Source organism: Coregonus clupeaformis, chromosome 29 (assembly GCF_020615455.1).
Source record: "Coregonus clupeaformis isolate EN_2021a chromosome 29, ASM2061545v1, whole genome shotgun sequence".
NCBI lineage: Eukaryota > Metazoa > Chordata > Actinopteri > Salmoniformes > Salmonidae > Coregonus > Coregonus clupeaformis.
In genome coordinates, this window is record NC_059220.1 from 20,794,313 (window position 1) to 20,908,814 (window position 114,502).

The window sequence follows — 114,502 nt, forward strand, 5'->3', positions numbered from 1 at the left end:
ACTCTGAATGATCTAAAATGATAAATCCCATATTGGTCTTTCACAGTCAGGCCGCCCAAGCTGTACTGTGCAGTAGGCTAATAGTAGGCCTACTATTGAAACAAATAAAATGAGTCAGAAATACACAGGTTTCAGATTTTCCTCAAATGTTTTCAGGTTTTTGGTCTCAAAGTCACACTTTTTCTACAGAAAAACAACAACATTGTATGTTCTAAGTCCATAACAATGCTTAAACCACACCAGGAGACCACTTTTGAGCTCTTGGAAAAATCTAAGAAATTTAGATTTTTTAGAGTAGTTACCCTTTAATTCAAGTGTGCAGGCACCTAGCACTATTGTTTGATTAGCAGATGATGTGCAAATAGAGATACTGGGGTGCATATGAGCAAAAATAAATAACTAATATGGGGATGAGGTAGTTGGGTGGGCTAATTACAGATGGGTGATGTGTACAGATGCAGTGATCGGTAAGCTGCTCTGACAACTGATGCTTAAAGTTAGTGAGGGAGATAAGAGTCTCCAGTTTCAGAGATTTTTGCAGTTCATTCCAGTCATTGGCAGCAGAGAACTGGAAGGAATGGCGCCAAAAGGAGGTGTTGGCTTTGGGGATGACCAGTGAGATATACCTGCGGGAGTGCATACTACGGGTGGGTGTTGCTATGGTGACCAATGAGCTAAGATAAGGCGGGGATTTGCCTAGCAGTGATTTATAGATGACCTGGAGCCAGTGGGTTTGACGACGAATATGTAGTGAGGGCCAAGATGTAAACATCTTATGTAAACGTTGTCATTAATAGGTTGCACACAGTGTTCACCTGTAGCAGCAGTGATCCATGTTGTGAGGCACCGAAACGCTTGCCGTGTTTTCACGTTAGTGCAACATAATTATGCAATCCTCATAGCGACACCAAGCTTAAACACCCCCCCACACACACACACACTCTCTCTCAGGACGTTGACAGGGTCATTGAGTGTCTGCGGGGCCTGTTATCTGGTGCACTCTAGTGGTCATATGTAGGAACAGTTGTGCCTTATGGGCACAGCTCACTGTAATTAGTGGAAATATATAAAATACTTTGCACACTACCTATGAAATAACCCAATGTTGAAGCTGGCAGGAACTCTTAACAGGCTCGCCTTGCCAACAAATAGTCTACACTGTACTGTACTGTACTGCAGGTGATGGAGCTTGAGCTCATGCTGAGAGAGACCCTGTCATGTGAAGGGTAATGACCTTGATCAGCTGTTCTGGTGGTCAGTGCTCTGGGACAGATGGACAGCGTCCAGGGGTTTACGTTTGGAAGTGTTCCGTGGCCAGTCTCCCTGTTCCTCTCAGAGTTCCGCTTTCTGAGTCAATGCTCTGAAAAGCCTCTATTTTATGGACTTTTAATATAGACCTCTGGGGGCTTTTCTGAAATCCATCAGCCAGCCTCTGTGTGTGTGTGTGTCTTGATGAAGTGTCGGGCTGGGGGGAATCTCGGACTATGGTTGCTTGGATACTCTGGGTTTATGTAGAGGTCAAGGCTATCTGAGGCAACAGGCACTTTAGAGCCACAGAGCTCATACCACTCAACAGTCTACACTTCAACTCTAAGCTTCTCTACCCTTAGTTCCTATCTCAGTTCTTATGGAAAGCTATGCTATACGCTGATGGAATGTGACCATACCAGTGCATACATACAGTACTTGGGTAATTATTTGATGGCCTTTCAAATCAGATAAAAAGTACATTGGCAGTACAAATCTAGCTGGAAATACAGTGCCTTCAGAAAGTATTCAAAACCCTTGACTTTTCCCACATTTTGTTGTGCTACAAAGTGGATTAAAATGGATTTAATTGTCGTTTTTTGTCGACAATCTACACAAAATACATTTGTTAAAAATGTATGAAGAATATAACACTAATATACACTATACATACAAAAGTATGTGGACATCCCTTAAAAATAGTGGATTCGGCTATTTCACCCACACCCGTTGCTGACAGGTGTATAAAATTGAGCACACAGCCATGCAAGAATGGCCTTACTGAAGAGCTCAGTGACTTTCAATGTGGCACCGTCATAGGATGCCACCTTTCCAACAAGTCAGTTTGTCAAATTTCTGCCTTGCTAGTGCTGCCCTGATCTACTGTAAGTGCTGGTATTGTGAAGTGGAAATGTCTAGGAGCAACAACGGCTCAGCCGTGAAGTAGTAGGCCACACAAGCTCAAAGAACGGGACCAACCAAGTGCTGAAGCGCACTGCGCGTAAAAATCGTCTGTGCTCTGTTGCAACACTCACTACCAAGTTCCAAACTGCCTCTAGAAGCAACGTCAGCACAATAACTGTTCGTCGGGAGCTTCATGAAATGGGTTTCCATGGCCGAGCAGCCGCACACAAGCCTAAGATCACCATGCGCAATGCCAAGCGTCGGCTGGAGTGGTGTAAAGCTTGCCGCCATTGGACTCTGGAGCAGTGGAATCACGCTTCACCATCTGGCAGTCCGACGGACGAATCTGGGTTTGGTGGATGCCAGGAGAATGCTACCTGCCCCAAAGCATAGTGCCAATTGTAAAGTTTGGTGGAGGAGGAATAATGGTCTGGGGCTGTTTTTCATGGTTCGGGCTAGGCCCCTTAGTTCCATTGAAGGGAAGTCGTAATGCTACAGCATACAATTACATTCTAGATGATTCTGTGCTTCAGACTTTGTGGCAACAGTTTGGGGAAGGCCCTTTCCTATTTCAGCATGACAATGCCCTCGTGCACAAAGCGAGGTCCATACAGAAATGGTTTGTCGAGATCGGTGTGGAAGAACTTGACTGGCCTGCACAGAGCCCTGACCTCAACCCCATTGAACACCTTTGGGATGAATTGGAACGCAGACTGCGAGCCAGGCCTAATCGCCCAACATCAGTGCCCGACATCACTAATGCTCTTGTGGCTGTCCCCGCAGCAATGTTCCAACATCTAGTCGAAAGTCTTCCCAGAAGAGTGGAGGCTGTTTGTTATAGCAGCAAAGGGGGGGGGGACCAACTCCATACTAATGCCCATGATTTTGGAATGAGATGTTTGACGAGCAGGTGTCCACATACTTTTAGTCATGTAGTGGATATATATCTATCATAGGCTACAGTAGGCTACTAAGTATAATTTACAGTGGCACACTGACTCACCTAACGATGAAGATGAAGCCATAGGCTACTCACCATGATGGCTGATGCGCTCATCGTGGCAATAGCCTATCTCAAGATAAGCTACTTTGAAAAACAGTGCTGCTCTTAGCTACACATTTTTTTCCAATTGGTTCTACAGACAGATTAGTCTTCTCTTTTCAGCAGTAGGCATTTGCTTTCCAAACTGTGCGTTTTTCCCACGATTGTATTTTGAAATCTGCAAAAGGTAAACCGACAGCCACAACCAACAATAGAAATCAGTGGAGGCTGCTGAGGGGAGGACGGCTTATAATACTGTCTGGAACGGCGCAGATGGAATGGCATTAAACTATGTGTTTGATACCATTCCACTAATTCTGCTCCAGCCATTTTCACGAGCCCATAGATGGCAGTTCCCATTCAAGTCAGAACTGGCATCCATTGCTAGTGTACCCATGAGTTTAACAGTTAAATTGCCAGAGTAAGAGGTTACGAAACCCTTTTATATATTATATGTCTATGACCGCAACGCAACAAGCTGTAGCCTATATTTGGCACACATACTGCCCAAACTGCAGCCTTCCCGACTGTAGGCAAACCGGTAACTGCCAAAATAAAGGAAACACTTGAGTAAACAAAGGGATACAACGTATATGTTATGGTGTGGGGTGCATTTATGTGCTGTTTTATCTCCACATATACCTGATTTATCACCTCCTCAATCTTGGCAGAGGAAGATAACCAACATCTTCACCTGGTGACATCGTGCTCTGGTAAATACTTTATTTGATGGAATTGCCTTAATTTCTCAGAACAAGAATAGATTGACGAGTTTCAGAAGAAAGTTATTTGTTTCTGGCCATTTTGAGCCTGTAATCGAACCGACAATTAGTGTCGCCATATTTTCATCCCGAAGCTCGGAGAGTTTTTCCATCGCAACTTTTTTCCCTCATTCAACTTTTTCACTCCGGACGCTTTATCTGGACATGGTTCGTCAACATCTTCAACAGCCGAAGCTAAGTAGTAACATTAACATGATGTCTTCTAATTGCAGTCGCTGTACTCATAATATACAGGAGAACGATCGCCTTACGGCGAGAATAGCTGTGCTACAAGCCCAGCTTCAGACGCAATCGTTAGGCAAGGGTAATTTCAGTGTAGGAAAGGAAGAAACAGCGTCTGTGCCACCAGTAAGTACAGATAGTAACGTTAGTATAAATCCCCCCGCACAGTCCCCGCAGCCGGACAACTTTCTCATGGCTTCTGGAGGGAAATACTGTTGGAATGCTCAACCGGTGTCGCTCATTCAGCCGACAGAAACTTTCAACCGGTTTTCCCCATTATGTAGCGAGTCGGAGTCTGAGTCTGAGTCTTCTCTTGTCTCTACTCCTCCCGTTACGGGGTCTGAGACGCCGAAGGCTCCCACCATTAGCTCTGACAAATTGAAAACCCTAGTCATTGGCGACTCCATTACCCGCAGTATTAGACTTAAAACGAATCACCCAGCGATCATACACTGTTTACCAGGGGGCAGGGCTACCGACGTTAAGGCTAATCTAAAGATGGTGCTGGCTAAAGCTAAAACTGGCGAGTGTAGAGAGTATAGAGATATTGTTATCCACGTCGGCACCAACGATGTTAGGATGAAACAGTCAGAGGTCACCAAGTGCAACATAGCTTCAGCGTGTAAATCAGCTAGAAAGATGTGTCGGCATCGAGTAATTGTCTCTGGCCCCCTCCCAGTTAGGGGGAGTGACGAGCTCTACAGCAGAGTCTCAGCACTCAATCGCTGGTTGAAAACTGTTTTCTGCCCCTCCCAAAAGATAGAATTTGTAGATAATTGGCCCTCTTTCTGGGACTCACCCACAAACAGGACCAAGCCTGACCTGCTGAGGAGTGACGGACTCCATCCTAGCTGGAGGGGTGCTCTCATCTTATCTACCAACATAGATAGGGCTCTAACTCCTCTAGCCCCACAGTGAAATAGGGTGCAGGCCAGGCAGCAGGCTGTTAGCCAACCTGCCAGTTTAGTGGAGTCTGCCAATAGCACAGTCAGTGTAGTCAGCTCAGCCATACCCATTGAGACTGTGTCTGTGCCTCGACCTAGGTTGGGCAAAACTAAACATGGCGGTGTTCGCCTTAGCAATCTTATTAGGATAAAGACCTCCTCCATTCCTGCCATTATTGAAAGAGATCGTGATACCTCACATCTCAAAATAGGGTTACTTAATGTTAGATCCCTCACTTCAAAGGCAGTCATAGTCAATGAACTAATCACTGATCATAATCTTGATGTGATTGGCCTGACTGAAACATGGCTTAAGCCTGATGAATTTACTGTGTTAAATGAGGCCTCACCTCCTGGTTACACTAGTGACCATATTCCCCGTGCATCCCGCAAAGGCGGAGGTGTTGCTAACATTTACGATAGCAAATTTCAATTTACAAAAAACAAAAATTGCGTTTTCGTCTTTTGAGCTTCTAGTCATGAAATCTATGCAGCCTACTCAATCACTTTTTATAGCTACTGTTTACAGGCCTCCTGGGCCATATACAGCGTTCCTCTCTGAGTTTCCTGAATTCCTATCAGACCTTGTAGTCATAGCAGATCATATTCTAATTTTTGGTGATTTTAATATTCACATGGAGAAGTCCACAGACCCACTCCAAAAGTCTTTCGGAGCCATCATCGACTCAGTGGGTTTTGTCCAACATGTCTCTGGACCTACTCACTGCCACAGTCATACTCTGGACCTAGTTTTGTCCCATGGAATAAATGTTGTAGATCTTAATGTTTTTCCACAAAATCCTGGACTATCGGACCACCATTTTATTACGTTTGCAATCGCAACAAATAATCTGCTCAGACCCCAACCAAGGAGCATCAAAAGTCGTGCTATAAATTCTCAGACAACACAAAAATTCCTTGATGCCCTTCCAGACTCCTTCTGCCTACCCAAGGACGTCAGAGGACAAAAATCAGTTAACCACTTAACTGAGGAACTCAATTTAACCTTGCGCAATACCCTAGATGCAGTTGCACCCCTAAAAACGAAAAACATTTGTCATAAGAAACTAGCTCCCTGGTATACAGAAAATACCCGAGCTTTGAAGCAAGCTTCCAGGAAATTGGAACGAAATGGCGCCACACCAAACTGGAAGTCTTCCGACTAGCTTGGAAAGACAGTACCGTGCAGTACCGAAGAGCCCTCACTGCTGCTCGATCATCCTACTTTTCCAACTTAATCGAGGAAAATAAGAACAATCCAAAATTTCTTTTTGATACTGTTGCAAAGCTAACTAAAAAGCAGCATTCCCCAAGAGAGGATGGCTTTCACTTCAGCAGTAATAAATTCATGAACTTCTTTGAGGAAAAGATCATGACCATTAGAAAGCAAATTACGGACTCCTCTTTGAATCTGCGTATTCCTCCAGGGCTTAGCTGTCCTGGATCTGCACAGCTCTGCGAGGGCCTGGGATCGGGAGAGACACTTAAGTGTTTTAGTACTATATCTCTTGACACAATGATGAAAATAATCATGGCCTCTAAACCTTCAAGCTGCATACTGGATCCTATTCCTACTAAACTGCTGAAGGAGCTGCTTCCTGTGCTTGGCCCTCCTATGTTGAACATAATAAACAGCTCTCTATCCACCGGATGTGTACCAAACTCACTAAAAGTGGCAGTGATAAAGCCTCTCTTGAAAAAGCCAAACCTTGACCCGGAAAATATAAAAAACTATCGGCCTATATCGAACCTTCCATTCCTCTCAAAAATTTTTGAAAAAGCTGTTGCGCAGCAACTCACTGCCTTTCTGAAGACAAACAATGTATACGAAATGCTTCAGTCTGGTTTTAGACCCCATCATAGCACTGAGACTGCACTTGTGAAGGTGGTAAATTACCTTTTAATGGCGTCAGACCGAGGCTCTGCATCTGTCCTCGTGCTACTAGACCTTAGTGCTGCCTTTGACACCATCGATCACCACATTCTTTTGGAGAGACTGGAAACCCAAATTGGTCTACACGGACAAGTTCTGGCCTGGTTTAGATCTTACCTGTCGGAAAGATATCAGTTTGTCTCTGTGAATGGTCTGTCCTCCGACAAATCAACTGTACATTTCGGTGTTCCTCAAGGTTCCGTTTTAGGACCACTATTGTTTTCACTATATATTTTACCTCTTGGGGATGTTATTCGAAAACATAATGTTAACTTTCACTGCTATGCGGATGACACACAGCTGTACATTTCAATGAAACATGGTGAAGCCCCAAAATTGCCCTCGCTAGAAGCCTGTGTTTCAGACATAAGGAAGTGGATGGCTGAAAACTTTCTACTTTTAAACTCGGACAAAACAGAGATGCTTGTTCTAGGTCCCAAGAAACAAAGAGATCTTCTGTTAAATCTGACAATTCATCTTGATGGTTGTAAAGTCGTCTCAAATAAAACTGTGAAGGACCTCGGCGTTACTCTTGACCCTGATCTCTCTTTTGACGAACATATCAAGACTGTTTCAAGGACAGCTTTTTTCCATCTACGTAACATTGCAAAAATCAGAAATTTTCTGTCCAAAAATGATGCAGAAAAATTAATCCATGCATTTGTTACTTCTAGGTTAGACTACTGCAATGCTCTATTTTCCGGCTACCGGATAAAGCACTAAATAAACTTCAGTTAGTGCTAAATACGGCTGCTAGAATCCTGACTAGAACCAAGAAATTTGATCATATTACTCCAGTGCTAGCTTCCCTACACTGGCTTCCTGTTAAGGCAAGGGCTGATTTCAAGGTTTTACTGTTAACCTATAAAGCGTTACATGGGCTTGCTCCTACCTATCTTTCCGAGTTGGTCCTGCCGTACATACCAATACGTACGCTACGGTCACAAGACGCAGGCCTCCTAATTGTCCCTAGAATTTCTAAGCAAACAGCGGGAGGCAGGGCTTTCTCCTATAGATCTCCATTTTTATGGAACAGTCTGCCTACCCATGTGAGAGACGCAGACTCGGTCTCAACCTTTAAGTCTTTACTGAAGACTTATCTCTTCAGTAGGTCATATGATTGAGTGTAGTCTGGCCCAGGAGTGTGAAGGTGAACGGAAAGGCTCTGGAGCAACGAACAGCCCTTGCTGTCTCTGCCAGGCCGGTTCCCCTCTCTCCACTGGGGTTCTCTGCCTCTAACCCTGTTACAGGGGCTGAGTCACTGGCTTGCTGGTGCTCTTTCATGCCGTCCCTAGGAGGGGTGCGTCACTTGAGTGGGTTGAGTTACTGACGTGATCTTCCTGTCTGGGTTGGCGCCCCCCCTGGTTTGTGCTGTGGTGGAGACCTCTGTGGGCTATACTCGGCCTTGTCTCAGGATTGTAAGTTGGTGGTTGAGGATATCCCTCTAGTGGTGCGGGGGCTGTGCTTTGGCAGAGTGGGTGGGGTTATATCCTTCCTGTTTGGCCCTGTCCGGGGGTTTCTTCGGATGGGGCCACAGTGTCTCCGGACCGCTCCTGTCTCAGCCTCCAGTATTTATGCTGCAGTAGTTTATGTGTCGGGGGCTGGGGTTAGTTGGTTATACCTGGAGTACTTCTCCTGTCTTATCCAGTGTCCTGTGTGAATTTAAGTATGCTCTCTCTAATTCTCTCGTTCTCTCTTTCTCTCTGAGAACCTGAGCCCTAGGACCATACGTCAGGACTACCGGGCATGCTGACACCTTGCTGTCCCCAGTCCGCCTGGCCTTGCTGCTATTCCAGTTTCAACTGTTCTGCCTGCGGTTACTGAAACCCCTACCTGTCCCAGACCTGCTGTTTTCAACTCTTAATGATCGGCTATGAAAAGCCAACTGAGAGACCTGAGCCCTAGGACCATACGTCGGGACTACCGGCCGTGGTGACTCCTTGCTGTCCCCAGTCCGCCTGGCCTTGCTGCTATTCCAGTTTCAACTGTTCTGCCTGCGGTTATGGAACCCCTACCTGTCCCAGACCTGCTGTTTTCAACTCTTAATGATCGGCTATGAAAAGCCAACTGAGATTTATTCCTGATTATTATTTGACCATGCTTGTCACTTATGAACATTTTTGAACATCTTGGCATGGTTCTGTTATAATCTCCACCCGGCACAGCCAGAAGAGGACTGGCCACCCCTCATAGCCTGGTTCCTCTCTAGGTTTCTTCCTAGGTTTTGGCCTTTCTAGGGAGTTTTTCCTAGCCACCGTGCTTCTACACCTGCATTACTAGCTGTTTGGGGTTTTAGGCTGGGTTTCTGTACAGCACTTCGAGATATTAGCTGATGTACGAAGGGCTATATAAAATAAAATTGATTGATTGATTTTCCTGGCATGGTTTAGTTCCACTTGTAGAATCTATGCCAAGGCGCATTGAAGCTGTTCTCGCAGCTCATGGTGGCGCAACACCCTTTTAAGACACTATGTTGGTGTTTCCTTAATTTTGGCAAATACCTTTATATGCTTGTTATAAAACTTAATCCAGTTATTTTTTTTTACAAACTATTGATCCTCTGTAGCTAAATTACGCTATTTGGTGTATTTTGAACATTGAGAGCGGGCTCCTATGGTTGGATAAAAAAGATACCTATAAATAACGTAATTATTATATATTTTTTTGCCTCTTGGGCCCCGCCCCTGACTCACACAATTGACCAGTCACATTTATTTATTATGCAGTTTTTATTTTTATGAATCAGTTCCCCAATCAAGGCAGAGCCCCCCAGTTACCCAAGTGGGCCACCTACCTCCTTTCCCCATCTGATGATTAGCAGAGTGGCAACAGGTAGCAGCAGGCTGTCTACACTCATTGAGAGCAGGCTCCTGAGTCTTCCTGTGGTTGGCGGTTGCAGTGAAAAAATATAAAATATATACTACATATATAATATTACACTCACCGGCCAGTTATTAGGTAGACCACCCCATTCACGAAAATGGATCGCTCCTACAGACAGTGAGTCACGTGGCCGTGGCTTGCTATATAATGCAGGCAGACAGGCATCGAGGCGTTCAGTTACTGTTTGATTGAACATTAGAATGGGCAAAACGAGTGACCTAAGCGACTTTGAGCGTGGTATGATTGTCGGTGCCAGGCGCGCCGGATCCAGTATCTCAGAAACGGCCGCCCTCCTGGGCTTTTCACGCATGAGAGTGTCTAGGGTTTACTGAGAACGGTGCGACAAACAAAAAACATCCAGTCAGCGGCAATCCTGTGGGCGAAAACAGCTCATTGATGAGCAGTCAAAGGAGAATGGCAAGAATCGTGCAAGCTAAGAGGCGGGCCATAAACAGACAAATAACAGCGCAGTACAACAGTGGTGTGCAGAACGACATCTCGGAACGCACAACTCGTCGATCCTTGTCACGGATGGGTTATTGCAGCAGACGACCACACCGGGATCCACTCCTATCAGCTAAAAACAAGAAGCGGCTCCAGTGGACACGCGATCACCAACACTGAACAATTGAGGAGTGGAAAAACGTTGCCTGGAACATGACAGCGAGTTCAGTTAACTTCAGTGGCCTGTGCAGTCCCCAGACCTCAACCCAATAGAGCATCTTTGGGATGAGATGGAATGGGCTGTTCACAGCATGAATGTACTGCCGTCCAATCTGCAGCAACTACTTTTATTTTTTGCTGCCTCTTGGGCCTCCCATGGGCCTGGGTCCAGGGGCTTCAGCCCCGGTAAGCCCGTGCATTAAACAAAGCGAGGTCCATACAGAAATAGTTTGTTGAGATCGGTGTGGAAGAACTTGACTGGCCTGCACAGAGCCCTGACCTCCAACATCTAGTGGAAAGCCTTCCTAGAAGAGTGGAGGCTGTTATAGCAGCAAAAGGGGACCAACTCCATATTAATGCCCATGATTCTGGAACGAGATGTTTGAAGAGCAGGTGTCCACATACTTTTGGCCATGTAGTGTACCTTAAAAAAAAGGTAGGGGCATGGTTCAGAAAACCAGTCAGTATCTGGTGTGACTACCATTTGAAAATGCTGGTGTTCCTAGCTCCAACAGTGCAGTAGTATCTAACAATTCACAACAATACACGCAAATCTCAAAGTAAAAGAATGGAATTAAATATAAGGATGAGCAATGTCGGAGTGGCATTGACTAGTATACAGTAGAATACACTATATACATATGAAATAAGTAAAACAGTATGTAAACATTATTAAAGTGAACAGTGATTCCATTTCTATGTACATAGCACAGCAGCCTCTAAGGTGCAGGGTTGAGTAATCGGGTGGTAGCCCGCTAGTGACAGTAACTAAGTTCAGGCAGAGTATTGATGGCTATTTAACAGTCTGATGGCATTGAGATAGAAACTGTTTTTCAGTCTCTCGGTCCCAGCTTTGATGCACCTGTACTGACTTCGCCTTCTGGATGATAGTGGGGTGAACAGGCCGTGGCTCGGGTGGTTGATATCCTTGATGACCTTTTTGGCCTTCTTGTGACATCGGGTGCTGTAGGTGTCCTGGAGGGCAGGCAGTGTGCCCCCGGTGATGCATTGGGCTGACCGCACCACCCTCTGGAGAGCCCTGCTTTTCGGGCAGTGCAGTTGCCGTACCAGGTGGTGATACTGCCTGACAGGATGCTCTCAATGGTGCATCTGTTCAAGTTTGTGAGGGTTTTAGGAGCCAAATTTATTCAGCCTCCTGAGTTTGAAGAGGTGCTGTTGTGACTTCTTCACCACACTGTCTGTGTGGGTGGACCATTTCAGACTGTCAGTGATGTGTACGCAGAGGAACTTGAAGCTTTTCACCTTCTCCACTGCGGTCTCAATGGGGGCGTGCTCCCTCTGCTCTCTCCTGAAGTCCACGATCAGCTCCTTCGTTTTGTTGACGGTGAGGGAGAGGTTATTTTCCTGGCACCACTCCGCCAGGGCCCTCACCTCCTCCCTGTAGGCTGTCTCGTCATTGTTGGTAATCAGGTCTACTACTGTTGTGTCTTGGAGGGTACTGGGGTTTTGAAGGCTGAGCTGTAGTCAATGAACAGCATTCTTACATAGGTATTCCTCTTGTCCAGATGGGACAGAGCAGTGTGCAGCGCGATGGCGATTGCATCATCTGTTGATCTATTGGGGAGGTATGCAAATGTAAGTGGTTCTTGGCTGTCAGGTAAGGTGGAGGTGATATGATCCTTAACTAGCCTCTCAAAGCACTTCAATATGACACAAGTGATCAGCTTCTTGATATGCCACACCTTTAATCAGCTTCTTGATAAGCCACACCTTTCAGGTGCATGATGGATTGTCTTGACAAAGGATAAATTATCACTAACAGGGATGTACAACATTTGAGAGAAATAAGCTTTTTTGTGCGTATGGAAAATGTTGGGGATCTTTTATTTCTGCTCATGAACCATGGGACCAACACTTTACATGTTGCGTTTACATTGGTATAAATACGGTCCAAATAGCAGATACAGACATCGGATCATTGGTCATAGGGACGTTCCAAACAAAATATAAAAGAGGGAACTGCTTGGTCACTCATCTCACAAGGCAATTAGTAAGTGTCATTAAACCATCTTACTACTACTTACTTACCGTGAGTGCCTGTCTAATCTACAGATCATTAGCCACATTATTTATAAATGTGAAGTATGATTGATTTATTAATTCCTATCTTAAATGTCTCACTCAATTGCATATTTTAAACTAAATCAGAGGTGATTTGTGAGTGGTCTCTCTGGTTGAGGACGTCAAACACGTGGTCACGTGATTAGATAAGCCTGACTCCAACAGTGCTGCAGTGTTCTTCCTGCTGATTGGTTCTCCCAACAGGCAAACGTGTGGCCTCCGTACATCCATATTTTGTATGCAAGGTTTTAGGAATTTTTGTTCTGAAAGAGATAGATTTTCAAGCCCTCTGTAAATTAGAATTGATTGGTTTTGTGATGAAAAGCCAATGACTGTTTGCCCCTGCCCAAAGGCTAGGGCACACACTTCACACAGGCTGTGATGAGATGATTCTTAACCATTCACCAAGGATGATAGCCAAACAGGTACAGTAGAAACTATTGCTGTATCTGTGTTGTAAAAACATCCGCTGTCAGCCAACCTTGTTGCCATTTCTCTTTCAATCCCCATTATCTTTGTTTTTCTCTTACCAGTAAGTGTACACAAAGTGTATTCCTACCCCTTTCCCAGACTGAAGTTCCATCCATGTTGAGTTATGGCTGCCTGCATAAGAGCTGTAATAGAAAATAGATTTTTGCAGCTACAACGAGTGTCCCGCACCGATTCCCTAACACATTATCAGTTCAATAACATCATTATACAGCCATTGTAAAACAACTCAGCTCCTCCACTTAGAACACAGCTGCACACACAGCAGGACATCAGGGTCAGGTGCTGCTGGTGACCTGCTGATATAACGAAAGCGAGAGAGATGCCATGGTATGATCTCATGCAACTGAACGCTGATAGTCCTCTCAGATCTTATGGGCCCTCTTCCAGCTGAGGGCTCTGAGGCCTCCAGGACACAGGTCCAAGCAGGGCAGTGATAATACACTGGGTTAATATGCAGGGCTGCATTATATTAGCTCAGTGATCAGGGAGGGGCACCTGCTGGGCTGAAATGTGATAAGATCGTGGCTCTGCAGCAGGGGGGACAGGGGTGGTGGTGTGATCTGTGACTCCTGGCCTGGTTGATCCCTGTGATCTAGTGACAGTGAAAGTTACCTGGTGACAAAGCTGAAGGGGAGGAGTGGCAAGGTGGTGGTCCTGATTCTGCAGAGAACTGCAGTTAGATTTCACTACATTCTTATTGCTCTATAATGATGGGGAGCTCACACATGCACACACATATTTGAGAGGGGAAATGGCGACTGGGTTGTCTGTGTGTATTATCAGTAGTCACTTCTCAAGGGTTGTCCGTTTTTCTCGGGGTCAGAGTCGATGCTTTGTTCTCTCCGGCACAGAAGTCATGGCTAGCCTGTCAGCTGAGCAGGATGGTGCTGAGTCTGTTTTCTACTTTAGAAATGTCACTTTATTCTCCACAACTGAACGTTACCCAACTGTGCCCAGTGTAATATACAGTATATGTTTACTGCGGATCAAGAATAGCACCAAACGTTTTATTTTTATTCAAACGATCCCTATGTTACTGTAACAACTGAAAACAACTGAACTGACCATCATGGTCCACCATTTTACTTTTGTTTCCAGGAGCACTCCACAAAACGTCCACATGCTGCCTGTTCCTCACCACAAGAATAGAAAGCCATATGACTTATTAGCCATGGGTCGTACGGAACATTTGTCCGCAACCATTTTGGAAATAATGTGACAGATTTGAAGTATAAACAAGACACAGAGGAGCTCTTCTACAGAGGACTTGTGGGCAGTCATAATCTCAATGAGTGCTAATGAAAATAGCTAATTGAGTAGGCCTATAAAAGATTATGGTGCCCTGTGTTGGACAGCCATATCTCAAATTGTATTTGTCACATACACAGTTTACAGTAGGTATAAAAGGTGCAGCAAAATGCTTATGTGCCTATAAAAGATGATGGTGCCCTGTGTTGGACAACCATATCTGTTGCTATATGTACTCTGGCTGCCTGGACGTACAGGCTACCCTGTCATACAGTTTGGAAAGATAAGATATTACCAGTGTATTTTTCCTTTGGTTCCTAGGTCAGTGTTTTACATGACAGATTTGACTATCACACATAAACAGAAAAAATTTGTTGTTATAAAGGCCTCTTTTTTTTTGTAACTTAAAAAAAACAAAAAAACATATTAACAACAAATCAATACAAAAAGTACATGGGGGAACACAAGTATATATAAATGTCACGTCTCCTCCCGTTGCTCCCCTCCGGCGCTCTGATTCACCGATCTACTGAGCCACTGGTCTGAGCGCACCACCTCGGCAACACCGGAATGGAAACCCAACGCACCCTAATCACCTCCAGCGCACCTGCACCTCATAATCTCATCACCACCCCTTTTTAGCCCTGGACTGTTCTGTATGGTGTTGTGTGTGATTGTTGAGCATCGTGTCGTTTACTCTCTCTTTGTTATTCTCTTTCTCATTATTAAGTAAACCTTGACCTTGTTAATTCCTGCGTCTGCGTCCTGCCTCTTCGTATATCAGCACTCGTCACAATATACAAAGGACAGTTGGGCTAGGGGGTACAATATCACATTACACAAGGACCTTAAGGGACATACACACATGTATTCTAACAGCTTGTTTGTTGGTAGAGTATTTAATTGTCTTAAAATATAGTTCAATAAAACATTTTAAGGTAAGAAAATGTGGTGTTTTGTTTGTAAATTTACATTTCTGAATATGAAATTTGGCCAAAAGAATAATGAAATTCATTACATAAAATTGTTTCAACTTATTTATATTGTAGGTTAAGAATCCAAGCTGTACATCTCTCCATAATAGTGTGAAATCTTCATAAATCCCCGGGACCACCCATACGTAAAAATGTATGCACACATGTAAGTCGCTTTGGATAAAAGCGTCTGCTAAATGGCATATTATATTATTATTATATAAATGTATTCAATTCTAAATCTACTGATGTCTTGCCACAGATTCCTTACATGAATACAATGCCCCAAAAAATGCAACACCATTTCTGGTACGTTATAAAGGCCTCATGCCAGGCAAATAGCTTGCCAATTATGTCATAGGAATTATGGTTGGACGTTATACTCTTCAGGAGGAAAAGTCATGAAGCTCATATCAAACATGAGCCTTGTGTCACACACACCTGCTCACTATCAGCTTAATCAACAGGTTTTAAAAGCTTTGTTTGAATGTGACCAACCTCGTGAGCACTACTGTGGCGCCACTGGTCCTTATAAAAGGGCATTTGCGTTTGCCCTCATAACTTCTGATGGGTTTAGCGCTTTAGTTTTACGAAAAGAAGGGACTCATTGCATGTAAGGTGTATGATTATTCATATGCAAGGACGTTGGTACTGCATCCCTACAGCTAGCCTGTGGCTGTGGAAGCCCATTCCTTTCTGATGGATGTTGTGCACTCTGTTTACTGTGTGCCTGTTTCAGTGCTGGACAGAGTCTCATACTCTCTCAAACATCTGTGTCCAACCCCTGAGGAAAATACATATACTTACATTGGGGAATAAGGTTTCGTGAGGTGATATGGATATTAGTGGATTACAAAGTAGCATTTTTGCCCAGGGACCTGTTTGTCGTCCTCAAGGCCGGCCCTAGCCTTTTGGGGGCCCTAAGCTAGATTTGGTTGGGGGAGCAGTTTAAAGCAAGCTTTCTGCAATTCTCCACATTTTCCCATGGGGCGGAGAGAAGTTGAGCAATTGTATAACACATTTCATGTAATTCTATTCATTTTGCCATGGGGCAGAGAGAAAAGATTTGCAGTTTTACAGCTAATTTCCTCAAATTCTACCGATTTTGACATTGGCTGTAGAGAATTATTTTGCAGTTTTAAAGCTCATTTCCTGCAATTCTACACATTTCGCCAAGATTTATGGCATGTTAATGATATCTGAGTGAGAGTGACTAACAAAATCAATGGGGGCCCCCTGAAGGTCAGGGCCCCTGGGTACATGCCCTGCATGCCCGGTCGGTATTTGGCCATGATTACCACAAGTTTAGATAGCTGGCTAGACTAACTTACCAATCTAAAAATGTTTAGCTGACATGGCTAATTGAGTGACTTTCAGTGACAAAAACTGCTGATGCACAACCAAATCTAAAAATTGCACCTTGTGTATTCTACTATTATACCTCTCAACAGTAAGTTGAGACTTTACTGAGTCCCCACAAACCCCCCCAAAATAAATAAATATATTCAGTATATAATTGGTTGGGGGCCCCCTAACGGCCAGGGGCCCTAAGCGACCGCTTATGTCGCTTATGCCTGGAGCCGGCCCGGGTCGTCCTCCATACAATGATCCTTGTCCCCACCTACCTACAACTCCAGGCTGTCACAAGATCTGTTGATATGATAAGGCAGTGGTTGGTGGACTTTAACCTGCTGTTTTAATATAGCATTCGCTCCAGGCAGCTCCTCCCTTGCTACTGCATTTATGAGAAAGTCTACCAAGGTGAAGTCTGAAGGGCATCAGCAAACTACACGTAACTGTTCTAAAAACTGCTTTATACAATAAGTCAGGTAATCAGTGTGGTCCATCCAGCCTTACATATCTCATCTGAGACAGCTATGTAGGAATAAATGTGTAAGTCACTGAGTCAAGGGGAACTTAGAGCACCAGCCACTTTTCTGTTCTCAGAAAAGGGAAACACAGAGACAAACTCAGACAGATTCCATACTGGACAGCTAACCCCCTGCTAAGAATAGAACCACCATTTGTCTAGCATGAGGGTTGGGCTGTAGGATTCTATTTTCTACTCCATTTTGGCATTTCTCCATTTGAACAGAGAGCAAGGTGTGTCACATTCCTCTTAGTATTCCTAGACAGACAGTAGGCTATGACAGTGTCCAGCAGAATGTGCTGGAGGGCAGGCGAACACAGTAGAGAAAGGGAAGAGGATCTGAAACCTGGCCAGATCTTTTGAGACGAATGAGAACATTTCAGGTTGGGGGAACAATGGCCCCTGACATACAGTAGCTAACACATCAAGACACTGTTGCTTTCTCCATTCCAAAGCACTCTCTGTCCAAGGTGAAAGGGTTGCCCTGGCCTGGCAGTCACAGGGATGCCACGATGATTGACTGCCACCTAGAGCATGAATGAAGATAAGACACTGCCCAAATGCCAGTTAGTGTAAATAGGTGTCACATGTCTTGTATGTGCTCTCAGCCTTGAGCATGTCTTTTAAAGGACTTGGTTTTAGGCTTGCTGCTAAAACCAGGGGAAGGTCTATTTACAAATGTTTCAAACATAGATTGATGCTCACCAGAGTGTAAACACAGCAAACCATGCAGTAGAAACAAAGACAGGCTGTGTAGAGCCACTGAAGATAAGTGTTTAGTCCATTCACTACCCTATTACCTTAGAAGACAGTTATGCTGTAGTAGATAATGCCAAGCTCTTTTGTCAAATGGAATGCATAGTTCATGCTTGCTCTGTTTTGAAGGGGGATTTAATGATGTTTGTAATGATGTGTTTAATTTGATTCCCTGAAGTGGGGGTGATCGAGGGATGGGCAGCAGTACATTTGTGGGAGTGGAAGAACAGAACCACATCCACAGTGCAAACAAGGTCCAGCTTCCATGGAGGAGTGAGTAATTCTCGTTGCTGTGGCAACCAGCCAACTGCTGCACTCCCATCATTTAAGGGACTTGCAGTTCTGTCCGGAGATTACTCCGATCAGTGAATTGAACCGGGATACAACAGAAATCAGCTGTCCCAGTTGCTCCAGATAGTGTCTGGCTGCCCTGCTGCTGGATGGGTTATGTACATTTCATTTTAAATCAGAGCAGAATTTCTTCCCTTTGACTGGCTGACTCTCCTCCCACTGTCTCCCTCCAGCTCCCCCACTCTCCTCCAGTCTGTTCGCTGTGACCTCACCGCAGGTGGTGTAATCATCTCTGGAAACCCACAGGATTTCTCACAGGGACCATGTGGGGGGTGAATGAATTTCACAGCTGTCGTCCTTGAGTTACAGTGGGGAAAAAAAGTATTTAGTCAGCCACCAATTGTGCAAGTTCTCCCACTTAAAAAGATGAGAGAGGCCTGTAATTTTCATCATAGGTACACGTCAACTATGACAGACAAAATGAGAAGAAAAAAATCCAGAAAATCACATTGTAGGATTTTTTATGAATTTATTTGCAAATTATGGTGGAAAATAAGTATTTGGTCAATAACAAAAGTTTCTCAATACTTTGTTATATACCCTTTGTTGGCAATGACACAGGTCAAACGTTTTCTGTAAGTCTTCACAAGGTTTTCACACACTGTTGCTGGTATTTTGGCCCATTCCTCCATGCAGATCTCCTCTAGAGCAGTGATGTTTTGGGGCTGTTGCTGGGCAACACAGACTTTCAACTCCCTCCAAAGATTTTCTATGGGGTTGAGATCTGGAGGCTGGCTAGGCCACTCCAGGACCTTGAAATGCTTCTCACGAAGCCACTCCTTCGTTGCCCGGGCGGTGTGTTTGGGATCATTGTCATGCTGAAAGACCCAGCCACATTTCATCTTCAATGCCCTTGCTGATGGAAGGAGGTTTTCACTCAAAATCTCACGATACATGGCCCCATTCATTCTTTCCTTTACACGGATCAGTCGTCCTGGTCCCTTTGCAGAAAAACAGCCCCAAAGCATGATGTTTCCACCCCCATGCTTCACAGTAGGTATGGTGTTCTTTGGATGCAACTCAGCATTCTTTGTCCTCCAAACACGACGAGTTGAGTTTTTACCAAAAAGTTATATTTTGGTTTCATCTGACCATATGACATTCTCCCAATGCTCTTCTGGATCATCCAAATGCACTCTAGCAAACTTCAGACGGGCCTGGACATGTACTGGCTTAAGCAGGGGGGACACATCTTGCACTGCAGGATTTGAGTCCCTGGCGGCGTAGTGTGTTACTGATGGTAGGCTTTGTTACTTTGGTCCCAGCTCTCTGCAGGTCATTCACTAGGTCCCCCCGTGTGGTTCTGGGATTTTGCTCACCGTTCTTGTGATCATTTTGACCCCACGGGGTGAGATCTTGCGTGGAGCCCCAGATCGAGGGAGATTATCAGTGGTCTTGTATGTCTTCCATTTCCTAATACATTGCTCCCACAGTTGATTTCTTCAAACCAAGCTGCTTACCTATTGCAGATTCAGTCTTCCCAGCCTTGTGCAGGTCTACAATTTTGTTTCTGGTGTCCTTTGACAGCTCTTTGGTCTTGGCCATAGTGGAGTTTGGAGTGTGACTGTTTGAGGTTGTGGACAGGTGTCTTTTATACTGATAACAAGTTCAAACAGGTGTCATTAATACAGGTAACGAGTGGAGGACAGAGGAGCCTCGTAAAGAAGAAGTTACAGGTCTGTGAGAGCCAGAAATCTTGCTTGTTTGTAGGTGACCAAATACTTATTTTCCACCATAATTTGCAAATAAATTCATAAAAAATCCTACAATGTGATTTTCAGGATTTTTTTTTCCCTCAATTTGTCTGTCATAGTTGACGTGTACCTATGATGAAAATCACAGGCCTCTCTCATCTTTTTAAGTGGGAGAACTTGCACAATTGGTGGCTGACTAAATACTTTTTTCCCCACTGTATGTGTTTATTTGGCGAGGTTAGGATGCCAACTCAACTCGCCATTACCTACTTACAGACAGATGCGGCTTGGACCCGGGCCAATGAAGAGAATCCACTGGACGATCATGGAACCTTGTTACCCTGGGACCTCCCCGGCTCTCTGTATCTATAATACATTGTATCTATATAGCTAGCCAATAGCCTTTCTCTATCTGTTTATAAACACAGAGAGCAAGTAAACATAGAGCACCCACACACTACACTATCCATCCAAGTTGAATAGAAAAAGATGGAGAGAAGAAGAGCTGAGACAAACAGTGATGAAGGGGGAAGGACAATCTGTTTATGTGTGGATGGTTATGTCATCCAGCAGGGTCTCTATGTAAGCAGGAGTAATGGTGCAGAAGGGAAGAATTGTATGTAACCTGGCCTTCCTACAAAGAGCCCACCACTAGGAGAGCACTGACCCTGGGGGAGGGTTGGAGGGATGGGGCAGAGGGAGGGAGACAGGGATTGATTAGACTAAGCAGATAGCTGCCCTGGGCGCTGAGGCTAGGACATAGGTTAAATCAGACAGTCAACCCATGTGTCCTGGACTGTGGAGTCAGTAGCCTCATCACTGGCCACGTTTACATGCACACCAATATCATGTTATTAATCGGGATACTCAAGTATTCTGTTTTTGAGTTGACCCATATAAACATCATATCCCGTTTACAATAACCCGAAAAGCTTGTATCCCGGTTATGAGAAACCCGGATAAGATGCCTGGGATATGATGATCTGAGACGGGATACTGTGGCATGTAAACATCTTATCCCATTTACTGTTGTTTTTGCGGTCTACGCAGGCTCAGTTTCCATATTTCAGTTACTATTCCATTTAACCCATATGAACTTAAATGTGGAATATTATGTTTATTCATGGTACAGGCAGTGGTGTAGTGGTGCCTGGAGAAATGTTTTCCAAACGGCCCGCCCAGCAAAGGAAAGGTGCCCTGTGTGAATTGTTTTATGAGAAACAGTGACATACACTCTGAATGATCTAAAATGATAAATCCCATATTGGTCTTTCACAGTCAGGCCGCCCCAAGCTGTACTGTGCAGTAGGCTAATAGTAGGCCTACTATTGAAACAAATAAAATGAGTCAGAAATACACAGGTTTCAGATTTTCCTCAAATGTTTTCAGGTTTTTGGTCTCAAAGTCACACTTTTTTCTACAGAAAAACAACAACATTGTATGTTCTAAGTCCATAACAATGCTTAAACCACACCAGGAGACCACTTTTGAGCTCTTGGAAAAATCTAAGAAATTTAGATTTTTTAGAGTAGTTACCCTTTAATTCAAGTGTGCAGGCACCTAGCACTATTGTTTGATTAGCAGATGATGTGCAAATAGAGATACTGGGGTGCATATGAGCAAAAATAAATAACTAATATGGGGATGAGGTAGTTGGGTGGGCTAATTACAGATGGGTGATGTGTACAGATGCAGTGATCGGTAAGCTGCTCTGACAACTGATGCTTAAAGTTAGTGAGGGAGATAAGAGTCTCCAGTTTCAGAGATTTTTGCAGTTCATTCCAGTCATTGGCAGCAGAGAACTGGAAGGAATGGCGCCAAAAGGAGGTGTTGGCTTTGGGGATGACCAGTGAGATATACCTGCGGGAGTGCATACTACGGGTGGGTGTTGCTATGGTGACCAATGAGCTAAGATAAGGCGGGGATTTGCCTAGCAGTGATTTATAGATGACCTGGAGCCAGTGGGTTTGACGACGAATATGTAGTGAGGGCCAAGATGTAAACATCTTATGTAAACGTTGTCATTAATAGGTTGCACACAGTGTTCACCTGTAGCAGCAGTGATCCATGTTGTGAGGCACCGAAACGCTTGCCGTGTTTTCACGTTAGTGCAACATAATTATGCAATCCTCATAGCGACACCAAGCTTAAACACCCCCCCCACACACACACACACTCTCTCTCAGGACGTTGACAGGGTCATTGAGTGTCTGCGGGGCCTGTTATCTGGTGCACTCTAGTGGTCATATGTAGGAACAGTTGTGCCTTATGGGCACAGCTCACTGTAATTAGTGGAAATATATAAAATACTTTGCACACTACCTATGAAATAACCCAATGTTGAAGCTGGCAGGAACTCTTAACAGGCTCGCCTTGCCAACAAATAGTCTACACTGTACTGTACTGTACTGCAGGTGATGGAGCTTGAGCTCATGCTGAGAGAGACCCTGTCATGTGAAGGGTAATGACCTTGATCAGCTGTTCTGGTGGTCAGTGCTCTGGGACAGATGGACAGCGTCCAGGGGTTTACGTTTGGAAGTGTTCCGTGGCCAGTCTCCCTGTTCCTCTCAGAGTTCCGCTTTCTGAGTCAATGCTCTGAAAAGCCTCTATTTTATGGACTTTTAATATAGACCTCTGGGGGGCTTTTCTGAAATCCATCAGCCAGCCTCTGTGTGTGTGTGTGTGCACTCTTGATGAAGTGTCGGGCTGGGGGGAATCTCGGACTATGGTTGCTTGGATACTCTGGGTTTATGTAGAGGTCAAGGCTATCTGAGGCAACAGGCACTTTAGAGCCACAGAGCTCATACCACTCAACAGTCTACACTTCAACTCTAAGCTTCTCTACCCTTAGTTCCTATCTCAGTCCTTATGGAAAGCTATGCTATACGCTGATGGAATGTGACCATACCAGTGCATACATACAGTACTTGGGTAATTATTTGATGGCCTTTCAAATCAGATAAAAGTACATTGGCAGTACAAATCTAGCTGGAAATACAGTGCCTTCAGAAAGTATTCAAAACCCTTGACTTTTCCCACATTTTGTTGTGCTACAAAGTGGATTAAAATGGATTTAATTGTCGTTTTTTGTCGACAATCTACACAAAAATACATTTGTTAAAAATATATGAAGAATATAACACTAATATACACTATACATACAAAAGTATGTGGACATCCCTTAAAAATAGTGGATTCGGCTATTTCACCCACACCCGTTGCTGACAGGTGTATAAAATTGAGCACACAGCCATGCAAGAATGGCCTTACTGAAGAGCTCAGTGACTTTCAATGTGGCACCGTCATAGGATGCCACCTTTCCAACAAGTCAGTTTGTCAAATTTCTGCCTTGCTAGTGCTGCCCTGATCTACTGTAAGTGCTGGTATTGTGAAGTGGAAACGTCTAGGAGCAACAACGGCTCAGCCGTGAAGTAGTAGGCCACACAAGCTCAAAGAACGGGACCAACCAAGTGCTGAAGCGCACTGCGCGTAAAAATCGTCTGTGCTCTGTTGCAACACTCACTACCAAGTTCCAAACTGCCTCTAGAAGCAACGTCAGCACAATAACTGTTCGTCGGGAGCTTCATGAAATGGGTTTCCATGGCCGAGCAGCCGCACACAAGCCTAAGATCACCATGCGCAATGCCAAGCGTCGGCTGGAGTGGTGTAAAGCTTGCCGCCATTGGACTCTGGAGCAGTGGAATCACGCTTCACCATCTGGCAGTCCGACGGACGAATCTGGGTTTGGTGGATGCCAGGAGAATGCTACCTGCCCCAAAGCATAGTGCCAATTGTAAAGTTTGGTGGAGGAGGAATAATGGTCTGGGGCTGTTTTTCATGGTTCGGGCTAGGCCCCTTAGTTCCATTGAAGGGAAATCGTAATGCTACAGCATACAATTACATTCTAGATGATTCTGTGCTTCAGACTTTGTGGCAACAGTTTGGGGAAGGCCCTTTCCTATTTCAGCATGACAATGCCCTCGTGCACAAAGCGAGGTCCATACAGAAATGGTTTGTCGAGATCGGTGTGGAAGAACTTGACTGGCCTGCACAGAGCCCTGACCTCAACCCCATTGAACACCTTTGGGATGAATTGGAACGCAGACTGCGAGCCAGGCCTAATCGCCCAACATCAGTGCCCGACATCACTAATGCTCTTGTGGCTGTCCCCGCAGCAATGTTCCAACATCTAGTCGAAAGTCTTCCCAGAAGAGTGGAGGCTGTTTGTTATAGCAGCAAAGGGGGGACCAACTCCATACTAATGCCCATGATTTTGGAATGAGATGTTTGACGAGCAGGTGTCCACATACTTTTAGTCATGTAGTGGATATATATCTATCATAGGCTACAGTAGGCTACTAAGTATAATTTACAGTGGCACACTGACTCACCTAACGATGAAGATGAAGCCATAGGCTACTCACCATGATGGCTGATGCGCTCATCGTGGCAATAGCCTATCTCAAGATAAGCTACTTTGAAAAACAGTGCTGCTCTTAGCTACACATTTTTTTCCAATTGGTTCTACAGACCGATTAGTCTTCTCTTTTCAGCAGTAGGCATTTGCTTTCCAAACTGTGCGTTTTTCCCACGATTGTATTTTGAAATCTGCAAAAGGTAAACCGACAGCCACAACCAACAATAGAAATCAGTGGAGGCTGCTGAGGGGAGGACGGCTTATAATACTGTCTGGAACGGCGCAGATGGAATGGCATTAAACTATGTGTTTGATACCATTCCACTAATTCTGCTCCAGCCATTTTCACGAGCCCATAGATGGCAGTTCCCATTCAAGTCAGAACTGGCATCCATTGCTAGTGTACCCATGAGTTTAACAGTTAAATTGCCAGAGTAAGAGGTTACGAAACCCTTTTATGGATTATATGTCTATGACCGCAACGCAACAAGCTGTAGCCTATATTTGGCACACATACTGCCCAAACTGCAGCCTTCCCGACTGTAGGCAAACCGGTAACTGCCAAAATAAAGGAAACACTTGAGTAAACAAAGGGATACAACGTATATGTTATGGTGTGGGGTGCATTTTCCTGGCATGGTTTAGTTCCACTTGTAGAATCTATGCCAAGGCGCATTGAAGCTGTTCTCGCAGCTCATGGTGGCGCAACACCCTTTTAAGACACTATGTTGGTGTTTCCTTAATTTTGGCAAATACCTTTATATGCTTGTTATAAAACTTAATCCAGTTATTTTTTTTTTACAAACTATTGATCCTCTGTAGCTAAATTACGCTATTTGGTGTATTTTGAACATTGAGAGCGGGCTCCTATGGTTGGATAAAAAAGATACCTATAAATAACGTAATTATTATATATTTTTTTGCCTCTTGGGCCCCGCCCCTGACTCACACAATTGACCAGTCACATTTATTTATTATGCAGTTTTTATTTTTATGAATCAGTTCCCCAATCAAGGCAGAGCCCCCCAGTTACCCATGTGGGCCACCTACCTCCTTTCCCCATCTGATGATTAGCAGAGTGGCAACAGGTAGCAGCAGGCTGTCTACACTCATTGAGAGCAGGCTCCTGAGTCTTCCTGTGGTTGGCGGTTGCAGTGAAAAAATATAAAATATATACTACATATATAATATTACACTCACCGGCCAGTTATTAGGTAGACCACCCCATTCACGAAAATGGATCGCTCCTACAGACAGTGAGTCACGTGGCCGTGGCTTGCTATATAATGCAGGCAGACAGGCATCGAGGCGTTCAGTTACTATTTGATTGAACGTTAGAATGGGCAAAACGAGTGACCTAAGCGACTTTGAGCGTGGTATGATTGTCGGTGCCAGGCGCGCCGGATCCAGTATCTCAGAAACGGCCGCCCTCCTGGGCTTTTCACGCATGAGAGTGTCTAGGGTTTACTGAGAACGGTGCGACAAACAAAAACATCCAGTCAGCGGCAATCCTGTGGCGAAAACAGCTCATTGATGAGCAGTCAAAGGAGAATGGCAAGAATCGTGCAAGCTAAGAGGCGGGCCATAAACAGACAAATAACAGCGCAGTACAACAGTGGTGTGCAGAACGACATCTCGGAACGCACAACTCGTCGATCCTTGTCACGGATGGGTTATTGCAGCAGACGACCACACCGGGATCCACTCCTATCAGCTAAAAACAAGAAGCGGCTCCAGTGGACACGCGATCACCAACACTGAACAATTGAGGAGTGGAAAAACGTTGCCTGGAACATGACAGCGAGTTCAGTTAACTTCAGTGGCCTGTGCAGTCCCCAGACCTCAACCCAATAGAGCATCTTTGGGATGAGATGGAATGGGCTGTTCACAGCATGAATGTACTGCCGTCCAATCTGCAGCAACTACTTTTATTTTTTGCTGCCTCTTGGGCCTCCCATGGGCCTGGGTCCAGGGGCTTCAGCCCCGGTAAGCCCGTGCATTAAACCAGCCCTGATGGGGTATTGTGTGTAGGCCAGTGACAAAACATTTCTATGTAAACCATTTTAAATTCAGGCTGTAACACAACAAAATTTGGAGAAAGGGTGTGAACCCTTTCTGAAGGAGTAGTACCTCCCAATGGAAACTCTTCTAAATGTAGTCTTGATTATTAGTTATTGATTAATAAAGAATTATAATTACTAATTGATTAGTTATCTATTAATATAGTTATTGATTATTATATTATTGATATTTTGAAGGTTAACAGATTTAAGTTATTTTTATACATGGAGTTTTTTTTAAACTGTCTACTCATATGATAGTGTTGTCATGGGAACAGCACGATCCAGGAATAAAACAATCATTAAAAACAGTATTTACACAAATAGATTCAGGACATACCCTCTTTATTTTGGAGTGGGAATAAAAAGTCTAACAAACCACACATCATTTCAACCGCAGTGTGCTTTTGTACACAGCAAAGCCTGTCACAATCAACTTAGTCAAAGGCGACTGGAGAAACAGATAGTCAAATTAAAACATTTAATACTGTACCTCACAGACACATTCCTGCCATTTGCAAAGTAGGCAAACCAAAATGTTCCACACAGAGTGAGAAACCGAAAAAGTGTGCTATAAATAAATCAGCTTTGGTACTTAATAAATAAAACTAACATAACATTCTTCATTGACAAAATTCTACATTCTACCCCTAAAATGTTATGTGATTTGTTGTTTGCGCAACCAACACCGAAGTCATGTTCACACGGATGCAACTGATGCATACATAGTTCAGATAGAACACATCACACTACTTTCAGATAAGAGCGCTGTTCTATTTTTGCAAGGTTGTGTGCAACCGTGCATTGATAATCACACCTACTTGTATGCGAACACTGCTTAATGCTTGGTATGAGCAGATGTATCCAGCAGGAGATGAACCCGGGTCTCCCACTGGAAAAACCAACGTTTTGACCATTCGACCAAGAGGAAATTCCCTATTGGGCCCGACGGCTGACACTGATATTGAAGTTGCAGGCGGGGCTACCTCATCACTTTACCATGACTGACTCATGTCTGCTACACAGAGAAAGAGGACTGGAATTAGAACAGATAGTGTTAGCCTCTGATCTGGCCTTCTACTCTTAAAGGGGTATGACCGTTCATACAGGGGTTCCCATCCAACACAACAGACCACATTGGAATACACTGAGGAATACACTGGAATACACTGAGTAAGACACTATAGATATCTTAGTAAATTCACCAGGATGTATATGTCTAGAAAGGAATGAGATTGTGTATTGATATTGGCAAGGAATGTTTCTTCAAATCAACAGAAATGGACAGAACGGAACCTTATTTTGTGTTGGTTAGTTTGAGAGAGCATTACGTTTGCTGTGTGAACACCCCCCCCATTGCATGAGGGCCACACTGAACACTGTCTAATCGAATCATCATCTCATTGCATGAGGGCCACACTGAACACTGTCTAATCGAATCATCTCACATATGAGTCAGACAACCCATGAGTGTGAAGCTGGATTTCACTGTTTGTGTGCCATATGTTTTTCAACAGCAGCAGAGAAAGGGTTGAATAACCTCTGTCATGTTGAGAGTCTGGGAGTTCTGTGGGAGCTGAGGACTCTTCAAGCTCTTTTAGTGCGTAGGGTTATCTGCCAGACATGCCATGGTCAGTTTACAAAGAACTGTCAGTTGCAGCGCTGAGAATGAGTAAAAAGTGCACATTTCTCAAAGCCTATGTACTCAGGAGGGTGAAATGAAAGGAGGAAAAGAAAGGCACAGACTTGGGCTTTTTAACTAACAGATTCCTAACTCTGCTGCAGCTCTGCAGAGGTTTTAGACTGCCCTGTCCACTGGGAAGAATCAGTGACGCTCTACAGGGCTATCAGACACACTCCTCTGACAATAGAAAGCTACAGACAAAAACTAAACCAACCCCTTCACTAGCCTCTCAAACACACAAGTCACAATCAACATTTAGCTACAAATTACAGACAAACAGGGTAATTATCGTCTACACAAACGTTCATTCTATACAAGGAGGCCTTTAATAACTGACCCTCCAAGTTGACAAAGAAAGTTAAAGGGCCTGTGAGAATCTGAGTTCCACACCTCCTTCTCCTCCTCATTATTGTAGGACAGTGTGTAAAGCCGTAAAGAAGCTCTCCTTTTCATTTGAATGGTTGCCAGCGACAGCTGTGTACGTCCATGGTTAGGGGAGTTTGCCCCAGAAGTGTTGATAAAAGCATTACCAGGAAGAAACACAGATCAAAAGGAAGTGGAGAAGCAACATGAAGAGGAAGATCTTGTCTCACAGTGCTGATGTCCACTCTCTGTTCATCTCAGTAAATACAGTGAGGGAAAAAAGTATTTGATCCCCTGCTGATTTTGTACGTTTGCCCATTGACAAAGAAATTATCAGTCTATAATTTTAATGGTAGGTTTATTTGAACAGTGAGAGACAGAATAACAACAAAAATATCCAGAAAAACACATGTCAAAAATATTATAAATTGATTTGCATTTTAATGAGGGAAATAAGTATTTGACCCCCTCTCAGTCAGAAAGATTTCTGGCTCCCAGGTGTCTTTTATACAGGTAACGAGCTGAGATTAGGAGCACACTTTTAAAGGGAATGCTCCTAATCTCAGTTTGTTACCTGTATAAAAGACACCTGTCCAAAGAAACAATCAACCAATCAGATTCCAAACTCTCCACCATGGCCAAGACCAAAGAGCTCTCCGAGGATGTCAGGGACAAGATTGTAGACCTACACAAGGCTGGAATGGGCTACAAGACCATCGCCAAGCAGCTTGGTGAGAAGGTCACAACAGTTGGTGCGATTATTCGCAAATGGAAGAAACACAAAAGAACTGTCAATCTCCCTCGGCCTGGGGCTCCATGCAAGATCTCACCTCATGGAGTTGCAATGATCATGAGAACGGTGAGGAATCAGCCCAGAACTACACGGGAGGATCATGTCAATGATCTCAAGGCAGCTGTAACCATAGTCACCAAGAAAACAATTGGTAACACACTACGCCGTGAAGGACTGAAATCCTGCAGCGCCCGCAAGGTCCCCCTGCTCAAGAAAGCACATATACAGGCCGGTCTGAAGTTTGCCAATGAACATCTGAATGATTCAGAGGAGAACTGGGTGAAAGTGTTGTGGTCAGATGAGACCAAAATCGAGCTCTTTGGCATCAACTCAACTCGCCATGTTTGGAGGAGGAGGAATGCTGCCTATAACCCCAAGTACACCATCCCCACCGTCAAACATGGAGGTGGAAACATTATGCTTTGGGGGTGTTTTTCTGCTAAGGGGACAGGACAACTTCACCGCATCAAAGGGACGATGGACGGGGCCATGTACCGTCAAATCTTGGGTGAGAACCTCCTTCCCTCAGCCAGGGCATTGAAAATGGGTCGTGGATGGGTATTCCAGCATGACAATGACCCAAAACACACGGCCAAGGCAACAAAGGAGTGGCTCAAGAAGAAGCACATTAAGGTCCTGGAGTGGCCTAGCCAGTCTCCAGACCTTAATCCCATAGAAAATCTGTGGAGGGAGCTGAAGGTTCGAGTTGCCAAACATCAGCCTCAAAACCTTAATGACTTGGAGAAGATCTGCAAAGAGGAGTGGGACAAAATCCCTCCTGAGTTGTGTGCAAATCTGGTGGCCAACTACAAGAAACGTCCGACCTCTGTGAATGCCAACAAGGGTTTTGCCACCAAGTACTAAGTCATGTTTTGCAGAGGGGTCAAATACTTATTTCCCTCATTAAAATGCAAATCAATTTATAACATTTTTGACATGCGTTTTTCTGGATTTTGTTGTTGTTATTCTGTCTCTCACTGTTCAAATAAACCTACCATTAAAATTATAGACTGATCATGTCTTTGTCAGTGGGCAAACGTACAAAATCAGCAGGGGATCAAATACTTTTTTCCCTCACTGTAAGTATTTTGAGACATCATGTACATTGTTTGGCTGAGTTCATTTCCAACTGACCTCCAAAGTAATCAAGCTAAACATGGATACCATCGAGATGTAATTACTCTAGTCCCACTCCTGCTTTTGAAAAAAGACGATCTTAACTACTCTGACCACCACTATAACAGGCTTTAGTGCTTTTGGCCGCAGGCTTTGCAACCACAACCCAACAACAACACTGATCAAAACTCACACACATACAGTAGATTTCAAAAAGATGCTCTGTAAACATTAAAAAGCACACTGTATGTCGTAACACTATTCTCCAAATTCTACAGTGGGGGAAAAAAGTATTTAGTCAGCCACCAATTGTGCAAGTTCTCCCACTTAAAAAGATGAGAGAGGCCTGTAATTTTCATCATAGGTACACGTCAACTATGACAGACAAATTGAGGAAAAATAATCCAAAAAATCACATTGTAGGATTTTTAATGAATTTATTTGCAAATTATGGTGGAAAATAAGTATTTGGTCACCTACAAACAAGCAAGATTTCTGGCTCTCACAGACCTGTAACTTCTTCTTTAAGAGGCTCATCTGTCCTCCACTCCTTACCTGTATTAATGGCACCTGTTTGAACTTGTTATCAGTATAAAAGACACCTGTCCACAACCTCAAACAGTCACACTCCAAACTCCACTATGGCCAAGACCAAAGAGCTGTCAAAGGACACCAGAAACAAAATTGTAGACCTGCACCAGGCTGGGAAGACTGAATCTGCAATAGGTAAGCAGCTTGGTTTGAAGAAATCAACTGTGGGAGCAATTATTAGGAAATGGAAGACATACAAGACCACTGATAATCTCCCTCAATCTGGGGCTCCACGCAAGATCTCACCCCGTGGGGTCAAAATGATCACAAGAACGGTGAGCAAAAATCCCAGAACCACACGGGGGGACCTAGTGAATGACCTGCAGAGAGCTGGGACCAAAGTAACAAAGCCTACCATCAGTAACACACTACGCCGCCAGGGACTCAAATCCTGCAGTGCCAGACGTGTCCCCCTGCTTAAGCCAGTACATGTCCAGGCCCGTCTGAAGTTTGCTAGAGTGCATTTGGATGATCCAGAAGAGCATTGGGAGAATGTCATATGGTCAGATGAAACCAAAATATAACTTTTTGGTAAAAACTCAACTCGTCGTGTTTGGAGGACAAAGAATGCTGAGTTGCATCCAAAGAACACCATACCTACTGTGAAGCATGGGTGTGGAAACATCATGCTTTGGGGCTGTTTTTCTGCAAAGGGACCAGGACGACTGATCCGTGTAAAGGAAAGAATGAATGGGGCCATGTATCGTGAGATTTTGAGTGAAAACCTCCTTCCATCAGCAAGGGCATTGAAGATGAAATGTGGCTGGGTCTTTCAGCATGAGAATGATCCCAAACACACCGCCCGGGCAACGAAGGAGTGGCTTCGTAAGAAGCATTTCAAGGTCCTGGCCTAGCCAGCCTCCAGATCTCAACCCCATAGAAAATCTTTGGAGGGAGTTGAAAGTCCGTGTTGCCCAGCAACAGCCCCAAAACATCACTGCTCTAGAGGAGATCTGCATGGAGGAATGGGCCAAAATACCAGCAAGTGTGTGTGAAAACCTTGTGAAGACTTACAGAAAAAGTTTGACCTGTGTCATTGCCAACAAAGGGTATATAACAAAGTATTGAGAAACTTTTGTTATTGACCAAATACTTATTTTCCACCATAATTTGCAAATAAATTAATTAAAAATCCTACAATGTGATTTTCTGGATTACTTTTTCTCATTTTGTCTGTCATAGTTGACGTGTACCTATGATGAAAATTACATGCCTCTCTCATCTTTTTAAGTGGGAGAACTTGTACAATTGGTGGCTGACTAAATACTTTTTTCCCCCACTGTATTTCACAAAAATGTTATTGGGTTGTTTTCCCCCCCACAGGCCAGCAACAATGACAAAGAGACAAAAGCGCTGCTGCAGTGCATTCTGGGATTTAGACAATATTTACAGACCCCAACTCTCTTTGAACGATGATGCACCAGTTTATATACAATTTCATAGGGCATCCTACTCATACTTCAGCTATGTCCAGTCTTTTCCAGTGGATCAGTATTCCCACTCATCTGTCTTCATGTCCAGATAGCTGAGGATGTTCTGGGCAAACTTGACTGCTTGCTTGCGGGACACCTTAGTCATCTCGTCACCCTGTGGGTCAACTGCGTCCAGAGCCAGCAGCTGTTTGGTCAGAAGCTCCTCCAGCAGCATGTAGCTCTTGTCGGCCTGCTTGCCATTGAAGCAGAGTACCTGGGCCTGGAGGTCTGACAGGCTGCCCAGGACCATCCACACAGCCCTGTGTTGTGAGGGCTCGTTGGGGCTGGGCTGGCGGCAGATCAGGGCCTCACGGAGGTCCAGGAAGGTGATGACAGCCTGGACCTCAAGCACGGCACGCCGCCGGGCTTCACGGATACAGGGGTTACGGGCCGTGTCTACCTGGTCCAGGTGTGTGAGGAGACTCTGGAGCTCAGGCTTGGGCCTGAAGAGGTCGCCCACCCCACAGTGTCGCAGGACCTCCCCCTGCAGCTGGCCCACCCGACCCCGCACCGCTTCAATCTGACGGATAGAATCATTCTGCCCCAAGTCATACCTGAGGAAAGATATATACAACACAATCACATTTTTGAGCCAAGTTGTATCTGAAAGCATGTATACACACACATACTGTATTTCCTTTCTCTACTATTACTCCAGAGCATTTGTAATTCTAGTAAAGCTGAGTACCTGCGTGTGTCGTCTCCCTCTCCCTCCAGGTCCAGGTGTTTGAGCAGGCCGTTGATCTCCTCCACCACCTGTTTGCGGTAGTTTCTGACCGCTGCGTTCCCCGACACGTCCAGGGCGTCCAGCTCCACCAGGAGCTCAGTGAGCACGCGGGAGAGGTGGGCACAGCTATCCCTCCCACTCAGCCCCATCAGCAGGGCCACCAGCTGGCTGCGTGCCCCACTCACCTGCACCATCACCTGGTTGATCCTCTGCACGGCCGTGTGCGTGTCTTCTGACAGGGGCAGAGTCTGCTGGCGCGTGCGCCCCTCGATCACGTCCTGCACGGCACACAGTCGTGTCAGGGCCCGGTAGCGAGCCTTGCGGAGGGGCACCCTCCCTCCTGTTTTCACCTGGGTGAGCCTCAGTATCAGCTCCTGCACGGCGTCCACCAGCTCATCACTGATCTCTGCTGTGCCCCCGGCCCGCTGAGGCTCCACCACACCCTGCTCCACCAGCCTCTGGGCCTCCCTGCTCAGCTCCTCAATGGCCAGGCGGGACGGGTGGGTGGCGTTCTCCTCCAGGTAGCGCAGCAGCCCCTCTACCTCCTGGGCCGCTCGCTTGCGTGCCCCCTGTAGGTCTGCCCTGCCCTCCGTGTCCACCTGGTCCACCTCCAGGAGCAGCCGGGTCAGCTCGCGCTCCAGCCGCCGGTACTCCCGCTCGATCTTTAGCCCGCTGAAGGTGCACACCTGAGGGCCCAGAGACTGGACCTCCCGCTGGACCTCACAGAGCCGTATCATGGCTGGGTGCTGCTGCTGCTGCTGGCTGCCATGGTCCATCCTCTTCCCACCATCAAAGGGCTTACCAAACAGGCTGCAAATAAGGCACAGCTCAATATATAGTACCAGTCAAAAGTTTGGACATACCTACTCAATCCAGGGTTTTTATTTTCTTTTTACTATTTTCTACATTGTAGAATAATAGTGACAACATCAAAACTATTAAATAACACATATGGAATCATGTAGTAACCAAATAAGTGTTAAAGAAATCAAAACATTTTATATCTGAGATTCTTCAAAGTAGCCACACTGCCTTGATGACAGCTTTGCACATTCTTGGCATTCTCTCAACCAACTTCATGAGGAATGCATTTCAATTAACAGGTGTGCCTTGTTAAACGTTAATTTGTGGAATTTCTTTCCTTCTTAATGCGTTGGCGCCAATCAGTTGTGTTGTTACAAGGTAGGGATGGTATACAAAATATTTTTTGGCAAGAGCAGCTCAAATAAGCAAAGAGAAACCACAAGTCCATCATTACTTTAAGACATGAAGGTCAGTCAATCCGGAAAATTTCAAGAACTTTGAAAGTTTCTTCAGGTGCAGTCGCAAAAACCATCAAGCGCTATGATGAAACTGGCTCTCATGAGGACCACCACAGGAAAGGAAAACCCAGAGTTACCTAGATAAATTAATTCGCGTTAACTGCACCTCAGATTGCAGCCAAAATAAATGCTTCAGAGTTCAAGTAACAGACACATCTCAACATCAACTGTTCAGAGGAGACTGCGTGAATCAGGCCTTCATGGTCGAATTGCTGCAAAGAAACCACTACTAAAGGACACCAATTAGAAGAAGAGACTTGCTTGGGCCAAGAAACACAAGCAATTGACATTAGACCAGAGAAAATCTGTCCTTTCGTCTGATGAGTTCAAAATAGAGATTTCTGGTTCCAACCGCCATGTCTCAGACTAGATGAACGGATGATCTCCGCATCCGGTGTGATGGTGCTTTGCTGGTGACACTGTCTGTGATTTATTTAGAATTCAAGGCACACTTAACCTGCATGTTTACCACAGCGATATGCCATCCCATCTGGTTTGCGCTTAGTGGGACTATCATTTGTTTTTCCACAGGAAAATGACCCAACACACCTCCAGGCAACGTAAAGACTATTTGACCAAAAAGGAGAGTGATGGAGTTCTGCATCAGATGACCTGGCCTCCACAAATCACCCGACCTAAACCCAATTGAGATGGTGTGGGTTGAGTTGGACCGCAGAGAGAAGGAAAAGCAGCCAACAAGTGCTCAGCATGTGGGAACTCCTTCATGACTGTTGGAAAAGCATTCCAGCTGAAGCTGGTTGAGAGAATGCCAAGAATGTGCAAAGCTGTCATCAAGGCAAAGGGTGGCTACTTTGAAGAATCTAAACTATACTATATATTTTGATTTGTTTAACACTTTTTTGGTTACTGTAGAACAAATAGTACAAATTAAAAAAAAATTGAATGAGTAGGTGTGTCCAAACTTATGAATGACAGACATCCAATATGCTGTAATAGAAATAAGGCCATGCTCATACAAAAGAATGTGCGTCCTCCCTCATCTTAAACAGCACCGACCGCCACTGCCTTAGGTCAACATTACATAATGGAAACAAGGACACCTGGCCTAACATATGGAATTGGACAAGCCTCATACTGAAGCTTTGTTTTTTTCTTCACGTTTTCCTATTTTAAGGTTGAACAATTAAAATATACACTACCGTTCAAAAGTTTGGGGTCACTTAGAAATGTCCACTTTTGTCCATTAAAATAACATCAAATTGATCAGAAATATAGTGTAGACATTGTTAATGTTGTAAATGGCTATTGTAGCTGGAAACGGCTGATTTTTAATGGAATATCTACATAGGCGTACAGAGGCCCATTATCAGCAACCATCAGTCCTGTGTTCCAATGGCACATTGTGTTTGCTAATCCAAGTTTATCATTTTAAAAGGCTAATTGATCATTAGAAAACCCTTTTGCAATTATGTTAGCACAGCTGAAAACTGTTGTGCTGATTAAAGAAGCAATAAAACTGGCTTTCTGGAGCATCAGTAATTGTGGGTTCGATTATAGGCTCAAAATGGCCAGAAACAAAGAACTTACTTCTGAAACATCTTTTATTTTTATTGGCCAGTCTGAGATATGACTTTTCCTTTGCAACTCTGCCTAGGTCAGCATCCCGGAGTCACCTCTTCACTGTTGACGTTGAGACTGGTGTTTTGCGGGTACTATTACTCCCGAGTGGCGCAGTGGTCTAAGGCACTGCATCGCAGTGCTAGCTGTGCCACTAGAGATCCTGGTTCAAATCCAGGCTCTGTCATAGCCGGCCGCGACCGGGAGACCCATGGGGCGGCGCGCACAATTGGCCCAGCGTCGTCCAGGGTAGGGGAGGGAATGGCCGGCAGGGGATGTAGCTCAGTTGGTAGAGCATGGCGTTTGCAACGCCAGGGTTGTGGGTTCGATCAAATAATGTATGCACTAACTGTAAGTCGCTCTGGATAAGAGCGTCTGCTAAATGACTAAAATGTAAAATGTAAATTTAATGAAGCTGCCAGTTGAGGACCTGTGAGGCATCTGTTTCTCAAACTAGACACTCTAATGTATTTGTCCTCTTGCTCAGTTGTGCACCGGGGCCTTTCACTGCTCTTTCTGTTGTGGTTAGAGCCAGTTTGCGCTGTTCTGTGAAGGGAGTAGTACACAGCGTTGCACGAGATCTTCAGTTTCTTGGCAATTTCTTGCATGGAATAGCCTTCATTTCTCAGAACAAGAATAGACTGACGAGTTTCAGAAGAAAGTTATTTGTTTCTGTCCATTTTGAGCCTGTAATCGAACCCACAATTGCTGATGCTCCAGATACTCAACTAGTCTCAAGAAGGCCAGTTTTATTGCTTCTTTAATCAGCACAACAGTTTTCAGCTGTGCTAACATAATTGCAAAAGGGTTTTCTAATGATCAATTTGCCTTTTAAAATGATAAACTTGGATTAGCAAACAACGTGCCATTGGAACACAGGACTGATGTTTGCTGATAATGGGCCTCTGTACGCCTATGTAGATATTCCATGAAAAAAATCAGCAGTTTCCAGCTACAATAGCCATTTACAACATTAACAATGTCTACACTGTATTTCTGATCAATTTGATGTTATTTTAATGGACAAAAAAGTTGCTTTTCTTTCGAAAACAAGGACATTTCTAAGTGACCCCAAACTTTTGAACGGTAGTGTATATTTTAATTGTTCAACCTTAAAATAGGAAAACGTGAAGAAAAAAAACAAAGCTTCAGTATGAGGCTTGTCCAATTCCATATGTTAGGCCAGGTGTCCTTGTTTCCATTATGTAATGTTGACCTAAGGCAGTGGCGGTCGGTGCTGTTTAAGATGAGGGAGGACGCAAAATTTTTTGTATGAGCATGGCCTTATTTCTATTACAGCATATTGGATGTCTGTCATTCATAAGTTTGGACACACCTACTCATTCAAGTTTTTTTTTAAAATTTGTACTATTTGTTCTACAGTAACCAAAAAAGTGTTAAACAAATCAAAATATATAGTATAGTTTAGATTCTTCAAAGTAGCCACCCTTTGCCTTGATGACAGCTTTGCACATTCTTGGCATTCTCTCAACCAGCTTCAGCTGGAATGCTTTTCCAACAGTCATGAAGGAGTTCCCACATGCTGAGCACTTGTTGGCTGCTTTTCCTTCTCTCTGCGGTCCAACTCAACCCACACCATCTCAATTGGGTTTAGGTCGGGTGATTTGTGGAGGCCAGGTCATCTGATGCAGCACTCCATCACTCTCCTTTTTGGTCAAATAGTCTTTACGTTGCCTGGAGGTGTGTTGGGTCATTTTCCTGTGGAAAAACAAATGATAGTCCCACTAAGCGCAAACCAGATGGGATGGCGTATCGCTGTGGTAAACATGCAGGTTAAGTGTGCCTTGAATTCTAAATAAATCACAGACAGTGTCACCAGCAAAGCACCATCACACCGGATGCGGAGATCATCCGTTCATCTAGTCTGAGACATGGCGGTTGGAACCAGAAATCTCTATTCTGAACTCATCAGACGAAAGGACAGATTTTCTCTGGTCTAATGTCAATTGCTCGTGTTTCGGTGCTGTTTAAGATGAGGGAGGACGCACATTTCTTTGTATGAGCATGGCCTTATTTCTATTACAGCATATTGGATGTCTCGTCATTCATATTCCATTCACCCAGCTCAATGTAACATCGATAGGTTTAGGCTACTACATGATACTCAAATTTTCCCTATACCCATCACGAGGTTGCTACAACCTAGCCTATGATTGAAAGTTTACAACATAGGTGCATTAGTTGAGAGAAATTTGAGTAATCAAGGTGACAGACATTGACACATTAAATTCCGCTTTGCACACTCTTGCCTGCATCTAGCTGATCTAGGGTGTAATCATTAGTCCAACAGTTGCAAACAAGTGTTTCTATTGGACAGATTCAGCTATGTTTATCCCCGTTTCGTTCCGTTTAAGAAACGTTTTTCAACAGAATCGGCGGAATGAATACACCCCTGATCACACTCAAACACAGTTCACTTTCATAGCAGCCATATACAAACAGCATAATCCCTTTGACCGTTGTATAATTCCTTCACACATCTACACGCTCGCCTCCTATCACCTTTTACCTTCACTTGTGGACTTCAGTGCACAAAACATTAGCTGTCTGTGACCAGGCAAAAAAAACTTTCCAAGCCAAACCTTCATATCATAACTGCTACACACAGCCTACATCGTTGTCACCATATTAGCTAACGTCATAGTCAACATAGCTACTAGAACTAACGCATTAGTAAACCCACTACAATCATGTAGTACAGTGTAGTAGAATTACATTATGTTAATCACATTACTTTTATATTAGAATATATACCTATATTAGTACTTTAATAATGTCTGTTCTTCCGAGAGGAGCCTCTGAGGCTTAACACTGACAGTCGATTTACGATGGCTTGGTGATAAGACAACATTCCAATCCATGAGTAGTGTCTGTGTGAAATGCTGGTCTGTCTACCAGGGTGAGGAGAACCCTCCCTCCGGCTACACCATGATAATAATAATAATATAAATAATATGCCATTTAGCAGACGCTTTTATCCAAAGCGACTTACAGTCATGCGTGCATACATTTTTTGTGTATGGGTGGTCCCGGGGATCGAACCCACTACCTTGGCGTTACAAGCGCCGTGCTCTACCAGCTGAGCTACAGAGGACCACATGATGCTACCCTACCGAGTGCTGTTGAGGCTATTGTAGACCCTCATTGCAAAACAGTGCGTTTTAATCAATTATTTGGTGACGTGAATATATTTAGTATAGTTTGATCTAAAAAGGATAACTTTAATGTTTCACTATTTACAAAATAAAAACAAGCTTGAACAAGCAGCCTTTGTCCACTTATTCCTCAAATGAACAATGAGCTACTGGAAGTTAAGTGTACAATCCCAATTTGTTAGTGACCGCTTAACCAACAAGAACCATGCAGGCATGTCCTAAAAACAGGCAATACATTAATTCAACTTTCAATGATAACACTAGCATGACAATCATTCAACTCATTACTGAAAGTAGGCTACAGCTCTAGACTCAGTGCCGGCTACTATTTCAGCTAATGTCCAAGGCTGTCTAATGAACACCACTGAACTAAGTCTAATTACTGCATCAACAACAAAGCTGTCTTACACCCCAGGTCAGAAATAACCATAATTGAGTTACATTCTTCAGAGAACGTCTGACCTGACAAAAAATGGCACCCACAGAATTAATTTCCTCACTCAAAGATGACTGTTGGCCTAATTGTATCAAATAGTCAACATCACTACTTACAAAAACTCCAGAGGGAAAACTCAATGAATAATTTCAAGCTGGCTCCAGTAAGAGAACACACCAGTAGCCTAATTTCTGCGCCATCGGCTTCCAGGCTCCAGACACAGCAGATTGGGAGGCTCTCAAAATATTCTGCTGCTGCTGTTCCACAGTGATGTGTCTGTGATGTCACAATAGACAGGTCATTCTCCGCATTCTTAAAGAGACAGTGAGTGCGTTTGTAAATTCACTTTGGCTATCTACTCCAATTTCAGAGCACTCTTGTCTTAGTGTGCCAGAGCGTAGAATAACTTATTAATTTACGAACGCACAACACCCGTTGAATATGACCGGGGTCAGTAAACGTCAGCAAAAAAACTTTATTAAATCGTTGCCAGCAGCACAGTTACAGTCACCAACGCTCTAGACAACATGAACACAGCCTAACCAACTCTGCCAGGGCGAGTAACATGGTCAGAGTGAGATGTTCTCTTATTTGTGTCTGAAGGTAGCTAGCAAGTTAGCTTGGATGCTTAAGTGCCGTTGTGAGGTCAGAACGCTCGGATCAACCCTACTCCTCGGCCAGAGTGTCCAGTGTGCCCTCTGAACGGTCAGAGAGCGAAACGCTCTGAATTTACAAATGGACAATCTGAACTCAGGCACTCCAGAGTGAATTTACAAACACACCCAGTGTGTCACTGTTATGACCATATGATAGGGGGTTTCCCAAAGGGGATTATGGTAAGAAAGAGTGCCGATTGGGCAGTCATTATGGGATTACTAGGGTCCATTTAAACCATATTCAGACAGTCCCAATTGCAATACCATTCAGATAATAAACCCAAATTTAAAGCCTAAACCTATCTTTAGTGTTGCCTAAGGAGAGCCATTGGAAAAAGTAAGTTGAGCCAATTTAGGCCTAGGGGCTATAGTATTATCCTATTCACACACATATGTCAGAAAGGACTACAGGTAGCCTATAACTGAGGGTTAACAGAAAAATGAAAGATAACAGGCCTCAGGGGAGAGAATCAGAGACTAAGCCACTAAGCTACTTGTCTTTGGAATTAAAGGCCCAGTGCAGTCAAAATTCAGTTTTTCATGTGTTTTATGTCATATTGTACAACAGCTGATGAAACTAACACTGTAAAAGTGTGAAACAATTTAATCAGTGTTATTTCCTGATAGTTGCTGGTTGAAAATACAATCTACACAGAACCTTCTAATCAGCCTGTTTGCATGGGCGGGAGTCTCGGCTTGCCTGGTGACATCCGGGAATTTTTGTCCATTTTAAATGGAAAACTATTACAGTAAAGTACTTAATTGTTACCCAGAAATAATTTGACATTGATATAAAAACAGCTGCATTAGGCCTTTAATAGACCAATAAAAAAGAGGGTTCCCAACCGCTCTGCCAATAACCAATCGTTTTTAGTTTTCCCCTCCCCACTCAGACCACTCCCAGTCAGTCCTAGCTAAATTCTTGTTTGAGAAACAGTTCTGCTCAAAAGCTACTTTTGCCCACTTTAATGGAAATACATTACAGTGAGGTACTTAATTGTTACCCAGAAATAGCTGCATTGGGCCTTTAATATAACCAGACACAGTAGTAAGAAATACCATCTCAGACAATACTGTGCTGCTATTGTACTCCTACCTAAAAGTATGGTGACGACCATGGGCCGAATCCACTCAATTGACAAGTAGACTTTCATAACAAAATTCTATTTTTTGATTACACAACCACCAAAAACATTGTTTATGCTTGGTACCTTGAATAAAACTGCCTACATTTAATTTTGCTCTCAGTTTAGGATGAGCAAGGAGCCTAAATAAAACCCAAATGGCCTCCCAGATGTGTAGGGAGGAGACAGACATTGTTATGGCATCCTGGTTTTGGAGAGGGCTCGGAAACCAGGATGCCACCAGCGAACGCCCCTTTTCTGGACACAAATTGCCAGACACAGAACCCGATCAGAATGAACAGATCAAACCTGAGGTCTCCTGAGGGCTACCAACTTGACTTTACATAGTGCATTTATCCAAGGTCATCAATACATTGATACCTGTAGTCTATAATTTATTAACATAGTGTAAGGTGATGCTCCATGCATGAGGCTTATTGTTTGAGAGACCCCATTCTCCAATAAGCGTTCTAGAACAGTCCCTCTTCAAATGTAGCAACCCACTGAGCAAAGAAATACTGTTCATACATAATAGTTCTACATACCTACAGAGGGCTATAAGCATTGTCATCGTAAGCAGCCGCTCTAATCATTTACTTGCCCATCAAATGTGGATAGGAATAGCATTGAACACAACTTGTCACCGCAAAGAAAGCATGCACCAACTTTCACATACCGCCACATAGGGGAAGCACTGCAAGTCTATCTCTCAAACAAAATGCATTTCAATCTGCCAGTTGCTAGGTTGCTGTGTCAATGTAACAAACGCCAGCAATGTCTCACTACCTTCCCAGCTGCGCATGAAATGTCTCACCTTTTCAAAGCGCCAAAGACATTTGCGCACATTTCTAAAAATGTCAGTTTCCATCAGCTAGCCAACTATGATCATACGCGCTGTAGTGTGTAATCCAAATTAATATAGTTTCTCTTTATGTAGCTATGTCGGCTATTTTGTTTTCAATGGCTGATTCACCTCGGTACCGTACTGTCGTACAGCATTAAGCACTGCGTGCAGTGTCGCCCCTCCCAAGCACCAATTCAGAGGGTTTGTTCACGCGCGTCATAAACTAGTCTTCAGTGGACTGTAAAATGGGATCGTGGCCAGATTTTAGCAGGAGCAGGAGATAGTATGCTATTGTCAACATGATATGTTGTAACTTGTAATCAGTATTAAATACAATTAAAAATACATTCTATTTACATGGGATATGTCAAGCACTTGGCATCTCTACCATTGAGCTATAAAATAAGATCTCTACTTGGCATCTGGCAAGTTGAGCCCAACTGGTGCTGCTGGAATACCACTACGACATGGATTAAAATTTCACAACTGTATCATGCATTGCCAACTTCCATATCCATGAAGAGGATTTGGGGGATAAGACTGCCTGTACACAAAATGGATTAGTTCAGGGGCTTAAATTCATGAGAATATAACGTTACAGAATATTCAGATAGAAGTGTATAGCCCTAAAACAGACAAAAATTATTGCCTGATGGTCAGCCATGACATGTACAATCTGGACATCTGGCCATGATTCATAACCAACAACTGGCAACGGTGTGGAACACATCGTGGGGACTGTGGAGGATGGGTGGCCACTGAATAAATCGATAACCTGGGTCCCAGACTTATGCAGGGGTCGCGTTAGAGTTCAGAAATCTGCATTTTCAAAACGCCGACCATCAAAACATTTGCATTTTAAACCCTTTCACCTGTGTTTTATATTGAAAGTCAGTGTGTTTTTTTTCTCTTATCAATATAGTTATCAGGCGCGTGCAACTATAGTTTTCCTTCACATAAAATACATTAATGCAGTGGTCACCAACCTTTTCTGAGTCAAGATCACGGAGTCAAAATGCAAGCCGATGTCTACCACTATTTTCTTTTCTTTTTTTAACATTACTTTAAAAACTTAAGCCTATGCAACATTAACCTATTAAAAACAGTACTGTACCAACGAGGTTTGTGCAGTAGGCTATAGGCCCAATACATTATCGCCGCATATTTTATTTTACTGGGCTGATGGTGCATCTGATGGTCAGTCTCAGCGGAGGAAGAGAGCAGCAGGCTGAGGGTTCGCCTCTCAATGTCCCTCCACTCTCCCTTTCCTTCACTGACATTGACCAAAAAGAGACAATGTCTTCCAGCTGATAGCGAAACTCGAGTCGCACCGCATTATTTCTGCCTCATCCACAAATTCATGTTGTTACTCCTGTGAACAGAGAAAGTGAAATATTCCTATAAATAAAAAATAAAAAAAGACCCATGGCGCTAATAATAACAACGCAAGCCTATCGATACACGTTCCTACTCATTCATTACAGCTGCAGTGCGGGTTGTAGTGCAAGTGGAAGATAGGAAAACACACATTTTATGGCTTATAAGTGTTGACAGTGCTGAGTAAAAACTAAAACATGAACTCACTCATAAAAACAGCAGCTCTTTGCTGTATCCGTTGACAGTCTCTCAAGTCATGGTTTTAAACGTTTTGATATCTCACAGTATCAACTTTACTTTAGCTTTATTTTACGCCTGCTACATTACTGCAGACATGGATCTGCAGCCTGGTCTCATAAACTAGATGTAACATAGTAATTAGTATGATATGTTACGTTTGGTATGGTTACATAAGACAGGTTGCAAGTTCCAATCTTATCACGGACAACTTGAGCATTTTAGCAACTTTTCAACTACTTACTATTTTTTAGCTACTTTGCAACTCCTTACCATGTTAGCGAACCCTTCCCCTAGCCCTTTAACCTAACTCCTAACCTTAACTCTAATCCTAACCCCTAGCCTAGCTAATGTTAGCCAGCAAACTAATGTTAGCTACCTAGCTAGAATTCGTAACATATCATACGAAATGGGTGATGGACATCCACAAATGAATACAAACCAAACTAAACATAACATATCATACTAACTGGAGTGTCTCAAATTTACATACAGAATAATACGAAATGCTCTGAGACCAGGTTGCAGCCAGCCTGAGCCATCCGATTGGCCAGCTGTAATCCTATAGTGCATTTGATTTGTTCTCCTGGAAGGCAGAGTTTGTACGTTCAGACACATGAAATGGTTCAAAATGGGAACACTTCGCCTACCCAGTGCGCAGGGCAGCTGAATCGGATGCACCTACCAACAACAGCGCGAGAGGAATAAATAAAAATAGGAACGTAAGGCTTTATCTTTGGGGTTTTTACAGAAATGTTTGGCGATCAACTAGAAATGCCTTGGAGATCGACCAGTCGACCACTGCATTAGTGCAACACATTCAGCAGAAAACAACTTAATTTTGATCAGATGACAACTGAAGTGCAACGCTATTTGTCTAGCAGCCACACAAATGAGTTTAGCCTACAACGAAAAAGCAAGGTCTTTTTTTGTAAAAACGATACATGGCCATCATATTTCTTATGTTTATTACATTTACATTTTTGTAATTTAGCAGACGCTCTTATCCAGAGCGACTTACAGTTAGTGAGTGCATACATTAATTATTATTATTTTTTCTTTGTTTTATACTGGCCCCCCGTGGGAAACGAACCCACAACCCTGGCGTTGCAAACGCCATGCTCTACCAACTGAGCTACATCCCTGCCGGCCATTCCCTCCCCTACCATGGACGACGCTGGGCCAATTGTGCGCCGCCCCATGGGTCTCCCGGTCACGGCCGGCTACGACAGAGCCTGGATTCGAACCAGGATCTTAGAAAGAATGTAGTATGGGGGATTTATTATTCTCCTAATTGATGGGATGACTAACTTAGAAAGAATGCATTCTAGACTGGGCTGATGTAGGTTGTGTCACCTGGCAAGCTGTGATTGATGTGAAGAGCTGTTTTAGGGGTTAAGATAAGATAATAATTTGTGTCTCCAAATACTAGACTATACTGGTTCTTTGTGATCTGTGAACCTTCCTTGGACGTAGGAATGGTGTCTAGGGGAGCTGGCTCTTCTCACCATGACAGGTTGTTATGATAAACTTATGCCTGGCAACCGGGGTGCGCTAAGGGGCTGGGACTAGCCCGTGCGCCAACGGATTGGCTGAGTAAGTCTAAACCACGCTCAGCGTCTACTCTGATTGGCCAGCAGAGAGGTGGGAAACTCTCTCTCTGTCAGAGTATTTGAGGAAGAACCTGTAACAATGGATTTAGTTCTCTGAAGTGCCCTGCGAGGTATTTCAAGGAGCCCGTATATACGAAACATCATATTTACCATTGAAGGTTTTACATTAATTAAAATACTAGTATATCTTAGAAGTCGTGTTGACCTCTTTTGTTCCTAATACCAGATTTGAATTGACGCAACTTTGACAGTAGCCAGCTGTTACATTCCTAATGTTTAGCTTTAAGTTAATCTTGCATTTTACCGGAGAAAATAGAAAAGTACCATGGGTCGTGTTCAGTAGTGTACAACACAGCCAAATCTGTTTTCTTATTGGACAAGTTCATGTAGTTGTGAGCAAGAAGTAGCCCCGCTTTGTATCAACATGTCATATTGTTGAGTCTACCTTTAAAAGTTACAGGTCCCCATTCGAATTCCTTTAAAGTGTACCTTTCCTTCCTCAGTAATCACTGATGCCATGATTGGACACTGGTGAACACAAGGGCTCCACCAGATGGCTTTCACTTGCCCAGTCATTTAGAAATTCTAAATCAGTAAAGGAAGGGGGAAGGAAAGAGTACTTTTTGTAGAGTTCCAACGGGGCCCAAGATGTTGGAGGACAATGAAGCCTCCTTGGGCCAGGGGCACGGACACTGCTGGTCAACAAGGGACTCCCAGTCACCTGTCCAATGACTGACAGACCATACTGTCAGCCAAATTGCAATAAATCCACATATATATTAATGAAATCGTCACTGTGGCGTCTGATTTTTTTCCCTTTTAGGTACAAGCTAAATGTAGGCTAGCATGTAGACTAGCTAACGTCGTAGAAATCCAAACGGCGCTAGCTAGGTAAATAAATGCATTTGAAAGAAATTAGATAGCTAATAAACTGTACGGAATATTTGATAAGCTTACATGCCCTCATTCTTACCTGCATAACCAACGTACAGCCATAATAGTGAAGAGATGGATACAATACTAAACATTACCACGCACAACCACAAACGGATGTGTAGTTAGCTAGTTACTCGCTGGCTAGCAAAACATTTTTCACAAGGGGAGGAATCCCCCAATGGGAGGACTCCCCTTGGCGTGACAGGCTGGCCAAGCGAGATGGTAATGACCAAATTTTCGAATATGAAAAGGCTTGTTGGGCGTTTAATTACATACACATCCAGACAATGCAAACAGCTAATATTACACTAGTGCTGCCGCAGACAAATGGTTATGTTACTGAATTTGACAAAGTAATCCGAGAGGAGTGTTGAATTGGTGTTATACGTTGGTCGTCCAACCTCATTTCAATACAGGAAGTACGTGGAACGTCCTCAGTCACGTGGTAGCTTTGCAAGTTGGCCACACCTATAGCTCATCTGGATTCCTTAAAGACATGTTTATACACATATCAACATTAGGCTTGTCCTGGACCTATTATTACAGACATCTGATTGATGATGAGGGTTTTATTTTATTTTGTGATTTTTATAAAGCTTTTGATATGATTACAAATGATGTTACAAACACTGGAATATGTTGGTTTTGGATAAAAATGTGTAAAAGGTGATTGGAATGTTATATGATAGTATAAATAGTTCAGTATCTCTTCCGCGTGGAACATCAAAGATTTAAAGTGAAGAGAGGAATTCGATAAGGGTGTCCCAGCTCACCATTATTGTTAATTAATTCCTTATAAAAGCTAGTCCGAACATCCAACCTTTAAATGTCTATTCCTCAAGAACACAGCACAGATTCCAGCAGTACTAAACATTATTATAATACTCTTTTTTTTAAAGCTTCTGGTTTACATTTAAATGACAACATTTGAATTAATGGCTATTCATGATCACCTTCTGATTACTGTTCATAACGTACCAGTTAAAGGTTAAGTAAAATTACATTTACGTCATTTAGCAGACTCTCTATTTATACATTGTAATAAAGGATTTAAAGTTTAGGGGAAAGTCCAATATACAGAATAATTTATAACTATTCTCAATAGTTTGCTACAAAATGAATTATACATTTTTGGACATATTTTACATACTAAGCTGGAGAGTCTATCAAGACAAACTTATTCAGCCTATTCCTTAGCTATCCCTGACAAGTTAATCAAAAAAATTAACCAAGCCAATTTCAACTTTATATGGAAAAATAAACATCATTATTTCAAAAAAGGGGATATTGTAAAATCTATTGAGGAAGGTGGTCTGAATACAATTTACTTTGATCCAATGAATGGTACCATCAAGTTAAAATGGTTACAATATTTTATTTGAAAATGTGAACGTTTTTGGTTTGATTTTCCTTCTAAAATCATTAAGAGTTTTGGTGGTATAGATTTTTTATTAAGATGTGATTTTGAGATTTCTAAACTGTCCATTAAGTTATATGCATTTCATTTCGTTATTGGAAACTATTATATAAACATAACTTCACTCAGCATACTACTCCAATTTAAAACAATAGATGCATCCTAATTAAGAGAAAATTATTATTTTACAATGAGTGGATGGAGAAAGGTATCTGGCCTATTCAACATTTAATGGATGATAATGGGAATATTTTATTGTGTAACAATTTCATTAAAAAAATGTGATCTTGTTTGCACCAATAGACACAATAAATACTACAGTGGTTAAGGCAATTCCACAAGCAATTACATTTTGGATGGTGTATAAATACACCCAGTCACTACAAATATACAGGCGTCCTTCCTTACTCCGTTGCAGGAGAGGAAGGAAACCGCTCAGGTATTTCCCCCTGAGGCCAAAGGTGCCTTTAAAATAGTTACAGAGTTTAATGGCTGTGATAGGAGAAAACTGATGATGGATCAACAACATTGTAGTTACTCCACAATACTAACCTAATTGACAGAGTGAAAAGAAACAAGCCCATACAGAATAAAAACATCCCAAAACATGCATCCTGCAACAAGGCACTAAAGTAGTACTGCCAATTTTTTGGCAATGCACTGAACTTTTTGTCCTGAATAAAAAAGTGTTATGTTTTATGGCAAATCCAATACATCACATTACTGAGTACCACTCTACATATTTTCAAGCATAGTGGTGCATCATGTTATGGGTATGCTTGTAATCGTTAAGGACTGGCAAGTTTTTCAGGATAAAAAAGAAACGGAAACCTGGTTCAGTCTGCTTTCCACCAGACACTGGGAGATGAATTCACCTTTCAGCAGAACGATAACCTAAAACAAAAGGCCAAATCTATACTGGAGTTGCTTACCAAGAAGACAGTGAATGTTCCTGAGTGGCCGAGTTACAGTTTTTACATAAATCTACTTGAAACTCTATGGAAATACCGGAAAATGGTTGTCTAGCAATGATCAACAATCAATTTGACAGAGCTTGAAGAATTTTGAAATGAATAATGAGCAAATGTTGCACAATCCAGGTGTCATAGGATGCCACCTTTCCAACAAGTCAGTTCCTCACATTTCTGCCCTGCTAGAGCTGCCCCGGTCAACTATAAGTGCTGTTATTGTGAAGTGGAATCGTCTAGGACAACAATGGCTCAGCCGTGAAGTAGTAGGCCACACAAGCTCAAAGAACGGGACCACCAAGTGCTGAAGCGCACTGCGCGTAAAAATCGTCTGTGCTCTGTTGTAACACTCACTGCTGTTCCAAACTGCCTCTGGAAGCAACATCAGCACAAGAACTGTTAGTCGGGAGCTTCATAAAATTGGTTTTCATGGCCGAGCAGACGCACACAAGCCTAAGATCACAATGCGTAACGCCAAGTGTCAGCTGGAGTGGTGTAAAGCTCACCGCCATTGGACTCTGGAGCAGTGGAAACACGTTCTCTGGAGTGATAAATCACGCTTCACCATCTGGCAGTCCGACGGACTAATCTAGGTTTGGCGGATGCCAGGAGAACTCTACCTGCCCAAATGCATAGTGCCAACTGTAAAGTTTGGTGAAGGAGGAATAATGGTCTGGGGCTGTTTTCATGGTTCAAATCAAATCAAATCAAATTTTATTGGTCACATGCGCCGAATACAACAGGTGCAGAGATTACAGTGAAATGCTTACTTACAGCCCTTAACCAACAGTGCATTTATTTTAAACAAAAAAGTAAAAATAAAACAACAACAACAAAAAAAGTGTTGAGAAAAAAAAAGAGCAGAAGTAAAATAAAGTGACAGTAGGGAGGCTATATATACAGGGGGGTACCGTTGCAGTGTCAATGTGCGGGGGCACCGGCTAGTTGAGGTAGTTGAGGTAATATGTACATGTGGGTAGAGTTAAAGTGACTATGCATAAATACTTAACAGAGTAGCAGCAGCGTAAAAAGGATGGGGTGGGGGGGCAGTGCAAATAGTCCGGGTAGCCATGATTAGCTGTTCAGGAGTCTTATGGCTTGGGGGTAGAAGCTGTTGAGAAGTCTTTTGGACCTAGACTTGGCACTCCGGTACCGCTTGCCTTGCGGTCGGAGGCCAAGCAGTTGCCATACCAGGCGGTGATGCAACCAGTCAGGATGCTCTCGATGGTGCAGCTGTAGAATTTTTTGAGGATCTGAGGACCCATGCCAAATCTTTTTAGTCTCCTGAGGGGGAATAGGCTTTGTCGTGCCCTCTTCACGACTGTCTTGGTGTGTTTGGACCATGATAGTTCGTTGGTGATGTTCGGGCTAGGCTCCTTAATTCCAGTGAAGAGAAGTCTTCAACCTTACTAATGCTTGTGGCTGAATGGAAGCAAGTCCCCGCAGCAATGTTCCAACATCTAGTGGAAAGCCTTCTCAGAAGAGTGGAGGCTGTTATAGCAGCAAAGGGGGGACCAACTCCATATTAATGCCCATGATTTTGGAATGAGATGTTCGACGACCTGGTGTCCACATACTTTTGGCCATGTAGTGTACTTTCTGAAGGCACTGTATGTTACAAGGCTTCACTAGATGTTCTATAGTCAGAATAAGAACCAGATACCTTTATTTTCCTTTATCACCTAAAACTAAAGAAGTTAATCTCAAAACAGTGAATGACATTCACCCATGTTATGATTTCTTAAGACAGAGATTTAACTTAGATTTTAACCATTGTGTGTTTTGTAACTCAGATATTGAAACGGCAGAACATATTTTTTTTCACGTCAGCCTACTAAAACTTTTTAGGATGCATTTCAGTACTGGATCACATATAAGGATCTATTCATACCAACTTTATATTTTAATAATACCAGGTTTGGGTTTTCTAACGTAGGACAGGAAAGCTGAATGTATGTATAATAACTTGATCTTCATGGTAAAATATTTCATTCACAAATGTCGTTTTATTAAAACTACCTCCCTGTTTGTCTTTTAAAACGAGGTAAAGATATATAAACAGAAATAAATAAAAAACGTGAATTATTTACATAAGTATTCAGACCCTTTGCTATGAGACTCAAAATTGAGCTCAGGTGCATCCTGTTTCCATTGATCACCCTTGAGATGTTTCTACAACTTGATTGGAGTCCACCTGTGGTAAATTCAATTGATTGGACATGATTTGGAAAAGTACACACCTGTCTATATAAGGTCCCACAGTTGACAGTGCATCTCAGAGCAAAAACCAAGCCATGAGGTCAAAGGAATTGTCTGTAGAGCTCCGAGACAGGATTGTGTCGAGGCACAGATCTGGGGAAGGGTACCAAAACATATATGCAGCATTGAAGGTCCCCAAGACCACAGTGGCCTCCATCATTCTTAAATGGAAGAAGTTTGGAACCACCAAGACTCTTCCTAGAGCTGGCCGCCAAGCCAAACTGAGCAATCGGGGGAGAAGGACCTTGGTCAGGGAGGTGACCAAGAACCCGATGGTCACTCTGACAGAGCTCCAGAGTTCCTCTGTGGAGATTGGAGAACCTTCCAGAAGGACAACCATCTCTGCAGCACTACACCAATCAGGCCTTTATGGTAGAGTGGCCAGACGGCAGCTACTCCTCAGTAAAAGGCACATGACAGCCCGCTTGGAGTTTGCCAAAAGGCACCTAAATGACTCTCAGACCATGAGAAACAAGATTTTCTGATCTCATGAAACCTAGATTGAACTCTTTGGTCTGAATGCCAAGTGTCACGTCTGGAGGAAACCTGGCACCATCCCTATGGTGAAGCATGGTGGTGGCAGCATCATGCTGTGGGGATGTTTTTCAGCAGCAGGGACTAGGAGACGAGTCAGAATCGAGGGAAAGAATAATGGAGCAAAGTACAGAGAGATCCTTGATGAAAACCTGCTCCAGAGCGTTCAGGACCTCAGACTGGGGTGAAGGTTCACCTTCCAACAGCACAAGAACCCTAAGCACACAGACAAGACAACGCAGGAGTGGCTTCGGGACAAGTCTTTGAATGTTCTTGAGTGGCCCAGCCAGAGCCTGGACTTGAACCCGATCGAACATCTCTGGAGAGCCCTGAAAATAGCTCTGTGCAGCGACGCTCTGAATACTTTTTTAAATAAATGTGCTTTGTCATTATGGGGTATTGTGTGTAGATTCATGAGGTAACAAAATGTGGAAAAAGTAAAGGGGTCTGAATACTTTCCGAATGCACTGTATACTTCCGTACATTTTTTAAACTGGTACCAGGACCTTCAGATGAGGCTTGTGAGGCTTGTGGGCGTCCTAGAGCAAAAGAGAGAACACCAACTTGTTCGCGAGAGTCCCAGCTTTCAATAGAGGGGTCATAACAGTTTGTAAACCATTGGGACAAAGGAATGACATTTTCATGAGAAGACCGAATTTCGGGATCTCTCATGATCTGACAAACACAGCTCTATCTCTGCCACCTTTCCCCGCAGATGAGGAAGGGCGATATCGGCGGATGTGGTGGATTGATACGCAGCCCAAAAAAAACACATATCTCTAGTTTAAACAGACGGATTTTGATGAGGATTTTTATATTATGTTAATACAATTTTCGCGAGGGCACGACCATTGTAGGCCAAGGGTTGAAGTTCTTCTTCTTCGGGATTTGGTTGGCGGATCGCATCCAACTTTTAGGTGCATACATCGCCATCTACTGTACTGGAGTGTGAGGCCAGTCACAGCCTACCTACATTAAATTATTTTGATTAGTCCTGTTCATCTAAGAAAGTGAAATATAGCCTGAGACACCACCACCTACTCTCATTAAAAACCCACTACCCCATTCCACTACTTTGACCCTATCTGCTCCTGCACATGCCAACGGCCTGGGAGGACGGGACACCACCCCTCAACACACCCTGGAAATCTTCTGAAGTAAAATCTTGTATACCCAAATACTGTACATCTCTGCAGCTGCCACCACAACATATATTGTCTGTGATTTACGTTCCATTTCTGCGGTAGAGTTGATAACCATTGCTATGAACGCTAAGAAGTCAACTTTACTAAGACCTGCTTAGGCCAAGAAACACGAGCAATTAGACCGGTGGAAATTTGTCATTTGGTCTGGAGTCCAAATTTGAGATTTGTGGTTCCAACCGCCATGTCTTTGTGAGACGCAGTGTGGATGGACGGATGATCTCTGCATGTGTAGTTCCCACCGTAAAGCATGGAGGTGGTGTTATGGTGTGGGGGTGCTTTGCTGGTGACACTGTCTGATTTATTTCGAATTCAAGGCACACTTAACCAGCAAGGCTACCACAGCATTCTGCAGCGATACGCCATCCCATCTGGTTTGGGCTTAGTGGGACTATCATTTGTTTTTCAACAAGACAATGACCCAACACACCTCCAGGCTGTGTAAGTGCTGCATCAGATGACCTGGCCTCCACAATCCCCCGACCTCAACCCAATTGAGATGGTTTGGGATGAGTCGGACAGCAGAGTGAAGGAAAAGCAGCCAACAAGTGCTAGGCATATGTGGGAACTCCTTCAAGACTGTTGGAAAAGCATTCCAGGTGAAGCTGGTTGAGAGAATGCCAAGAGTGTGCAAAGCTGTCATCAAGGCAAAGGGTGGCTATTTGAATATATATTTGATATGTTTAACACTTTTTTGGTTACTACATGATTCCATGTGTTATTTCATAGTTTTGATGTCTTCACTATTATTCTACAATGTAGAAAATAGTAAAAAAAAAAAAGAAAAACCCTTGAATGAGTAGGTGTGTCCAAACATTTGACTGATACTGTACGTGTTGCACCTGAAACAACGCAGTGTATTTGGCACAAAAGCTCTAAAAGGATAACTGATATATCCTAACATGACTTTGTCGGGTAGAGACTGATTCAAAACTCAAAAGGACTGACATTAACTCCTCTGTTTCACCACGCTCCTCACCGTGTCTGCGTCGCACCAAACGGCAGGCATCACAAACACCGCTTCAATCGCCTCATCTCCACACTTAACGCTACCCCAGAAATCACTCCTTTCATTGGTGCCCTGTTCCTAAGAACAAAGCAAGAAACAGATGACCCAATTTGCGTGACACAGCCGTTAAAAAGTTATGAATGAGGTCCCAGGCGTAGAGTTAGAGTTCTCGGTTGAACGTGGACACGCATTGGACAGTTCTTGCACTTTGAAACCCACGCCCACCTTGACGTATAACACCGCACACCCGTCGGAATGGCATGAAAAGAGTGTATTCTGAACTAAAGTAAACAGTGGCTATTTTCAATACCTACGCCCAGAAGGTCAACGATGCTGTGAAATACAGATTAGAAGAGGTCCTAAAATGGCTGTCAAAACAACAATATGTTTCTTGCGGAGGTCATGTCCTTGTAATCTTTTAGGTCCATTACCTATGCAGCCCTTATCAGCGAACGGCAGTCGTCGATGCAGTTCAAGTCAACCAACCAAACAAGGGAATTCAACTAGAAAGGTGCGTGCGTCACTAACTAACTAGCTAGTTATATGAACTCCAAATGTTTCATGGGATTGGGTTGATTACAATGATTTGTCATCAATTAATTGATTTCGTGTGCTTATTACATGTCTCTGGTCTGAATCTCAACCTAGACTGGAAACCGGACGTTGAATTGAATTGAATTATATGTCGGGCATAAATGAGCGTTTGGATCAGGAGAGTTTCCTCTCACGACCTCTACAAGGCAGAAAATGGAATAAAAATATATTTTAACTGACCTTACTGATTGTCCGTGCAGTTGGTCATTTTGCAGGTTGGAATGTGAGACAATATATCTACAGGAATGTATAATTACATCAACTTTTCAAAGCGCTGGTAGTGCATTCAGATTTCTATCACCTGAAGCATGCACACAATATGAAAATACTTGCACGAGACGCATGCATGCTTGCCGAACTCGTCCACATGTTTACATGGTTCTGCACCTGCACGTGTTTACATAGAACTAGCTAGCAACAGCACTCTTCTTGGTTGATGAGAAGAAGCATATTCTTACTGCTAGTTACAAGTCATACCATCATCATACACAACAGGGCAACTTCCTGCTTACAGAAATATTTGCCAAGACTACCACTATTGCCTCTTCCTAATGTGGACATGCCTCAAGGGAGGCTGCAAATTGGTAAGGTGCTGGCAGATTTGAATTCAAATGTGGATTTCTCTATGCAGGAAATCACTCTGCTGTGTATGATTATGTCATAAAACAAAGCTAAAATTTTGCAAGGAGCCAGCAGGCGATACTGTCACCTAATAACCAAACCCCCTAAATAAGAACATTGCCTGGCTTCAAATGTTGAATTGATATGAGGGGATGGTTATAAGACAGCCAAGGTGTGATACACTTTGCTGTGTACGGTCTGTTTATGGAAGTAACATGATTAGAATGTTTGATTTATCTTTCTTTTTGAAACAGAGATCCCAGTTCATCCCAGCTGCTGACTCTAAGCACGACTGGATTGGTCCCCCACATAGGCTGTCAAACCTGCAGCCGATATTATACCACATCCATGTGAATGAGACTGAACTCAAGAGGCAGCTTAGAACCTTGAGGCAAGAGACGAAGGATTGGAACCATGCATTCTAGACAAATCAGAACATCACTTTCAACAAGGTTGGCATCCTCAATTATTCATTGACTCAACTCAGAGGCACCTAAAGAAGTAGTGCACTGAGCCTCACACATTATTTACTACTTACCTCAGCTGTTGTTGATAGTTTTAAGTTTTACTAGTCGTATGTACAGGATACATATGGTATACACCGTCCAACTAAATGCTTACTTGCAGGTTCCTTCTCGACAATGCAACAACAATAAGAAATAATAAAAGAGAAGAATACGAACATGAAGTAAATGTCTCAGTAGAATAGAATAAACATGTTAGCATAAGTATAATACAGGAAGGCACAATTTATAGTCCAATATTTACACGTGTTTTGGGGAAGGGGGGATTGGGGGGCAAGTGTTTAAATTGTACAGTATTTATCAATAATAATAAGAGTCTGGTAGCAGCAGTTGTGATGTGTGTGTGTAGCATGAATGTGTGTGTGTTTGTGGATGAGTGTATGTTTGTGTGGGTGAGTGAGTGAGTGTATGTGTGCTAAGGTGTGGAGAGTCAGTGCAGGTGGTCAGTCCAGTTCAAGTGTTCAGCAGTCAGATTGCTTGGAGGTAGAAACTGTCTCTGAGCCTGTTAGTATCAGACCTCATGCTCCGATACCACCTGCCCGACGGTAAGGGAGTGAACCGCTCGTGGCTGGGGTGTGTGGGGTCCTTGATGATGATGCAGGCCTTCCTCAGGCACCGTTTTGAGTAGATGTCCTGGATGAGTGGGAGCCCGGTCCCAGTGATGTCTTTGCCACTCGCTGGAGGGCTTTTTCAACAATCAACTCCTTTGTTTTGCTGACTTTGAGGAGATGTTGTTGTCCTGGCACCACAATACCAGTTCACTTACCTCCTCGCTATAGGCTGACTCGTCCTTGTTGGTTATTAGGCCTACAACTGTGGTGTCATTTTACATTTACATTTAAGTCATTTAGCAGACGCTCTTATCCACAGCGACTTACAAATTGGTGCATTCAACTTAGGATAGCCAGTGGGACAACCACCACTGGGGGAGGGGGGGTGTAGAAGGATGGGTCATCAGCAAACATGATGATGGAGTTGGTGTCGTGCAAAGCCACGCAGTCATGGGTGAACAGGAAGTGCAGCAGAGGGCTGAGGACACACCCCTGGGGGGGCCCTGTGTTAAGAGTCAGTGTGGAGGAGGTGTTGTTGCCAATCCTCACAACCTGTGGTCTGCCTGTCAGGAAGTCCAGGATCCCGTTGCAGAGGGTGGTGTCCAGACGCAGGGCTCTGAGCTTGGTTTCGAGCTTGGAGGGAACAATAGTGTTGTGATACACTTTTACTGTGTGTTTCTTGGTTATTTTACTTAATTTCAGCAGCCTCTGTCTAGCATAAGCCTCCTTGGACCTTAAATGAAATGTCCTATGTAGTAACAGCCAAGCTAAGCAGGAACCTATTAGAAAATGTGTGTTTTGAGTGAGGTATAATAAATATAGATAACACACCAGAGGGCAGCACTGCATTGTTTGTCAAATATTGAGGTGAATATGTTATACAGTAACGGTACTGTAGTAGTGTATTCATTTTTTTTTTACTGTGTGATGTGTTCTAAGGCTATTTCTGTTTTCCCATTTAGGAAAAAGATACCTTCATCCTCTCACAACTCAAGGAGAATGTATTGACTGAGAGAGATGAGAAAGGTAAGCTGATATTGTGCTCTGAAAGTATGAAGGATATCAAACTGATGGATGACAGGGGGTGACTGAAATGTCTTGATGTTTGTTGTTCCTTTTATTTCCTCAGGAAGGAAAAGGCCTCTAAACAGTGAAAAAATGGCAGTCTTACTAAAAACTGCCTGGATGAAAACTGCATAAGACATGCCAATTACAATAAGTACGTTACGAACTATTACTTAGAAATTATCAAACAGGTGGATGCCCTGTATCAAATGTCCTACTGTTTAGTGAAGGGTGAAATAGCAGGTTATGATCAACTACTCACACTGTCATTGAAATATAATGATTCATGTGATATAACTCATGCTCAAGGTCTCAACTATTTGCTGTATTTGTCAATATGTGAATATGATAATGAGTTCTCTCCTATTTATTGCTGTATTGTCTCTCTCATCCCTCCCCTCATCTCATTGACAGGGACTGGTACAGACGTAACTTCAAAATCACCTTGCTTATGGGCAGAATGGCTTTCCACGACATCTGGACAACGCTTGCAGAGAGAAGAGGCTGGAAGAAAGGAAGCCCTACCACATGATACTAATTAAATATGGTATATTCTGTTCCATGATTACCTTAGTGTTCATTCTTTATTTGGTGTAACAGTTGAGTGAGCATAGAAACCATAGGTAGGAACACAGCACTCCCACCACCCGTCATGATAATCCTTTTACCAACAGTGACATATGAGTCACTAGTTCTTATGATCTGGTCTTATAAAAGAACTGAGGAGTGTTAGACATATCTAATCAAAATTATGGAGTTGATTGATTGTATGATAGAGCTTTTGTGCATATACACTTTATTCATTCAACATGATGATGATGATGACACAGCACTTTATTCATCAAAATAGATGTATGCTACAGTAAACAATCGATTTTTGGACTTACAAATTAATTATATGTACCCATTGAGTCTTGACTGCCTCAAGACCTTATTTCAACTGTCATACCTAATCAGAACCCAAAATATACGTTTTGTTTTACTACAATGTTTGTAAACAAAGTAAACGTAAACGAACACTATATAGCCTCAAAACATGGTTAAAACTATAATTTTGATATCATGGTCAGTCCTTGCATCCATAGCTTTGTCTATGAATTTGAGAATGGTACATTTCTCCAGCCCCATCCCTCAGCTTTTTACAGAAACAGGGGCGCTGAATACGCTTTGTGATTGTTTCTACTCCTGATTGCCGCTTTAATCTAAATATGATGACATCATGATCAAGGAAGGGAGCTGGGTCGCGAGGACGGTAACGCCATTTTCGCACAGCATTAGACCGACAAAATTGTCTCTAAAGATGTTAGACCTAGTTACATGGAATGAAAAGTAGCTCGTGTATTTAGCTAACTTGAAAGATCGTGTAACACAGGAGAATATATCTCATTTTTTGTTTAGCTATCTCTTGACGTACTTTGGTATGTAGTCACCGATGATGCAGCGATAAGCAATCAAATCCGCGGCGTGACAGCTAACGTTAGCTAGCTAAACCGCATTGGTTTAGGTATCTCCGGTCATTAAGGAAGAAAAGCGCAAGATATATAATAATTCGCTAGGTTAGCTGAGCAAAGTTTATAAACAGTTAATAATTTGGTATTTCAGAAGTATACAACATTTGAGGGTTTTGAATCAGAAACTCTGGATTGAAGTCGGACTTTACTTGGGGGCAACGGATGTCCAACAGGACGGTAAGATTGACTGGCTGGGAGTGTCTGTCAGTGGCAGCTAATGTTGACTACCAGCTAACGTTAGCTAGTTAGATGCCGAACATAGACTTGCTGATATCATTGCATCTTTAAAACAATATATTTATGTTCAATTAACAGAAGTCAGGCTTTTTAATTAATCTGACAAATTATAATTTGTGGCTAGCTAGCTACAGTACACTTGTGATTTATCCTGAGATTAGGTTGTTAGCATAAACTTCCTGAATCCTCCTATCTGTTATAACCACAATGCACGTACTAAAACTGCGGCTAGCTAAATTTGAGGACACTGAACTGGTACTACAGATTCCTCAATGTATAGAATACGAATAGTTAACTAGATAACCGAGAAGGGGAACTTAATGAAAACAACAGTTCAGTTGGCCAAGTATCTGTGTCTACTGTAGCTAGATATGTGTTCTCATCACCCTCAGAGCTACTGTTTTTTTTTTCTGTGACTGCCTGCCTAGCGTTGATGGTTGTCATTGAAATTCAGGAGAGATGTTCTGTAGGAGGACTCTTGTGCCCTCTGAAAGTGTGTCTGTGTTGATGAGGAGGATGTAGACGCTGTGGTGACTAGGGATACTGAGCCCAGTGTATTTGGGCTGACAGCTGGGGGTTTGAAAGTCAGTCACTGCTGAAAAGGGGCTGTGAATGTGAATTCTACTAGGCTGCGTGGAACTGAGGAACTTGCCTGTCTCAGAGCTTGCCGATGTTTTGTTTTTTCTTCATTTTTGGAGGAATAGTACAGCTGAAATAATACTATACACACACTCACTGTACCTATCCCACCCCTTCAGTACCCACCCTCCATTTCTTGCTTCTGGAGCTGCATTGAATTACCAAAAATATCCATGGGTCTACACGTGTCTGCTTAACTTGCAAAAAATAAGTGAAGGGTTGTTTTGAAGCTGATATGTCCTGACCTGAGTGTCAGTGTGAGGAGGAGAGGGCCAGTGCAGTCGAATGGCCTTGTTAGATTCCATCCTCAGTGTGAAGATGCCCAAGGGCAAAGTAACCATGCAAACGACCAGCAAATCCCTTAGACTGAAGCCCAGGGGATGCTGCCATCTATAAAACGCGGATGCTGCATAGTGCATGGGAAGGACAATGACACACACACACACTGAAGTTGTGGATGCTGTTGTGGTCAGTGTGGGTTGGCTGGTTGGGTGGGAAGTTTCTCTCAGTATCCTAGCTCCGGAGTCACAGTTGATGATTATCAGCTTGCATAAGGCTGACTAACCCTCTGAGTAGTCTTACACAATCTCTACATCTTAATACAAGAATGTCCGCCAGTACAAGCACTGTGTTGGTTCCTCTTTTTCACTGATTGGTTTTTGCTTTCTCTACCAAAGAGCCACACAGTGGAGGTGTCATAAAACCTTGCGGTCAAGCAGGGAAATGGTTCCAATCGTTTTTCCACCATTAATTTTTCCCATAGGGAATTCTTAAATAAGGGCTGTGTTTCGTGTAGGCTTACCCTGCCGTGACGTTTTGATGACCATGTAAATCTCTCTTGGACAAGGTGACTTTTATCAATATATTCGGCTCTATTTACTCTCTGATTCAAAAATGCTAATTAGCATCAAAGTAGACATCATGCAAAACCACAAATCCCTGCAAGCACCTGCATGTCATCTCTAGCTGACACCTTTGCTAACAGGTACTGTCAATTTAAAACTTGCACAAGACAGTTCACAGAATTGTCCATTTTAAAGAAATGTAGCCAGTTTATTCATTACTACATTTACCTAACATTAGATAGTTTAATCCAGAGATTCTTACCTTTGCCTCGATTCTGCAGTCTTGTCCAGATTATGGCATTTGTAGTTCTTTATGATAGCCACATTAGGAGCTAATTAGCATTTCATTTTTGGGGTGTAAATACAAGCAAATATATTGATAAATGTCACCGGCCCATCAATGCTGCTAATTTTAGAGAATTTTAGAGGCCCCCATCTTGGCGATATTGTGACATTTTTGCATTTTTAAGCCAATCTTCTGCAATTCTATAAATTTTGATTTTTCTTCTTGCAAGCCGAAGAACAACATCCCAACCGTGAAGCACGGGGGTGGCAGCATCATGCTTTGGGGTGCTTTGCTGCAGGAGGGACTGGTGCACTTCAAAATAGATGGCATCATGAGGAAGGAATATTATGTGGATATATTGAAGCAACATCTCAAGACATCAGTCAGGAAGTTAAAGCTTGTTCGCAAATGGGTCTTCCAAATGGACAATGACCCCAAGCATACTTCCAAAGTTGTGGCAAAATGGCTTAAGGACAACTAAGTCAAGGTATTGGAGTGGCCATCACAAAGCCCTGACCTCAATCCTATAGAACATTTGTGGGCAGAACTGAAAAGACGTGTGCGAGCAAGGAGGCCTACAAACCTGACTCAGTTACACCAGCTCTGTCAGGAGGAATGGGCCAAAATTCACCCAACTTATTGTGGGAAGCTTGTGGAAGGCTACCCGAAACGTTTGACCCAAGTTAAACAATTTAAAGGCAATGCTACCAAATACTAATTGAGTGTATGTAAACTTCTGACCCACTAGGAATGTGATGAAAGACATAAAAGCTGAAATAAATCATTCTCTCTACTATTATTCTGACATTTCACATTCTTAAAATAAAGTGGTGATCCTAACTGACCTAAGACAGGGAAGTTTTACTAGGATTAAATGTCAGGAATTGTGAAAAACTGAGTTTAAATGTATTTGGCTAAGGTGTATGTAAACTTCAGACTTCAACTGTATATCAGTACACTCGTAACAACCTAAGCATTACGAAACTTCTATTCGATTAAATAAACCTCACGTAAGAAATAAGCCCCCCCAAAAAAGTTGTCGACCAAATTCGACACTCTCATTGACCTCCATACAAAAACGTATTGCTTGGTGGGCGAAACAACAAAAAAACACCATCTGCTGGAGGGAGACATATTTTCTGCTGAGTTGGGCCCCTCTCTACCTCTTCCTCTCTGGGAAAGTGCACACAGCACAGAAGGAGCAAAGGAGACTAGAACAAAAAGATTAACACCTACATTCTTGCGATACAGGCATTTGGAACATTGCGCTAAAACATACATTCAAATTAATCTAATTAATTCAAAATATCTGCCAGCCCTAATGAGTTGTTGACCAATGGTATTACTGTAAAGTTAACCTCCAATCAGATATCAGACCTCAGGATGTGGAGAGCAGCACAGAGAAGGCTGAATTTCTGAGAAGACAATAAACCCTCTTGCGTACAGTTGATAGGAGTCACTTCGGGGGCTGGGCTGTCCTACATCTTGTTGAACTAATTAACAAGAATAGCAGTACAGCAAATGTAAATCAGATTTCAGATAATTCATTGAAAGTTATGTACGGTCTTTGTGTTTCTTGTGGTCTTTCTTATCCACAGAGGGCCAGTGTGGGTGTAGGTTTTTGTTCTAACCATGCAATAACACACCTGATTCAACTAATCATGTCTCGATTGAAGTCTATGATAAGTTGATTAGTTGAATCAGGTGTGTACTGGTTGACAAGAACAAAAGCCTAAATCCACATTGATCTCTGTGGATACGATTGGACCACACCGCTGTTATGAGTGCTACTTTCATGGATTAGTAATGATCCATTTATTTTAATAACTTTAGGGGAGATTAATATAATACAATTGTACGTAAGAATTGTCCGTTTGTAAGTTTTGAACATTTGGAAATGAATTAAAATGTATTATTGAAGAGGTGGGCTTATTTGGAATATGCATGAGCTTAAAGGGTACATTCACCACCCATTAAGCACAGCCTGGACTTTTCACATATTTTGTCAAATATTTGTCTTATAAAAAAATACTGTCATAAAGATTCACATGAGAGATTAATCTTACAATTTATCTCCACTTTTATAAAAAAAATGAGGGCAGTATATGTTAGAAATGTCTAAACTTAGATTTTGGTGGGCTTAATAGGTACCGGTACACTTACCCTAGCTCCATTATCTTTTCTACATACTTAGTTTTTTGTCTTTTAAGTTTACACTGAAAGCTTTTCCCCAAAATTTTTAACACTGTTTGGTCCGAAAAAAATACTTAGGCGGCCCACCCAAACTTCAATGGCAGAAAAATTCCTGCATCTAAAACCTCAAGTCCGTGAACCTGTCTGAGATGGTGGTGGTGGTGGTGGTAACTGCCAGTGTCAGTGATTTCATGCAGAGAGGTCTGGAGGTGCCTTCCTGGCAGCTCTCTCACTTTGGCTCATTGGCTCATACAGCAGCTTTGATACCCAGTTAGTATGAAGTAAATCTCGGTAGGTCACCCGTGGTCTATTTGTTTTCTAGACATAGCCTACTGCATGCATTCAGTCCCTAAAGCCTTTCAACACCTTATTCTGCAGGATTGTGCAGGGAATCTGTTTGTTCGAGTATCCAACCGCCCCTCCACATCTCCATAACAGCACAAACCTGACTCCAGGGAAGTGCTTGTACGAGTTTAACACCCCTTTGAGGACACTGAGTCTCCCCGGGCTACGCTATAAACCAGATTTACATTTTAAACAATAACATCAAAATAATTCCCTCTCCCTCCCTATGGTCCTTTTTGTTCTGGGTTTCATCTGAAGAAAGAAACAAAAACTAGAGCATGAAAGTTTGATACAGAAAGAAAATGGTGTTTGTCGGTTTCATGTGTGTTTTACACCACCAGGGGTGTATGTTGTTTTATGTTACCATTAAGTGTGTAACGGTTATTAGTTTTCGGACAGCGGAAAAATCATATTCCATCAGTTACTGTTTAGTCTTTGTTTATTTGGCAAAATACACAACATTTAAAAGCAACCTATTTGTGGCCCAAGTCCAGTTTCTGTGACATCATTCACAATGTACCTGGCATTGTCTGTTGTGACAGGGATTCTTATGTTGGGCCTTAAGTAGAGGTCTAAAAAGTTGGACCCGTTACGAAATGGAGGGGCCTTGCGGTGTGTGTACTGTGAGCGAGTGAAATGGGAGCGAGGAGGGAGAGAGAGGCAGCAACCAACCGAGCCGACTTGCGCTAGTAGACTAACTTCTAGCTTGTCATAGCTAGGTTCTTTATCATCTAGTATGATTACGTAGTACCTGTCTTGACTGCATCAAACTGAGAGAAGCTAGTTGGCGAAGATAGCTAGCTAAGTTAGCTAGCCAGCTAGCTAGGCTAATTGAGTCTGCATGCGCTTTCTTCCTGTCCTACAGTTACAAATAACACCTCCATTCAGATTATTAAAGTGGAACTGACAGCGTTTTAACTACTTTGCAGATATTAAACAATCAATCATAATATCAGTCATATCAAATTCCCAGTTTATGCTACAAAACCAACTTCATAAGAGGTTTTAAAAATAGGTTCTATTTGGCTCAAAATTCCATGACGTATGGTAAGGCATTGTTGGCAGAATAGATGGATGCAGTTCATTGCATGATTAATATAATTTACCAATACATTTCTTGGTAGTCCAAAAAATATTGCTATCAGGTTGTAAGTCACAGCTGGTCTGGTACATTGTTTGCTGCCTCGACCCATTCGGGATGCATTGTTTCAGTTTCAAAATTTCTGACAAAAACAGACAAATGTAATTAATGCTGGGAATGTCAATACAATCAAATTAGCAAGGCCAATAATCACAAGTCAGTCATAACGTGGCTAATAGGCTAGCGTATCTATATGTAGCTATTTATTTAGCAAGCTAAAAACACAGACCCTTACGATAGCTAGCTAGATGCTGGGAGGATGTCATTGGATGAGTGACCGACTTTTTCCCCCTCATTGTTTTTTCGGTGGCTACAGCTAGAGATGCATGTCATTTGGTTAGCTAGCAAGAAATTAGAATCACTTTGCTATCTAGCTATGCTGAACTTGAATGACTTATCTAGTTAGCATATCTCTTGCATTTGAAAATTCACTCTGGCTATTTACTCCGATTTCAGAGTGTGCCAGAGCGCAGAATAACTGATGATTTTACGAATGTGTAACACCCGCTGAATATGACCGGTGTCAGTAAACGTCAGCAAAAAAAGTAATTAAAATAAAATGTATTCATAAAGCCCTTTATACATCAGCAGATGTCACAAAGTGCTATACAGAAACCCAGCCTAAAACCCCAAACAGCAAGCAATGTAGATGTAGAAGCAGGTGGCTAGGAAAAACTACCTAGAAAGGCAGGAACCTAGGAAGAAACCTATAGAGGAACCAGGCTCTGAGGGGTGGAGGAAGAAACCTAGAGAGGGACCAGGCTCTGAGGGGTGGAGGAAGAAACCTAGAGATGAACCAGGCTCTGAGGGGTGGAGGAAGAAACCTAGAGATGAACCAGGCTCTGAGGGGTGGAGGAAGAAACCTAGAGATGAACCAGGCTCTGAGGGGTGGAGGAAGAAACCTAGAGATGAACCAGGCTCTGAGGGGTGGAGGAAGAAACCTAGAGATGAACCAGGCTCTGAGGGGTGGAGGAAGAAACCTAGAGATGAACCAGGCTCTGAGGGGTGGAGGAAGAAACCTAGAGATGAACCAGGCTCTGAGGGGTGGAGGAAGAAACCTAGAGATGAACCAGGCTCTGAGGGGTGGAGGAAGAAACCTAGAGATGAACCAGGCTCTGAGGGGTGGAGGAAGAAACCTAGAGAGGAACCAGGCTCTGAGGGGTGGCCAGTCCTCTTCTGGCTGTGCCGGGTGGAGATAGTACATGGCCATTAAGGCCAGATTGTTCTTCAATATGTTCAAACGTTCATAGATGACCAGCAGGGTCATTCAGAGGTCGAGACAGCAGGTGTGATCGAGAGAGTCAAAAACAGCAGGTCCGGGACAAGGTAGCACGTCCGGTGAACAGGTCAGCGTTCCATAGCCGTAGGCAGAACAGTTGAAACTGGAGTCATCAGGCCAGGTAGTCCTGAGGCATGGTCCTAGGGCTCAGATCCTCCGGGAGGGGAGGGAGAGCGAGGGATCGTACTTAAATTCACACAGGACAGGAGAATTACACCAGATATAACAGACTGACCCTAGCCCCCCGGCACATAGACTATTGCCGCATAGATACTGGAGGCTGAGACGGGGGGGGTCGGGGAACACTGTGGCCCCGTCCGACGATACCCCCAGACAGGGCCAACCAGGCAGGATATAACTCCACCCACTTTGCCAAAGCACAGCCCGACACCACTAGAGGGATATCAACAGACCACCAACTTACTACCCTGAGACAAGGCTGAGTATAGCCCACGAAGATCAACTCCACTGCACAAGCCCGAGAGGGCGCAAAACTGGACAGGAAGATCACGTCTGTGACTCAATCCACTCAAGTGACGCACCCCTCCTAGGGACGGCATGGAAGATCACTAGTAAGCCAGTGACTCAGCCCCTGTAATAGGGTCAGAGGCAGAGAATCCCAGTGGAGAGAGGAGAGTCGGCCAGGCAGAGACAGCAAGGGCGGTTCGTCGCTCCAGTGCCTTGCCGTTCACCTTCGCACCCCTGGGCCAGACTACACTCAATCATAGGACCTACTGAAGAGATGAGTCTTCAGTAAAGACTTAAAGGTCAAGACCGAGTCTGCGTCTCTCACATGGATAGGCAGACCATTCCATAAAAATTGAGCTCTATAGAAGAAAGCCCTGAGGCCTGCGTCTTGTGACTGTAGCGTACGTGTAGGTATGTACGGCAGGACCAAATTGGAGAGATGGGTAGGAGCATGCCCATGTAATGCTTTGTAGGTTAGCAGTAAAACCTTAAAATCAGCCCTAGGCTTAACAGGAAGCCAGGCTTAATATGATATTTTTTGTTGGTTCTAGTCAAGATTCTAGCAGCCGTATTTAGCACTAACTGAAGTTTATCTAGTGCTTAATCCTGGTAGCCGGACAGTAGAGCATTGCAGTAGTCTAATCTAGAAGTGACAAAAGCATGCTTTTCTGTAAAATATTTGGACAAAACTTTTCAGATTTTTGCAATGTTACGAAGATGGAAAAAAGTAACGCTGAGGTCCTTCACAGTTTTATTTGAGACGACCATCAAGATTAATTGTCAGATCCAACAGCAGATCTCTTTGTTTCTTGGGACCTAGAACTAGCATCTTTGTTTTGTCCAAGTTTAAAATAAAAATGTTTGCCACCATCCACTTCCTTATGTCTGAAACACAGGCTTACAGGGTAGGCAATTTTGGGGCTTCACCATGTTTCATCGGAATGTACAGCTGTGTCGTCCGCATAGCAGTGAAAGTTGACATTGTGTTTCCGAATGACATCACCAAGAGGTAGAATATATAGTGAAAACAATAGTGGTCCTAAAACGGAACCTTGAGGAACGCCGAAACGTACAATTGATTTGTCAGAGGACAAACCATCAACAGAGACGAACTGAAATCTTTCCGACAGATAAGATCTAAACCAGGCAAGAACTTGTAGACCAATTAGGGTTTCCAATCTCTCCAAAAGAATGTGGTGATCGATGGTGTCAAAAGCAGCACTAAGGTCTAGGAGCACGAGGACAGATGCAGAGCCTTGGTCTGACGCCATTAAAAGGTAATTTACCACCTTCACAATTGCAGTCTCAGTGCTATGATGGGGTCTAAAACCAGACTGAAGCATTTCATATACATTATTTGTCTTCAGGAAGGCAGCGAGTTGCTGCGCAACAGCTTTTTCTAAAATTTGAGGGGAATGGGAGATTCGATATAGGCTGATTTTAGTTTTTTTTACATATTCCATGTCAAGGTTACTGCCACTTTTAGTGACGGGCTAGAATTTCTGGAAGCTTGCTTCAGGGCTCGAGTATTTTCTGTTTACCAGGGAGCAAATTTGCGACTGCATCTAGGGTATTACGCAATGTAGATCCTCAGTTAGGTGGTTAACTGATTTTTGTACTCCGACATTCTTGGGTAGGTGGAGGGAGTCTGGAAGGGCATCTAGGAACCTTTGGGTTGTACAATAATTTATAGCACGGCTTTTGATGATCCTTGGTTGGAGTCTGAGTAGATTACTTGTTGCCACTGCAAACATAATAAGTTGGTGGTCCAATAGTATGACTGTGGCAATGAGTAGGTCCCGAGACATGTTGGACAAAACCCACTGAGTCGATGATGGCTCCAAAAGCCTTTTGGAGTGGGTCTGTGGACTTTTCCATGTGAATATTAAAGTCACCAAAAATTAGAATATTATCTGCCATGACTACAAGGTCCGATAGGAATTCAGGGAACTCTGTGCGAAACACTGTATACGGCCCAGGAGGCCTATAAACATTAGCTATAAAAAGTGATTGAGAGGCTGCATAGATTTCATTACTAAAAGCTCAAAAGACGAAAAATCTTTTAATTTTTTTGTAAATTGAAATTTACTGTCAAATGTTAGCAACACCTCCACCTTTTGCGGGATGCGCACGGGATATGGTCACTAGTGTAACCAGGAGGAGAGGCCTCATTTAACACAGTAAATTCATCAGGCTTGAGCCATGTTTTAGTCAGGCCAATCACATCAAGGTTATGATCAGCGATTAGTTCATTGACTATGACTGCCTTGGAAGTGAGGGATCTAACATTAAGTAGCCCTATTTTGAGATGTGAGATATCACAATCTCTTTCAATAATGACACGAATGGAGGAGGTCTTTATTCCAGTGAGATTGCTAATGCGAACACCGCCATGTTTAGTTTTGCTCAACCTAGATCGAGGCACAGACACTGTCTCAATGGGGATAGCTGTGGTGATTTGATTAAATTAAATTGTTGCCAGCATCACAGTTAGTCACTAACGCTCTAGATAACATGTAAACAGCCTAACCAGCTCTGCTAGGGCAAGTAAAGCCGGGTGTACACTACACAATTTTGGCCTCGATTTAGTTGTCATAGACAAGTTTTTGAGATCGGAGACAAAATCCCTAGGTCGTTGACTACTCAGGTGCGCGGCCGTCACCGATGCTCGTTTAATGTGAGCGGGTCAAAGACGCAATCCAAGGGCTACCGATCTCGTCTTTGAACAGTCCTAGACGTCCTGATATTTTTAAACAGGTTTGATTTTATCGGCACAAAATCGGCAATGCTCTTGTAATGTGAGATGTTCTGAGAACTGTGATCAGCAATAGCCAATGAGAGCTCGTCAGAGAAGAAGCCAGTAAGATGCTGTTGTTTCACATCACCCAGAATGTGTAGACTCTGGAGCAGAAGCAGTGACTACTACGGTTATGCGTTTCTACTTGACTTCAACCAAAGCCAAAGTGCCAAATCGTTACAGCTCTGAAGTTCACAAGCAATGTTATTCAATTCAAAATGTTGGCTAGATATTTCAACTCTGTATGGCAAGCATGAATGTCTGACTGAACATTTATGAGGCTGCTTTGAGCTACAGCTCATAGCTACGTTAAATGAAATCACATTGTTTTCGCGAGACAGCATGGTATTGAGAATCCTCACGACCAAGTGAAGATTCTTGTTGTGTGTGACCACTGTCTGTGCCACATCGTTTAGTGTGCGCACCACTACATTGGCAACACACAAAAAAACTACAGGAAAGACGGTTGTTTAATGTGAGAGGCTCAGTGATTAGGATTTTGAAAGTCGTGTAATGCCCACCCGGTTTAAAATGGTCAGAGTGAGGTGTTCTCTCATTTGTCTGGAAGTAGCTAGCAAGCTAGCCAACTTTAGCTAGTTTGGGTGCTTGACTGCCATTGTAAGGAACGCTCGTATCAACCCTACCTCTCGTCCAGAGCGTCCAGTGTCAATAGTGCAGTGTGCGCTCTGAACGCTCTGAATTTACAAACGGCGTACTCTGACACGCTGGAGGCAATTTACGAATGCACCCTTAGTTGCCAATCAAATGTATTTGGAATTGATCAAATGGGCAGGCAGGCAGGACAGTTCCCATTCAGTTGTCAAAATCTGGGTTGGGACAAGCATGCATTGGCAGGCAAGCAGCAGAAGGACGAGCAGGCTACTATTCCCCATCGTTTATCAGTGCAATTTTGACGGCCAACTATCTGAAAATGTTTGACAGGGTTTATCTAATGTTCCCTCGTTAGATTTGAGCTAATCTTGCTCTGGCTAGCATTAGTTGTGGATGTGCATAACTGAGGGTGAGAGTGTCTACCTTTTCATGGTTGTTTGACCAGTGTGGCAAAATGGTTATTTGCATAAAGGCCTACTGTAAAGCTCTGATTGGCTATGGCGCTCCGGTCTGCGTAGACTCCGGTCCTGGACGAGGCAGATGTGTTTTATTAGCTTTTATTTGCTGCAGTGTCTATTAATTGTCCAAACGTACAGCCGCTTTCCCACTCTATGTTGATATAGAATTTTCACAAATGCCTTACTATATATACGTAATTCCCAAACATTCTATGAATTTATGAAATTACCATATCTAAGTGTTCACTTGTCAGAAAATATAAAAAAACTGGTGTCATTCTTCCTCGGGGTGTATATGAACAGATTTTAATAAGATTTCATGTTGCTAAAAAGCTGTCAGTTTCACTTTAAATAGCAGCCTACCTGTTGGCTCTTGTTCGTTGTAGCATATACTTCTCATTTAACTTTGAATTCCATCATTTTAATTTCATCTTCCATTGATTAGATAATCTCCTAACTTGCTTTGCCACACACGGAGGCTCTATGACTAGTGGCGCTTTGATGACTTGTGATTGGCCGACAACAACAACAAGCTACAAGTGCCGCTGCATAGGCTATTCTCGTTGAGCAGTGGAGAACATACTATTAACTTCTTATACACAACTCTGTCCATTGCCGTTTTAATCGACTGTGAAGTCAAAATGTTCCCAAACTGGAGATTTAAACGATGATAGATCCTCCAATTCTGGTTTATCGTTCCCACCACTCGCCATCTACAGAGTTCCCGGCTGCGCCTCACAAAAGGATCGTTTGAAATCCGCCAGTTAAGATTAGAATTTTGATTACAACATGCACATAGGCTGTAGTTGTTTTAACGGAATAGCCTACAATGTTTTTTCAGCTCATATTTACTCACGAGGCAATGGCATACAACGCAGCGTAGGCATAGCCTATAGGCCTAGTGTTGATATTTTTTTTGATGAATTAATTCGTAATTCGTGTTTCTGATGTGAATCGGGCAGAAGGTTGCTGGTTCGAATCCTAGCCGACTAGTTAAAAATCTGTCTATATGCCTTTGAGCAAGGCACTTTTTTAAAAATTAATATGCCATTTAGCAGACGCTTTTATCCAAAGCGACTTACAGTCATGCGTGCATAATTTTTTTTGTGTATGGGTGGTCCCGGGGATCGAACCCACTACCTTGGCGTTACAAGCACCGTGCTCTACCAGCTGAGCTACAGAGGACCACTTAACCCTAATTGCATTTGGGGCGTCTGCTAAATGACAAAAATGCAAAATGTATGTGGTGGTAGTCTTTGAGCTGGACCTTTACGTCTATTCATTGAGTGTTCTAAACGTTTATTCGCCAGGTGGGAGAATGTTTTGGGAGGGGCCTGGAATTGCCAGTGACAGCGCGTCTCTCAAACATTGCAGTCTAGAATGCTCCACTGCTCCTTTTGTCCAAGCTTATTTACATCGTCAAGTCCTCAGCTAGGCTCTGTGTTTGAACTAATAGAGGAGCAGCTGTCAGAGCAGAAGGTCTTCAAATACATTTCCCAGACACTCTTCATTCTTTCTCGACTTACCATACATCAAGGTCTGTCTTCAGCACAGAAGCCCTGCCTGTATGTGTGTCATTGGTTGATAAGCACGCTTTGTACAACAAACATACTTATTCTCCCACGCAGACACACGGAGAGGAGCATATTGACTGAGACGGGCTAGATTAAAGTGGATGTTGGAAAGGCTGTCTGATGATAAAATGTCATATGGCTCCCAGCTGTGAGGACATAAGTTATATCAAGCAAAAGTGTCTGAGTCTCTAACACAATGGATACAGGTCAAAAGTAAACAAATATGGTGTAGGGCTAATGCATTTAGCGACAGTGAATTAAAGGGCCAGCGCATTTATAATGTACTTAGGCCAGGGTATCTGTACTTCTGACAACTAAATCCATTCCTCTTCTTTGTGCCTGGTACAGGATGCGTGAGAACATGTCCACCATGGTGTGTGTGAAGGAGGAGGAGGACCCTGGGGAGAAGCTGTCTCAGGATGAGATTATCTCCAGGACCAAGCAGGTGATCCAGGGCCTGGAGGCTCTGAAGCAGGAGCACAACTCTATCTTGGAGGGCCTGCTGGGCACGCTGCGCTGCCTGAAGCAGGAAGACCAGGGTGTCCTGGTGGAGGAGAAGTCCCTCATGATCCGCAGGTCCCTGGAGATGCTGGAGCTGGGCCTGAGCGAGGCACAGGTCAGTACACTGTTTGTCTGCTACATACCTCTGGATCTGGGTGTGCTGGAGCTAGAGCCCTCTGGGATCTGATCGAATGAACCTTCAAATTAGACAGCTAGATGGAGAACCCACAGTCACCTACTACTTAAATGGTCTGAGTGTCAGTAAACCAGACTGAAACAGAGGATTATCCATTAATTTACCACCAGTGTTCTTCCTCGACCCCCCCGTTCCCCTGCTGTGTTTGGCCCAGGTGATGATGGCGCTGTCGGGCCACCTGAGCTCTGTAGAGTCGGAGAAGCAGAAGCTGCGGGCACAGGTTCGCCGGTTGTGCCAGGAGAACCAGTGGCTGAGGGACGAGCTGGCTGGCACCCAGCAAAAGCTGCAGAAGAGTGAGCAGAGCGTGGCTCAGCTGGAGGAGGAGAAGAAACACCTGGAGTTCATGAACCAGCTGAAGAAGTACGACGAGGACCTGTCGCCATCGGTCAGTTAACCCACACCATACACAACACGCAGGCAGGCTGACGCAAACACACACACCACCGCTTTTCATCTGCCTGGTTTACTCTAAATGACAATAACAATCATCTGCCCTCTCTGTTTTCCCCTGTTAGGAGAAGGACTCTGTCTCCAGTAAAGAGAATCTGGATGATCTGTTCCCAGACGACCAGGATGACCAACCTCCTGGCAGTGAGTGTCTTCTTCCTATCCACACGTCTCTCTTCGTTCCTCACCTCCCATTCCCTCTCCTCTCTCCTTGTTCCCACTTTCCCTCCCCACTCCCTCCTATACATTGACTGGTCCCTCTTTAACTACTTTCTCCTCCTGTTGGTCTGAAAGGCCTGATTGCTGTGAGCTTTAAAGTGCTATTAGACAGAGCTGGTTGAGTGTGGAAGCAGGCCAAATGGAAATGGACCCAGTGAGCCAGATCACACAAGCACTGGGTTGGGTTCACTCCAGCAACCAGCATGTACAGGAGAGGATCTGAGGCAGAGAGACAGACAACCACTCCCCATTAAGCAGATTATTATTGACAAAATTAAACAAAAGGGATCTTGCGTACATTACAATATCGTATAATGATCCTACACAGAACCACATTCAACAAATGAAGTAAGACATATCAGTAATCTACATTAGTACCCTTTAAATCCCTGCAATATGTTACATCTCCAGTAATAGCTTCACCACATAGAGAGCTAATGAGATGCAGATAGGGCTGTGGAGGAGGGAGGGAGAGAGGAGCAGGATCTCTAGTCCTTTATTGTGTTTGTATTGGGATATTATTACTTTATTTTAATCCGTGTTTCTGCAGAGGGAAAGAAAGAGAGGATCAAAGGGAAGAGTGGGTAGTGCCAGGAAGCTCTCCAGACTGCGGGGAGGAACACATCATCAAATGGTCCTGGGTGCGCTCACAGTAATCCTGCTGCCACATTAAGCAGAGCTGGCTGAGATGGGGCTCTGTGTCTGTATGACAGGATCCTGGGCTGGTACTGTTATAGTGAAGTGGATTAGACTCCTCTACTGTCCTGACTGCTACCTCGTTGATAGGCTCTTAGGTCCCTATCAGTGCAATGCTGGAGTTGGTACAATGCGCCCTGGCTATGTTTTTAGGTAGTTGCAGTGCGCTGTATTTGCACTACCACTTTTTCAAGTGGATATCTTTGGCTTGGCCATGCATGTCGATAGGATTCGTCACTAGTGTGAGTGGTCTGAACACCTGGGATCAGTTTTTGCCGGCGTGACACTTTTGGTACTTCCTGTGTAAGGCCAGGATGATGCCAGTATCTAAATATTGTTTCCATGGCAAGAATGAAAACGCAAAGCAGAATAAACTATCTTGTCCTTTAAAAACCTGCTGTATGTTAAATATTGTGTGCTTTAGCTTGGAAAATAAATGTGACTCTGGATGACAACATAATGTTTGTTTCCAACATTAAGGCTGTTTTCCTAAAGAAGTTAATACCCTTTGTGTTTTGTTTCCTTGCCGCGATACTAATGATACTGATATCTTCCAGGCTCTCTTCCTGTGTGGTGGAGAGTGTTCTTACTGCAGCCCACTGTCCCTCCTTCAGAGGTGATACAGAGCTGTGGGCATCTAATGAGAAACACGATACTATTAAAAAATATATATCCTTCCTATTTAGTACGCTAGTATGGGTATTCGGACACAGCCAGTGTCTCATTTTCTCCACTCCAACATTAATAATGTGTTTGAGTGAATAGTCCATGTGAGTAATTTATGTTATGTTAACCCCTCGCCCCCCTGCTCTGTGTGTCTCCAGTCCAGCAGCCCCACGGTAGTGCGGCAGCAGCTGCGGCCCAGCAGGGAGGCTATGAGATCCCGGCCCGCCTCAGGACCCTCCACAACCTGGTGATTCAGTACGCCTCCCAGGGCCGCTATGAGGTGGCCGTGCCCCTCTGCAAACAGGCCCTGGAGGACCTGGAGAAGACCTCCGGACACGACCACCCAGATGTGGCCACCATGCTCAACATCCTGGCCCTGGTCTACAGGTCAGTCCGGGGGAGGGGCTCTGGGGTGGGGGTGGTTGGTATATTGGGTGTGAATCAATTATAGTCAATATGTTTGAAGTTATCAGTCAGCTCGTATGATAAGAGTTGTCAGCTGCTAGTTACGGGATTGGTAATGATCATTGATTGCATTGCATGTTGATTACCTGCAATACTTGATATAGGTCTATCCAAGACAAAACATTTGTCCATAAGGAAGGGTTGTGTTGGATAAAATGGTTGTTTATGTGGTGAGAGACTAGCTCCCATTGTTGAGAAACCATGGTTACGATTCCCAATGTTTTCAAACTTGTTCTTGATACACCGTGGTAATTGACCTCATTGTCAGAGAAACCACGGTAACATGCCCCATGGCTTGTCTCTCTCTTTCTCTCTCTCCTCTCTCAGGGACCAGAACAAATACAAAGAGGCAGCCAACCTGCTGAACGACGCTCTGGCCATCAGGGAGAAGACTCTGGGCAGGGACCATCCAGCGGTGAGTGATGTTTCTCATCATCTCTGTGCCTCAGCAGTATGTCTGTAACCAGCCAGGCAGGCAGGTCCACTAACTGTGTCGACCCCAACAGGCTTGTGTCTCTGACTCTCCCTGGACCTCCAGTTCCCTCAGTGCAGACTCAGAACAGCAGAGGTTAGGCTCTCTATCCCCTTTCCCCCTCCAAGTGGGCACCAGACCAAGTCAAAGGTCACTGTGGTCTGGTGGGCTGAGTGATGTGCACGTGGTGGAGATTCATCCTGCTGATTGGGATACAATTACAGAGCTGTAATCACTTCCTGTTTCCCCTGTTTGTCTTCCTCTCGTCGGTCGGTCACACTTCTAACTAACTCACCAAATCAATTGCACTCTGCTGCCGTGGTTGAGTCTTGCGGTCACTCACTACTACACATGGGCACAGATGATTGAGGCTGTCCCAAGCGTGATAATTTTTCTATTACTGATTTTTTTGTGTGTGTGTGTTTCAGGTGGCTGCTACACTCAACAACCTGGCTGTGCTCTACGGGAAACGGGGGAAGTACAAGGAGGCGGAACCCCTCTGCAAGCGGGCTCTGGAGATCCGGGAGAAGGTGGGTCAGAGGGCACAGGTCACCACAAGGCATTGTGGGTATGGAGTGCTAATACAGCAGAATGATCCGGATTGCTGCTCCTCTCCAAGTAAATCTTGCTCAAGTTTCAAAGGACTTTTCGGTTCTTTGGAAAGTTTTCTTCTTTGTCGAACATAATATATATTTTTTTAACTTATCTTCTGTGTATATGTTCCCCCGAGTAATCGCCCCCTCCTCTCTCAAGCCTATCTATAGTTTTGTGTTGCTCAGAGGAACTGTGACTTTGGAGAGAGTTAAGTCCTGGAAGGGGTTCATTATATTTGGCTGCGCAAAATGGGATGCTTATAAAGGAGAAGCTCAGCAGTCCTGGAGATGCAAAGTGCTGTCTATTTATCTCCCTTTCTGTTTCGCTCTCTCGCCCTGTGCCTTTTCCCCTCACGCTCCCTCTGTGCTAAGAATGACATGTCGACTCCCTCTGATGTCGACTCCTGAGCTGGAGAGCACAGAGCTTAAGGACAGCTGAGACATTTTATTTATATTCTCCACTTCAACTCTGATGATAAAGCTCTCTCTCTCTCGAGGTTAGAGATTTGCCACACAGCTTTCGCAACAGAGGAAGGAACACAGCTTTGCTGATGCAGGAGGAATTTTCCTGCAGTTCTCTCTTTTTATAGCAAGTGCTTTTCCCACTGTGTGAGCTGCCTCAGTCCTTGGTTTATTCCTGTGGGTGAAGACTAGGAGGAGGAGGAGGACGGAGGGTCTCTCTCTACAGAGTACCCCAGTAACAGGCACTAACCATGGCTCGAGTTCAAAGGCATCACTGTCCTCAATAAAATTCAATCAATATATCACCCAGACATTGCTGTCTTATATTCCTTGTTGAAATCCTATACTTCTAATGATGTTTACAGTAAACCCTTGAAATTCACCTAGAAACTTCACAGGAGAGAGGGGGAGTGAGACTTGTACACATCCAGCAGCACAGGTTGCTTTGAAATCCTCCCATTATTGATCATTCAGACAGAAACCATCAATCAGAGAGACACTATAGTCTACCTCCTAATCAGTAAGCCTCTCAGTCGGTCACTGCATAGAAGGGAAAGAAGAGCACTCTTCCCCTGCTAACGAGCAGTAAGCCTCTCACTCCTAACTCCGTCTCTGTGTGTCTATCTTTCAGTGAGTCAGTCAGACAGAGACAGCGTTATCCCTCAGCTCCATTCTCTGTCCTCACCCAACCCCTTAGTGATGCCTCACCTCTTCTCCAGCTCTGCTCTGACTTCACCCTCCTATTCTCTTACGATATTTAGCCTAGCCAGCAAACATAAAGGACAGAACTGAGATTATTCTTCTATCCAAAGTAAAGGGGATGTGGTCCAGTGTTTTCCATAAGAACTGGCTGTCGGCTAATCAGCCGGTTACGGACCTATTTTCAGCCAGCTACATTCTCCACTTCATATTAACTAGGCTACTTTTCATTTAAAGGTTTCAATTCACAAGTCCGTCGAGCCCTCTCCCGCTAAAATGAACGATATGCATCTTCTAGCGATCTATTGTTAGGACAGGCACCTATCGGTCACAAAGCGAGCAATGACAGGGAAATGCAGCAGAGAGGAAGAGGCGAAGCGAGAGGTTTCAATCGCGCCCAACTCTGTCAGAGAAAGCCCAATGCGTTTCTATGGGCTTATTTTGGACCTAAGCTTGTCGCCTGCCTTCCCGCCTTTGGGACAACGACTCCCATTGTTAGGGCGGAGACATGAGTATCTCGTCATTATTATCTGCACCATCAACTGTGGGACCTTATATAGACAGGTGTGTGCCTTTCCAAATCATGTCCAATCAATTGAATTTACCACAGGTGGACTCCAATCAAGTTGTAAAAACATCTCAAGGATGATCAATGGAAACAGGATACACCTGAGTTTAATTTTGAGTTTCATAGCGAAGGGTCTGAATACTTATGTAAATACGTTTTTTATTTTTAATACATTTGCAAAAATGTCTAAAAACCTGTTTTCACTTTGTCATTATGGAGTATTGTGTGTAGGTTGATGATCCATTTTAGAATAAGGCTGTAACATATCAAAATGTGGAAAAAGTCAAGGGGACTGAATACTTTACGAATGCACTGTATGCCCATGGTGTCGTGGCAAGTAAACCAAAATATTTCCTAGGTTTCCTTTCATAGGATGTCGGGGCTTGCCAGAGTGACGCTAAAGTGAGTGACTCTCAACAGTCAGTGTAGCCTACCGAATCGCATCGGTGAGAGAGTTGTTCATTTGGCTCCCTAATTTGCATAAGCTACTGGTAGGCCTAGGCTTTTTGGGAATTATCTGCAGATAAATTATGAAAACATTCAATGAAGATGGTGAATCATCACTGCAGGAACAATAGGTAATTAAGAGCCTCATTCTGGTCCAAAGTAGGGCCGTCATGGAATCCAGGCATTAATACAACAATGATTTAAACCACATCAGATCACTTTTGAGGTCTGGGAAAAGTGAGACATTTTTATTTTGTGGTGTAATTAACCTTTAATTCAAGTGATCACATATCAGCACTTGCACTTGAAACCTCCAGGTTCTGGGTAAGGACCACCCAGACGTTGCCAAGCAGCTGAACAACCTGGCCCTGCTGTGTCAGAACCAGGGCAAGTACGAGGAGGTGGAGTACTACTACCAGCGGGCCCTGGAGATCTACCAGACCAAACTGGGCCCTGACGACCCCAACGTGGCCAAGACCAAGAACAACTTGGTGAGAGGGTCACATAGTTGTTAAGGGATCACTGGCTTGGAATAATGACTGCACATTTTAGAATTAATTATGAGAAGAAGATTTTCTTACTTTTTGAAGATCATATTCTTACATTGTCTCTTTATTCCCCTCAAAGGCGTCCTGTTACCTGAAGCAGGGGAAGTTCAAGCAGGCTGAAACTCTGTACAAAGAGATCCTTACCCGCGCACATGAGAGGGAGTTTGGCTCTGTAGACGGTAAGACACACTCTCTCACACAGCATATGTTTTACTATCCTTGTGGGGCCATAACATTGATTTCCATTCAAAATCCTATTTCCCTAAACCTAACCCCTAAACCTAAAATAGCCTTTGTCCTCGTGGGGACATTTCCCAGGTGAGAATTGTCCTTGTTTTACTATACTTGTGGTGATTTTCTGGTACTCCCGAGGACACACACACACACACAATCTGTCCTTTGATGTAAAGGTTAATGTTTTCAGGCTGCTGTCATCATTTTAGTGGAAATGCTTCTGAAAACAACAGTGACCTTTCAGTTGAATGCTCTAATACTTTGAGCCAGACCAGGTCAAGCACTTAGAGCACCCTGCTGGCTGTCTACCTGACTTTCTGAATGTCAGTCAATATCTTTTTGGACCTGCGTGTGTCTGATTGTTGTTGTTGGTCTCTGGCTCTGCAGATGAGAACAAACCCATTTGGATGCATGCTGAGGAGAGAGAGGAACAGAGCAAGGTGAGAGCGAGTGTCTGAGTGCGTGTGTGTTTATGTCAGAGGGATAGTAGAGGGTCCACTTTCACTAAGGGCCATGGTATGTGTCACTACTGACTGCTGTGGCTGAACTTTCACAACAGACAGGGAAAAGTGTTTCAGTCACGGTATGAAAGGTTTATCAATTTAGACTGCTGAAGAAATTGTGACCAACTGTAATCTCTCAATTTCCCACCACTAAACACTCTTTAAGCACTGTTATGTATATTGGGTTACATTAGCATGTCTCAGATCGGTTAATTTACTCTTATCGTATCTGATGTAATCTAGATCTCATTTCACGGTTCCATATAATTTGTCCAGAATTAGCTGGAATATTCAGGCAATTTCTTTATGACCAACAGTTTTGCTATTCATGTGTTGCAGCTCCGTCACTCGGTCGCGTCGTTGCCATTGTTATCAATGTTCTACAGATGCCGCAGCCATATTGTTGCTCAAAAGTAGAAAGGGGGCAAATGAATTTGAACCGGGGCTAATGACTGTGTTGTCTAAATTACACTATAGGGGTGTAGGAATACGATGACACTGCTAAAGTAGGCGCATATTTAGTAGGAAACAACTTTGCCATCATTGGCAAATGTACTTTTAGACAGATGGCAATGTTGTCATTAGCTAGCAAAGTTCGTAAAAAAATTGCTAGCAATGTTAACATTAGCTAGCGAAAATCTTGGGCACATCGACAGATTTTTCACCTAGTCGGCTCGGGGATTAGAACCAGCGACCTTTCGGTTACTGGCACAACGCTCTTAACCACTAAGCTACCTGCCGCCCCGCTAGCTAACAGTATACTGCATCTAATGTCAATCTGGCGACATCAAAATGATGACAAAGGGTTTTCCTACTAATTATTTGTCTTTTTTAGAAATGTCATTGTGTTTTCAAGACACAGTAATGCACTTTAGACCAAATAATCAGCGCCCAATGAGGATGCATTGAGTACAATGCTCACAAATGTTCAAAACAACATTGTGATGTAAAGTGCAACCCGTGAATAGGGGTGGGTGTTTGTCATTAGCGTTTTGAAGTACTTAAATCCTGACAAAATCCTGACGACTGATGGATGTGGTGGTTCTTCTCTTCTCTAGGGAAAGCAGCAGGAAGGCTCCCCATTCGGAGAGTATGGAGGCTGGTACAAAGCCTGTAAAGTAGACAGGTCTGTGTTGAGTCTGGAAACTCATGGACTGTTCTGTGTGTGATTACATCATTAGTTCATGATGTGTTTACAATTTCTGTCCTCTGCCCCCAGCCCCACAGTAACGACCACCCTGAAGAATCTGGGCGCCCTCTACAGGCAGCAGGGTAAATTTGAGGCGGCAGAGACACTGGAGGAGGCAGCCATGCGCTCCAGAAAACAGGTGTGACCACTGTCCTCTTCTGCCACTCACTTGCTTGAATAATAGATTTGCCAGGCCAGGGTCATATGAAAGTCGAGGTGAACACACTGTAGGAGTATCATTGGTCCAGCAGCTTATCTGAAATATTAGCAGGTCCTGCTTTTCATCTATTGTAAACAAATCCATAACAATATCCAACACATGATGTTGATCACTGTAGATGGCTCATGAAAATGTTCATGATTTTTTTATTTTGCAGTCTTTGTCATCTTTGTACGTGTTTATTTGGTTCATAATGTGTGTGTCTCCTGTCCACGTGGCCAGGGTCTGGACACAGTGCACAAGCAGCGTGTGGCGGATGTTCTGAGCGAGCCGGAGGCGCGGGAGAAGCAGCGGAGCCGTGAGAGTCTGACCTCCGACACCACGGTCAAGTACGAGAGCGGCCCGGACGGGGGCGAGGAAGTGAGTATGAGCGTGGAGTGGAACGGGGTAAGTACAGTACATAGCCCAGGCCACACACAGGGTGTAGGGAGGGGTACAGACACACCCCCCTTGAGAAAATGTTGAAAGTTATTTCTTACCTATTCTTAAAGTGCATATCCTCTACAACTTGTAAATTATTTGATTGAAGACTGAGTTTGCCAGTGGTAACCTTGATGGTAACTGTCCTAGATTCCCTATGACTCCATATTGTTGGTGTGAAAGCTAAAGTTCTAATGCTGATTGACTGTTTGTGGTAATAATCACCTCAGTTCTACATTAATGCTTCTAGTCTACACTGATGCTTATAGTCCTCAACTAACACTGAGTGAACACTCCATCTGCTTAAGGAATACTTATTTATTTTCAGTGGCAGCAAGTTACTGTGCCTATTATAGAAGCAATATGTTTTTTATGCTTCTAATTTGTTTGCAGCAAACAGTATTTTGCTCACAACTAACACGTCCTCTCCATGCAGTAGTCTTACAGCTGTATGCTATTCCCTCTGTCTTTATCCGATTACTGCAGTAAAGTCCTCTTGGTCACGGTGTATGTTTGCGAACTACACAACACTCCCTGCTGTAGTCTGCTATACAGAACTTTTCTGCTGCCGTAGCAACAATAACCGTAGTGTCCAAGACAACCAATCAGCATCTCCTCCTGGGAGTCCCCTGCCTGCCTGGTCTGCACCTCAAGGCTCCGGGGAGACTGGTCTCAGGCACATTCGTAACCTGTGTTCTCTACTGTACTGCACACCTATTGGACTGGGTCTGTCAGACACTCACAGTATCCAGTCAGTCGGTTAACCTGTGTGTTAAACCACACCTTTAATGTTGCCATGGTGACTTATTGATGTTGTCATCACTACTGATGCATGTGGGCTCTGTACTGTACATCTTCACAGTCCCTCTGACACTTTCATCATGTGTGGGTTGTCATTACTGTACTGTCTGTACTTACCTGCCAATTGGTGTCTGCTTATGTGTGTGTGTGCATGCTCAAGCACCTACAGTATGTGTTTGTGTGACCTGTACAGCTGTATCCTCTGTCAGACGCATAATACATACTGGGAAGGATGGATGGACAGACTTATACATGTATGCAGATCGTGATACAGTACCCCTGCTGTCTTTTCCTCTGCATCCAGTGGCAGCTTGTTACCAGGTAGAGGTGGGGCAGCATCCACCCTGGGCCTGTCCCATTACTCTAGCTGATTCTGAGTGTCTACTGTCTGCATGCCCTTGTCTGTGCATGCTGTGGTGGGCTAACCTGTTGTCTCCTCTGAGTAAAACCTGTGCTATTGTGTGTGCAACTATGATATAACTGTGTGAAAAGACCGACCATTCTCCAGACACAGTATCTCTCCTCTTTTCCATTTGTTTGTCTTCTTTTGGGGGTTTTCCGGCGCTTTGATTTGATTTGCCTTTGGTTGAGCCTCAGGCCCACTGGACTTGGCTGTTGAAAATGGCTGATGGCTTTGTACAGGGAATTGACTAGAGTTTTTTTTTTTTTATATAGAAACCAAACTGGGTTAGAACCATAGTTAGAATACACAAGCTGGATAGAGTTGAATAATCTAAATGGTTTTTATTTTGGGGTTATAGTTATTGGCTGTTTTGTGGATATTTTTTTTATAGATATACTGAGTTGAGTAAACGTCTGTTATATTCATTAAGTAAAATTCTATTAATTTGCTTTCCAAATGACATAACTACCAAATTTACCAGCATACTGGCCAGCTCATACTGGCTAACTCCTCAGTGTATTATGAGAGATGCTTTAACTGGCCATTTAGGCTCAGAGGTCAAAGACATGGAACAGCAGTTCAAAACCCAGATCCATGCTGCCTTTGCTTCAGTTGGATGCACTAAGCCTATATTTGATGAGGGGGTTGAATGTTTAGGATCAGTTGATGTATTAAGGCTTCTTTAATTCACTCATCCATGATTTTTCACTCTTAATTTTCCCTAGGTCTATGGTTTCATTTATTTTGTCCTGTTATGCTCCTTAGCTGTTGCAACTGTTGAGTGCGGAAGCCTTCTACAGTAGTAAAGCACATCCACAGCCCTACGTGGAGAAATACTGTCTCTGAGGGGGACACCCTTTGGCTTACTGCTTCTGTCTGTCTGAATTCCTCTGGTTTCCTCTTACCACCTCCACATTTTTCTCTCCCCATCTCGCTTTATTCTACCTCTTCTGTCTCTTTCATTCTGTCTACCTCTCTCTCTCTCTCTCTCCATCCCTGTCTCTCCCTCATCTCTCTCCATCGCTGTCTGACTGGCAGGCATAACTCCAGATGCCTTGTTGTGGTTCTAAAAACTTGTCTTCTGCATGATGGACGCCTGCTCGCCTGCCACCCCTCCGGCTTTGCAGTTGTGTCCTCTCTTCAGATTCTGGTCCCCTTCTCTCCTCCTCTGGGCTGTCTGTCTGGTTACAGCTGACCCCAGCTCTATCCAATGGGAACAGGGGTTCTGGACTCTGTCTCAGAACCAATCCAAGCCACTCCTGCCTCCTGCCATTACCTTATCTTACTCTTTACTGTACTTAAACTCTGTCTCCTTGCTCTCTCGCTTGAGGAGTTTCTATCTATCTCTGTGTGGTGGTGTTGAGTTTCTAGCATTTACTAGTACTGACTGATGCATACCGGACTGCTCTTGCTCCTATTGATTTAACTAACATACTGTAAATACTATGAGCTGGTGGCATGATAATCATACTGTATGCTCCCTAAGAGCACCATGGTGGCGCTAGGCTACTGTCGAGTTTCTTTAGTAGTGTTTGATCCTGTGCTCCAAATGGTCCTATTGATGTCTAACTTAAGTGTTGTGATGTCATGATCACAAGGGGGCATCAGAAGACATTGCAGCTCCTGTATATTATTGTATATATACGTAGACAAATGTGGAATGGGTGGGAGGGTAAAGAATGGTAAAGGACAGAGGGGTGGGACAAGCCTTGCTCTGCAGTGCAGAATCTGGACACTTCTCTTCATGGCTCCTACTAATCTACTCAATCTACTCTGTCCTGTCTGTTTGTGCATCTGATCTTACACTGTCTTTCTTAACTTCTAATAAAACTTAACTCTTTGCTCACCCAGATCTTTGCCTGTAGCCTCTTTGTGTGTTCCCTCTCGAAGATAAAGCAGGAAAAGCAACATGCCTCATGTTTTTGGGGTAAAAGTCGATTATTGAAGGAATTTAATTGCTCTGCTCTGTTGACCCAAGATAACTATTGTGACCTCATAAGAGGTCTTTGGAGGGCTTCTCTGACTTCTTTATAGCAGAATTTCTGGATAGCACACTGATGAGGTTGACATTTTGTCTGAACAGCGAGTCTAATCAGATGCAGATGACAAGCACACCCTCATATGCACAGTCCATCATATATGCAGACAGATGTCGATGGAAATAATTTGCTGAACCAGATCTCTGTATACGTGTGTTCATATCTGAACTGAATGTGTGGGTCTATGTGTGTGACTGTGTGCATGTTTGTCTCTGCCTGTGTGTATACAAGTGTGTGTGTGCGCGTGCGTGTGTGAGAGTGTAACCCTCTGGCCTCTCTCATCAGGACGGTTCTGGTTCTCTGAAGCGGAGCGGCTCCTTCAGTAAACTCCGTGCCTCTATTCGCCGCAGCAGCGAGAAACTGGTCCGCAAGCTGAAGGGTGGCGGCTCACGGGAGAGCGAGCCCAAAAACCCTGGGTAACTATCCCCCTCACCTTTGAACCCTTGACCCTTAATGTGGGGCCCCTCCTCTCCACCTCGCTCCACTGGATTGGTGTACTGCCACTAGATCTGCCTAGAAAAGACTAAGCCACCCTGCTCCTGGAGGGATCTCTACTCTGCTGTGGGTTAACTTGGTGGATCTCTGAGTCCTGTTTGGCACAACTCATTAATCACTGTGGGTTGCACTAACTAACAGATTCAAGCGGCTGATACTTGTGCACTTTCATTGGCATACACTATGAATGCCACATATTGTGACTGGTACAGACTCTCACTGGCACAAAATCACTCTCTAGAATAAGCAGGGTACTATTCCAGGCTATGTTGCCCGTGTGGATATGTCCAGTGTAGGAAGTGCTTTGAGCTGACGGGCAAAGAGAATAAGGCAGAGGACACAAAGTGCCTCAGTCAGCAGCTTCTCTTTTTAATGTCATAATTTGTATAAAAAGTCACATCCGTTGCTCTGCCTAGTTTATTCTGTTGTACACAGAATACTCTCAATCAGCTGTGATGGACAATCTGGAGACTAAAGAGAATGGCTGAGAGCTTTAGATTACCACACTACTACGAATTGTCTGCTTTGAAATGCCTGTCTGCATTTCTGCCTATGAAACCCGTATTTGATTTATTTTCTTGCCTTATTGGCTTCCTTTTATTCACCATTTTTAAACTACATTTTAAGAAGGTGCAAATATTAGCATTTCTTTTCAATAATGTCTTGGTGAATTTTTGTCATAATTTATTTTTGTCTGCATGGGCATCTTGTTTTATTTTAATATTCTAATACATCTGTCTGTGCTGTGTTGTGCTTTTATTGACGAATAAACTTTTCCAAGTGAATGGCTACTGCATGCCTCATCTGTTTGCTGGCATTCTGTATTCTTTGACACATTTTCCTCATTTTGCTTCTAACTCTTCGATGTTGAATTAACCCCATTATGATGACCTCTCTCTAATCCAGGAGACAGTAGAGAAATCTGTATTGATCAATACAAAACAATATTATTCCCCTTGCAAGAGGCGCAAATGAATTTGGCACAAAATACTCCCTTTAGTCAATTGTTATGTCACGCTCTCATTAACTTTTGATAAGTATATCCTTCAACCCATATGTTATAGGATAGGGTAAAGAAAAGCAAAAAATGGCATTTGACTGAACTACTGACTGAAGATTTTGTATCTCCAGTATGAGAGGGGCACACTTAAAAAGGTCTGCTGTGCTTTCCAGCACATTGGGCTACAAAGATTCTACATACAAATGTACAGGTGTGGTGCCCCCAATTTTAACCAGGGTTAAAGAGTATGATTTAGCTCATAGATATTGCTTTATGTATTGTGGGGGGCATTGTCTGGGGAAACTAACGTGAGTGAGTCTCATTATTGTTATTAACCCACATACCATCTCCATTGGCCACATGTTCCTCTCCTCACCCCTGACCCCTCACCCCGGCCCTCACCGACATCTCCTTGCATGTTACTGTTCTTGATGCAGCATGAAGCGAGCCAGCTCACTGGGTGTTCTAAACGTGACGGACAATGCTGCCGGAGACCTCTACCAAGTAAGGAGCCCAACTGTCTCGCTCTCTCCCCCTATTTCCATCTTTCACATCACCCAATTTTTCCCCATTGTTTTCTGGGTCTCTTCTCTCATCCTCCCCTCTGTTTATCTACCTCCCTCCTTTTTTTTACACACTACTCTCTGAGTCCTCACTTTATGAAACTCAAATTCCCATTGGTCCTCATGGTTGTGATCTGTGGTTAAGTTGGCCCTTGCCTCTCTTCACCTGGGCAGTCATCTCAGAAATTGGTCACTAATGAAATGACGTGTGTGTGGTAACATCACAGTGGTTCACAGATTAACTAGTTCTACTTTCAATGTTACTCCTGTTATTAACGGACTTGTATCAATTGTTCACAAAGATGAATCTGAATGGATTGATTTGAGAATATTCATCACTGGACCATGGGACCTTTCTACATGGCGGTATACTGGTTCTGCCAACCCACCATATGATAAGGGTGTGACTCCAGAATACTGTGCCGGTCTGTGCACCACTCATCACTGTCACGGAACTCCAGATTTTGACATATTGGTGTCACATCTCATTTATATTATATACCACATTCCGCAAAATACTCAACAGTGCCTTCAGAAAGTATTCACGCCCCTTGACTTTTTCCACATTTTGTGTGTTACAGCCTGAATTTAAAATGGATTAAATTAAGATTGTTGGTCACTGGCCTATACACAATACCCCATAATGTCAAAGTGGAATAATGTTAATGTTTTTATTTTACAAATTCATTAAAAATGAAAAGCTGAAATGTCTTCAGTCAATAAGTATTCAACCCCTTTGTTATGGCAAGCCTAAATACGTTCAGGAGTAAAAATGTGCTTAACAAGTCACATTGCATGGACTCACTCTGTGTGTAATAATAGTGTTTAACATGATTTTTGAATGACTACCTCATCTCTGTACCCCACACATACAATGATCTGTAAGGTCCCTCAGTCGAGTAGTGAATTTCAAAAACAGATTCAACCACAAAGATCAGGGAGGTTTTCCAATGCCTCGTAAAGAAGGCCACCTATTGGTAGATTGGTAGAAATAGAATAAAAACAGATGCTGAATATCACTGAGCATGGTAAAGTTATTAATTACACTTTGGATTGTGTGTCAATACACCAGTTACTACAAAGATACAGGCATCCTTCCTAACACAGTTGCCGGAGAGGAAGGAAACCACTCAGGGATTTCACCATGAGGCCAATGGTGACTTTAAAACACTTTAAAGAGTTTAATGGCTGTGATAGGAAAAAACTGAAGATGCATCAACAACATTGTAGTTACTCCTCAATACTAACCTAATTGAAAAGGATTCCAAAACATGCATCCTGTTTGCAACAAGGCACTAAAATATTTTTTTGTCCTGGATCCAAAGTGTTATGTTTTGGGCAAAACCAATACAACACATTACTGAGTTACCACTCTCCATATTTTCAAGCATAGTGGTGGCTGCATCATGTTATGGGTATGCTTGTAATCGATGAGGACTGGGGAGTTTTTCAGGATAAAGAAATGGAATGGAGCTAAGCACAGGCAAAATCCTAGAGGAAAACCTGGTTAAGTCTGCTTTCCACCAGACACTAATAATCTAAAACACAAGGCCAAATCTACACTGGGGTTGCTTACCACAAAGACCGTGAATGTTCCTGAGTGGCCGAGTTACAGTTTTGTCTTAAATCTGCTTAAATCTATGGCAAGACTTGAAAATGGTTGTCTCGCAATGATCAACAACCAATTTGACAGAGCTTGAATGATTTTTAAAAGAATAATTGGCAAATATTGTACAATCTAGGTGTGCAAAGCTCTTACAGACTTACCCAGAAAGACTCACAGCTGTAATCACTGCCAAAGGTGTTTCTAACATGTATTGACTCAGGGCTGTGAATACTTGTGTATATGAGATATTTCTTCATTTCATTTTCAATAAATTTGCAAAAATGTCTAAAAACATGTTTTCACTTTGTCATCATGGGGTATTGTGTGTGGATGGGTGAGGAAAAAAATATATTTAATCAATTTTGAATTCAGGCTGTAACACAACAAAATGTCAAGGGATATAAATACATTCTCAAGGCACTGAATCTGTATTCCATATTCAAGAAAAACTGACATTTTCTTCATGGAAATCTGTGATGTTGGACCCCTTTTTTTAACCTTTATTTAACTAGGAAAATCAGTTAAGAACAAATTCTTATTTACAATGACGGCCTACACCGGCCAAACCCGGACGACGCTGTGCCAATTGTACATGAGTACATTTGTATTTCTTTAGTTCTTCACTTCAACCTATTCTGAACCCTATTCCCTCTGTTGCCTTCTCTAGGAGCAAAATAATCATCTGAGAAAGAGTCGTGACCTGAGTGCCAGCCACACTGACCTGGCACATTGAAGGTCAGAACTCAGAGTGGAGAGGTGAAAGAGGTCATGGGGTCAGTCTCCTGAACCCCCACCCCAACCTTCAGATCCTGCCTCTGCCAATGAGCTGTCCCTCCCTCTCCAATATCATCATGTACATAGCTGACTGTAACCCTACACCCCCCCAGGTTAAACCAAACAAAACCTTCATAAACCATACACAACCATCCATCTGCTCACTGTACAGCTGGCTACAGTATGTAGGTTTAACAATCTCATTGCACTTTCATCTAGTCGCTGGTTTTCTTAGAGGGTGTTTTTATTGAAATGTTTTCTCATTTTATATCAATATATACAGTCAGATCCATAAATATTTGGACATTGACCAAGTTATTATTATTTTAGCTGTCTACCACAGCATATTGGAGTTGAAATTAAATAATGAATATGAGCTGAAAGTGCAGACTTTCAGCTTTAATTTGAGGGTATTTACATCCAAATCGGGTGAACGGTGTAGGAATTACAGCACTTTTTATATGTGGTCCCCCCCTTTTTAAGGGACCAAAAGTAATTGGACAATTTGCCTGCTCAGCTGTTCCATGGACAGGTGTGTGTTATTCCCTCATTAGAAAGCGGCACAGGTCCTAATCCAGGCACTTGTCATCTCCCGTCTGGATTACTGCAACTCGCTGTTGGCTGGGCTCTGTGCCTGTGCCATTAAACACCTACAATTTATCCAGAACGCTGCAGCCAGTCTGGTGTTCAACCTTCCCAAGTTCTCTCATGTCACCCCGCTCCTCCGCACACTCCACTGGCCTCCAGTTGAGGCTCGCATCTACTACAAGACCATGGTGCTTGCCTACGGAGCTGTGAGGGGAACGGCACCTCCTTACCTTCAGGCTCTGTTCAGACCCTACACCCAAACGAGTGCACTACGTTCATCCACCTCTGGCTGGCTAGCCCCCCTACCTCTACGGAAGCACAGTTCCCGCTCAGCCCAGTCAAAGCTATTCGCTGCTCTGGCACCCCAATGGTGGAACAAGCTCCGCCAGGACAGCGGAGTCACTGACCACCTTCTGGAGACACTTGAAACCCTACCTCTTTAAGGAATACCTGGAATAGTATAAAAGTAATCCTTCTACACCCCCCCCCCCCCCATAAAAAAATTAAATAAAAATGTTTGTCCCACTGGCTATCATAAATTGAATGCACCAATTTGTAAGTCGCTCTGGATAAGAGCGTCTGCTAAATGATGTAAATGTAATTAATTAATTTACAAGTAAACAGATAAAAGGTCTAGAGTTGATTTCAAGTGTGGCATTTGCATTTGGAATCTTGCTGTTAACCCTCAATATGAAGTCCAAAGAGCTGTCACTGCCAGTGAAGCAAGCCATCATTAGGCTGAAAAATCTAAACAAACCCATCAGAGAGATCGCAAAAACATTAGGTGTGGCCAAATCAACTATTTGGTACATTCTTTAAAAAAAAGAATGCACTGGTGAGCTCAGGAACTCCAGAAATGGTTGTAATTCATACACGGTTCATACAATAATTTTGACAAAACCCTTAAATTAAAGAAGTCTACACTTAAAGCACATCTTGATTGTTTCCTTTCAAATCCATTGTGGTGGCGTACAGAGCCAAAATTATGCAAATTGTGTCACTGTCCAAATACTTATGGACCTGACTGTATATTGTGCAACATGAGATTAGTTATAATGAAGGACAGGTGTATAATGCTAAGTCAAGTGTGATTGTGTGAGTGTGGGTGTAAGTGTGCACCTATATTTTTGTGATTGAGTGCTCATGAGAGATAACATTCATTTTTATTTTCTGTGTGTTTTCTTTTTCCTACCTTCCCTCCACAGATCTAAAGAATAACTTAGATCATTTGATTATCACTTGAATGGAATAGGTGTGCAGTTCAGGAGGTTGCAATAGCATATCTCATTCTGCTGTCTCCCCCCTTTACGTCCAAATTGATGTCCTGTGTGTTTTTATTGACGTGATAGCTGTGCTTGTATGAAGTTTTGTGTTTACATTTGGGTTGTGTAAATTGTGTTTTATTGTATTTCCTATGCTGCTCTGGGGGAATATTTTGTTTCTTGGCATCAGAGGTCTTGAAACTGATAGTTCTGCCTCTTTTTTATAGTGATGTTACTTACTGCAATTGAAGAGACTGCTCCATGTACAGTGGGGAGAACAAGTATTTGATACACTGCCGATTTTGCAGGTTTTTCTACTTACAAAGCATGTAGAGGTCTGTAATTTTTATCATAGGTACACTTCAACTGTGAGAGACGGAATCTAAAACAAAAATCCAGAAAATCGCATTGTATGACTTTTAAGTAATTAATTTGCATTTTATTGCATGACATACAGTGAGGGAAAAAAGTATTTGATCCCCTGCTGATTTTGTACATTTGCCCACTGACAAATAAATTATCAGTCTATAATTTGAATGGTAGGTTTATTTGAATAGTGAGAGACAGAATAACAACAAACAAATCCAGAAAAACGCATGTCAGAAATGTTATAAATTGATTTGCATTTTAATGAGGGAAGTAAGTATTTGACCCCCGCTCAGTCAGAAAGATTTCTGGCTCCCAGGTGTCTTTTATATAATATAATATAATATAATATGCCATTTAGCAGACGCTTTTATCCAAAGCGACTTACAGTCATGCGTGCATACATTTTTTTATTTTTTTTTGTGTATGGGTGGTCCCGGGGATCGAACACAGGTAACGAGCTGAGATTAGGAGCACACTCTTAAAGGGAATGCTCCTAATCTCAGCTTGTTACCTGTATAAAAGACACCTGTCCACAGAAGCAATCAATCAATCAGATTCCAAACTCTCCACCATGGCCAAGACCAAAGTGCTCTCCAAGGATGTCAGGGACAAGTTTGTAGACCTACACAAGGCTGGAATGGGCTACAAGACCATCGCCAAGCAGCTTGGTGAGAAGGTGACAACAGTTGGTGCGATTATTCGCAAATGGAAGAAACACAAAAGAACTGTCAATCTCCCTCGGCCAGGGGCTCCATGCAAGATCTCACCTCGTGGAGTTGCAATGATCATGAGACCGGTGAGGAATCAGCCCAGAACTACACGGGAGGATATTGTCAATGATCTCAAGGCAGCTGGGACCATGGTCACCAAGAAAACAATTGGTAACACACTACGCCGTGAAGGACTGAAATCCTGCAGCGCCCGCAAGGTCCCCCTGCTCAAGAAAGCACATATATAGGGCCGTCTGAAGTTAGCCAATGAACATCTGAATGATTCAGAGGAGAACAGGGTGAAAGTGTTGTGGTCAGATGAGACCAAAATCGAGCTCTTTGGCATCAACTCAACTCGCCATGTTTGGAGGAGGAGGAATGCTGCCTAAGACCCCAAGAACACCATCCCCACCGTCAAACATGGAGATGGAAACATTATGCTTTGGGGGTGTTTTTCTGCTAAGGGGACAGGACAACTTCACCGCATCAAAGGGACGATGGACGGGGCCATGTACCGTCAAATCTTGGGTGAGAACCTCCTTCCCTCAACCAGGGCATTGAAAATGGGTCGTGGATGGGTATTCCAACATGACAATGGCCCAAAACACACGGCCAAGGCAACAAAGCAGTGGCTCAAGAAGAAGCACATTAAGGTCCTTGAGTGGCCTAGCCAGTCTCCAGACCTTAATCCCATAGAAAATCTGTGGAGGGAGCTGAAGGTTCGATTGGCCAAACGTCAGCCTCTAAACCTTAATTACTTGGAGAAGATCTGCAAAGAGGAGTGGAACAAAATCCCTCCTGAGATGTGTGCAAACCTGGTGGCCAACTACAAGAAACGTCTTACCTCTGTGAATGCCAACAAGGGTTTTGCCACCAAGTACTAAGTCATGTTTTGCAGAGGGGGTCAAATACTTATTTTCCTCATTCCCTTACTGTAAGTATTTGATACATCAGAAAAGCAGAACTTAATATTTGGTACAGAAACCTTTGTTTGCAATTACAGAGATCATACGTTTCCTGTAGGTCTTGACCAGGTTTGCACACACTGCAGCAGGGATTTTGGCCCACTCCTCCATACAGATCTTCTCCAGATCCTTCAGGTTTCGGGGCTGTCGCTGGGCAATACGGACTTTCAGCTCCCTCCAAAGATTTTCTATTGGGTTCAGGTCTGGAGACTGGCTAGGCCACTCCAGGACCTTGAGATGCTTCTTACGGAGCCACTCCTTAGTTGCCCTGGCTGTGTGTTTCGGGTCGTTGTCATGCTGGAAGACCCAGTCACGACCCATCTTCAAAGCTCTTACTGAGGGAAGGAGGTTGTTGCCCAAGATCTCGCGATACATGGCCCCATCCATCCTCCCCTCAATACGGTGCAGTCGTCCTGTCCCCTTTGCAGAAAAGCATCCCCAAAGAATGATGTTTCCACCTCCATGCTTCACGGTTGGGATGGTGTTCTTGGGGTTGTACTCATCCTTCTTCTTCCTCCAAACACGGCGAGTGGAGTTTAGACCAAAAGCTCTATTTTTGTCTCATCAGACCACATGACCTTCTCCTATTCCTCCTCTGGATCATCCAGATGGTCATTGGCAAACTTCAGACGGGCCTGGACATGCGCTGGCTTGAACAGGGGGACCTTGCGTGCGCTGCAGGATTTTAATCCATGACGGCGTAGTGTGTTACTAATGGTTTTCTTTGAGACTGTGGTGCCAGCTCTCTTCAGGTCATTGACCAGGTCCTGCCGTGTAGTTCTGGGCTGATCCCTCACCTTCCTCATGATCATTGATGCCCCACGAGGTGAGATCTTGCATGGAGCCCCAGACCGAGGGTGATTGACCGTCATCTTGAACTTCTTCCATTTTCTAATAATTGCGCCAACAGTTGTTGCCTTCTCACCAAGCTGCTTGCCTATTGTCCTGTAGCCCATCCCAGCCTTGTGCAGGTCTACAATTGTATCCCTGATGTTCTTACACAGCTCTCTGGTCTTGGCCATTGTGGAGAGGTTGGAGTCTGTTTGATTGAGAGTGTGGACAGGTGTCTTTTATACAGGTAACGAGTTCAAACAGGTGCAGTTAATACAGGTAATGAGTGGAGAACAGGAGGGCTTCTTAAAGAAAAATGAACAGGTCTGTGAGAGCCGGAATTCTTACTGGTTGGTAGGTGATCAAATACTTATGTCATACAATAAAATGCAAATTAATTACTTAAAAATCATACAATGTGATTTTCTGGATTTTTGTTTTAGATTCCGTCTCTCACAGTTGAAGTGTACCTATGATAAAAAATTACAGACCTCTACATGCTTTGTAAGTAGGAAAACCTGCAAAATCGGCAGTGTATCAAATACTTGTTCTCCCCACTGTATATGAAGTTATGAGGCAGGAGCATTGTGTTTCTCAGGATTGTCACAGAACAGAAGATCGCTAGCCAGGCTAGTTTTGATATTATACACTGACTGCACTAGATATTTAACACAAGAACCTGTTACAGTCAAATGCAATTTCCAGTAATAGCTGAAAAACATTGTTACAATCTATAGTAGACACATTGTTTAACAATTTGTACCAGTCTGTTTCTGGATGTTGAATGATGAATCAAGAGTAAGACTGTATAAAGAGTGAAATTAAGCTTAAGGACTTGTACTTTATGAATATCCTACCAAAAAGCGATCATTTTTAATAGATATATTATAGGTCTGTCACCAAAGTAAAACGACGCAAATGTGGTGTTCTCAAAACGTTAAAATTAGTGGTTGTTCGTTTCAGGAGCGTGCTTTATTTAGGTTCACAGACATGACCCTACTGACCCCTGACATGGGTTTGGATTGCTTGTTTGGTGGACTGTGTTAATGTGGGCTGTTGATGGGGCTGTGTGATAGCATTATCTTATGTAAGGAAGGTGACTGTTACATTTTACTTTAGAAAGCATAGGACCAGGGACACCCCCCAGTCCCTCACCTGGAACATCACTAGTTAGGGTTAAAGACCGGTTAGACTGTCCAAGGAACAGGACCTGTTTTAATGATGAACAAGCTAGCTGTCATGAGCAGAGTGAACCATGGAGTAGTGAGTAATTTGCTGAGTGAATACCAGACATTGTTTGAGAATTTCAAGCAGAGGTCTGTGGTATTGTTTACTGTATATTGCAGCTTGTTTGTTAAAAATGATTTAGTGACTCATGCAGTAACGGGCATAGGCTTTTCTATGCAGAATGCAGTTGGTAATTAGAAAAACGTAACTTTTATCCTCCCTATACAAATGTAGAACACACAACGAAACGTGATTAACTTGTGCAAGCTTTTAGCCTTACCTAGTTATGTATATATTAGATCATACTCATATAACATTGTGGTAACATTGTGCTTGTCAGGACAGAATGTACAAATGTAAGGAACTTTGATATAAGCACAAGCCTGTAAGCTAAGTATGTGTTGGAAGCTCCCATTTGACTGTTGATCAGTTTGTCTGTCATCAACCTGCTTTATTTGTGTTTTTCTCCATTCTTTGTTCACTCAGAGTTACTGGAAAGGTACCACAGTGTCCAACTGATTAAAAAGGCACATAAATTCAGATGGCTAGACATTGAATTCTTGAGGACAAAATGTATGCTTTGCTGGGAAATCTTCATGATGACATCACCCTATTGTTAGTGGGTCTTAACAGTCAATGCACCAGCCTCTCTACTGTCCATCCGTTCATTTGATTTTGAAAGTACAATTTTTGTTTGGGGTTGGACCGGAGTGTGTATGTGTGGGGATGTCCTGAGCTACACTGACGATACGATCACACAATTTTTAACTGCCTAAACTCCCAGCCCCTCCCTTAGGCTGCCTGCTGTGCTGGCTGGATCCGCCCATAAACTGTGGTGAAGTGTTTGTCCTGCAAAAATATATTGTATGGTATAAATTGTATGAATAAAATAATACAAATGTTTTTCTTAGTCCCTCTATATTTTTTTGGTATGATAAAGGAGCATTGGATCATTGAGCAGAGCCCGAGAGAGGAGATAGACACACAGGATAATGAGCATTATCTCACCGCCCCCTACTGGATTTTATGAAGTCCACTATAAATACTGTATCTGTAATCCATCATTTATTACACTTTCAAAAACGGATCTTGTTTAGTGAATCTAAAATCTTTAATGAGTCTTGAACAATTTTTTTTTTTAAAGATACAAGATTAGAAATTATATAGGTGGAGCAATTATTGGTTGTTTGTAGCTATGTCATATCATCAAAGTAATCTGTAGTGTTATCCATTGCAAATAACTTGTTTGTTAAACCTAATTTTTCCTAACTGTAAGCAGGTTTCCATCCAACCTTTTTATGCGAGTAAAGTACATGTCATGACAGGCCGAATGGAAACAAATGTTTCGATAAACTTTCAAAATGTCGACGAAACAAAAAATACGCTACACAAGGTGGGATCTTTTTTTGTGTCGGTAAAATGAATTATGCGAGAAATCTCGGTGGAAACGCTTTTATGCGCAAATATCTATATAATAACCATCATATCGAAGTAAACATGAAGTCACGCGATGACATGTTGTGTAGTCCTCCCACTACGACTTGTCGGGAAAGCATGCAGTTATTAGGCTACAGATGAAATAAATTATGATGAACTTCACAGGAGACGTATCCACGCGCTCTTGACTAGAGCGCACGTGCCAATACCGGAGTGGGTACACTTGCTATATATTTTGGTGAGAAAACCATCAGTAGAGTTGAAAATGCGATGGAAACCCATTTAACTTGTATTTTTTATTCGGTACATGGGAATTTAACAACAAAATGTATTTTTATGTGCACTATGTCATCACGCACAGCCTTTTATCTGCAACAATTTGATTTAAACATCTCTGGTGGGAAAATGCGGATATTGTTTTTATGCGGATTTGTGAATTCCGCATGAAAATCTGTCGCCAATTGGATGGAAACCTAGTTTGTGTAGATGTTTTTCCTAAAGTTTCAAGAAAGAATGTGGGTGGGGTCAGAAAACCAAAACAACATTGCTTTTCGTTTGTTCCGGTTCATCACATGACATCAGTGATTATACTCCACGCATTTCTATTGGACAACGGCGCTGTCAATCAAATACGATAGGCGTGTGTTTTAGTATGGGCGAAAAAAAAAAAACGTTGTTGGTTCTGGAAAAATGTCTTCAGTGCCTGATGGCAAGAAATTGGTTCGAAGCCCAAGTGGACTTCGAATGGTCCCGGAGAATGGAGCGTTTAACAGCCCTTTTTCGTTAGATGAACCCCAGTGGGTCCCGGACAAAGAGGTAAGAGACTATTGGAGAGGAAATAACAAGAGGGCAACGCCGCTCGGACTTGACCCCCGGACTGGGCGTCGCATACTGCTACTGGACACTGTCTGTACTGGACAGTAGCCAGCTAACGTTACTTCTCTCATGATTGATTGCATGACAAAAGGCGTATGTTTTTGTATTTTTATTTTACATTTCGTTTTTTAAATTTTGTATAACTTCCTAGCTACTTCATTTGTCATGTGTTGGTTTCGTTTTAACAATGCTCAGCAATTTGCAAGTTGTAAATGTGATTCCCTAAAAACACGCCACTTCGATACAACTTCGTCGTGAAGTGACTTTTCGTAGATAGGTTAGGAGAACATTTTCGCAAACTCGCCTAACACTTTTCCTAACCTACTACGTTAATTCTCCTAACCTGTTACGAAAAAGTCGCTTCGGGTCATAGCTGTATCGAAGTGGCGTGGTTTTAGGGAATCAGCTGTAAATGCCAAAGAGTTGCCTGTAGTGTTGTCGCTAGCAAGTAGACAGTAACTAGTTGGCTAACTACATTGTCAAGTAGCTAGCTGCTTTGCGTCAGGCTCTACCAAAATACAGAACAAAAGTTGCCACATGCATCAGCAGGTCATTGCTGTTCACATGACTGCAAGTTCATTTGAACGTTTTTTTCTCTCGCCTTCTCTACGAGATAAATAAAGGTTTTATATATATATATATATATATATATATTTGTTTGTTTTAACTAGGCAAGCCAGTTGAGAACAAATTCTTATTTACAATGACGGCCTACGAAAAGGCTCCTGCGGGGACAGGGGCTGGGATTAAAAAAACAAATATAGGACACACCACTACATATAGAGAGACCTAAGACAACCACCTAGCATGGTAGCAGCACAACATGACAACACAGCATGGTAGCAACACAACATGACAATAACATGGTAGCAACACAACATGGCAGCAGCACAACATGGTACAAACATTATTGGGCACAGACAACAACAGCACAAAGGGCAAGGTAGAGACAACAATACATCACGCGAAGCAGCCACAACTGTCAGTAAGAGTGTCCATGATTGAGTCTTTGAATGAAGAGATGGAGATAAAACTGTCCAGTTTGAGTGTTTTTTGCGTCTTGTTCCAGTCGCTAGCTGCCGCGAACTGAAAAGAGGAGCGACCCATGGATGTGTGTGCTTTGGGGACCTTTAACAGAATATGACTGGGTGTTGTATGATGTATACATGCCGATAATGGTCCACATGCATCATGATCTAAGCTGGGCAGCCGCCAGTGGGCTCGATGTGCACAGCCGGTAATACGCTCGTGTCCACCGGCGTCCGGTTCGTACACAAGACATTTTTCATTCAGGCTTCAAAGGCTTGGATTTCCTCCTTAACTAGATTTAATGACGAGAAGGCTGAAAAAAACGGCGGAAATATGCGTACTTTGTTCATGTTCACCCATGACTGTGTGGCCACGCACGTCTCCAACTCAATCATCAAGTTTGTAGATAACACAACAGTGGTAGGCCTGATTACCAACAACAACGAGACCGCCTACAGGGAGGAGGTGAGGGCCCTGGCAGAGTGGTGCAAGTAAAATAACCTCTCCCTCAACGTCAACAAAACGAAGGAGCTGATCGTGGACTTCAGGAGACAGCAGAGGGAGCACACCCCCACCCACATAGATGGGGCCGCAGTGGAGAAGGTGAAAAGTTCCTCTGCGTGCACATCACTGACAACGTGAAATGGTCCATCCACACAGGCAGTGTGGTGAAGAAGGCGCAACAGCGCCTCTTCAACTTCAGGAGGCTGAAGAAATTTGGCTTGGCCCCTAAGACCCGCACAAACGTCTACAGATGCACCATTGAGAGCATTCTGTTGGGCTGTATCACCGCCTGGTACGGCAACTGCACTGTCCGCAACCACAGGGCTCTCTAGTGGGTGGTGCGGTCAGCCCAACACATCACCGGGGGCCACTGCCTGCCCTCCACAACATCTACAGCACCCGGTGTAACAGGAAGGCCAAGTAGATCATCAAGGACCTGAGCCATACTGTTTTACAAACTTCAAATGTGTATATAGTGTATTCTAGTCAAGGCTCATCCTATATAACTACTGCTGTACACAACTTTTCTATTCATATACTATCCATAATGTTTATACACATCATCATTTACACTGAACAAAAAATGTAAACGCAATATGTAAAGTGTTGGTTTCATGAGCTGAAATAAAAGATCCCAGAAATGTTCCATACGCACAAAAAGCTTATTTCTCTAAAACGTTGTGCACAAATTTGTTTACATCTCTGTTAGTGAGCATTTCTCATTTGCCAATATAATCCATCCACCTAACAGGTGTGGCAAATGAAGAAGCTGATTAAACAGAATGATCATTACTCAGTTGCATCTTGTGCTGGGGACAATAAAAGACCACTTTAAAATGTGCAGTTTTGTCACACAACACAATGCCACAGATGTCTCAAGTTTTGAGGGAGCGTGCAATTGGCATGCTGACTGCAGGAATGTCCAACAGAGCTGTTGCCAGATAATGAAATGTTCATTTCTCTACCATAAGCTGCCTCAATGTAATTTTAGAGAATTTGTCAGTACGTCCAACTGGCTTCACAACCGCAGACCATGTGTAACCAAGCCAGCCCAGGACCTCCACACATTCCACAGGCCACAATCAACAGCCTCATCAACTCTATGTGAAGGAGATGTTGCACTGCATTAGGCAAATAGGGGCCGCACCAGATACTGACTGGTTTTCTGATCCACACCCCTACCATTCTGTTTTTGAAGGTATCTGTGACCAACAGATGCATACAGTGGGGAAAAAAAGTATTTAGTCAGCCACCAATTGTGCAAGTTCTCCCACTTAAAAAGATGAGAGAGGCCTGTAACTATGACAGACAAAATGAGAAAAAAAAATCCAGAAAATCACATTGTAGGATTTTTTATGAATTTATTTGCAAATTATGGTGGAAAATAAGTATTTGGTCAATAACAAAAGTTTCTCAATACTTTGTTATATACCCTTTGTTGGCAATGACACAGGTCAAACGTTTTCTGTAAGTCTTCACAAGGTTTTCACACACTGTTGCTGGTATTTTGGCCCATTCCTCCATGCAGATCTCCTCTAGAGCAGTGATGTTTTGGGGCTGTCACTGGGCAACACGGACTTTAAACTCCCTCCAAAGATTTTCTATGGGGTTGAGATCTGGAGACTGGCTAGGCCACTCCAGGACCTTGAAATGCTTCTTACGAAGCCACTCCTTCATTGTCCGGGCGGTGTGTTTGGGATCATTGTCATGCTGAAAGACCCAGCCACGTTTAATCTTCAATGCCCTTGCTGATGGAAGGAGGTTTTCACTCAAAATCTCACGATATATGGCCCCATTCATTCTTTCCTTTACACGGATCAGTCGTCCTGGTCCCTTTGCAGAAAAACAGCCCCAAAGCATGATGTTTCCACCCCCATGCTTCACAGTAGGTATGGTGTTCTTTGGATGCAACTCAGCATTCTTTGTCCTCCAAACACGACCGAGTTTAGTTTTTACCAAAAAGTTCTATTTTGGTTTCATCTGACCATATGACATTCTCCCAATCCTCTTCTGGATCATCCAAATGCACTCTAGCAAACTTCAGACGGGCCTGGACATGTACTGGCTTAAGCAGGGGGACACGTCTGGCACTGCAGGATTTGAGTCCCTGGCGGCGTAGTGTGTTACTGATGGTAGGCTTTGTTACTTTGGTCCCAGCTCTCTGCAGGTCATTCACTAGGTCCCCCCGTGTGGTTCTGGGATTTTTGCTCACCGTTCTTGTGATCATTTTGACCCCACGGGGTGAGATCTTGCGTGGAGCCCCAGATCGAGGGAGATTATCAGTGGTCTTGTATGTCTTCCATTTCCTAATAATTGCTCCCACAGTTGATTTCTTCAAACCAAGCTGCTTACCTATTGCAGATTCAGTCTTCCCAGCCTGGTGCAGGTCTACAATTTTGTTTCTGGTGTCCTTTGACAGCTCTTTGGTCTTGGCCATAGTGGAGTTTGGAGTGTGACTGTTTGAGGTTGTGGACAGGTGTCTTTTATACTGATAACAAGTTCAAACAGGTGCCATTAATACAGGTAACGAGTGGAGGACAGAGGAGCCTCTTAAAGAAGAAGTAACAGGTCTGTGAGAGCCAGAAATCTTGCTTGTTTGTAGGTGACCAAATACTTATTTTCCACCATAATTTGCAAATAATTCATTAAAAATCCTACAATGTGATTTTCTGGATTTCTTTTCCTCAATTTGTCTGTCATAGTTGACGTGTACCTATGATGAAAATTACAGGCCTCTCTCATCTTTTTAAGTGGGAGAACTTGCACAATTGGTGGCTGACTAAATACTTTTTTCCCCCACTGTATCTGTATTTCCAGTCATGTGAAACCCATAGATTAGGGCCTAATATGCTGCTGCTACTCTGTGTATTATTTATGCATAGTCACTTTAACTCTACCCACATGTACATATTACCTCGACTAGCCGGTGCCCCCGCACATTGACTCTGTACCGGTACCCCCCTGTATATAGCCTCCCTACTGTTATTTTATTTTACTGCTGCTCTTTAGTTATTAGCTTTTATTTTTTGACTTAACACTTTATTTTTTGTTTTTAATTATTCATAATTTTTTTTCTATTTTTTTATTTATTATGTTTTATTTATTTAAAAAACTGCATTGTTGGTTAAGGGCTTGTAAGTAAGCATTTCACTGTAATGTCTACACCTGTTGTATTCGGCGCATGTGGCAAATAGAATTTCATTTGAATAAATGTATTTCAATTGACTGATTTTCTTTATATGAACTGTATGTAACTCAGTAAAATCTTTGAAATTGTTGCATTTTATATTTTTGTTCAGTGTACATATATTTCTTAATTTCTTTTAATATTTGGGATTTACGTGTATTGTTAGGTATTACTGCACTTTTGGAGCTAGGAACACTCGCGATAACATCTGCGGGAATATGTGTACACGACCAATACATTTAATTTTTTTGCGAGTTGATTTTCCACCACCATGCTAGTGTCTTAATGCGTAAGGAATACTACTTCTTGATGTTGCGCCCGGCATTCAGCCAGGGGTAAACAACAGATTGATGCACAGGAGGTTGGTGGAACCTTAATTGGGGAGGACGGGCTCATGGTAATGGCTGGAGCGGAATTAGTGGAATGGTATCAAATACATCGAACACATGGTTTCCATGTGTTTGATGCCATTCCATTTGTCCTCCCCCCAGCAGCCTCCACTGGACTGATGCAACCTGATTGGCTTAACGCGGGGCGCAACATCAGAAAGTAGCATTCCTAGGTATTATTTAGCCACTCTGGTACGGTGGTGGAAAATTGTGTTTAATAAAGAAACATGCCGGGGGGGGGATTCTAACCTCTCGAAATAACTGTTCAACTTATCTAAGCGCCAGACGAGAAGGCATCTACATATAGTGATTGTGTGCGTCAAGGCATTATACCACGTGGACTCAGGTGGCAAAAATAACCATCATTGGGACAACGCACAGATGATTTCTGTGAGCGCTGGTGTGCCATCCTGAACAAATGCTCTATTGATTTAATGACATTATTTGTTGACCAGTTGAAAAAAGATTTTATTGAAATGGTTACCACGATTGAAGAGAAACGCACAGCTCTGCAAAGAGCTGTTAATGATGATGGCATATTCAATGAACTGATGAAAACTAACCAGGCGCTCCAGGACAAGTTGTCTACAGAAATAAAGGAGCTTAAAATCAAGAAATTCAGCCAAGACAAAAAAGATAAGGCAGAGGACAAAGTCTGCTTCTGGAGAAACCCTGAAAAAAGAGGTCCTGCTCCTCCTCTCCATGACAGATGCAGGAGGGAGGCCGCTAACTTCTATCCACTCCCGTCTGACCAACGCTCTACAACCAGCGCCTCATCCGCTTCCAGTGCCAGTTGTTTTTATCCAACGAGAGACTGGGCCGACGGAAGTGCGGAGGTGGCCGCGGTCACTCGTACCGACGAGATGCCGTACCCGACGGGGTAAGAAGAAACGACTACCAGAGGCAGAGGGAACCGTTCACACGGTCCCAGAACCAACGGGACTGAGTGTCTTTAATTTATCAAGCAAGATATTGAGTCCTGCCCATGTATCCTTGCTTAATAAAGGGTTATATTTTGTGCCTACAACTCAGTGCGACGATTTCAATGTTAAGGTAGATATGTTTCCGTTTTTTAGAAACATCCGTTAAAGGGAATACTTTAGCTCCCCTAATCGTGATATTTCAACTGAACATGTAGGCTGCTCCCCTGCACATACTCCGACTCCTTTCAGAAGTAAGACTTATTTTGTACCTCCAGCCAATCGCAATCACTCCTCTGTAGCTCAGCTGGTAGAGCACGGCGCTTGTAACGCCAAGGTAGTGGGTTCGATCCCCGGGACCACCCATACACAAAAATGTATGCACGCATGACTGTAAGTCGCTTTGGATAAAAGCGTCTGCTAAATGGCATATTATTTTGAAAAAGATGTTGGAAATCTCCTTAAGAACAAACAGGAGTACATATCTTTCCATAATTTACCTAAGGATGAAAAACAAGCTTTGCGTGATTTACAATCCGATACGTCAGTCCTTACCTGCCTTGCTGATAAGGGTGGGTCAGTTGTACTCATGGATAGGACAGTTTATGTAAATGAGTGTCAGACAACTACTTGACAACACCTTTTACAAGAAACTCAGAAGTGACCCCACTTCCCAATTTCAGAACACTATCTTTACTGTCCTAGATGGGTATTTAAGTTCTGGTCAAATCACCAAAAAATAACACAACTTTTTGGCTATTCAACACCCTAAAATTGCCACTTTCTATGCTTTGCCGAAATTACTCAAGAATGTTACAAAACCTCCAGGACGCCCTATTGTAGCGGGCATTGATGCAGTAACAGCCCCTTTGTTGACTTTTTTATTAGATCACTTGCAGAACAGCTCCCCTCCTTTGTAAAGGACACTAGCAGTATGATCTCTATTATTGAATCTCTTGATCCTCTCCCTGATAATACCTTGTTAGTTACTTTTGATGAGTCGTTATACACAAATATTCCACACGAGGGCGGCATTGAAACCATGGAACATTTTTCTTTTGCAACGTGACCCAAATGAACTACCTTCCAGTTCATTATAACATTGGCTGAAATAGTACTCACACACAACTACTTAATGTTTCTAAATGATTTCTTTATTCAGACGAAGGGTACAGCTATGGGATACCCTATGGCTCCTAACTATGCTAATTTGTATGTGGGTTACATGGAGAAAGTCAATTTTCAATCCTCTCAAAAATGTTTTCTTGCCTAACATTATTATTTCGAAACGGTACATTGATGATATTTTTGTTCTATGGAGGGGTGATTCAAAACAGCTCCAGGCATTCCATGCTTTTCTTAACTCTTGTTCTAAGCACCTGAGATTTACTATGCAATCTGACACACGTCAAATCAGTTTCCTTGATCTTCTGATTTTGTTTGAGGATAATGTTCTATACACTGATCTTTACAGGAAACCTACTGATTGTAACAGTTTGTTGAGGGCTGATAGTTGTCACCTGCTTCCCTTGATAAACAGTTTGCCCTACAGCCAATTCTGTCGAATCAAAAGAATTTGCAAAAAACAATCAGATTTCGACAGAAATATGGCTGAGACGCAAAGAACATTCAAGGAGAGGGGGTACAAAAATGGTCAGATTAATACTGCCATTGAGAAAATTTAAAACAAATCGAGACCTGATCTCTTTCAAGGACAGTCTCGCAAAAAGAAGCATTCTTGAGTTCTAACTGCACGCTATTCAAAGTGCTCTGAACAAATTAAGGGAATCGTTCACAAACATTGGCACATTCTAAGATCCGATGAGAGTATCGGTAATGTGTTTTCGGACCCTCCCTTGGTCGTATTCTCGTGGGGCAGAAATCTCAGATCAATTGTTAAACTCTGATTTACCACCCCTAAATTTCACTGCACAACATCTATTTGCGCCTCTACCGGATGGAAACTACAAGTGTAATGGCTGCGCTCAATGCAATGGCACTTACAAATGTAGATCCTTCAAACACCCCCAAACAGGGAAACCGATCCCAATCAAAGGTGTTATTACGTGCTCCACTAAGGCAGTTATTTATCTTATAACTTGGCCTTGTGGTAAAAATGATGTGGGTAAAACAAAGCGCGAATTAAAAGTACGAATCTCGGAGCATCGTAGCACCATTAGGTGCAAAAACTTGACATACCCAGTCGCTGCACACTTTTTGGAAGCGAACCACTCGATTTCGTCCCTACGTTATATCGGCATCGAACATGTCACCCTCCCTAGGAGAGGGGGTGACCTCGATAACTTATTGTTAAAACGAGAAGCTGCCTGGATCTTTAATTTAAAGACCCTTGCTCCCAACGTAGACTTCGATTTGATGCCATTGTTGTGATTATTGTGATTTTGCTATTCATTGTAAATGTTTGTGGGCCTATGTAGCCAAGTTGTATCTATGATCGTATGCTATCTATTCATGTTTTTTGTATGTTCTGTTTATCTGTGAATTAACCAATGATATCAGGCCACACCCGGCCATGATTACAGACACCTGTGTGTGTCCTTTGACACTATATAAAACTAGTGACCCGCAGTGTTTGTCATTATACCCTGATGAAGACAGCTTGTCTGTAGAAACGTTAGTTATTAAATTATTGCATCTGAGCTCCTAGAGTGTGCGCCTCTCCTGTTCTTTTTCAAGTGTTCTACTCTGTTAGCCAGCACCTCGCCTAAATAGGTGCGCGTTTCTTTCGCCTCCATCATAAAGAAAGTACAACATTTTTACCCACCTTCTCCCAATTAAATCAAGTTGAGGAAATCGAAGCCTTTGCAGCCTTAATGGAGAATGTTTTATGACCGAACCGGTCGCTGGGGGACACGAGTATATTACCTGGTGTGCACATCAAGCCCAGACGATAGTGGAGATCCATAAAGCCCACTAGTGGCTACCCAGGCTAATCATGATCAAGACATGGGTCCACTTTGGCAATCACTTGAGTTGCTGTCAGTGATGCTGCCCTTTTTGTGTCCGGTTTAGGGAGGCAGTGAGGCACTGGACTGCAAGAGAATGTCAAAGGAAGAGAACAATAGAGGCAGCGCGCTTGTGTGTGAGAATGTGGGGGATGGGCATGGGTCATAGCTGTGTAGTGAACCTTACAGTAAACCTGTCCAGCAGCTTGTCACAGCTTACTGCCTCTTCACCCATGTGTGTTTGAATGGTCACAGCATCTTAAAGATCAGTGTACATGTGGTGGTATTAAAACAGTCACAGTGTAAGGCTACCTCATTGTCTGTGGGTATGTTACTGTAAGCCTTAAGTTTGTGATCGTCTTAGTGCAAAGGAGAGGTCTTTCGGTAATCCATTTAAACTGAATCAGATTGTTGTGTCCATGTTTGAACTTGAGTGAACCAAAAGTATTGGCTGATGTCCTGTTCCTCTTTCAGTGCCCAAGCTGTATGCAGTGTGACAAAAAATATGACTTCCTTACAAGAAAGGTTTGATTTGCTTTACTATGATCCCATAACATAATATACACTATAAATATAAAAGTATGTGGACACTCCTTCAAATTAGTGGATTCGGCTAGTTCAGGCACACCCGTTGCTGACGGGTGTATAAAATCGAGCACACAACCATGCAATCTCCATAGACAAACACTGGCAGTAGAATGGCCTTACTGAAGAGTTCAGTGACTTTCAAAGTGGCACGGTCATAGGATGCCACCTTTACAACAAGCCAGTTCGTGAAATTTCTGCCCTGCTAGAGCTGCCCCGGTCAACTGTAAGTGCTGTTATTGTGAAGTGGAAACGTCTAGGAGCAACAACGGCTCAGCTGCGAAGTGGAAGGCCAAACAAGCTTACAGAACAGGACCACCGAGTGCTGAAGCAAAAAAAAATTCTGTCCTCGGTTGCAACACTCACTACCAAGTTCCAAACTGCCTCTGGAAGCAACGTCAGCACAACTGTTAATCGGGAGCTTCATGAAATGGGTTTCCATTGCCGAGCAGCCAAAGATCACCATGCACAATGCCAAGCGTCAGCTGGAGTGGTGTAAAGCTCGCCCCCACTGGACTCTGGAGCAGTGGAAACACGTTCTCTAGAGTGATGAATCACGCTTCACCATCTGGAAGTCTGCCAGGAGAACGCTACCTGCCCGAATGCGTAGTGCCAACTGTAAAGTTTGGTGGAGGAGGAATAATGGTCTGGGGCTGTTTTTCATGGTTCGGGCTAGGCCCCTTAGTTCCATTGAAGGGAAATCTTAATGCTACAGCATACAATGACATTCTCGACAAGTCTGTGCTTCCAACTTTGTGGCAACAGTTTGGGGAAGGCCCTTTCCTTTTTCAGCATGACAATGCCCTCGTGCACAAAGCGAAGTCCATACAGAAATGGTTTGTTGAGATCGGTGTGGAAGAACTTGACTGGCCTGCACAGAGCCCTGACCTCAACCCTATCAAACACCTTTGGGATGAATTGGAACTCTTACTGCGAGCCAGGCCTAATTGCCCAACATCAGTGCCCGACCTCGTTCATGCTCTTGTGGCTGAAATGGAAGCAAGTCCCCGCAGCAATGTTCCAACATCTAGTGGAAAGTCTTCCCAGAAGAGTGGAGGCTGTTATAGCAGCAAAGGGGGGACCAACTCCATATTAATGCCCATAATTTTGGAATGAGATGTTCGACGAGCAGGTGTCCACATACTTTTGGTCATGTAGTGTATCAGATTAAATACAGTTGATTATTTTACCTGACTTTGAGCCAAAATGTTGCTTTTGCCAATAGTATACATGGTTTTGCCTGTTATGACCTCTGCTTCCCTTCCTCTTGTTCTGTTGATGTTCAGCACCACTGTCGGCGGTGTGGCCGGTGTTTCTGTGATAAGTGCTGCAGTAAGAAGGTGGCTCTGCCGAGGATGTGCTTCGTCGACCCAGTCCGGCAGTGTGGCGAATGCAGCCTGGTCTCCCAGAAGGAAATGGAGTTCTACGACAAACAGCTCAAAGTGCTTATGGGAGGTGAGTTCAAAGGAATGAATCAATGGTGTAAGGAGGACACCCAAACACACAGACCTGTCCATGTTAACATCTGTGTGTATAGGGTGGTTTGTGAGCAGGGCTAGGCCTGAGGTGATGCTGTCCTGCCCCGATCTATCCCTTTGTGTCGGTGCAGACCAGTGTAGTTATAAATAGGCCCTTCCACTCTGCTTCACTCAGCCAGGCCCATAATGAAAGATCCATTAGCAGCATGGTGAGCTCCAGGGCAAGGGCTGGCTGCAGTGGCGGGGACCTAGAGAGAAAGCCTTGAAGCATGTTGGACTAATGGGGTCATGTTAGCCAGATAGCATGATCAATCAATGCTGTATCCTTAGTATAATCTCTTGTGTACAGACTACGTAAACAACCAAATTAAGACAGATTTTAGTTCTGGGTTTACCAAGATTATCCATTAGTACAACAACACCAATGGACTGTAAGGTATCTACAGTTGGATGGATTATTATAGAATGATTTTTGATTGGCATGCTTTTTTGATTTGACTCACTGGTAACATGACTTCTCTGTCATACTCAGGTGGTTCATTTATTGTCACTTTGGGCACCTCAAAGAAGTCTGAGACCATGATGTGTCGTCTCTCCAACAACCACAGGTATCGTGAGTGTTTTACATTTTACACAGACACAAAGGGAAAATATATAGTTATTTAGGTTAATGCTGGAAGGACATATACTGTATCTGTGCTTTGATAGAACCACTTTAGAAAATGCACATTTTCCAGTTGAAAGACTTTCAGTACATCACTGTCTGACACCTCCTCTCTTGCTCTCTTTTTTCTCCCTCTCTCCTCTCTCTCCACTCAGGTATCTTTTCTTTGATGGGGAAAGCCATTTTGAGGTGGAGCTGTCTCGGATCTCCAGTATGCAGGTGTTAACGGAGGAGTCCACCCCTGAAGGTAAGGCTCTGGATCAGATGTCCTCTGGTTGTTCGCTCAGCCTGGCTTGATTGCTCTCAGTACAGAGGGCAGTATGATGACAGTACAGCAGCGATACTGTGCAGCTCGTTGAATGCTTATTGATTAAGAGACATGGATTCCGGTGGGTGGAGGAACTAGCTCCATCTCCTCTTTATGACCGGAAGTATAATCATAAATCCACAGTAAAATTCTGTTGACTTTGTGTCTTTTCATTGTATTGATTTGAAACCCCTTAACTGATATAACAGCATGGTAAGTATACTGAGGTGGTGGTTGTGCCTGACTGTTTCCTCTCTGCTTTAATATTAACACACTCTCTCCCTCTCTCACTCTGCCTCTGGGCGGCCTGGCCCTTCTCCTTTTGGTCTTAGAGAATGACATTCACACTTACACCAGTCTGCTGGACAGTCAGTATATCTCTGAAGGTTAGCGCTGTTATACTCCCTTGTCCCCCACTCTCCATTATTCCTCCTCATCATAAGTTCATCTGCCTCCAGAGTTTGTGGCCCTGCTTTTGATAAGGATGCCTTTGTTATCATAGTACCGTACATGCATTTTATATCAGTGGTAGAACAAAGGCAACGTTCTTAAAATCCGTGTCCCATGCATGCTTCCATGGGGCAGATTGTGTACATCCCAAGATAGTGAGTGTGTTTTACTGTACCTTGCTTAACAACCTGGTCTCAGCATTTCGTATTATTCTGTATGGAAATCCGAGACACTCCATTTAGTATTATATGTTACATTTTGTATGGTATGTATTCATTTGTGGATGTCCATCACCCATTTTGTATGATATGTTACGAATTACAATTTGTATTAATATGTTATGAATTTGTGAAACGTGCAATATGTTACGAAGTTGTAAAATTTACAATATGTTACGAATTTGCCAAACATATGATATGTTACGAATTCTAGCTAGGTGGCTAATGTTAGCTAGCTGGCTAACATTAGCTAGGCTAGGGGTTAGGGTTAAGTTTAGGAGTTAGGTTAAAGTGTTAAGGAAAGGGTTAGCTGAAAGGCTTAGAGGAAGGGTTAGCTAACATGCTAAGTAGTTGCAAAGTAGCAAAAAAGTAGTAAGTAGTTGAAAAGTTGCTAAAATGCTCAAGTTGTACGTGATGAGATTTGAACTCGCACCTTTGGGTTGATAGACGTTCATGTTATACACTCACCCACCCTAAGTTACAATCTGTCTTATGTAACCATACATTTACATTTTAGTCATTTAGCAGATGCTCTTATCCAGAGCGACTTACAGGTAGTGAGTGCATACATTTTTCGTACTCGCCCCCCGTGGGAAACGAATAAACAACCCTGGCGTTGCAAGCGCCATGCTCTACCATTTACTATGTTATGTTATGTTATGTCTAGTCTGAGACCAGGCTGTGTTTAACTGTGTGTGTTGGGTCCAGGGGGAAACTCCAGGGCCAGTGGCATGTTGCTCCACTACAAACCCACTGGCTCTCAGGACCCCCAGCAGTTACGCATGGAGGCAGCAGACGACAAGAAGACCGCCTCCTCATGGCTGGCTGCTATGCACAAGGTACACCACATTTAACAGGCTGGCTTGTGTTTTAATAGGAATATTATATTTGCTACTACTGGAATTTATGTTGTGATATCCAAGCTTCAGACCTGCCATTGCGTACTGTGTGTGTATATGGTTTAATAGTTATTTTGAATAGTTCTGCCTGTACTACGTCTCTGTTCCCTGACAGGCTGCCAAACTGCTGTATGAAGCTCGGGACCAGTGACGCATTGCTAAGATGCCCAGAGACTGAGAGCGATGGCACAGACCAAGTGTTTTCTTTTCTACCCTTCCGTCTCACATTATCTCTAAATGCTGACAGTGCATTTCAGTCACACTCCATTGAACTATTTTGCCAACCACCCATCTAATGCTGCTATTCATGTAATGCTATCATAGACATAAGACACTTGGCATAACCCTTTCCCTTCACCACCATTCACGTGACAAATGACCTTAAAAGCATAATGTGCTCTATGACACAGTTCAAGTGAAGTTTCTTTGTACATGCTGTCTATACTCTGCTTTCAGTGCTGGCAAATTTGGATCCTTAGCCCTTCCTTACGGATCCACAGATGATTCACTGATTCTAGTTACGTAAATATATATATATATATATATATATATATATATATATATATATATATATATATATAATTATAATAAACTCAGCAAAAAAAGAAACGTCCTCTCACTGTTAACTGCGTTTATTTTCAGCAAACTTAACATGTATAAATATTTGTATGACCATAACAAGAATCAACAACTGAGACATAAACTGAACAAGTTCTACAGACATGTGAATGGCCTTACTGAGGAGCTCAGTGACTTTCAACGTGGCACTGTCATAGGATGCCACCTTTCCAACAAGTCAGTTAGTCAAATTTCTGCCCTGCTAGAGCTGCCCGGTCAACTGTAAGTGCTGTTATTGTGAAGTGGAAACGTCTAGGTGCAACTGCTCAGCTGCGAAGTGGTAGGCCACGCTAGCTCACAGAACGGAACCACCGATTGCTGAAGCTCATAAAAATAATCTGTCCTCGGTTGCAACACTCACTACCAAGTTCCAAACTGCCCCTGGAAGCAACGTCAGCACAAGAACTGTTAGTCGGGAGCTTCATGAAATGGGTTTCCGTGGCAGAGCAGCCGCACACAAGCCTAAGATCCCCATGCGCAATGCCAAGCATCGGCTGGAGTGGTGTAAAGCTTGCCACCATTGGACTCTGGAGCAGTGGAAAGCGTTATCTGAAATTATGAATCATGCTTCACCATCTGGCAGTCCGACGAACAAATCTGGGTTTGGCGGATACCAGGAGAACTCTACCTGCCCCAATACATAGTGCCAACTGTAAAGTTTGGTTGAGGAGGAATAATGGTCTGGGGCTGTTTTTCATGGTTCGGGCTAGGCCCCTTAGTTCCAGTGAAGGGAAATCTTAATACTACAGCATACAATGACATTCTCGACAAGTCTGTTCTTCCAACTTTGTGGCAACAGTTTGGGGAAGGCCCTTTCCTGTTTCAGCATGACTATGCCCTCGTGCACAAAGCCAGGTCCATACAGAAATGGTTTGTTGAGATCGTGTGGAAGAACTTGACTGGCCTGCACAGAGCCCTGACCTCAACCCCATCGAACACTTTTGGGATGAATTGGAACGCTGACTGCGAGCCAGGCCTAATCGCCCAACATAAGTGCCCGACCTCACTAATGCTCTTGTGGCTAAATGGAAGCAAGTCCCCGCAGCAATTTTCTAATATCTAGTGGAATGCCTTCCCAGAAGAGTGGAGGCTGTTATAGCAGCAAAGGGGGGACCACCTCCATATTAATGCCCATGATTTTGGAATGAGATGTTCGACAAGCAGGTGTCCACATACTTTTGTTTGTGTGTGTGTTTATTAAATGCTTTAAATGTAGTCCCATACATTGGATTTTTGTATCAACTATTTTGTTAAATATTCATATTTTAACACAATGCTGTGTATGTACTTTTTACAGCTAAAATATTTACTGTAGCTTTTGTAGCACTTGTATACATGTTTTATTCCTACACTACAAGATGACTTAAACATTTTGTTCTCATGTTGGGTGGCTTTACTTTTTATAAATGAATTGCACAGCCACAACCCCAACAAACTAACCCTTAATGTAAGGGTACAATATGCTGTTTAATACAACACTTTTACTCTTCTGTTTTGTTGGCTTATATCCAATTTATTATGCTTCACATACCAAATAAAATACTTAAGACATGTTTTGATTTTTGACCAAATATTTGTATTATTAAACCAGAGAATTGTGGACATTTAGCCGCTATCTAGAAGGTTGCTGATATTCTTTTTTTTTTCTTTTTTTTTTTTACTTTTGGGTAAAAAAAATATACAGTGGGGAAAAAAAGTATTTAGTCAGCCACCAATTGTGCAAGTTCTCCCACTTAAAAAGATGAGAGAGGCCTGTAATTTTCATCATAGGTACACGTCAACTATGACAGACAAATTGAGAAAAATATTTCCAGAAAATCACATTGTAGGATTTTTTATGAATTTATTTGCAAATTATGGTGGAAAATAAGTATTTGGTCACCTACAAACAAGCAAGATTTCTGGCTCTCACAGACCTGTAACTTCTTCTTTAAGAGGCTCCTCTGTCCTCCACTCGTTACCTGTATTAATGGCACCTGTTTGAACTTGTTATCAGTATAAAAGACACCTGTCCACAACCTCAAACAGTCACACTCCAAACTCCACAATGGCCAAGACCAAAGAGCTGTCAAAGGACACCAGAAACAAAATTGTAGACCTGCACCAGGCTGGGAAGACGGAATCGGCAATAGGTAAGCAGCTTGGTTTGAAGAAATCAACTGTGGGAGCAATTATTAGGAAATGGAAGACATACAAGACCACTGATAATCTCCCTCGATCTGGGGCTCCACGCAAGATCTTACCCCGTGGGGTCAAAATGATCACAAGAACGGTGAGCAAAAATCCCAGAACCACACGGGGGGACCTAGTGAATGACCTGCAGAGAGCTGAGACCAAAGTAACAAAGCCTACCATCAGTAACACACTACGCCGCCAGGGACTCAAATCCTGCAGTGCCAGACGTGTCCCCCCTGCTTAAGCCAGTACATGTCCAGGCCCGTCTGAAGTTTGCTAGAGTGCATTTGGATGATCCAGAAGAGGATTGGGAGAATGTCATATGGTCAGATGAAACCAAAATAGAACTTTTTGGTAAAAACTCAACTCGTCGTGTTTGGAGGACAAAGAATGCTGAGTTGCATCCAAAGAACACCATACCTACTGTGAAGCATGGGGGTGGAAACATCATGCCTCGGGGCTGTTTTTCTGCAAAGGGACCAGGACGACTGATCCGTGTAAAGGAAAGAATGAATGGGGCCATGTATCGTGAGATTTTGAGTGAAAACCTCCTTCCATCAGCAAGGGCATTGAAGATGAAACGTGGCTGGGTCTTTCAGCATGACAATGATCCCAAACACACCGCCCGGGCAACGAAGGAGTGGCTTTGTAAGAAGCATTTCAAGGTCCTGGAGTGGCCTAGCCAGTCTCCAGATCTCAACCCCATAGAAAATCTTTGGAGGGAGTTTAAAGTCTGTGTTGCCCAGCGACAGCCCCAAAACATCACTGCTCTAGAGGAGATCTGCATGGAGGAATGGGCCAAAATACCAGCAACAGTGTGTGAAAACCTTGTGAAGACTTACAGAAAACGTTTGACCTGTGTCATTGCCAACAAAGGGTATATA

The 114,502-nt window shown here is 43.3% G+C and overlaps 3 protein-coding genes across 14 annotated transcripts; 2 read left to right on the forward strand and 1 right to left on the reverse strand.

Moving 5' to 3' along the window:
* Positions 1–32,515: 32,515 nt before the first annotated feature.
* Positions 32,516–46,744, reverse strand: LOC121544344 (BAG family molecular chaperone regulator 5-like). Of its 3 annotated transcripts, none has more exons than XM_041854270.1 (3): positions 46,647–46,744; positions 33,272–34,120; positions 32,516–33,137 (listed from the first exon to the last, which is right to left on the reverse strand). In XM_041854270.1, exons 1-3 carry the CDS (start codon positions 46,667–46,669, stop codon positions 32,600–32,602), a joined length of 1,410 nt encoding a protein of 469 aa, XP_041710204.1. In that variant the 5' UTR covers positions 46,670–46,744; the 3' UTR covers positions 32,516–32,599. The 3 variants fall into 3 exon arrangements, with proteins under 3 accessions (XP_041710204.1, XP_041710203.1, XP_041710207.1); XM_041854269.2 differs by lacking the exon at positions 46,647–46,744 and adding an exon at positions 42,417–42,618; XM_041854273.2 differs by lacking the exon at positions 46,647–46,744 and adding an exon at positions 39,939–40,220.
* A 7,471-nt stretch (positions 46,745–54,215) lies between these two features.
* Positions 54,216–89,070, forward strand: LOC121544826 (kinesin light chain 1). Of its 9 annotated transcripts, none has more exons than XM_041855009.2 (20): positions 54,218–54,509; positions 55,468–55,665; positions 57,251–57,314; positions 57,418–57,507; positions 57,768–57,900; positions 72,087–72,354; positions 72,590–72,820; positions 72,951–73,026; positions 74,622–74,850; positions 75,256–75,343; positions 75,829–75,930; positions 78,487–78,660; positions 78,797–78,896; positions 79,339–79,391; positions 80,513–80,580; positions 80,674–80,782; positions 81,086–81,250; positions 84,812–84,942; positions 86,459–86,525; positions 88,858–89,070. In XM_041855009.2, the coding sequence occupies exons 6-20, from the start codon at positions 72,088–72,090 to the stop codon at positions 88,921–88,923; spliced, it is 1,926 nt and encodes a 641-aa protein (XP_041710943.2). In that variant the 5' UTR covers positions 54,218–54,509; positions 55,468–55,665; positions 57,251–57,314; positions 57,418–57,507; positions 57,768–57,900; position 72,087; the 3' UTR covers positions 88,924–89,070. The 9 variants fall into 9 exon arrangements, with proteins under 9 accessions (XP_041710948.1, XP_041710943.2, XP_041710944.2 ...); XM_041855010.2 differs by having other exon boundaries at positions 81,086–81,223; XM_041855006.2 differs by lacking the exon at positions 88,858–89,070 and having other exon boundaries at positions 86,459–87,164.
* Positions 89,071–96,890: 7,820 nt separating this feature from the next.
* Positions 96,891–111,400, forward strand: LOC121544827 (zinc finger FYVE domain-containing protein 21). Of its 2 annotated transcripts, XM_041855015.2 has the most exons (8): positions 96,891–97,169; positions 106,699–106,749; positions 108,096–108,264; positions 108,820–108,895; positions 109,107–109,198; positions 109,591–109,644; positions 110,635–110,765; positions 110,941–111,400. In XM_041855015.2, exons 1-8 carry the CDS (start codon positions 97,044–97,046, stop codon positions 110,974–110,976), a joined length of 735 nt encoding a protein of 244 aa, XP_041710949.1. In that variant the 5' UTR covers positions 96,891–97,043; the 3' UTR covers positions 110,977–111,400. The 2 variants fall into 2 exon arrangements, with proteins under 2 accessions (XP_041710949.1, XP_041710950.1); XM_041855016.2 differs by lacking the exon at positions 109,591–109,644 and having other exon boundaries at positions 96,905–97,169.
* The last annotated feature ends 3,102 nt before the right edge of the window (positions 111,401–114,502 follow it).

What these genes read in the sequence shown, in the direction of transcription:
- LOC121544344 (XM_041854269.2), bottom strand. Translation starts at nt 42,448, where the DNA reads ATGTGCGCAAATGTCTTTGGCGCTTTGAAAAG. An exon ending in GTCTTTGGCGCTTTGAAAAG is followed by an intron (nt 34,121 to 42,416) that starts GTGAGACATTTC and finishes CCTTATTTGCAG; the next exon opens with CCTGTTTGGTAAGCCCTTTG. An exon ending in GAGGGAGACGACACACGCAG is followed by an intron (nt 33,138 to 33,271) that starts GTACTCAGCTTT and finishes ATCTTTCCTCAG; the next exon opens with GTATGACTTGGGGCAGAATG.
- LOC121544826 (XM_041855006.2), top strand. Translation starts at nt 72,088, where the DNA reads ATGCGTGAGAACATGTCCACCATGGTGTGTGTGAAGGAGGAGGAGGAC. An exon ending in ATCCTGGCCCTGGTCTACAG is followed by an intron (nt 74,851 to 75,255) that starts GTCAGTCCGGGG and finishes CTCCTCTCTCAG; the next exon opens with GGACCAGAACAAATACAAAG. An exon ending in GGAGTTTGGCTCTGTAGACG is followed by an intron (nt 78,897 to 79,338) that starts GTAAGACACACT and finishes CTGGCTCTGCAG; the next exon opens with ATGAGAACAAACCCATTTGG.
- LOC121544827 (XM_041855015.2), top strand. Translation starts at nt 97,044, where the DNA reads ATGTCTTCAGTGCCTGATGGCAAGAAATTGGTTCGAAGCCCAAGTGGA. An exon ending in CGTCTCTCCAACAACCACAG is followed by an intron (nt 108,896 to 109,106) that starts GTATCGTGAGTG and finishes CTCTCCACTCAG; the next exon opens with GTATCTTTTCTTTGATGGGG. An exon ending in CAGTCAGTATATCTCTGAAG is followed by an intron (nt 109,645 to 110,634) that starts GTTAGCGCTGTT and finishes TGTTGGGTCCAG; the next exon opens with GGGGAAACTCCAGGGCCAGT.